This window comes from Morchella sextelata (genome assembly GCF_020137385.1).
Source record: "Morchella sextelata strain SCLS chromosome Unknown scls_22, whole genome shotgun sequence".
NCBI classification, from domain to species: domain Eukaryota; kingdom Fungi; phylum Ascomycota; class Pezizomycetes; order Pezizales; family Morchellaceae; genus Morchella; species Morchella sextelata.
The window spans coordinates 1,147,414-1,267,500 of record NW_025408637.1 but is presented as its reverse complement, the minus strand read 5'-3'; the positions used below and the strand labels follow the sequence as shown (position 1 = coordinate 1,267,500).

Below are 120,087 nucleotides of genomic sequence, written 5' to 3'. Positions count from 1 at the left end.
GCTCCTATGAGTCTTAACCTGAACTTTTCCTTTCAAAGGTACAGGTTTGTCAGGGTAGCATACATGGAATATATCAATAGCGGCGGTATTGTCATAATATGCGGCGGGTTCCCAGGTGCAGTCGGTATAGCCTGTCCATTTAACAAAATATTGCAGGACATTCTTTTTTGTATTCCGTGAATCCAGGATTTCTTCGACCGAGTACTCCTCTTCCTGTTAAACGGTGATAGGCGGTGGTGGTGGTTGGATTTGCCCAAGGACAGGATCATTTTCAGCGGGGTCTAGCAACGATACATGGAAGATGGGGTGGATATTGATGCTCCTAGGCAGGTCGATTCGGTACGTGTATGGCGATATGATCTCTTTGAGGGGGAACAGTCCCAGCTTCTTCCAGTCTAACCTTCGAGAGTTACGGGTGGTTCGAATGTTTTTTGCTGAAACAAACACTACATTGCCGACATCTTAGCGCATGGCCGGCGTTCATTTGGCATTAACGACCTGTTATTATTGGCCTTGCACCTTGCGGATATTGGAACGTAGGTGTTTGTGGTTCTCTTTCATCTTCGAAGCGAAGTCCTTAGCATTGAGCGTCGGTGGGGTCCTGTCAAGGGATTTAATCGTCACTATAAACTAGAGGTGGAAACCATAGTTCTCGAAGAATGGTTTGGCTTTGGTGAATGTGGAGACCTGATTGTTGGTGGAGAATTCTGCTATAGGGAGCCATTTTACCCAATCGTCCTGTTGATAAGAGACGTATCCAAGTAGATATTGTTCCATTACGGTGTTCAGTCTTTCAGTTTGGCCATAGGTCTCCGGGTGGAAGGCGGTATATATTCTTGCTTCGATACCGAGGTGTTTACAGAGTGCCCTCCAGAATTTGGCTGTAAATTGCGTGCCGCGGTCGGAGGTGATATGTGTGAGTAGCCCGTGTAGATTCCATATATCTCGCAGGAATAGTTGGGCGAGGTCTTCGGAGTTGATGGTGGTGTTACATGGTAGGAGATGTCGCATCTTTGTTAACTGATCAACAATTACCATGATTGCGTCGTACCCTTCGCTCTCCGGTATGCCAGTAAGAAGTCCATTGATACCTCTTGCCATGGTTGTTCGGGGATCAGTCAAGGTCAAAGTAAGCCGAGTTTTCTATAGGTGTTGGGTTTACTTCTTTGACAGATATGACAGTTCCGAGCACAGCTGGCAATATAACTCCTTATAAGGGGCCAGTAGTAGTCTCAACTGATGAGTTCAACTATTTTTTCACGTTCAGGGTGTCCAGTGGAGACAGCGTCTTGGTAAAGCTAGAGGATCAAGAGCTTAAGGGGAAGGTAGTCAGGAACATATATCCTGCCTCGGTAGAGCAACTGGCCTTCAACCTCAGTGCATTCGGCGACTGATATGTGCTTCGATTGTCGTTTACCTTTGTTTCGCATATCTAGTATCTTTTGTGGGAACAAGGCAGTGTTATATCCTTCATCAAATGGTATATTCAGTTAGCCGTTCTTTTCAGAGGGTTCATTTGACAAAGAACCCGCCAACAAACCTAGCTGTGCTTCAAGATTCCCCTTCTTCATACAACTTGACTCTGGTGTAATTGCCTTTCATCCTCTTTTCCAGGGAGATCTCCTGATCTACGTATCAATGCATCTGATTTTCCTCATTGTTACCCTGGTCGGTACTTGATGACAAAATTGAAACATGATAGGTATTCTGCCCAGTGTGGTTGTCTCCGGTTGATTTGTTTAGTACTCATAAAGTATTTGAGATTCTTATGATCGGATATGACGGTGATTGGGTGTGCAGCCCCTTCAAGTTCCGGTCGCCATTCCTCTAAGGATCGAATAATCGCCAGTAATTCTTTGTCATAAATCTCATAGTTGCATTCGGCGGGGGAGTGCTTCTTTGAGAAGTATGTGACGGGTCGAAGGGTACCATTATCATTGTATTGGGAGAGTACAGTGACAGAGACATAGTCAGATGCATCGGTTTCCACAGTAATTTCTTTTCTGGGTCGAAAGGGGTGAGGATGGGAGCGGCTGTGAAGGCTTTTTCTCAGGAGGTTGAAGACCATTTGGGCTTTGTGTGTCCATTCGAATGATATATCCTTGCGTGTTAGTCTTGTAAGAGGAGAAGCCAGTTCCGAGAATCCACGCATGAATCGGCGGTAAAAGTTGACGAAACCCAGAAATGCTTACACATGCTTACCTGTTTTGGGGACGGTCCAATTCTTCACTGGCTCTACTTTCTTCGAATCCATTTTAATACCATTTGGTTCCATAATGAAGCCGAGGTAGATGATGCTTTGTGTATGAAATTCGAATTTCTCTGGTTTCAGCAGTACTCCATTTCTTGGTAGGGCTTCCAGGACCTTTTTGACATGTAGTTGATGTTCTTCGAAGATGTAATTGTAGATGAGAATATTGTCAAGGTAGGCTGGACAGAACATATCAAGGTAGTCACGGACGCAATCGTTAATAAAGTGTTGGAAGGTGGCTGGCGCATTGGTAAGGCCGAAAGGCATCACTCTATATCCGAAATCCCTGTCACGTGTACAAAAGGATGTTTTCCATTTTTCACTCCAGCCATTCGGATCTGGTTATACTGTTAGCGAAGGTCAAGTTTGATTTACCACTTGGCTTTGGGGAGGCAGTCGAGAGTCTCCCGGATGAGCGGCAGCGTTTAGTAGTTTTTTACGGTAAGTTCATTGAGGCCATGATAATCGACGAATAGACGGAGTGTTCCAGCAGCCTTTTTAACAAATACGATGGGGGCACCGGCGGGGGAAGAGATGGCCTGGATAAACCCCTTTTCAAGGTTATCCTGTATGTATTGCTTGAGCACGATGAGTTCCTTGTAGGATATACCATAGAGTGGCCCAAACGGGGGTTCTTTTCCTTCCTTAAGCGGTATCTGTTGGTCATAGGGGTGGTGTGGCGGCATTTCGTTCGCGAACTTCTCATCCATCATCTTATGGAACCTCATGCACGGGTTGGAACTCAGTTTCTCCAGTTTTCCTTGGGGGCCTTGCCTATAGCTTGGTCGATTTCCTCTATAGTTGTACTGGACAATTGGAGTTTGTTCCTTTGAGTAAAGTGGCAGAGGGCAGCTGAACTGACGAGGTGGAAGCAGAGTGGTGATGAAGTTCCTTTAATGGGAATGGGTTTTGCGCAGCGTCGCACTTGCACTTTTAGTATTCGGAGTTGAACAGTATGCTATTCTCTTTAAACCTTCGTGGGGCATCGTGTAGTTGCAGACGAGGGATCTCGAGTACCAGCGGGTAGGAACCAAGTTTGATGATGAAGAAGGAGATCGTTGCATAATGGGAGTCGATTGACAGTGGTGCGCAGTACATGTGGGTGATCTGTCCGGAGGATATGGGCCATCCGTCGATGACTTCAAGAGTGCGGGGTAATTTGAGGTAGAGAAATGGAAGGTTGTGATGGCACGCAAATGTTTCATCAATTAATTCGAACTCAGAGCAACCGGTATCAATCAATGCATTAGTTTGAATCTATATTTTATTGTTTACAATTTTACAAGAAGCAACAAAATAATCCCCATACAATTTATCCTCCACATATGACATCGAGAAGCCAGAGATAGAGAACACAGACAAAGGAGAAACATTAGGAGGTTCCGGACAGGGGCTATTGATCAAGTCCGGAACTACTGAAAACCCTATTCAGAGGAGGCAGAACTAGCGATCAGCGAGACAGCAAGGTAGGGGGCATAATGAGCGTGTGCGAGGAGAGCACCCCGTATGACCGTTCGGTTGCCATGTGAGCGAGTGGCAGAGGGGCAGTTGGTGAAAGAATAGCCAGGGTTGGCGCAGTACATGCAGAAGTTGTTGTCCCTTCGCCATTGTTTTTCAGTGGCGGAGGTGTTGCGTTGTCCATTGATGAATATCTATCGTTGTACGGTGCTAGGGCATTGAGTGGGGCTGGTTTGGAGGGCGGAGAGGTCCATTGGGGCGAGACCTCCAGCAGTGTGGGATGTGGGTCCGGCAGCAGCGGGGGCAGTGAATTGTCCTATCGTGTTACAGATGGCCAGTTTTTCGGCCTTAGCGCTCCGAATCTGGTTGTGAATTGTTATTAAGATATTCGCGTATGCCTCTATGGTGTTAGGCCTGTCTGTCCAGTATGTCATGGCATCCTTCAGGTCTTCTGATAGTCCTTCGGCTAGGGCGTCGATGTTGACCCCTTCTTAGTAGTCTTGGTAGGCCATGATACGAAGGAATTGTGAGTATGTTACAGGAAACACGAACAATGCTCCTAAGTCAAGGAACAAGGATAATACGAGTGATGGGTTGTGATGCGAGTACGGTCGGGTAATGAAGGAACAAGCATAGAAAGGTACCGAGGGGTGTGGGGGCACCGGGTGCAACCACACTAGTATTAGGCTATGGTGAGGGCACGCTTACTATTGGGCGTCTCGCCCGGAATGGAATAGAAGCGGGGCTTACGGCTGCAGGCCGTTCTACTTAGGGAAGTAGCTCTGGGACAATAGTACGATACAGCTCGGTTACTGGCAATTGCAGGGTTCATGGTTACGTGTCGGAATTAGAATGGAGGAACGGAACTATGCGGGGGCGCTTTTCTATTGGGGTTATCTTCGGGTTGATTACTTTATTCTATTATCGTTATCTCTTTAGTATTAGAAAGCGGGCCTTGGCATAGGTTCCAATATGTATAAATAGGGAGGGTTCTGCCTCGTCTTAGTGGCATCATCAGTCACTCAGCGAGCGGAATCCGGTTTACAATATTACAAGTTTAAAAGCTACAGAACTATCGCTTAGCATTGGCATTTCCCCAAACACTATATTGTACCTTATCCACTACGCTATTATTTTATCGATCGCATATTATCAACGTCCCGATAAGACAACTACTTGCTTAGACCAATACTTGAGAGTATTTTGTTTGTGGCGGATAGTCACCGTGCGCTCAAGTAAAAGAATAAGAAAGTAGTCTATTAGGAGGACTCTTTGATACCGTATGCATCCCCGAGTAGCAACAGCAGCTATCAACAACTTTACTTGCACCACCTCTTTTGTCGTTCGCAGAGGCAGTGCCGAACACCTCTATTGCGGATACCTTGAGTACGCCGGGTTTTTTGCCGAAGCAGGTACTACTTGCACGTTCGAAGAACACGACCCGGAGATCCTCAACTATCCCGAACTGTTCCCCATTAAAGTCACCCTCAGTCAGCAATCCCACGGATTAGCTCACTCCGTCCCTTGGTTCGTCGTTCAACCCTGGTGCAGAAGACAGCCACAACTCAGAATCGAGCAACTTAGCGATGTCAAGGGGTCATCAGCAACAAATGGAGGAAGACTACAACATGGAGAGCTCGATCACCGTGAGAGATCGAGGTATAGTCGAGACCCAGGTGAGACAGCGCCACAGGAGGGATCTGGACATGCCGATCAGCGACCTCTTCAGATCGACTCAGCCGGCCGCATCCTATGGCCAACCCCGCTCCCGCAGGCAAGGGGACTATCGAGACTATTCCCCGTACAAAACGCCAATCAGAGAGAGGTCTTCTATTCCGAGACCCTCGGTCCCTAGGGTAACGGACGAAGACGAGGATACGGATATGGACGTAGAGGAACGCCGTATCGAGCACCCCTTTGGAGAAATCATCGGGCAGGAAATCGAACGGAGAGGAGCCCCAGTGGTTCAGCAGCTGAGCCGCGGACTTGGAGACCTCACTGTGAGCGTCCAAGACCTGCCCGCAATCAGGGAAATTACTCGGCAGCACGCGGCGCAGCTTACCCAGCAGCACGAAGAGCAGACCAAACTCATCCGCGAATTGCAGATGAAGTTCAACCAGGACCAAGAAGAACGGGAACGCCGAGATGGGTACATCCTCGCGCAAGTGCGGGCAGAGACAGCCGCAACCACTACGAACCTCGGCCAAGTCTTGGAACAGATCGCCAATACCACTAAGGCCCACCAACAGCGGCAGGAAGAGCAGGCCCAGCACATAACTATGCTGGCTGACTGGATTCAAAGGCTGCCGAAGGAAGGCCCAGCCCAAGTCCCAGACGGCGTAGCAGCTACACTGGTACAATTGGAGAGGACCATGCAGCAGCAGGTCTCCTTGGTAGATGGGTTCTCTGGAACAAGGACGGCTCTAGAAGAAATGATAGAGCAGATGAAGGAGACAGCCCGTAAAACGGCTGCGGAACAACCACTGGCCCCAAAGACAGGTGGCGGCGGATCAGGCCCACCTCCCCAACCACCCCCGAAAAACCCACCAGTCGCCCCTCCAGCTGGTTCCGAATCCAGTGAAGAACACGAAGACCAAAGCCTAGCACCAAGAAGCAACCCTAAGCATAGCAGCCAACAAGGGAAGCAAGGAGGTCAAGGAGCACAAGGCGGGGGTAACGGGAATGGCAATAAGGGAGGTAACGACCCGGGAGCACCAGGATCATCCCCATCGGATTCCTCAGATTCAGAAGGCGAACGCCGCAAGCGGCTGGAACGTAAGAAACGAGGATACGAAAGGAGGCGCCAACGAGAGCAAGAACTCTCGCACCCCCCTCGCGCCACCGTAGGTGATGCACCCAAAAAGGCCAACATTCCCTTCTCCGGAAAAGCCGATTAGGACGTAAGACTCTGGATCGATTAGATGGAAATTCTAATCAGTCTCTAGAAGAAGGTCCAATGGGATAACGGCACTAAGATTATGTGGGCATCCCTCGAGTTTACCGGTAGTGCGGCGAACTTTTGGCGGAATTTTACGGAGAGGTTAGCTGTGGATAGCAGCATCGGAACCTGGGAACGGTTCAAGCAAGAACTCCGCACCCAATACGGCAACCGCACGAGTCAGGAACAGGCCAAGCAAAAAATGGATAGACTCCGGCAAACTGGCCCAATCGACGACTACATTAATGAAATGCAGAACTTAGAATGGGACGCACGAGTTGGACCAGTTGTCATGAGATCCATGATCCTAACAGGAATAAACTCCTTGCTGGAACAACGGCTCTCCAATGCGATTGAGGAACCTACTGATTTCGTGGACTGGTTAGCCTGGGTACGAAAAGTTGGACGCAAGGACCACGAGGTGAAGGCTCGGAAAGAAATCCTGCGAGGTAAAGACACTGTGAAACCTCGCGAGGAAAAAACGGAACGGCGGAAATCGCGCAACAATGCAAATCCTCGGAAAACTTTCCCCGCATCAGCCAACAACTCCAAGACCTCGGATGACTTAGGTGTTACCAAGGAAGAGAAGGAGAAATGGCAGAAGGAAGGAAAGTGTTTCCGTTGTAGTAGAGATAACCACTTCGTAAAGGATTGCGTGGCGACGAGTAAGGTCAGGTTAACGAACCTGAAGAGAAGAGAGCATCCTTCCGGGAGAAAGGACCACGGAAGGGAGGGTGATAAGAAACGAAAATTGGGGCCACAAAATGAGGCATTTGGGGCAAGGATTACGAATTTGGAGGACTAAATTGATTGGGTATTTCTATTTTGCGGTGTTTCATTCTATGTTGTGTTACAGCTTTTCTATTCTGTTTTGAAAAGAAGACTTTTCTAAGGGATCGGGTTGTGTTATGTTCTATCGGTTGTTATTTTGCGCAATTTAAATTCTCTTTACACACACTCGAGAAGCGGGGTCACATTCCGAAACGCCTGGTGCGTAAGTGTTGTACTATGATCTTTATCAATGCTCGAATTTTCTATATAAAACTCCCTCGCCCCGCGCTCAGAACAAGAACTATCAACATCAACCCACTCATACCCAAGAACAATCTATCTTACCTTACACCTTTTAAAAACATACGAACATGTCTTTACATCACCAATAAACCCGCCTTGAGATTGAGATCTCTTGGAACCACCCCGCAACTAGTACCCAACATGCAGAAATAGTCAACGCACTCCTAGACAGCGGAACAGAGGACTGGGTTATGTCCTGGAACTGTGTCCATCGTCTAAAAATCCCAACTCAACCTCGACCCAAGCCCCTCATCATCAGACAGGCTGACGGCACCCCGATGCCTAACTCCGGCACTCACATCACCAAATCTCTTACCCTCCGCGTCGACAACCATCTAGACAGAGACATCGTCTGTGAGGTTGGCTCATTCGCAGGAGAAGACCTCGTCATACCACATCGATGGCTCAAGGAGCATCAACCTACCATACATTGGGGCCAGAACAAGGTCACCTTCGACAACATCAATTGTCAAGTGAAGGGATGCTTCAGGACCATGTATGATATATACGAAGAAGACCCAGAAGAGCTGGTCATCAGGCTGTTGAGGACGTCACCCGAGACACAGATGATGATCGAGCAACACCCCTTCTGGGCAAGGGCATTGGTAGGCGAGGCTCTCGCTAGTGCTATACCGATGGAGTACCAGGACTTCGTCGACGTCTTCTCTAAGGAGGGAGCCGATCGACTACCTGATCACTCTGAATGGGACCATACCATTCCCCTTATGGAAGGAAAGCAGCCTCCACGGGGACCGATATAAGCGCTCTCCCCAGTGGAACAAAAGGCACTCCAGGAGTACTTGGACGAAATGCTAGCCTCTGGCAAAATAGTCCCCTCCACCAGCCCGGCAGCAGCACCGATCCTGTTCGTGAAGAAAGCCAATGGAAAACTGAGGTTATGCGTAGACTTTCGTGGCTTAAATGCTATCACGGTCAAGAATCGCTACCCCCTTCCCCTCATGACAGAGTTGGCCGATTCGATGAAAGGAGCAGAGTTCTTCACCAAGATAGACCTGAAAAATGGCTATAACTTGATTAGGATTGCTGCTGGCGAGGAATGGAAAACAGCTTTCAGAACGAAGTACGGCCACTTCGAATATAGGGTCATGCCTTTTGGCTTAACCAATGCACCGGCGTCGTTCCAGGTCATGGTCAATACCATATTCAAGGATCTTCTAGATCAAGGCGTAGTAGTCTACTTGGATGATATTCTAATATATTCAAAGACTAAGGAAGAGCACACGACTCTGGTGAGGAAGATATTGGAGCGACTGCAACAAAACCATCTATACGGGAACCTCGAGAAAACGGAATGGTACAAACAGGAAAAGGGAACCAGGTCTCGCCTAAAAAGGTGAAGGCAATCACGGAATGGTTACCACCCACCAAGGTCAAGGAACTTCAATGTTTCCTCGGATTTGCCAACTTCCTACGACGGTTCATCCACAGGTACTCCGAAGTTTGCCGACCAATGACCGATCTCTTGAAGAAAGGTTCCGTATGGCGATAGAGCAGTGAACAACAAAGCGCTTTCGACGAACTCAAGGAGAGGTTTACGTCTGCTCCAATACTAGGACACTACGACGAACACCGTGAAGCGATCATAGAAACTGACGCGAGTGACTGGGCTGAGGCCGCAGTACTCTCTCAGGTGTTCGAGGACGGTATTCTACACCCGGTAGCTTACCACTCTCGCAAGTTTAACGAGGCAGAGGTAAACTACGAGATCTATGACAAGGAGATGCTCGCTATAGTTTCTGCTCTCCTGACTTGGAGACATTGGCTGGAAGGAACGGATATTCCTATCCAGATACATTCGGATCACCAGAACCTACAGTACTTCACAACGACCAAGAAGTTGTCGAGAAGACAAGCCAGATGGGCTGAAAAGATAGCACCTTTTCGCTTCAGGATTCATTACCGACCAGGCGAAAAGAATGGCAAGCCAGATGCACTTACAAGGCGCCCAGAGTTCGCTATGGAAGGGGGAGTAATGCGTGAACAACCCGTAAAACAGTTGCTCAGCGCAGAACAATTTGTCAGAAAATCACGGACCAGCGTAGAAACTGGCCTTGAAATCATTGGCAACCCCGAAGAAGAATGGACTCCGTTGGATCAGTGGTACGACATACCAGGTACTGAGCTGCCTCAGCCACTACAAGACTGGTATGAACAGGACAGACAATGGGTTCGGAGAGTGTTCCGGGATGAACCTCTCCCTGATGCAAACCTTGAAGTCTTCGGGACAGAGGAAGCTGATGCCGTAATAACGGAGCTTGCCACTGAATGGACCCCGGGATCGAATGAGGCCACCCACGATGGTCGTTGGGTAGTGCCAGGATACGCGGTCAGACAAGTCATTGAAGATCATCATGACAGACCCGTAGCGGGGCATCTAGGAAGGGATAAAACCCTCGAGTTGATCGATAGGAACTACTGGTGGCCAGGAATGTCCACAGATGTAGCCAATTTCGTCAAGACTTGCGATGTGTGTCAGAGAGCCAAGCAACGTCGGAGACACTTGTCACTCCCTCAACCCCTAGAGTTAGCCACCACACCTTGGACTGATATCTCAATGGATTTCGTAGTAGAAATGCCAAAGGAGAAATCAGGATTCCGTAACGTATTGGTAGTCGTGGACCGTTTTACGAAAATGGCTCACTTCATTCCAATGACGGGAATCAACGCGGAACAGACCGCTAACGCCTTTGTCAAGGACATTTGGCGCTTTCACGGACTTCCTAGGAGCATTGTCTCTGACAGAGGAACACAGTTCGTATCGGCATTTTGGGCTGCGGTCACAGAACGACTAGGGATTCGTAGAAGACTCTCGACCTCGTTCCACCGACAGACGGATGGACAAACAGAAAAGACCAACCAGCACCTCGAATCCTACATCCGGGCCTACACCGCCGGAACAGGAAAGAAATGGAAGGACCTACTACCGATTTGCGAGTATGCATATAATAATGCGAAACACTCGTCGACAGGACAATCGCCGTTCTACTGTAACTATGGGTTCCACCCACGAACAGATTGGCCAACGGATGCGAAAATCGGACAGCTGGATGCTAAGGGAAGCACCTACCTGGAAGACCTTCTCCTAGCCCATGAATCAGCGAGAGACACGCTGCAGAAGACCTTTGACAGGATGGCGTCAAGGCCAGGGCCAGCCGTTCAGCGGTTCACAATCGGTCAAAAGGTCTTGCTGGATACTCGGAACCTCGGCGGTTACAATAAATGGTCGGACAAGTTTACAGGCCCCTTCGAGGTCGCTGCGGCTGTAGGAAATAGGGCTTATAGATTGAATCTTCCGGCAGAATGGAAGGTTCATGACGTATTCCACGAGATGTTGCTGAGACCTTATCGAGAGGATCCCAACACGGGCAGGCAACAGAACACACGAAAACGACTCGCAACACCCGACCCTCAAGAGGCACTCTTAGATGAGAACTTCAAACCAACCATGAATACTCGGCCCCATACACGGAGTCAAGGGCCAGTCATCGACTCGAGTCGGCCTCCGAAACGACAACGGACTAGGGAAGACTAGCTCGATACCTTTCCTACTCTATGACTTTTCCCACAGGGTTTTTATCATAGAGAGGTTTTAACGGTCGAGGGCGACGTCTAGGAAGGGGGAGTAGTGTTACAGGAAACACGAACAATGCTCCTAAGTCAAGGAACAAGGATAATACGAGTGATGGGTTGTGATGCGAGTACGGTCGGGTAACGAAGGAACAAGCATAGAAAGGTACCGAGGGGTGTGGGGGCACCGGGTGCAACCACACTAGTATTAGGCTATGGTGAGGGCACGCTTACTATTGGGCGTCTCGCCCGGAATGGAATAGAAGCGGGGCTTACGGCTGCAGGCCGTTCTACTTAGGGAAGTAGCTCTGGGACAATAGTACGATACAGCTCGGTTACTGGCAATTGCAGGGTTCATGGTTACGTGTCGGAATTAGAATGGAGGAACGGAACTATGCGGGGGCGCTTTTCTATTGGGGTTATCTTCGGGTTGATTACTTTATTCTATTATCGTTATCTCTTTAGTATTAGAAAGCGGGCCTTGGCATAGGTTCCAATATGTATAAATAGGGAGGGTTCTGCCTCGTCTTAGTGGCATCATCAGTCACTCAGCGAGCGGAGTCCGGTTTACAATATTACAAGTTTAAAAGCTACAGAACTATCGCTTAGCATTGGCATTTCCCCAAACAGAGTAATATGTGGCGAAGTCTCCTTTGCCTTCCTTCAGGGCGACGAGTTGGTGACGGGTGGTACTCCGGAGATCTGGGTCTCCAAACGAGGCTTCCAGGTGGGCAACGAAGGCAGTGATAGAGGAGAAGGGGACAGCAGGATCAGTGTTAATGAGTGGAACGCCTTGATCAAGGTCCCTTCCTTCCAAGCGGCTAACGGCATAGATAACATTTGCTGCCTCGTTGCTGAATCGATCGTCGTTGACCTCAAGTTTCATTCAGAGTTAGATGATAAAGCCAGAGAGCTTGGTATGGGTGCCATCGAATTTTTCATGTTCTGGGAACTTTTTGGACCTGAAGGTGGAGACGGTACTAGGTGGGGGAGCAGCGACAATGGGGACAGAGACGGTGAAGGTGGAGGCGGCGCGAGCGATATTGAGGTCGAGGTTGAGCTGGATTAGCTGCTCTTCAAGGTTGTCGATGGTTTCATGGGTGGCGGCGAGCTGAGTATGAGTGGTATCCCTCTCGTGGCTGATACGTTGGGTGAGGATGGCGTTGTGGTTAAATAAGACAGTAGCCTCGACCTTATACTTCTGCTTGAATTCCTCTATATTGTTGGCTAGGACCCATGTAGGTGGATTGAGGGTGGATATGTCGTACGGTGCGGATGAGGATACAACGTAATCTCAAGGGAGCCAGTAGCCAGTATTTCGCAGGGTACGAAGGAGGTAGTAGAGGTCGGTGGGGAAGCCTGCGATAGGGATCCTGAGGAACTGTAGCATTGGTAAGGGCCAACGGGACAAAAGAAGCAGCAGCATGGTGGGTTTATTGAGTAAAGAGGAGAAAATGTTATTATATAACTATAGACAGCGTAGGTATGGAAGATTTTGCGTATTATGAAAAAAGAAGAGAAAGAAAACAGAAACGAGGATGGAACCGCCTAATATACCCAAAGAAATCCCAGCGATGATAAATTCAGAGTGACTCATACCCTTCCGAACAATAGAACACGATTAAATGCAATAGAACCTTTCTAATCAATACAACTCCTCGTAACCCAGTGTGTTAACTAATCAATACAAGAAACCGAATCGTCACTAACATCATTAGAGGGAAAAAGCAATGTCCTGGAATTCAATGGAAGGAAAAAGTAAGATCCCTGAATCTTCACTAACATCATGAATAGATGGGAAAAATAAGATTTCCGAATCGCCACTAACATCAATAGAGGGAAAAAGCAATGTCTCCGAATTCAATATAGGGAAAAAACAATGTTCCCGGAATCAATAGAAAGAAAAAGCAAGGTCCCCGAATCGCCAATTACATCAATACAGAAAGAAAAATCTGGTCCCCGATTTGCTTCTTATATCAACAAAAAATAATATTATCAAAATATTACTAATCAAACTACCAAGCAAAAGCAATCTGGTACCTGGCCAATCAAAACCTTTAAATAACACATTGCATATCGGTATATCTATATACTTATAAGATAATATAAAATTAAGTCTTATCATATATCATCACCCTTCGTTTTATTAAGGCCTTAAAATGATAGAGTTGGAGGGAACTTAAATCGCAATAAGGTTTTAATCCCATATAAGCCCAATATCAGGTCCCGGTGGTAAAGTAGCTTCAAGTTGAACTCTCATTCCCTTACAGATTTCTCTAATCTTCAGCCATCTGGGAGCCTTAGTGCCAGAAAAGGTCTTAAAAAAGCCAGATGTATGCAAAAGCCTGAGCAACGGTCATGATTATGCCCAGAAAAGGGTAAATTTTGCCTCATTTGATACATAAGGCTTAAACAAGGCGTTTCGTCTAGTTATCAGACTTATAGAAATACTCGTTCCGATCCCAAAGTACTGTATATACTATTAAGCAATTTTTATCCTCTAAATCCTATAAGTTATCTTTCTAATTGTTGTACCGCAGGGAGAAGAGCCCTCTAAAAGGCTTTTTACCACATAATTTCTATTGATATACGATTTCGATTTAAATCGATTTCTTGCGACTAATAATCCAAATGAACTCATGATTACGATTTGAGGTCAGAGTTGAATGATTTGATTCAATTTAGGGCTCAAAATCGAATCAAGTCAAATCGTGGCACAGGCTAGACTAGACCATCGTCTTGCGACTTTCAAAACTTGGTTTAACTATTGAAGACGAGACGAGCATTGAAACGTCTCGTGTCACCTCCTCTCGCACCTACCATATTCCAGAATTTGGCTTAGAAGCTGGATCTCACGAGCTTTGTTGGCTTAACGCTGGGTTCAGACATTTCAATGAGTGGCATCCAACCCGGGAATGACCCGGGTAGTACCCGGCGGGTATAGGTTGGGTACGGCCTCTTTTTCAGCAGGCCGGGCTGGGTATGACTTATATTTTGACCTGGGTATACCCAGCTATTTGATGGGTGAGAAACAGGCACTTCATCACTGAAAAAAAATAATATATTTCAAATCCCCACCAAGGTAATTCTCAAATATCTCCGAAATTACATGGAAGGAATAGGAAACCTCCAGATTTATACCCATAGAAGAGGTGGGCTTACCCGGGTAAAAGATCCTTGGGTCGGGCCGGGTTGGGCCGGATTGGGTACAACTATTCTGAGGGTGGGTCAGGTGGGTACAGACTCTTTTGATACCCGGGTGTACCCATCGAGATGTCTTGTCTGGGTTAGTTGCAGGCGTAGCTTCTTCATAGTTTACAGACCGTCACGGCTTCACTCTTTACAGGCGCTTTCTTCCACGTTTCATGGGAGCATACAAATCACGATTAGTCTATTACAACATGTTGGGTATTTCACCCCCAAAGTGCGAACCACTCACACCTTGTAGGATGGCTGTATATGGAGTTGGTGCGTAATCAGATCACATTTTGAAACCAAACAGGCATGTCTAACCAATTAACTTAACGAGCACATAACCAATTATAATGGGCTATATCCAGTTTAACTTCAAGAACACACGTTTTTATCAATACATATATTGATTACGTTGACTATCAATGATTATCTCTTGTATCAATCCTCTCTCACTCAGACAATACCTCTTCCGTTGCAATCAGGTCACAATATTTCGTCTTTCAACGAACCGCAGCTACACGCAGAACAAGATAGCATGAGCGGTCAATAGTTATCGGAATGCGCCAATTCCGCATCCAGCCACCAAGCTGCATGATGGTACGAGTACAAATGCGGAATAACAAGTCATACATACCAAAGACCAGATATTTTCCTGAAGGAAGCGAGGTTAAGGGCATCCATAAGCGTGAAACAACATTCTAATACCATCCTTATGTCACCCTCTCCACGAGCTCCCGAAATACCCTTCGAAGTTCCGCCCACTGCAAGAACCTGATTAAGTGAGTTACCTGTTCAAGACCTTCCACAGGCGAGGTAATCATTAGTCTCATGTGTTCTCAAGAGTTGATGGGGGCGACCTACACTACTGACTTGAGGTTGAATCATGGCGGTGCACTCGGAATATGTTGCTTTGTTGTCGGGGGTTTGATTGTGATCGTAGTTGTGGGTGGGTGCTGTGGGCTGCCTGTTGAGGTCACGGGGACAGTGGATGGAGCTTATTGCAAGTAGTAGCGAACAAAATGATACCGTAACGTTCCTCCGAAGACGTCCGTGCTGTATAACTAGTACCAGCTAGCATGAGAGATCCTGTCCTAGAGATCTCAGAACAATCCGAATATCGATTGATTGATTGGTGAATAGGTCATTCACTATATAGCCTGGAGGCAACAATCATTATATTAGAAAGAGAGGTAAAATAGAGTGAAGAGAGCAAAGAAGAACCGACCATGATATATTAATACATGTCAAAGGAGCTCAAGAAACATCAATCGAAGACAGGCTTTTTAATGGGCTTGACCGGTCCATATTTGACCTTGGCCCGGCCCGGCCCAACGCACCAAAGTGTGGGTCCGGACTGACTGGCCTATATAGCATGAGTACCGGCCATAGAAACATAAATATATGGGCCCCCCAGAGGTAAATATTGAGGTCGAAAGAGGTAAAAGGGCATTATAAAACTGTTGTGTCAAGGGTTTACCTTTTTTCTTCTCACATTGGGTGGAGAAATCTAGTCATAAACTGGCCCATATATTATTCTCCTTGACCGGTCCAAAAAGCCCTCTGGACCGGCCCGGCTCAGCAGAGAAAACTCCAAGCCCATCCCACCGCCCGTATACTTGGACCGGTCCGGCCCGTATGTGGCCGCCCGTTAAAAAGCCTGATCGGGGAGACCGGTGGTAGCTAACGGTACAGAACCTACATTAAATTCAGCACAGGCAGGATATCAACGATGGGAAGAAAATTAGAGCCAAGAGAATACATATAACAGGGTATGATACCGGTAGAAGGGGCTCACCAAACCGTCTTTGAAGAGAACATCCTCTTCAACGCAATACCACAAGCCATTTGGGCTGTGACTCCCTGTGCTCCGGGATATAGATATTATTACTCCCGGTGTTCTCTCCACCCACACACCCCCCCCCCAAACCCAAAAAAAAAAAAAAAAAAAAACTCCAACTCCCTCTCCAATTTTCCGATGATATCTGCCCCACGACCTCCAACCCCACAGCCTTTCGCCGAGCGCCTGTCTCGGACGAAAAGAAATCCACCAAAAGGCTCAGACCACATACAGCCTACATCAAACTCCTGCCCGCGCAGCTCCTCCGGATACCGCTCAATCCAATATCCCCCATACAAACCTCAGCAGGCTCTAGCGCGGCGGTGGGATGAGCACACCTCCGTGAGCAAGACACCATGCGATGTCTTACTGACTGGGGGGCCTTTCAAGGGTCTCAGCGTAAAGCAAGTGACTAGGACCAGTTCATCTAGTACGCTTGATGCCGGCGGAGGCTTATCTCTCCCTCTGTTGCTGTACGTGCTGTTCTTGTTGTCAGTCTTCCTCTTGCAGGCGGTATTGCTATCCCTACTTGCGTGCTTTACATGCCTTGTCTCCCGCCTTCAGATTTAGCACGACAACGAACCTCCACCGCTAGGCATACGCGGCTCTTGCGATTGGCGGCAGCTCGTCGAGCGAGCGCCACTAGCGCTAGTAGAAGAGGTGTCCGAAGAGGACCTCAGTGTGCAGCGTGTACTCCACTTTACGGGCGCGATGAGGGTGCTCGAGACATTTCAATAGCTCTGAGCGGAGGAGAAGAGGTGCCGACGGGCGTGAGTTTTGGTGATAGCGGCGGTGATTGGTTTGAGAGAGGCCGGGCGGGGTTTGTTGACCGTGTGCACTGATGTCGTCATCGGATTTGAGCCGCATTGGTGCTGGGCTTGGCGATTGTGTGGCAGTGGCTAATAACTTCAATGACAATACAGGTCGTCCGAGAAAGGAATTCTGTAGGAATTGGCTTCTATGCGGGGGACAAGAGAAGTCTCGAGCTCGTTTATAAACAAGGGCTTGAAGCTACATAGCTAGCTAAGTAGGTCTTTTCACCGCTAAAAGTCTCAAAACGGGACCTTGCACTCAGCGTCACGATAATGTCACGAGGCCAGGTCCATCGCAACATTATCAAAAGAGAAAAAGACAGTCATTCGCCGCTATACCGCTATATCCAAAAATCCACAAGCCTCCTACAAGAAACTAGATTTGAGGATCCGAACCTAAACCGCACATGCACAGCCCTAGCCCTACCGCGCCTCTATGGAATGAGAGCTCTCGAAATATGAAGGTTGGTCGTAACGGAAAGGGATCTAAGGCAGCCAAGAGCTCACCAAACGTAGAATAAAGAATTTCGCACAAACTCTAGATGGCCCCTAGAGACCGGGGGAACTCCTCCGGACCGAGTGAGAATCCATGACCCACCACCTAGTTGACTGATTTTATTGATTGCATCATGAATTGTGGCCCACCGGCCACTGACCCTACACCACCAGAAGATATCAAGTAAGATAAAAGTCTAAGATGCCGCACCGCTGGTTCGTCCTGTTGCATAGAAACCTATATCTTAGAATGGCGCACATACTTCTAGCGGAAATGAGCATGTAAAATCAATTAGCAGAGGCCACCAAGCACATGTACCGGTTCCGCCATATCTAATTGCCCGCCGCCACTTCTTTTTCATCAACTCAACGCAAGAATATTTTGATAGCTATCCCCTCAACGGTCAGGCCCAATTAGTATCTGTCAAGTTAGCCTGAGAAGTCAGGGGTAATAGATATCTAGAAGATACTCCTAAAATCAGATATATGATCCCCTCACTAATACGCTATCAAAATCTTATCAGATGCGAATGAATGTACGGACTTATTGATTCCTACGTATACGGTTTTTAGTATCATGAATTCCATAGGTGATTAACCTGATAGATACTAATTTGGCCTGGCCGATGAAGGTACACTCACAACAGTCAACTTTTCGTGTTCCTTGGGAGTTAACGGAGGTTATGGGTCGTTGGTCAATGCTAAGGTCACTCCAAAAGTTCTGAAGCCTGATAAGTGAGACCCAATACTGACTGTATTCTTGCTGCTACATGTAGTTATTTATAGCCCTTCCGCATTACCGGCACTGCGGACAGGCTTGTCATAAAAGGAGAGTACAGGTAGACCTCCTCTTCTGCCTCTATCTATTCTTAAAAGCTTGTAATCATAACTGGTACTTAACAGAATACCCAACATCTTGGGTAGACGGGTTCATTCCGAGATATATGTTGCGTAGAACACAACGATCTTCCGGTATGGATTTTAGGCATTTGCCGAAAAGCTATGTAATCCCCATTCCTACTCCTTCCACATCTCAATGCTAACCCTCTGGCCCACCTCGCTCGTCAGTCTACCCCACCACCAGTTAAATACCAACATCATCGCCAACTCAACACCACCCACTACCACCACGACCACCTTGCCCGTCTCTACCGCCCGCCTAATCATCAATCACCAAGTATCGCTCGAACACACTCACGCCGGCGATGTTGATTTTTGACTTTCAAGCATGGGAGTTTAAGCTCCTGGTTGGTGTTTTGATTGGAGTTAGTATGCTGCATGGGGCTTTATTTCATGGATTACTGATGTTGTTCGTATTTGCCAAGGAAAACTTTCCGTGATTGATATTATGCGGCGGTCCGAGAAGACTAAATGTATGTTCTTTCCTCAACAGCCCATGGTAGTAAGAGGGCCGACTAGACAGTGCTAACATCCCTTCGTCTGAGTTCAAGACTTGCCACTTGTAGGAATTTGTGGCTCATCACACAAAATTCACAGACTGGCTGGAAGCGGCTGTCGGCGGTGCAAAACTATCTCCGCCCGTACGTAAAAATCCTCAGTCGAGGAGGGCTTTATACAATCGTCGTTAGATTCTTATTGACCTCGACGCTGTTTCCACACTAAGAGGCCGTGATTCGCGGGAATAGAGGAGGAGATGCAGCCTCAGTCTGATGATATTTCTTCCACCTAACTAACATTCCTATGAATAATTGATAATAGATGTGGATTCTTCGAGTAGTCACCACATACTCCCTTCTCCCCGATACCAGTCACCTCCTTCGATCCCTGTCCCTTCCTTTGACATTCCAGAGGTTGAAATGGAACTTACCAGTACGGAAAATGGCTTCAGACGGGACTAGATGATTGAAAAAAGCACGGACGGTACGGATTGTATTTGTGTAAGACTATTTCAACTTGTGATCTGACTCTCGTCATGGGATTACCTGTATTCCACGATCCTCTTTCAGGGTATGAGGACGGGCAACCGTTCCGGAAACACCACCCATCGATTCATAGGTTTTCACCAGTGAGAAATAGTGGTCGACGAGACGAATTAACTCGAGTCCTCGACTCGAGCCCAAAGCTCGAGCAGCAAAGAGTAGCCACCTTCACGAGTCGAGTTGAAAGCGCGAGCTTTGGGGGTGTTATTTGAATCGTACTAAAAACGCAGACAACACCCTTGGTAATTGATTTTATAAAATGTGGGAGTAGGAAACACTAATCCTAGGAACACATATTCTAATAATTACTAAGTATACAAAGAGATCAAATTGTATGTCCAATAAAGAGATCGATATATATCAAGAATCACTTGAAGAGCAAATATCTGGGCCACTGAAAAGCTCGAGCATTTGCAAGTCGGATTGAGACTAGCAGCTGTGATCTAGTCAACCTGAAGATTCGGCTTATCGGGGGAGATAAGGCAGTTGACCGGTCAAGTCAAGAATATTCTCCGATAAACTGGATTATCCCCAGATTGACTGTCTTCCTGGGCTGATGGTCAATTCAGGAATACCATAATATTGACTAGTATATACCCGACCAGATTGGGAGGTGTACCCGACAAATCTCAAATCGTATCTCAGAGACGGTATGTCAAGGGTTGAAAGGCAAGGTTGTTCGCCGCTCGTGTTCCAGTACCAAAAGGTTGAGAACAATGTTGGTTAGCTTAGGGATACGTTAGATATTTGGCGATCTTCCTGACTTGGCCGTCAATCCAGGGACACAGTCAATTCAGGGATAATCTAGTTTATCGGAGAATATTTTTGACTTGACTGGTCAATTGGCTTATCTCCCCCGATAGACTGTACAGAGGGTGGTAAAATTATTGCGAAAACAGGGGTTTAGCGAGTGCTGTGGGGCCGGAAGGTAGCGAGTGCTGTGATTGGCAGGTAGAGGACCTCAATGGTTCACAGAGTGAAAAAGATTTTTATCGTGTTATAGTATATCTTCTTGCCTGTATCGATTCCCTCAGCTGTTCGATATGGTGTCTATTCGTACAGAAGATGTCAGCTACAGAAAGAGATGTTATGTCCAAGCTCTTCGGCATGCAGGTTGGACATTTCAGCGGATTGCTAATGATCAAGGCCTAGCAGTCTCGACAGTGTATGGAATTTGCAACTCACCTGCTACGCCACAGAGAGAAGGAAGATGCGGCCGTGATGTAATAATTGATACACCTACCCGTCGTATGTTGGTTTTTGAAGCCATCTCTACTGCTGAATCTAGGAGGAAACCTTTGTCAGATATTGCCCAAGAGATTGGTATTCAGGTATCTGCCAAAACTCTCCGTGAAGCTTTTGCAAAAGAAGGCTATCATCAACGTGTGGCACGAAAGAAGCTCTTTCTCAACCAGACTCAAAGAAACGGACGTCCCAAATTTGCTCTGGAACATCGTAACTGGACTGCAGAAGATTGGAAAAAGGTAGTATGGACGGATGAGTGCTATCTATGGCTGGGAAGTTCCCTTAGGAGGCTATATGTTACAAGAACAGGAGAGGAGGAGTGGATCGATGATTGCATTTCACCTAAATTTGCAAAGCAAGATTCAATTATGATATGGGGGACTATTCTAGGAGAGGGTGGTAAGAAGATTATTGTTATATGGGAGAGAGATGACTGGGGATCTATCACCGCCAACACCTACTGCAATCATATTTTAATCCCTCAGCTGCAACTCTTTTGACTCGAGGAGAGTCAAAGAAATGGACGGACTCTCTGGTTGATGGAGGACGGTGCACCAGCCCACAGAGCAAGATCAATTCAAGTAAGTAATTTTTTTTCTCCTGTTATTCATTTACTAATTATCCACAGAATATCAGAAATCAATTTGGAATGCCGTTTCTTAATTGGCCTGCCTCATCTCCTGATCTCAATCCAATTCAGAATATCTGGAGTATTTTCAAAATGCGTCTGCATGATAGAAGACCGAGACCTAGAGGAAGAGCAGAGATTAGAGAGGCAATACTTGAGGAATGGGATCTTATTACTGAGGAGGACATCATCAGGTGTATCAACAATATGCCAGAGCGGATAGAGGCAGTTCTTGCTGCCAATGGGGGTCATACCAGGTGGTAACTTGAAGGTAGATGTTCGTCGTCGGGAACAGGTGTTCGTCGCTGGAACGGGTGTTTGTCGCTGGAACGGGTGTTCGTCGCTGGAACAGGGCCGAGGGATCGTTGGTGCAGGCGTTCGTTGGAGGAACTGGGTGTTCGTTGCTAGAACTCTTGTTAGATACTGTCGAAAATTCACACTCGCCACTCAAAATTTGATACTCGCTAGGCTTTTTTTAGCGCACTCACTTACCCCTGTTTTCGCAATAATTTTACCACTCTCTGTATCCACGGCTTGACTACTGGATTGTAGGGCCTTGCAGTCTGATTGGTCGAGAAAGACAGGGGCAGTTTAGTAAGCACGACACATCAAAATACGATTGAACGGGGCCGGACGCCCCATTGAAGGCCTTTCACAATTATTGAACACTTGAAATTGATACCCATAATCCAAAATACAACTCGCGGTCGCGAGGTGGCCTACTACTAGTTACCCGGCATAGTATATCTATATATGTGCCAAGAACACCTATCTCCGTAGTGTTCCAGACACCTATCACATAATACTTTATGGACAGCGATCAATCCTAACCTTACTCAAACACTCTTGCTCTAGATCTGTAAATACTAGTGTACGTCGATGACTTCTCATTTGAATGGTGTAGTATGAATATGGATCGAGTCGAACGATCCGTAAATCTTCAGCATCCTTACTCGGTAATTACATAAACCACCAGATATCACTATATGTTTACAGAAGGTGCGCATAAAGCCACATAAAGCCGCTAGTGAAACAATGAAATACAGTCGGAATGAAGCAATTGAGTAACCGAAAAAGATAGTTCGATCTTTCAATTGGTTCGCTTAAATACTACAAACCAAGAAAATCTAATATGTACTTGGTGTGCACTTTAAATACCGAGACGCCTTGAAGAATTGGTTGATTTTATACTTTATGGAAACCGCCTATGGCAACCAGAATCAACTTGGTTGCTTACGTTGTATTGGGGAAAAAAGAACGAAGACACTTGATATATCTTCACCCAAAAAATCCAAATTCTTACCTAAAAATGCAGAAAATAACCAAATGATAGCCCTTCCTCTCCCCATCACCTTAATAGCAACCCTAAACGGTGACGGTCCAGAGGTTTCAAAAGTCCGCGGTGTTAAACAGTCGGACTGGTTCATAAATAGTCGGTCCAGTCCAATCCATAATTTGAATCAAACTGGTCCGACTACCTATTTTGATATTCCTTATTTTGGCGTTTTATGGCTTTACTCCTCATTAACTCGTAATCAATTTACCCAACACCACCCCTCACATCCCTCACAGGCTCCAAAATATCCCAATCTCTACTATCAAACTAATATGACAATATTATAGTACAGGATTTCCATACCAAAGAACTGGTTTTTAGTGAATGATGCGATAGTTGACAGAAATATAATGGACTGTATAACTTGGTGGTCGGACCGGTCCGAAGCTTAAATACTCTAATTAGTCTAGTCCGAGCGTGATGATAGTTGGTCTAGTCTAGTCCGAGGCAAAATTTGGACCAGTCCCGATTACTGAGACCTCTGCCTAAACCTTCAAACATGCTTTTCGTGGAGTTCGTAAAGAGCATCAGCGGAAAAGCGGGAGTGGAGCTTGCGTTGCAAAAGCTGCAACACAGAGAATTCAAATACCCCCTTGGCCGCCAAATGTCATTTTTATTTGACTTGACCAATAGCAGACCCCCGCTGGCCCTCACAGCCCAAAGGGGGGTTCTCAGTACTTACCCTTAACCCCCGGTACTGTCTTTCACTTTTCTAAGATTGTTGAATTCGAACACTGATTAGCTGAGAGCAACAGGGGTGGTTTAGTAAGCACAAACTGCATAGCAACCGGCTCACCCCAGCAAAAATGACACTGGCACTGGCGTGCCGAACTCAGTACAGTATTCGAAATTGGAAAGAGCCGGAAATAATATTAACATTAACAGGATTATGTTGGAGTTGGCATTGGTTAGAGGTGGCGTTGGAGGTGGCGTGGGTAGAGGTGGCCAGCTACTCTGGGTGAGCATCTCCTCGCATTGGAGATGGGAAGTACTACATGTAGGTGGGAGCAAAAGCAAGACCTAGCGGTCGCGAGGTGGTCCTGCTAGTAGCTAGTACAGATGATATGTAGTAGAAAAGAAAAGAAGAAAATGAGTGACAGAAAGAAAAACTAGTAAAAAAAAAACCCGGTACACCACAGTGCTGTATGGTAGGGGTTAGGGTGCGAACTGCTAATAAGGGTTCGGCTTCAGGAAGTGCTAGCGGGTGCGGTCACAAACCGTAACCCGCACGCACTCACAGTACCTCCCTATTTTCCTACACATGCCGCCTATATCAATTTCTATTTTCGTATTTAGATTAAAACAAGTAAGTTTGTTGACAAACACCACTGTTGTTTGATGATCACGTAATTTCCAGGGTCAGGGTTAGAGTGCAGGATGCGTCGCAAAACTGTCCTGTGCAACGACTCTTCTACTCTTGTATTCAAGCCTGTACACAAAGTCCACAGAACACTTTACCCAAAAGCATGTGCCCACGTGTTCACCGAAGCAATACCTACTTACTTTTTTCAAACCTATTGTTGTCCCGCCAACTTCACCTCAACAAGAGAGCTATCCAATTGATTATGTTTTAGAACATTTGTCTCGTTTGGGGATATGCGCTCCAATTTTTCTGCATGTGGAAAAAAATACCTGGACACAAAAGAGGATTTGGCAGGTACAATGTTTCCTTGCGAAGCGAGCAAACAGGCTACCGAGCAGAGAGGACATCCACCACAGAAACAACACATAAAATTTGGGGCCAAAACTGCAGACAAGAAAAATCTGTGTATGAATGCTCATTTAATTGTGTGCTTGCTTCACGGGAAAACCCTGTATACATCTCCCTGAGTTGCAAAAAAAAGCATATCGAAAGCTAATTAAGGTGACGAGATTACATTATCCCAGGGTCCCTTAAAGTGATTCAACGTTTGACCCAATAACGCCAAAAGGCACCCTCTTCGCATCTTGTTTTCTTGTTGAAAAATATGGATTATATGAGCTTTGTATCACTTATAGGGACCCACGGGTACCTAGCTCCCGGGATAGGAGCAGATATATCCGGCGGATAGGAACCAAATCGAGGTTCCATGCACGCAGATCTTTCAAAGCATCGTCCAGCATGTAAGGAGTAGTCGAACCGCATAGTAGGTAGCGCACGGTAAACTGCTACAGCTCAAAGACTCAAACCAACAAACACAACCACCGGAACACCAGCGGAAAGACTGTTCCATCAGTTCAGTGCATCTATGGCATACTTCATAAGATACAGATATACAGAGTTGCACTCGGGAGTGCACAAATTAAAATCGAACAAACCCAGGAGGGGCGGTGCGTCGCGAATTGAGAGATATTGACGATCATGTAATCAATGAATATGATAGCATGAATTCATGTGTTCAACCCCAAATCATGATATCATGAGCTGAATATCTTAGCTTCGCTTCTCCATGAAATCATCAAACTACTCATGTGTTTTTTTCTTGTTCTTTTGGAGGTCGTAGTCTCGTGCTCATCACCCCCGAGCACGGCAAGGCTTGGTACAGATGTCGGAGTCGGGAACGCGCCCTCCAGGGTATCTTCCGTACACTTACTTGGCGGATTTTAAAGAGTAGGACGGAAGTACAAGGAAGGGTGAGTCGCAACCGTACGTGCTCGCACCTGATATAACACCTCAACACCGAGCAAGTATCATAACCATACGTTTTTCTGGAGGAAAATATTAGTATATTGGTAAGAATAATTATCAGGCGTAACAAATGAGATTCATTGCATTGGGCTTCGTCAAGTTGGGCTTCGTTGTGTTGCGTTGCGCCGTTGCGGCGCTGAGGTCGTTAAAATCCGGCAAGTAGAGTACCTTGCTTCCCGCCTTGGCAAAGCTTATCTCAACCACCTTTGTCCGATCCTCATCCCCCGCCCCACCGACGACTGTAGAGTTGTATAGTCAAAAACACGGAGTACATGTATTTACATAAAAGTCAAATGACTAGAGTGTGGGTAGATGTGCGGCTGTAAAAAAGAAAACTACATGTACTTAGTAAGAAATAGTAACCCTAACCCAGCCGCACCTCTCTCCTTCCAGTGACTCTGATAGAACCAAAGATTTCTGGCAAGAACAAAAAAGATCAGCGCAAAAATAATCAACCCTCGTAGCTCACTTCCAAACTGGTAGTCTTGAAGCTCTTACTAGTGCTCGATACAGCGGTATCAACAGCAGAAATTACCAGCCCTGGGTTAGTTCCTTTCTCCTTTGACCCTGGACCGCTGATCTTTTTTGTCCGACGAGCTTTGCTGTTGCCAAAAACTCGGATGGCTTAAACTCTCTATTATCAGTGCGGGGTTAAGAGGAGGGAGTACAGTCGCACCTCGCTGTACTGAACGTGCAAAATTGGGCGCGACTCGTTCCTTATACCCAGCAAAAGATTCCTTAGAGAAATTTTACAAAAAAAAAGGGTTAGGGTTTCTTCATGCGGTTCCTCCCTATTTTTGGTGATGCTCACCAGTAGTTACAAGTGGACTCTCGAACAGTAAAGATACATACATTGTAGTTAATTGTGGAACTCCTCCGATCACTGAAAAAAAAAGCTCCAAGGTGGAGAAAAACATAAAAAGCAATATGGACAGATTAAGCAAACAGTTCGTTAATCACCAGTAGTGTGGTCGACGAGCCGGCTCGAGACGAGCAAGAGGAAAAGCTCGAATCGGCTCGTGATAACAGCTGCTCGACTCGATTCGACTTGTAAATACTCAAGTACAGCTCGAGCCACTCGAGGTTTTCAGTGGTCTCAGATATTAATCCTTAAAGTCATTCTAGATCTCATTATTGGAACATATGTTCCTAGGGTTAGGGTTTACTACTACAACATTGTATAAAATAAATTACCAAAGATATTGTCAGCATCTTTACTATGATTAAAATAGCACCCAAAAAGCTCGAGCTTCCCAAGCCGAGCAGCGGAAAAGCCCGAGCCAACCCGACTCGTGAGGGTGGCTGCTCGTGGCTGCTCGAGCTTTGGGCTCGAGTCGAGGACTCGAGCTAGCTCGTCTCGTCGACCACACTAATCACCAGCGATCGTAAAATAATTGAGGAACTTCAGTGATAATTCCTTACAGCAGATTCAGTTTGTATGGGAACAGGGGTGTGACAGGGGTATTTGATTTGTAGATTTCACCCACTACACTAAACGCGGTTTTTTCCTTATACAGAGGTTTTTTTGGTGAGGCGAAAAACAATCCTCAAATTCATTACATTATAGCAAATATTCCTTAACCCGGGGTTCCGTACCTCGAGGTGCGACTGTATGTAGCTCCCTCTCTAGGACTATCACCAGCAATAGAAGTAGAAGTAATCAGAACGATACTGCATACCATACTACACTGCAGCGTGGGAATGGCCCGCTTCCCGACCTTTGGGGACGAAACCTTCTTGTCCGACAGGGTTCAAAATAACAGTGCAAGAGAGTCCAACACCCTGACCAGAACCTATCTAACTTCGTCTCCTGCTCTTGTCCGTTTGGGGAATTCCATATCCCACAGGTATGCACTACAATCCTGTTACATCGACTCCTCACCCAGCGGGCCCTCGGTAATGGGCCGCAAGTACAGCAAGCCGCCACAATACCGGGCTTATCCCTTAAGCTGTTACTTAAATGCTGCCAACATGGCACATGGTAACACCAGGCGAGCTTCGCACGCAAGCCACAGAATTGAGACATGATACTTGGAAACGTTGGCAGCTTTAACAGCGTAAGGCATAGCGCCAGCCCCTTCGGAGAGGTCTGTGGTGATTTTCTCTGGAATCTCAACTCCGACACCCATGAGACTACAACAGGAACACCCCCGGGACTCAGCAGCGACGGGTTGACATCGACCCCGAAGATGATGCTGACCCTTTGGTTCCCCCGATCTCCAGGATTCGCCTATCTTCCTTCTCCATCCTTCCCGCCACCCGCCCCACTCTCACCGGAATCTTTCCAAAACAGCTTCCAGCATCCGGATTGAAGTGATACGCCTTCCGCCGGAAAGCGTCTTCCCTGTAGTTGACCCCGGGGTTTTTCATTACGTATTAGTGGTCACGTGTGATCGGGTTTGTACCTCTAGTCAGCAGTGCCATATGTGGTATTGCGGCCCTTTCACATATTTGCGCGCGCTCGGGGGGCGTTTGTACCCAGGTGCGGTCACTACGTACACTGTCTCGGGGGTTTACTCGTGAACTCGGGTGTTTGGCTTATATCTTTCCTTTGTTTTTTACATCCCAGCATGATATTAGAGCGATTTGGCCGCGGCGGGTTAAGTACATGCAATAATAGCCGGGCATCTTGTAGGAAGAAATACCAACAAAATCCCAATATCGATAAGGCCCAAGTATCCAACTTTCTCCCAAAGCCGCCCGTTTGTCCCCTCTACCGTCTGATACCCCTCTCTCAACACTCCCCACACTGGCCCTCCTGCGCCACAATCGCGCCGCATACACACACACGCACCCTGTGACAGTCCATGTTCTCCCAGCCCCATAGCTCCTCCACACTATAGAACTCATACCCGCCGTTGCGGCGCACATGTACATACCACTCGCCAAAGCCGCACGTGGCCTGGTACCAGCCGCGGAGGAGCCGGCTACATCTGAGAAGCTCGTACTCGACGATGGTGCGGTCAGAGGGAGGGGCAGTTGGGGCTGGGCGACTGGGGGTTAGTAGTAGACTAAGACTAAGACTACTAGCAGTAGTCCAGGGTGGGGGGCGGGGGGCGGGGGGAGAGAACAAACCTGCAGCCATCTGCATTTTCTCGGAGTATATGGAAATTGGAGGTTTTGAGGCAGCAAATATCCGAAGATGGATTGATAGGAGCTGGGCACCGGTGGTGGGGGCGGGGCTCTTTATCCCCGGCTTATAGACTCTAATTTCCGAAATTCGCCGCAATGGTAGGTATGTGCAAACTTGCCCAGGATACCCGGAGGTAGTAAGTTGTAACAGGTGTAAGAGCACATGGCTGACTGATCACAGTCGTGGTGTCTGCAGCAGGAAAACGCACAGGTACATACACACGTGCAGACGTGCAGACGTGCAGATACAAACGAGCATTTATTTTCCCCTGCAGGATGGTGGTGCGTTGATGGAAGGTGCGATCTGCGACTCATTAGATATCACTCACCCGCAGAATCTGGACCCACCATCATTAGTCGCCACAGGGCCCCTGCGCCAACCCACATATCTCGCATCCACACGGGTACGTGCAGCTACAAACAAGCTTTTTTCCTCGGTAGTGTTGGTGATGCCTTTCATGGAAGGTGCGATTTGCGACTCATCAAATATCACTCACCCGCGGAATCCGGACCCACCATCATTAGTCGCGACAGGACCCCTGCGCAACCCACATATCAAGCATCCACATGGGTACGTGCAGATACAAACAAGCTTTTTCTGGAGGAAAATATTAGTATATTGGTAAGAATAATTATCAGGCGTAACAAATGAGATTCATTGCATTGGGCTTCGTCAAGTTGGGCTTCGTTGTGTTGCGTTGCGCCGTTGCGGCGCTGAGGTCGTTAAAATCCGGCAAGTAGAGTACCTTGCTTCCCGCCTTGGCAAAGCTTATCTCAACCACCTTTGTCCGATCCTCATCCCCCGCCCCACCGACGACTGTAGAGTTGTATAGTCAAAAACACGGAGTACATGTATTTACATAAAAGTCAAATGACTAGAGTGTGGGTAGATGTGCGGCTGTAAAAAAGAAAACTACATGTACTTAGTAAGAAATAGTAACCCTAACCCAGCCGCACCTCTCTCCTTCCAGTGACTCTGATAGAACCAAAGATTTCTGGCAAGAACAAAAAAGATCAGCGCAAAAATAATCAACCCTCGTAGCTCACTTCCAAACTGGTAGTCTTGAAGCTCTTACTAGTGCTCGATACAGCGGTATCAACAGCAGAAATTACCAGCCCTGGGTTAGTTCCTTTCTCCTTTGACCCTGGACGCTGTTGTCCGACGAGCTTTGCTGTTGCCAAAAACTCGGATGGCTTAAACTCTCTATTATCAGTGCGGGGTTAAGAGGAGGGAGTACAGTCGCACCTCGCTGTACTGAACGTGCAAAATTGGGCGCGACTCGTTCCTTATACCCAGCAAAAGATTCCTTAGAGAAATTTTACAAAAAAAAGGGTTAGGGTTTCTTCATGCGGTTCCTCCCTATTTTTGGTGATGCTCACCAGTAGTTACAAGTGGACTCTCGAACAGTAAAGATACATACATTGTAGTTAATTGTGGAACTCCTCCGATCACTGAAAAAAAAAGCTCCAAGGTGGAGAAAAACATAAAAAGCAATATGGACAGATTAAGCAAACAGTTCGTTAATCACCAGTAGTGTGGTCGACGAGCCGGCTCGAGACGAGCAAGAGGAAAAGCTCGAATCGGCTCGTGATAACAGCTGCTCGACTCGATTCGACTTGTAAATACTCAAGTACAGCTCGAGCCACTCGAGGTTTTCAGTGGTCTCAGATATTAATCCTTAAAGTCATTCTAGATCTCATTATTGGAACATATGTTCCTAGGGTTAGGGTTTACTACTACAACATTGTATAAAATAAATTACCAAAGATATTGTCAGCATCTTTACTATGATTAAAATAGCACCCAAAAAGCTCGAGCTTCCCAAGCCGAGCAGCGGAAAAGCCCGAGCCAACCCGACTCGTGAGGGTGGCTGCTCGTGGCTGCTCGAGCTTTGGGCTCGAGTCGAGGACTCGAGCTAGCTCGTCTCGTCGACCACACTAATCACCAGCGATCGTAAAATAATTGAGGAACTTCAGTGATAATTCCTTACAGCAGATTCAGTTTGTATGGGAACAGGGGTGTGACAGGGGTATTTGATTTGTAGATTTCACCCACTACACTAAACGCGGTTTTTTCCTTATACAGAGGTTTTTTTGGTGAGGCGAAAAACAATCCTCAAATTCATTACATTATAGCAAATATTCCTTAACCCGGGGTTCCGTACCTCGAGGTGCGACTGTATGTAGCTCCCTCTCTAGGACTATCACCAGCAATAGAAGTAGAAGTAATCAGAACGATACTGCATACCATACTACACTGCAGCGTGGGAATGGCCCGCTTCCCGACCTTTGGGGACGAAACCTTCTTGTCCGACAGGGTTCAAAATAACAGTGCAAGAGAGTCCAACACCCTGACCAGAACCTATCTAACTTCGTCTCCTGCTCTTGTCCGTTTGGGGAATTCCATATCCCACAGGTATGCACTACAATCCTGTTACATCGACTCCTCACCCAGCGGGCCCTCGGTAATGGGCCGCAAGTACAGCAAGCCGCCACAATACCGGGCTTATCCCTTAAGCTGTTACTTAAATGCTGCCAACATGGCACATGGTAACACCAGGCGAGCTTCGCACGCAAGCCACAGAATTGAGACATGATACTTGGAAACGTTGGCAGCTTTAACAGCGTAAGGCATAGCGCCAGCCCCTTCGGAGAGGTCTGTGGTGATTTTCTCTGGAATCTCAACTCCGACACCCATGAGACTACAACAGGAACACCCCCGGGACTCAGCAGCGACGGGTTGACATCGACCCCGAAGATGATGCTGACCCTTTGGTTCCCCCGATCTCCAGGATTCGCCTATCTTCCTTCTCCATCCTTCCCGCCACCCGCCCCACTCTCACCGGAATCTTTCCAAAACAGCTTCCAGCATCCGGATTGAAGTGATACGCCTTCCGCCGGAAAGCGTCTTCCCTGTAGTTGACCCCGGGGTTTTTCATTACGTATTAGTGGTCACGTGTGATCGGGTTTGTACCTCTAGTCAGCAGTGCCATATGTGGTATTGCGGCCCTTTCACATATTTGCGCGCGCTCGGGGGGCGTTTGTACCCAGGTGCGGTCACTACGTACACTGTCTCGGGGGTTTACTCGTGAACTCGGGTGTTTGGCTTATATCTTTCCTTTGTTTTTTACATCCCAGCATGATATTAGAGCGATTTGGCCGCGGCGGGTTAAGTACATGCAATAATAGCCGGGCATCTTGTAGGAAGAAATACCAACAAAATCCCAATATCGATAAGGCCCAAGTATCCAACTTTCTCCCAAAGCCGCCCGTTTGTCCCCTCTACCGTCTGATACCCCTCTCTCAACACTCCCCACACTGGCCCTCCTGCGCCACAATCGCGCCGCATACACACACACGCACCCTGTGACAGTCCATGTTCTCCCAGCCCCATAGCTCCTCCACACTATAGAACTCATACCCGCCGTTGCGGCGCACATGTACATACCACTCGCCAAAGCCGCACGTGGCCTGGTACCAGCCGCGGAGGAGCCGGCTACATCTGAGAAGCTCGTACTCGACGATGGTGCGGTCAGAGGGAGGGGCAGTTGGGGCTGGGCGACTGGGGGTTAGTAGTAGACTAAGACTAAGACTACTAGCAGTAGTCCAGGGTGGGGGGCGGGGGGCGGGGGGAGAGAACAAACCTGCAGCCATCTGCATTTTCTCGGAGTATATGGAAATTGGAGGTTTTGAGGCAGCAAATATCCGAAGATGGATTGATAGGAGCTGGGCACCGGTGGTGGGGGCGGGGCTCTTTATCCCCGGCTTATAGACTCTAATTTCCGAAATTCGCCGCAATGGTAGGTATGTGCAAACTTGCCCAGGATACCCGGAGGTAGTAAGTTGTAACAGGTGTAAGAGCACATGGCTGACTGATCACAGTCGTGGTGTCTGCAGCAGGAAAACGCACAGGTACATACACACGTGCAGACGTGCAGACGTGCAGATACAAACGAGCATTTATTTTCCCCTGCAGGATGGTGGTGCGTTTGATGGAAGGTGCGATCTGCGACTCATTAGATATCACTCACCCGCAGAATCTGGACCCACCATCATTAGTCGCCACAGGGCCCCTGCGCCAACCCACATATCTCGCATCCACACGGGTACGTGCAGCTACAAACAAGCTTTTTTCCTCGGTAGTGTTGGTGATGCCTTTCATGGAAGGTGCGATTTGCGACTCATCAAATATCACTCACCCGCGGAATCCGGACCCACCATCATTAGTCGCGACAGGACCCCTGCGCCAACCCACATATCAAGCATCCACATGGGTACGTGCAGATACAAACAAGCTTTTTTCTCGGTGGTGTTGGTGATGCCTTTCGTGCAATTTGTAACTCATCAAATATCACTCACCTGCAGAATCCGGACCCACCATCATTGGGCGCCACAAGGCAGACCCCTGCGCCAACCCACATATCTCGAATCCGCACAGTAGAGACTTTAAGCCACCTAAGATTCCTAGCAACAGCAAAAAAGATCAGCGCAAAAAAGCTCGACCCTCGTCGCTCACTTCCAAACTAGTAGTTTTAAGGCTCTTACTACTGCTTAATATAGCAATACAAACAGCAAAAAGCTACCAGTCTTGTGTTAGTTTCTCCTTTAACCCTAGATCGCTGATCTTTTTTGTCCGACCACCTTTTTTGTTGTTGCCAAAAACTCGAATGGCTTAAACTCTCCAGTGTGAGGACCCGCATTGATGATCCTTGCTGGTTTGGATTCCTCAAATACCGACTATATACTCCCTATGAGTCCGACTTTCAACCTCATCCTCTTCAACCTCGTCTCTCCTCAACCACTCCTCCTCAACCTCAGCCTCGTCGCCGCTAAACCTCCTTCCTCAACAGATATGCCTAGAACGGTTTCCCCTAGACTGTTCTATCGTTCTAAAAACGGAGACGTTGAGAGGTGGGTTAAACATCAACTAGTTGTTGCTATTATGCTAATATTTAACAGGCGTATCGTGACCGAGAACGCCGAAAACGCCGAAAACGCCGGAAATGTTGAGACTCGGAGGTGGGTTAAACAGCAACTAGTTGTTGCTATTATGCTAATATTTTGATAGGCGTCTCGTGACCGAGAGCGCCGAGAATGCCGAGAACGCCGAGAACGATGAGGACGCCGAGAACGATGAGAACGCCGCCGAGCGCGCCGGCAGAGACGGCAACCCGCATGCTACAGTCAACAGTGCTCAACGGAAAAGGCAACGGACCGAAAAACGTCAAGTCATTTCAGTTGACAGCGATGCTGATCCCATTGATTCACGATTAAGACAACACTATTTCAGACATGCTACAGCGGTAGAAAAAGAATCAAGACGGGTTCATAGGCGTGTAGATGATTTTGATAAAAGATTAAATTCTTTGGAAAGAAGGTTTCGGGAGTCAATGGAGAGTCCGAGGGAGGGAAAGGAAGTAAGGTCTGCAACTACCATTAACAGAAAATGTAAATATTACCGGTTAGCTATTGAGAGAGCAAAGGGGAAACACCTCAAGTAACGGCTATAGCTATATGTAGTCAGAATAACCACAATTAACTCTTCGGGAATGATAATCTCAATACTCGTGACTCCGCGTGCGCGATTGTATATATTTGCTACCCCGCTACCAAACTCTGCGCCTACCTGCCTGCCTACCTCTGCGCCTGTCTGCCTACCTGCCTCCCTCCGTGCCTGACTGCCTCCCTGCCTACCTCCGCGCCTGACTGCCTACCCGCCTACCTACCTGCCCCTCCGCGCCTGACTGCCTACCTCCATACCTCCGCGCCTAACTGCCTGTCTGCCTACCTCCGTAAATTTTGTGAAGGACCAGGCGTAGATTTGTTGCAATTATGTGACGATTTGGTGTTGATTCGGGCATCGATTCGGGCATCGATTGCTGCCGAAGTCTGTAGCGGTGTCAGCATAGGCGTCAAAATACGGAGGCAGGCGGATACAGAGGTGGGATCGGGAGGGTATCAAATCCGACGTCATCTGCTGGCTCGATTAGTACTAGCGCCAGGAGTTCATGACAACATTTTGGAGGTGATCTGGCGGATCGTGGAGTTGGGTTATGCGGTTATGGGATTGAGAATCTGAGACCTGGGGATCTTAAGGGTGGGGATCCCAATTATTGCTATTATCCGACTTGGGAGTCCTAAATCTAGCATCTTGTGCGTTGCTTGATCAGGATTCAGGATGTAATCAGGCTCCGAGCAACACAAAAGCGCCTGATAACCGAATTTCCACCTTTGATTGATATCACGCAGAACATCACAACTACGCACCATACAAGAATCGGTACCAAGGTGTTGCAAAGAACGCATTTTTTGTCCGGGACTGTGGTCAAGGTACCGGAGGTCGTGGCAGCGGATAACGAGGAATCAGTACTCGCCGGCAGTGATAAACATCTGATTTTGTGCCAGGAATGCTTTCAGGTCTTCGCGTAATAAGTTCTGGAGTAAATTCTCGCGATCTCGGGCAGACTTTTGGGCAGTCATGCAAGGGAGTTAGATTGTCCTAGAAGGAAGATCGTGATCAGTCAAGAGCATTATCAGGATTCAGGATCGGACAGACAAGGCGTACCTAAATAGCAGTGGATAGTTGTCTTTTATCTCTATCAATTCAGTCATTCTTCATCTCTATTGTTTTGCGGGAGGTTCGGCCGAAGCGATCAACGTGAGCAAGTTCTATTAACGCCCGCGTGGATGCAGATTGTAAGCTTGTATTAGGAGGCTCTTATCCCACGCTAGACCCGATGAAGCGTGGCGCGTCGCGCTGGATAAGCCACATAATGTCAGATCCCGTTATCTCATTTATCAAATAATAGATCTCTCATACAAATCTACATGTAGTTCTTCTGTTATAGGGGAGTCAGCATCGACAGCTCAAGGGATGAATAAGCGAGGTCGGAATAGGGTAGAGAAGGGAAACGGGCACTTAGATTTATTTCTCTCTTAAACCTGTTTTAATATATCTATCTATCGTTACGTTCGCATAAGACTCAGATACCCAAAATTCGGTTCGAGAGAAGACAGGCTCTATTAACCACTTTTCTGGTTGTATGTCATATAAGTATGTAAGGCTTTTGACGAGGGAAGTTGCATACAAGTAGGGAAAGTCGTCAGCTCTAGGGCGGGTTGGGAGTAAAAAATAATGTTTCTCGGTTAGGGACTTGGCAAATATCAAATATCAAGCACCGCCCTTCCCTCTACCATCCCCGTTTCTTCTCACGCCCCATCTCCCAATCATCGAAATTATAGATTAATAAGCAAAACGAAGGAACGAAAGCCCGCAATTGAGCAGCGAAACCAGCGAAACCAGCGAAACCACTGCAGTGAAACCATCACGTTTCCAACAATATGGACCGCCATGGGAGAGTTTCATTTTGCCAGCACTTAGTCTTAGAATGTCTCACTCCACAATTCAAGCGTAGATACTTTTGTGAAATTCAAAATCTGACTATGGTGCGCACACTCTTAAAGGTGACACGGCGGCGTATGGATGTGGCTGCACCACGGACCCACGAGCCAACCAGAGGGCTCATTTCTAGTCATTTTTCTGCATCACTGCCACAACTCGATCGGGTTTGCTTTTCAAGGGGTATAAATGGGTATAATACGGTTCCAGTCTTGGCGCCTTTTACATACAAAAACAGCCTAGGTATTTCAATCTCTTATAACTTCATGACCATGATAGATATCGAAAATCTGTACGATAAAACTCAAGTTCATCACTATTACTATATTTTGATCTTACCGATTTTTTCTATTTTTTTTGGTGGTGAAGTTATAAGCGATTGAACTTCGTTACCTTGAAGAGTGGGCACACCATACTTGCACGCGGGGTGTGCGCACAACTCTGCCAATTCCGAACCACCCACCCTTCTCACGTATGTATGATCGGCAGACATCTCAATGGGTGGCACCCAACCCGGGCTTGACCCACCTTTCTTCCCTCTATTAGAGAGTTTGCGCTGCAGACCCAGGTGCGTGCCAAGTGCCGAATTGATCGAGGTCGACCCAGTTGCTGTGGAGAGTTTGCGGTCCATTTTGTGGGCCCTTGAACAAAATGGGAGTCTCGGCGTCTCGGCATGGTGGGGATATAAGAGGTTCTGTTGATCCGCTGGAATTGAAGACCACGAGCGAGCCTAATAGACGATGTTAGCTGCCCAATTCATCATAATAAGACGGAAGCAAAGGCGGGAAAAGCTACAGAGGTTGCGGTTGGCAGCTTATACGATCAATAGACACTTTGCGTTGAGAGGTCCGGAGTCTTTTTTAGTGCCGTTGTGGCTGTATAGCCAAGCCTTCTTTGGTCCAGGGCGAGATTTGACTCCAGTGCGGGGGTCAATCGACATGATTAGATCCTCAACCCTCGAATGCCCACAAAACCATCATCTTTAGTCCGATTGACACGATTTTTGATCCGTTGAGAAGCAGTATGGATCCCGAACACATCTATACCGATTTCTTGATCCAAATTGCGGAGCTTGAGGTGTTAGGGAGGGCTTTAGTAGAGGACAATTGACGGTGGAGAGGGCAACAGCGCGATGGTGGGCCAATCGACCTCAACACTCTAGAAGGAGAGGCGTGGAAAACCTATTTCAAGTTTTCAGAGGATGAAATATATCGCCTAGCCAACTGTTTGCATATTCCTGACAAGGTACAAAGCAGTGATTTGATTTCAGAGGAAAGAATCACAGCGTTATGCATGCTTCTAGCATGACTCGCATGGCCAAATCGATTGGCAGACCTGTACCTAAAATTCGGATGGAAGCCCGAAAGGCTTTCCCAAACCGTCAATACCCTATTACAATTAATTCACGATAAATGGAACCATCTAATCATATTTGATGCGGCTCGTCTGACACCTCAAAGATTGCATTACTTTACTTTGGCAATACAGAGCCGCGGGGCACCATTGAGTACTTGTTTTGGTTTTGTTGACGGAACTATTCGAAAAATAGCAAGACCAAAATACGGACAAGAGTCTGTATATAATGGTTGGAAACGATGTCATTGCTTGAAATATCAAGCAATTGTCACACCAGATGGTATTATTATTCATCTCTACGGTCCTGTAGAGGGTACAAAACATGACGCTGCTATCTGGCAAGAGAGTGGAATGGCCGACATTCTAGAGAGACATGCACATGCACCTGATGGAACTGGCCTGCAAATCTATGGTGATCCAGCATATGGCCTCAGCGAGCACTTGATTTCACCATTTCAAGGGGCTGCAATTACGAGAAATGAACAGCTTTGAAATAAATCAATGTCTAAAGTTGGGATCATTGTCGAATGGTGTTTCAAAGAAGTGCTGCAACTATTTACAGCTCTTGACTTTCCTCGTACACAAAAGGTACTCTTGTCCCCTATCGGCCGCCAATATCCCGTAGCAGTTTTGCTCCATAATGCACATGTCTGCCTCCATCGACCTCAGATACCACAGTTTTTCTCCAACCTTCAAGAAGACATAAACCTACTCGAGCCTCCAACATTGGAGGAAGACTTTCACTGACCTCTCGACCCACCCATACCTTGAATGAGTACATTCATAAGCTTCTCCATACTCTCATTCGTTGAGCGTGTGCTCTCAATCAGAACATCCAACTTCTCACTCAAGCACCGGTCCCTATCAGCCTTCTCACGTTCTCTTGCTGTAGTTTCTTCAGCTGCAATCTGTTCTCTTTGTGTTTTCTCCTGTATCGCAATCCTAAACTCCTCTGCCTTCTCACAAAGACCACCTATAACCCCTTCTACCTCCTTCGCAAACTGATTTTTTGAAGACCGCATTACTTTTTGAGCGGGCTCTGAGCTGCTTTCCTTGTCGCTATTGGTCTCCATCAAGTCTCTTTTCCTCACCAAACCTGTCTGAGAAGACTGGCGTACCTGTGCACCTTTTGCTTTTCTTTCCGCAATTTTTCCCTTCGCATCCTGTCTTATTAGATTATTATTGGAAACAGAATCATACAAGAGAACAATGTCAATCATATTCCGAAGGTGCTCGTTGACTTCCTCAACCTCTCCTGCTTTTTGGCGAGAGCGAATCTCTTCACTCCTGTGCCATTTGACTAACCGTTCCATACGGTCCTTACAGGAAATCCAAGAGCGAGTAATTCCCATTTGCATCAGATTATCCGCAACCCGCTGCCACCTATCCTCCCTTTTTCCAACATTGTTGAGAATAGGGTCATCGGCCAGAACCTGTTTGGCCAAAGCCATATCCTCCCATGCCTCCCAAACGGCACCCCTCTTTTTACTAGGAGTAGAAGAAGCAATCTCTGGATCCCTGCTCGCATCAGGGGCCGAAGGGCCTGACAAAATTTCAAACAAATCCATCTGCTATCTCGGTATTTTGGTATTTCTTCAAAGTGTTTCGACGTTTTGTTCCGCTGTTTCGTTCCTTCGTTTCGTTTGGAAGACACAACTATTCAATAGTCAGAGATTGTAGTTTCTATAAGGTAGATTTATATACCAATCTAGAAACAGTTGTCTGTCTCGATGTTTCGTTTCGGTGTTTCGTTTCGTTTCGTTCCAGTGTTCCAGTTTGCTGCTGTTTCGCTGTTTCGCTGTTTCGTTTGGGTAGTAGAGCTCTATTAAGCAGTTAGCTATGTAGCCTAGAAAGTGAACAGCATACATATCTGGTTGATGGTTGTGGGTGATATTTGATGCTTGAACTGAGTGCTGGTTGATGGTGAACAGGTTGAGCTCGCCACCCATGACATCACCCAATTTAGAGGTACCAAACACAAAGTGAAAAGCACTTCCGGACCTCGCACCCTGTTTCTTGGCATTTGGGGGGCCAGACCTCGCGAACCTAAAGTGTCTAATGAGAGGAAATAAGGTTTGAGCCGACCAGAGGGGCGTATAGAGTTGAATACGATTTCAGAGGAGGGCTGGAGATCACAGTTCAGGTATGACCAACAAACATGTATGCTAGATAGAGTCGGAATTAACTTTTTTTGATCAGATTTGCACAATCCGAGGTGGAACAGCTTGTAGTAGTTTTACAGCTGCCGGACAAAATCAAGGCAGATAATGGAATCGTTGAAGATAGAGTAGTGGCGATGTGTATGCTTTTGGCCCACCTGGCTTACCCAAACCGATTGACTGACCTTTGGTTCAAATATGGTTGGAGTCCCGAGAGAGTTTCACGGATATCCTCAACTGTTCAACTCATGATACATCATCATAGCCACAATCTACTATAGTTTGATAGTGCCTGCCTTACTCCAGAGAAGCTGGAGTAGTACGCAAGGGCTGTGCATGCCAAATGAGCCCCTTTGGATTCGGTTTGGGGATTTATTGATGGTACTGTATGTGCAATTGCACGTCCAGTAAGACGTCAACGTGCTGTTTATAATGGCTGGAAAAGGAAACACTGTCTCAAATATCATGTCATCGTTACCCCAGATAGAATAATTAGCCATTTATTTGGCCCGATAGCTGGTCAGCGGAACGATAATTATCTTCTGAATGAGTCCGGATTACTCAAATACCTCGAGCGGCATGCACCCAATACCAACAGCATCCCTCTACAACTATCTGGTGATCCAACGTACAGTATGAACAGACACCTACTCTCAACTTCACAAGGAACACGGATAACTAGAGATCAAAGAACATGGAATAAAGCCATATCCAAAGTGAGAATAGTCATTGAATGGGCGTTCAAGGAGGTGATCTGGTTTTTTGGATTCCTGGATTTCCCGAAAAACCAAAAGCACTTGCTACAGCCTGTGGGTTACAGTTTCGAGTTGCAGTTCTTTTACACAACATACATGTTATTCTCCATCGGCCCCAAATTGCATAGTGTTTTGATATAGATAGAGATGGAGGACTAGAGGATTATATAGAACAGCAACTCATTGAACCGTCCTCGTTAGATGGTTATTTTCATAATTAATTTCTAACATTATCATTTCTATCAAATCCACGGGCAAATAACCTCATCATGTCTGTCCACTCCTGCTTCCGCAATTCCCTCTCTCTATCTGCTTCTTTTTTTCTTGCCAAACGGTCCTCTTTCAATTCCTCTGCCAATGTTTTCAAACCAGAAACCAACTCAGAATGATACTTGGCGTCTACATCTCGCAATTCCATCAGAACAGCATTATCAGCATCCTCCTCCCTACTAAAGTCATTAAGCACCTTATCAATTCTTCTTGCTGTATCAATTTTTCTTTTTTTAGTAGAATGTGATTGTTCATTTTCTTCCCCACTCTCCTCCATATCACTTTGAGCTCTGATGTCATCTCTTTTACGAACCAAACCACAAAGTGAAGCATCTCGTACAACCTGTCCTTCTTCCTCTAGCCTTCTTGCTCACTCTACCACTACCTGCCATACTGATGGATCAATGCTACCTTGGTCCCACCTAATTACCAATTCATCCATATCTTGAATGAATTGGTTCACCTCCTCGTTGCCTCCTGTCTTTTGTAGTGATCGTGACTGATCACTTTTGTGAAGCAGTACAAAGTTCTTCATCCATGCCTGACAGGAGTCTGTACTTCTTCTAATTGCTTTAGGATGCATTTCAGATAGGTGAACCGATACCTCTAACTACTTTTCTGGAGTTCCCCCTCTGATGCAATTGATCGGGTCATCAGGAAAAACCTGCCTAGTCAAAGCCCTATCCTCCCATATCTTCCAGTTCACTGCCTTTCCTACAGGCCTTCCGATATCAATATCTGGTTGTGAAAATTGAGGAGATATAGGTTGTGGAGTTTGGTTGCACACCCGCATCTCGGCGTTGGTCACTGCATCGCGATATGGACTTCTGGAGGGACCCGCTGTAAGGCCTGGAGAAAATGCTTCTCCTGTGCTATATGAGTATCGGGGCACCTCAAGTTGAAATTGTAACAGGCCTGACATTTGTTCAGAGGGTTGGCTCTAGTTGTTCATTGGGTGGGACATAATAGTTCGCACTATTCTCAGTCTTCGCAGTCTTGAAGTCTTCGCAGTCTCGGCACTCTTTGCTACTATTCAGATCTCGGTACGGGTTCAAAAAAATCTGTTCGTGATGGTTTTATGCCTACTTCATGTTCTCCGCATATAGGCCCCTGCACTTTGGCGCCCAATCACTCTCACTATTGGCTGGCACCTCTAGTTCTGAAAATCCAGCTTTTAGAACTACAGCAGGTCGCATGAAGATCCAGGTCGACCAAATTCGGACTGGGGCGCCTTTCGCTGTAGCTGTGAAGCGATCTGGGTCTGCATTGCAAACTCTCTATTGTAACCAGATTTTGAAATTCACCAAGTTTTGCATTGCAACCATATTACACAGGCAGAAAAGTCTCTAGCAATTTGGCTTCAAAACCCAAAATACCCCTATCCCCCTACAACTACCCATCTACCCTGAACCATAAGTGGAAATGATAACCCCCTCCTCTTATTCTCCCCTTTTCCTCCTACACTGATGCAGGCTTGGCCTTTGCAATCCCCCAGCTCCTCAAAATGAATAAATGCCAAATCCTAAAAAATTCAGCCTTGAAGAAGCATTTCCACCTGCTGAAGACCTCCTCCAACACATCACCTGCACCTTCACCTACCAGGAAACAGCCAGCAACCCGGCCAAAGCCATCATCGGCCTCCTCTTGGGCCTCATAATCTAAATCGACAAATTCACCTCAGAGGTCAGTTCCTTGTCAGCAAGACACTACGCAGACATAAACCATCTCAACAACCAAATCGACATGGCAACCCCCCAGCAATGAACCACCAAACCTGCCCAGCACCCATTCATCAAGCGAGCTCTCACATCTGACACTCACCAGGGAGACCCACCCCCCCAATCATATATAAGGACGTCGACCTCAACGCCCCGATAGAGACTATCGATGCCGACGGAAACAGACGCGTCCTCTCTTACGCAGAGAAATTCAGCAGGTGACTTGTCAGCGTCTCTGAGCCTCTACCGCCCGTCCCCCCTTCAACAAGGAAAAGGCCAACACAAAAGTCACCTCCCTTCCTCCCCTTCTGGCAACCTCCCTACCGTCCAACGCCGCTTCTTTACCACCAGATCGAACTGCGCACCATTCACCAACCACCTTCACCTCGAAGCCAAACTCCCCCCCGAACTTGAAAGAGTCCTAGTCCACGTGGGCCTCACCCACCCTTACACTTTCCTCCAAGCCCAAATCAACCGTAACGGTACTGTTACTTGCATAGTCTCACCCTCCACCCCTGCCAAAGACATCGCCATATACTTCTCAGGCTTCCTCACTGTTCCAACTTCGCCTGTCATGCGGCTGAGAACCCCTTCAACGAATTCCAGCTGGCCCCCATCAACACTGACTACGCTGTCCACAATGTCCTCCTCTCCACCCTCTCAGAGTACCTAGACCTCTTTGTGTCAGAAATTGCCGAAGCTGTAGCTCTCGCCACAGGCGCCTCCATATCCCATGCCCTTTTCCTCTCCAAACCCAAAAACAGACAAGGAAAGAACACCAACTCCATCGTCATCTCTGTCTCCGCTGACGACACTGACAAGATTGGAGGGACAATCTGCCTTTTTGGCCGACCCCGCTGTTGCAACAAGCTCTGGCCCATCTCCCCCAACACATTATACCGCAAATGCGCTCGCCTAGGATACACCACCGAAGAGTGCCAGGCATCCTTTCCGACATGCTCTATCTGCTCCGGGAATCACCTACACAAAGATCATACATGCCTAAACCCTTCCTGCCCCAAGGAAGGTCACCTCAAGCCGGTCACCGACTGCAACCCATACCCCTTCTACAACTTTAAATGCGTTAACTGCAGTGGCCCCCATCCTACATCCTCCAGAGTGTGCCAATCCAGGCGATCCTACCTCAACTCCACCACCGCTGCCGAATCCCCCACCAACCAAAACTTCCCTACTTCCGAACCCTCCACCAACTAAAACTCTCATTCCCCACTCTAATCAGAATCGGTCACCACAGGCTCACAACAAAGCCCTGTAGATGCGGATATCAGAATGGATAATTAAATGCCAGCAAGGTCCTCATCTCTCCACTCCTCACCCCCCCTCTCAGAAACACAAAAATCAGACATATCAACCAGAGATCCTTCCGGTAATTCCCTTACCATAATGCAAGTAAACTATGTAAGAAGCAATTCAGTCTCCCTCTCTCTTGTCTCGTCTATCTCAAAACGTCGGCCCCTGCACAGAGTCGCAGTACAAGAACCCTTCACCATCCTTAACTACCCTCTCAATGTACCCTGATACGAATGCATCTACCCCCCTGTCCTTACTGATGAGGCCACCTCTGTGACCTTCTACATACACTCAGATTTCCTCCAAAACATCTCCTACTTCCCCATAAACTTCGACATTGGCGACATCTTCGGAATCGCAATATATTGGAAGAATCAAGACTTCCCATGCTCACCCGCTCAAATAGAGTTCATCAATGCCTACAATGGCTACCTGACCCTGGCTAAAAGATCCATCCCACTAGATCTCCTTTTCCGCAACACCCTAAACACGAACATCATATGCGGAGACTTCAACATCCACAACATATGTACCAAACCAATCCGCAACACAAACAGAAGGGAAGAAAATATATCCTCCCCCTATTTCACCGCCGCAGTCGCTCACTCCTACTCTTTACTCAATGTACGAGGAAGATTCACCCGAATCTCACCCAGTTCCCTTCAGAGAATTGAGTGATAGACTTACCCTTCACCAACCCTCCATACCTCAACCTTTTCTACTCCTGGTCCAACCGGTTACTGAACGCAGGGTGAGACCACACCCTCATCAAACTACAATTCACACTCTCACCTACCATAATGAGCCCCCCCTCCTACACTCCATACTGGAAGAAAGCCCCATGGCCTGAAATCCAAGCTACACTCCGCTCAGTCATCCCCCCCTCCCCCCGTCACCTACCCGATCGACCACTGGTTCGGAACTGCACTCGCAGCCATAACCGAACCTGTCATAGCAGCCACCCCCAGCAAGAGACCCTCCTAATGGTCGAAATCCTGGTGGTCACCACACCTATCAGATCTCAGACGAATCTTCAACTACATTGCATGTGCGTACAAAAAGGGAATGTCTCACCCATTCGAGTAGAAGGCAGCCTGCAACGTATACATCTCAGCCATCCAGCATGCCAAAGAAACACACTGAAACAAGTTCATCGCGCAAACTAACTCCCAACAAATATGGGCTCTTAGGAAAAACTCGACCAAAAGCAAGAACATCAAACTCGCCCACTTCCTCAATACCGCCACCCCCAACAACATCAACTAAGGCCTCATATTCCACTTTTCCCCCGCCCCAACATAATCCCACCCCTGCCTTACAATCAGGCTTCTTTCCTGATACCCCCAAAGTAACGGAAGAAGAAGTCTTTAAAGCTTTAGCCGCCTCCTCCAACAACTTTGTACTTGGCCCAGACACTTTCCTCCCCATTGCCTGGAAGGAATACACAGAGAAAACCCCTTCCTCATCCCCCAACTACTCACTCCCCTCCTTCGCAGTGGTTACCAACCCGTAGGACTGAAAAGTGCATTCGGGTAGTCCTATCAAAACCCAAAAAACCTGACAACAACTCCCCCACCCCATATCGCATCATAGTTCTTCTTGAAATAGTTCCAAAGATTCTCGAACGAATAATGGCCTACCGATTGCATATCTTCACCTCAACCTGATGCCTCATACACCCCTGTCAATGTGGATCTATCAAAGGCCTCTCAACCGCAGATGCTGCTACCACCCTTATTTACGAAACCAAACTCTTCCAAAGAGCAGGACTGAAAGTCTCCTCCCTCTTCCTGTACGTCAAAGGTGACTTCGACTAGCTCGTCCCATCCATCCTAGCGGACACCCTCCGCAACAAAATACCCCCCTATATATGGTCCAAAGGGTCCTCTCCTTCCTCTTTGACTGCAAATGAACCTCCCTCTTCCCAGGATCCCCTAAGGCGTTCTTACCGGTTGAAGTAGGCGTCCCTCAGGGCTCCCCTATCTCCCCATTCCTTTTCTGCATCTATGTTGCCCCTCTCCAAATCGGCCCATGCCTAGGCATAATGCTCTCCTACGTAGACGATTTTACCTTCACAGTGGCATCCCCATCCTACATGCAAAACATCACCCCACTCGAAGATGCCTACCTACAAGTAACAACTACAGGCTTTTCTCGAAACATCAACTTCTTACTCCCCAAAACAGACCTCATCCACTGGCATACCACCACAGATAGAGACACCCTCTCACACCTCCCTATCACCATCAATCAGATGGCTGGGACTCCAGCTTTCCGACAACCTCAACAGCTTCAACCAATTCTCCAAGAGATGCTCCTCTGCCCGAGCCTCCTTCGCAATTATACGAGGGTTCACCTGAGCAGACAAGGGCCTCACACCACTCAACTGCCGAAGACTAGCAGTCACCGCCATACTCCCATTGCTCACCTACGGTGCATCAGTCCTCATACCTACGTCACGAACCCTTAAACGCATCGAAACCACCTGGCACACCGTACTCAGATCAGTGATGAACTACTTCAGATCCACACCACTCACAGTACTACAGGCTGAGGTATCCTTTCCACCTCTCGACCTATACATTCATCCCTCCACTTACGATTTGCCACCTGTATTCAAGTTACATCACCAGCCTACAATCCTATCACTACATGCAGTCCGGAAACCTTCTACACCTTTTCCAGCTACAGGAAACCCTCCCACCAACACATCCTGCACAGAAAACCCAACTCACCCATCAATTGGAACTCCAACAAAACAGGAGTAGGCCCCCTCCCCATCGATGACCTCTGCAACTCCCTCCTCACCAACTCCCTTACATCCAGCGAGGATACCAACACCATCCACCCAGGCTTATGGCTCTCTATTAAGAAAGATACCCTCCAGTTCTGGTGAAACAGCCCCCTCCCAGACTACTATATCTTCGAGATCAATACTCGACCCCACCTCCACCTCTCCTTAGATCGCTTCACCGCTGGCCGCATATGCCAGATGCGCGCTCACAAAAGCTACCTCGCCGCTCACGCCTCATGAATGTATCCAGATCTCCCCCCCACCTTCTCCAGGTGCCTCCTCAAAGATGAAGAGCTTGAGCACGGCATACTCCGCTGCCCTGAAGGTGCCCCCTATAGAGCTACCCATATACCGTTCGCTATATCAATAGATGACCTCTGGTCAACTGCCATCTCTCTAGCAGCCCTCTCCTCATACATCAGAGCCACCAGGACATGGTTCCCCCCCCCAGATGGTCTCCCCAAATCTCTACCATACGATCTCTCATCCGACTCTGCCCTCACCTCGATCTCATCAAGCTCCGATCCTTCTATAACATAAACAGCCGCACACTGGAAAGGCCCGCAAAAACACCACAACCACTAGAACCAAATTGATTCTCCTCTCTTTTCTTATATCCTGAGATAAATATTGCTTAGCTGGTATGAAAATATATAACCCAAAGAACGGGACGACCGAATTTCTAAGTTTGATTTTCTTCGGAGGGAATGTCAGGGTTTCTTTTCAGTTATTGCTTCGTGTTTATATCTTTCCTTTGTTCACTTTCTTTCAGTGGTTAGGTAGGGGAAGGGTGTTGTTCAAGCCGTAGCGTAGGCTCCATGCCATATTCTTGTACCCATAAATAAATGAAACACTAATATAAAAAAAAAAAACCCGAGCTTGACCCGGGTAGCACCCCGCGGGTATGGGTTGAGTATGGACTCTTTTTCAACGGGTCGGGCCAGGTATGACTTATATTCTGACCCGAGTATACCCAGCTATTTCATTGGTGAGAAAAAGGGACTTTATCAGTAAAAAAAGATAATATATTTCAAATACCCACTATGGTAATTATCAAATATCTCCGAAATTACAGGAAAGGAATAGTATACCTCCGGATTTATACCTATATAGGAGGCAGATTTACCCGAGTAAAACACCCATAGGCTGGGCCGGGTCAGGTACAAATATTCTGAGGTCGGGTCGGGTTGATTACAGATTCTTTTGATACCCGGGTGTACCCATTGAGATGTCTGATGATCGGCAGGACAAATCGCGACTGAGGGACCAAATGGAGGTCAGAGCGGAAAATACCCTTTTTTATTCAGAATACCATCGTGACGGTCCACTCTGCTCCACGCCGGCGAGAGTATTGGCAAAATATCGTCTTGGTTGCGGTAATTCGAGGACTAATGGCTGATAGCTCAAAGACAGGTCACAGCAAGTATATATCTCCTTGACCTTGCTGCCTTCAAATCTTTCTTTTGTGGCTTACTTTGCATTCCTCTTCAGCTTTTCTTTCGTGATTTACATAGGGGACGCTATGAACCGGAGTGATTTCGGGGGTTAAGTTTAACCGCTAATGACGTTCCCTAACCACACTCTAATTAATTTTTCTCTATTTTGTTCGATAGGTCTACTTCTTCTCTACAACATGACAGTGCTGGATTAATTGTATCTTTTGTTGTTGTGGAGCTATTAATTTTCTAAAAGTTGGCTTTTTGGTGGGAGACCCAACCAATGCCGCGCTCATAATTGCCTATTTTGGAAAGTCATTGTCCGGGTTTAGCGGAAGGTTCTCGTTAGAGAGCGCCAAGAGGTTAACCTTTGCAAATTACTAGCGGTAAAATGATTAAATAATTACCCAATTGGGAAATTGATCATCAGGAATAGATCAATCAGTTACAGACATAACCAGGATTAGGTAGTAGACGAATCAACCTTGGTGCCACCGCCTGCGCACGTACTCTCGGCTGACCGGCACCTTCCTTGAAAGGTGAGTTTTGTGTATTCCGCTGTGAGATGTTTTAGCCGAATTTGGAATGTGACTGCATAGGATGACAAGGGGACAGTGGCGAGGAGTCCAACCATGCAGATTAGCGCCCAGTAATGGATCACCGATCAGTATCTTCAATTGGACCATTATTAGAATCTCGAACTTAGGCGAAAAACGCGGAGTGCAACTGAGTGCTATATGATTAACAGCATACCACCACAATCTTACAATTTATCTCGATACTGTGATTTTGGCATTTTGTCTGCATTCTTAACATCAACACTTGCTTGGTTGTCCTCATTATCACCAATCCTACCACCATGGGCTCTGCTCTATCAAAGTTGCGCCGCACTTCAAAGAAAGGCTTGAGAAAGAAAAAGGGTTCTCCACCCCCACAAGATGTGGTGCCGCAGGCAGATCAGATACCGGTGGCCTCGCGGGAGCCGGACATACCGCCCGATGAACGCAGCACCCTACGGTTCGTTCAGTCTGGCGATGCTACCAGGTAAGTTCTGAAGATGATAAGCCTCAAGCGAAAGTTTTCTAACTTCTATTGAAAAGTCCTCAAACGATCGATCCCCCCGAGTTTCCATCTCCCCCGGCCTTACCTACATTCTCATATCCTATAACGGACCCAGTAAGCGGCTATGGCAACAACACTTTTATCCAGATGCACCTAATGCCACCAACAATAACCTTTACAGAACCACAATTTGAGCCACCGCCTAGACCTTTAGCAGCACCGATTTTAATCACATCAGCAGAGAGCGAAGCCCCACACCGACACGCAGGACTCTCTCCAGCAACACGTAACCACGCATCTAAAAATACGACAACGTCAGACGATGTAATCGCTGATAACATCAAGCGGTAATGGCTCATCGGATCTACTAAAGTGTGAGGTTGGGCGATACTGATATCTCTTATGTGGCGTAGATCTTGGTTATGGGGCGAAGCTATAGCGATCTTGAAAAAAAATCCCGATGTGGAGTTAGACGATGACGGAGACAATACAGAGGCACCAGTTAGGAATTTAATCGACAAAGTGGAGGATTTGCGGAAAGCCGTTGATGAGAAAAGATTTAGTTTTAAAAATGCAAAGGGCGATGATGTGTTCATTGCCGACAAGATTTTTGGTCAGCTCAAGAAGTATGCACCAATAGGCGACATCGCTTTGCAGCATAATCCAGATGTGGTAGCATTAGTTTGGGCTGGGTTTAGGTTTCTCTTGGATGTTAGTATTTATTGAGATTGTAGTAAACTCCGCTGATAATCGACAGGAAGGAGTTGCGTATACCGAGGATCTTGCAAGGATCTTGAGTAGTCTGGGCTATCTTTCGTGGGTCATATGCTGTGGGGCAATTTATGAGCAGTTATACATAGATCTTGAACAAGGATCAATAACCGACATCCAGGACTGCTTGATCAAGCAATACGTTTCGATTTTGGAGTATCTTTTGTGCGCAAAGAAGCATCTAGAAAAGAACACGGGTGGTAAGAATTCTCTGATACAAGTGGAAAACAAATTTCCGGTACTAATGCGAAACTAATGAAATGATTTCAACCTCTGCTGAATAGTGCAAATCATGCAAAGTCTCTCTTCAACACTTGCGGACTTATTGCAAAAAATACGTGATTCGGAGGAAGAAACCAGAAAGCGGGCGGAAATAATTGAAAAAGAAGGTTTGAACTCTCTGGTACACCTGGGAGTCCGTAGTGTCATATACTAATACCCTGCTCAAGCCGCCACTATGGAGCGATTAAGTATACTGCCCATGCTTCCTTACGTTCGCGTCTTCTAGGCCCTAACACCAGATGGGATTGTTAGAACAGAATAAATCACGCGTAGAGCTTGAGCGGCAGCTAAAGGATGTCAGGGGACAATTGAGGATGGTGGAGACGACCTTAAATTCTTGCCATGAAAGCATTAAGCGGCTTCGCCAATTTGTTGACAGTACGTCTGTACGCAATTCTACCTTACTATTTAACAATCTAACCTAAGAAGAGCAAATCATAACTACCACTTTAGACTGGGTGTCTACAACCCAGTTTGGGAAGATTCACTCGGAGCATTGTCACCGACGGGCGGCTGACACATGTCAATGGCTGACGGAAAACCCTAAGTTTGGTGACTGGATTTCTTCCAAGTCTTCATCCTCTGTCCTATGGCTTAGAGGCGGTGGTAAGAGAGTCTTTCAGGTGCTGTACGTAGTGGTTTTGCTGATAAGCTGATTTTCTTCAAGCTGGTACTGGAAAAACAATCCTTGCGTGAGCAATGAATGTCTCCCGATTTATTTCATCTTTCATACTAAGACAATCGATAGATCCTTTGCAATTGAGTTGCTGAAGAAGAATACGCTCTCCACTGATGCATGCGTGGCATACTTCTACTGTAGTATACATGATGAGGAAAGATCTAGCCCTAGTTCCATCCTCCGAGCTCTTTTGAGACAGGTTTGTCTTGCATACTCGCTTGATGGACTACCACGCGCGCTGGTGGAACTAAAGGAGCAAAAGGAACGGGAGTCTACTGATATATTAACTGTCAAGGAGAGTACGGATCTTATCATTGAGCTCTCTCGACAGCTCAGTGGCGTGTGGGTGGTAATCGATGCCCTGGACGAATGTCACCAAAGCACCCGGAAGGATCTTTTTTATGCCCTAGAAGCGATTGAAAAGGGGGGGAGAGGAATTCGAATATTTGTCACGGGCCGTAACGAAGGAGACATCATTGCTTACATGAACGATTATGAGGACTATCTCATCGAGCCCCAAGATAACCTCAAAGACATTCAACGCTATATCAAAAGTGAACTTGATGCGCTATACAAGGATCCTGCCAAGAAAAGCATGGTGGACGAAATGAAGAGCCGCGAAGGGGAGATCCTGAAAGCGCTGCAGGAAAATGTTGATGGAATGTATGTATGCCCCAATTATAGTTATAGCCTCCGGGCTGCATACAACCGAATTATCAATCAGTCACCAATTAGAGTTTCACGTTTCCTGTTCTAACGGATACAGGTTCCTTTCGATTCATCTTAGGATGCAGGCATTAGCCCGCGAGACAACAATAGAGGGTGTAACGAATACTCTGGCAGTGTTTCCGCAAGGCCTGAGTACTATGTATGACGAAATATTCAGGAGGATCGGACAGCAAAGCACTACAGACCAAGTGTCTGCTCTAAAAGTGATCAAATGGCTATACTACGCGATAGATGACTTTTCCCCAAAAACGATTGTTCAAGCAAAAGACAATCTTTCGTTAGCTGCAGACCCATCTGAGGAAATCATGAAACGAAAGATTGACAATGTCCTCCACGTGTGTTGTGGACTCATAGTATACGATCCCGAGACGGGCATTCTACGCTTTTCTCATGCCACCGTTAGACAGTATCTGGACGAAGGGCCCAAGGACTATGTTAAAGGAGGCCAAGAGTGGATCCTCGATCGTTGCTTCTCAATTCTTACGTGCCCGTCATCCGAGCGTCCAGACCCCAGCTCTTTAACTTCCTTCCGTCAAGATTTGTTCACTTACTCAATGCGGAATTGGGGCACACACCTTCGTGGCACCAACCGGGTACCTTCCTGGTCCAGTTTTCTCAACCCCTTATCTCCCCATTACGAGTTCTGGGCACACAACATAGGGATGCTTATTCCTACTCTCAAGGCTCCTACAGGGGAAGCTATTACTCTGGTCTGGGCAGCTTGTTATTACAGACTATTCGATGTCGTTGAGAGAAACCTGCATACCTTTACACCTACCTCTACAAACTCTGCCGGACGCACACCGTTACATTATCTCGCTGAAAAAGGCGACCTCGACCTCCTTATGAAATTGGTTGACCAAACAAATGTTGATTTAAACGTCAGGGATGAAGTGGGCCTTACGCCACTCATACTGGCAGTTAAATACAATAGGGCGGAAACTGTTAGCTTTCTACTGCGTATAAAGAGACAGTCCGTTGTTCCCCAGATGGGCGGTGGTGACGCCGGTACTACCCTCACGCAGATGTCAACTTACTGTGATATCAACCTAGCAGACAAGAATGGCCTTACCGCGATTCACCATGCTACAGCGGAGGGGCATAATACAGTTTTAGAGTACATCCTCCGTGACCCACTACTGAATATCAACCACAAGTCTAAGGCGGGGGACACGGCACTATCTCTAGCTGTTGGTGAGGGAAATGAACTAGCCGTACAGGCCCTTTTGCAGCATAAGGACATCGACCCGAACTGCACAAATTCGCGGAGCGAAACACCTCTTATCACTGCTGCTCGGCTTGAACATCGAAACATACTAGAGCTTCTCATTGAACATGAAAGGATTGATGCAAATTGCGGCATGGGATTAGATAACCTATTCATAAAAGCAGCGGAGGGCAATAAAGCATGGCTAGTCGAGTTGTTGTTGAAAGGCAAAAATATAGATATTGAGCGTCGAGGAGTGAGCGAGTGGACTGCCCTATATAATGCTGTGGAGTCTGGTTCATTGGAAGCGCTGAAGCTGCTCCTGTCTCATGGGGCAGATGTCAATGCATTAACTAAAGACTCATGGGCTCCCCTCCACGCCGCCGCGTGGAAGGGTAGGACGGAGATGGTCAAGTCTTTACTGTCTCATGGGGCAGATGTTAATTCCGCGATAGCAGACGGTTGCACTGCTCTGTATCTGGCCGCTGAATTTAACCATGTAGATTCAGTAAGAGAACTCCTATCGCATGGAGCAGACATCGATCACGCAAGCGATACAGGTTTCACTCCTCTACATATCGCGATTCAAAAAAACAGCATGGAGTCAGCACGGGAACTCATAGCTCATGGGGCAGACGTCAAGGCGACAACTAAAGATTTAAGGACTCCCCTCCATAAAGCGGCGTGGAGTGGTAAGACAGAGATAATCAAGTCTTTACTGTCTCATGGGGCAGATGTCAATTCCGCGATAAACAACGGTTCCACTGCTCTGTATCTGGCCGCTGAATTTAACCATGTAGATTCAGTAAGAGAACTCCTATCGCATGGAGCAGACATCGATCGCGCAAGCGATACAGGTCACACCCCTCTACATATCGCGATTTCAGAAAACAGCATGGAGTCAGCACGGGAACTCATAGCTCATGGGGCAGATGTCAATGCATTAACTAAAGACTCATGGGCTCCCCTCCACGCCGCCGCGTGGAAGGGTAGGACGGAGATGGTCAAGTCTTTACTGTCTCATGGGGCAGATGTTAATTCCGCGATAGCAGACGGTTGCACTGCTCTGTATCTGGCCGCTGAATTTAACCATGTAGATTCAGTAAGAGAACTCCTATCGCATGGAGCAGACATCGATCGCGCAAGCGATACAGGTTTCACTCCTCTACATATCGCGATTCAAAAAAACAGCATGGAGTCAGCACGGGAACTCATAGCTCATGGGGCAGACGTCAAGGCAGTAACCAAAGACTCATGGACTCCCCTCCACATCGCCGCGTGGAAGGGTAGGACGGAGATAATGAAATCTTTACTGTCTCATGGGGCAAATATTGATTCCGCGGTAGAAGACGGTCGCACAGCTCTCCATATCGCCGCTCAATTTATGCAGACAGAGTCCTTACGAGAGCTCCTTTTAGCTAGTGCAGATGTCAATATGGTGGCCCATGATCCGAGGAAGGATACAAATCATGCAAATGACAGCGACCGTACTGCCCTTCATTATGCCTGTGAGTCCGGTTCTATCGATGCAGTCAAGGTTCTACTAGAGGACGCGAGGATAGACGTTAAGCCTCGCAACAATCACGGTACAACACCACTGTTGAGTGCTAGTGAAAAAGGCTATACCGAGATTTTCAAGCTGCTTCTGGAGCGCTACGACAAAACCGATAGACTGCAGGAAATGGACGGCGACGATGACACCCATCTCCTACTCGCTGCGTCATCGGGCAAACTGCGAATCGTCGAACTTGTCTTGGAGAGGAGGGGACACGATATTAATCACCAAAACAAGCTCGGTCAGACAGCGTTGATACGGGCTGTGATTAACGGGCACACTGAGGTTGTGAAACGATTGCTGAGAGAGGACGGTATCGACGCAAATATCGGAATAAAGGATATATGCCTTAGAGCTCTACATATCGCCGCTGTAAAGAATCATGTAGAGTGCATACGAGCGCTCCTCTCACATGGGATAGATGTCAATATCGTGACCCAAGAGCCTACGAAGATTAATCCAGATGACGGAGATCACAGCGGCCGTACTGCCCTTCATTATGCCTGTCTGCACGGTTCTATCGATGCAGTCAAGGTTCTACTAGAGGACGCGAGGATAGACGTTAAATGTACCAACAATCACGGTTCAACACCGCTGTTGTATGCTAGTCAATATGGCCATATCGAAATTGTTAAGCTACTTCTAGAGCGCTACGAGAAAACCGATAAATTGCAAGAAATGGATGCTGACGGCGATGGAATTCTCATGTGTGCTGCCTACGGTGGACATACCAGTATGATTGAGTTTCTATTAGAAAGAGGCGGGCATGATATCAACTTCCCAAATAAACTTGGGAACACGGTCCTAATACGCGCGGCTACGGAAGGGCATACAGCGGCCGTTGAGCTGTTGTTGAAACAGGAGGGAATTGACGTTACACTATCGAACAAGGAAGGGAAAACCGCGTCTGACGTTGCGAAAGAAGGAGGATACGAGGAGATTATGGCTCTGTTGAGGCCACATATGGTTGTGGAGGAGGCATGAACTGGTCAGGCGGCGATATGTTTTCGGTTCAGGCTTTCTTGTTAGTATGCTTTCTTGTGAGTATGCTTTTATGTGGGAAAAATCGTTTTGTTGTGGCTTTGGGACAGACAATTTCTTATCTATTTTGTTGTTTTTCACATAATGCCTCGAGATTATCTATTTCCACTATATCTGTTTTTGAATATGCTAGGTTTTTCTGTTTTTCTTACGAATTTGAACTTTGTGCGGTGTGTATGCAATGAAATGTCTTTTATCTTGAAGTTCCCCAAAGCACGTGCACCCTCGTCCTCCGAAAAGTATAAATCTGTGTTCCCGGGCACCCCCGATCATCCGAAAATATAGAATTGCGAGCGATGTCTTCCCCATCCATGAGTTCTCACTAGTAAGATCCCCACTCTGAAGCCAAGCGTTCAACGTACTTCTGCGGGCGGTGGCCCAAAGGTACTGCTCCTACACATCCACCTGCCGGAGGAGCGCACACCCCCGGCAACCCAACTACCCTTTCGCTGAAGCCTGGAGGTTTGAACTACGCGACCGCCGCCCCCGACTCCTTTTCAGAGTATGGTTGCAGTGGATTTCACTGTGTGCAATCAGGTGCCGCTATTTATCCTGTCCACCTGTTCTCAAACTATACTTACACCGTGAAGCAGTATCTATGCCACTAAACACAGCACGTTCAACAATAAAATGCAGCCACCTCGCAGCTAGTTCTGTTACGGCTCATCCACGAAGCCAGTTTATCCACGAAGTTTGGTGAGTGAACTAGTTGATCCAGGAAGAGAGATATATATCGGAATGTTTCAGCTCAGTCAGGAAAATTTCGGTCAACTCACGAAATCAGCGGTAAACTGATAAGGAAGAAGGTTCGACCGTGATTGCCTACGCGGCAAAAGGAAACACCCAGGCACCGGAGGAGTACGCTGTAACTGATCCCACATAGAATTACATCACGGTCTTTAGGGGGTGGGGATATATTCGATTTTAAAATCAGCTCACGAGGATACAAATATTTTCTCCGTAATAACCAATACTTCCTGACTGAACTGGTTCACCCACAAAACTTCGCGAGTGAACTGTCTTCGTGAATGAGCCGTAACACTTCCATGCACCCCTCCCCCCGCAGCGGTAAAATCCGCGCCAAATCAATGCGGGGCCAAACCTCACCCCCGGTTCCATTTCCGCGCTACTCATACCGCGTCTCCTTTGCACCTCCGTAAGTGAAGCTGACACCCAAGCCGACGCCTAGAATTATCGCCACTCAAGGAATTCCCCTAACCTTGCCATTCATCTCCCTCTCAGCTTTATGGTCATCCTCGGACCCCGGTACCAGCTACTCAGCCGCTCTCCTCATCTCGGATTCGTAGTGGAATTACTAGCAGAGATATCGACGCGCTCAGCATTTTCCACCTGTTAGATCTCCAGGCTCTATAATATGCACTGGTTTGCCTTCCATGGGAGGTTAGACTTTGAATTGCGTTGGGTAGCTATGGGTGGCGCTGAAGCTTGTCATGTGGGTGTAGATGTACGCCGGTGGGAGGTCCGAAGCGCGAGCTAGGGAAGATCGAGGATGTAGGGAGATCAAAGTCCCAACTTCAGATCGCTGGATAAACCTCGAGCATTCGCAGGTTCAGAAACGCTGATCATGAAGGTGCTTTTATCGCATCCCCGCCCAAGCAGCCTGATAACCGGTGTGGACTTGAGAGGGCGGCGGAGATGCTCGACCGCGGCCGCTCCCCCGCATCCGCTGCGGGCATGCATGGGAGTGGCGGTGGAGATGAATCTAGAGCACAGGTCTGGTTGCTCTTTGTGGCTCTGGATTGTGTATTAGGTCTGATGAGAAAGAAGGAAAGGAACTTCACCTTGTTCACCTTGGTGGTAAGTATGCTGCCAATATCGATGATAACTATTGGAGGGTGGGAAATGACTTCGTTAATGCAAAAGTGAGCTATTAGCCATACTCGTACCGATTAAGAGCCACACATCACGCTGATTGAATATCGTCCACCTCATACTCACGAGCCCCTGACACCCAAACGTGGATCCCATCACCCCCCACAATGATAGTGGTAAATGTATCGAGTGATAGATTATGATGCATGGCGTGACCTCGGAACCGAGTGATATTCTATGACACGGGTCTTTCCGAACGCCGTGCTCTCTCGCGGAGAGATTCGCAGAACGGGAAGAGAAGAAAGGCGGTTGGATTGTTCCCTGTGTATTAACAGCATGCCTGTGGAAGGGCAATGAGCGTGGATCTTGATAGGATAAGGCGCGCGGGGGTGGGTTTTGGTTTCGTCGAGCCTCAAAAGGGAGGGAGCAAGAGAGAGAGGTACATGAACAAAAACCCAAGGTCGTGTATTCCACAGAGAGCTTAAGAAGGTCATAGCCTAATCTTTTGCGCCTGCCCTTTTTGACCGCGCAGGAGAGAGGCCAGTCAGTCCGTATTTGCGATGCGCCGAGGGGTAGGTTACGATCGAGACCTGTCAGTCTGCTTCTGCAATATGGCGAGGGGTTAATACACATAGCTAGCAATCGAGAGGTAAACTTCTTACTTCTAGCAATAGAAAAATACATGCTCTCGAGGTATTCACCCGGAAAATGTGCGGGGTGGGATCCGGAGGTGCCAAGAGAGATTTTACGGCGGAGGATAAGCTGGTAGGTGCACGATAGAGCACTGCATTGGCAGCTGTGATCGATTGATTGCGTAAGAGGGATTGCACTCGCTCTTCCGGTGGCATTGGAGCGGTGTTTTGACTGACTCGCTGGGAATGGAGATATCTACAGCTAGCTTAGGTCAGCAGCGCCTGGTATATGCATAATATGTAGGTTTTGGGGACTACACAGACCGGTGGAGTCTGCGCGACAATATGTACCTTGATAGTTTCTGGCTAAAGCCTCGTGACGGGGTTAGCGCAATTAGCGAAGGTACTGTGTATATGTACCTATTACCATATCTTCCGACTCGACTCAATTTAGAATATTGATATCCTTGTAAGGAGAAATTTCCTCTTTTTGTATCAGTAGATGGCAACGTCCCCAATCGTCTTCTAGCTCTCCAGCGTCATCTAGCACCAATGGCAATTGTTTACCTTTCCGAGATCGGGAGTACAGGTCCGATGGACCGCATTTTAAACACCCTGTCTGTGCGTAGGAGTATATCCCAACCCTCCTATAGCCTTAAGTGCAGCAGCACCTAGCACAATCCATCCTCATCCATATTTAATATTCTTCGCCTCCCACTCTGACATAAACATCAACGCCGCTCACCCCCGGTGGATCAAGACGGCTACTAGCTGTCCATTTTCAAATCTTCCGGAGGTTTGTGTCACCTCTATCATATCCTGCTTTCGGCGGGGAGTAATACAGCACTTTAAAGTCTGACCTACCACCTGTATCCCCTCGCCAGCATCCGCACACCCGGGGTGATCGAAAATCCCAGTTGCGTGCATCCTACCCTGCTCTCCCCCAGGAGCCTATACTAGAGACTCTCTCAGTATACCCACAATCACCAAAAAAGAGTTATCCGGCGCTTCCCACCGCCCCTCCTCGTAAATACGAAAAACCGTATGCGGGACATCCACATGTTTCGAGTGATATTCGGGCTCCGCAGTCGAGTGAGAATGTGTGACCATGTAACCACCGGGATCTTCGAGAATGCGGTGGATTCGTTTGCGCGTGGAGTCGGTATTTAGATGTGTTATTTGTGAGGTGAGAAAAAGAGAAAGGTTGCGAGGTGGGGTAGGTCGGATGCATCACAGGCCATCACTCGCGCCTTGGCGGGGTGTAGTTGTTGGAATTGTGTTCCGAGCCCAGGAGCAAAGTCTTAATACTCATATGAGTATTAGTATATATGTCAATATGAAGTCATATATGGACTGTTCTAGGCACAATATTGTTGTATAAATATAGTCTTGAAATGCCCCCTGAATTATAGTTAGGCAAGTCAATTAAGAAAGTCACAGTCTTCCGCATTTATTATTATTTATTATTCTTCACTACTATTTATTTTCAACAGGTTATGAGCGCGGATAGCTCTGACTTTCTACTTACCTCATTCTTTATTTCTCCTCGCTACGACAGCTTACATTACGTCACTACAACGGTACCTGTCAACGCAGACTAACGTTGAAGATGACCACGAGTTCCCTCCTCAACCAGCCAGAAGGCTCCATATTTAGGAGTATATATGGAAGCACTCCTAAATTGACCACTACAAACTATCATGAATGGTGTGCAGCCATAAAGCTGATGTTACAAGCAGAGGATGCTTTGAATATAACCTTGGGAAGTGAAGAATTACCTTGTGCTGGACGCGCCGCGGCGATGTCGGATTATCGAAAACGGTCTGGCATTGCTGCTGCTATGCTAAGTAGCTCTTGCACAAATGGAGTTAAGCACTATATCAGCCAAATGACGAACCCAATGGAGATATGGTTGGAACCGTTGACAGAGACGAATAGTGCCAACACAGGTATCGGACATGTCACACTGAAGAGACAATTCAATACTCTCAAACCAGAAAACAATGACATTCATACCTCCTACATCTCCAAGCTACTGAGCCTCTGTAAACAGCTGTTGAACACCGAACGGCCCATTACCGATGACGATCTTATCGATAAAATTCTCAGCACTTTACCTCCACACTATGATAGTGTTGTGGATCTCATTACACACAAGACACAAGGTGTAGAACTTACAATTGACTATGTTCTTGATACACTAAAGAATTGGTCAGTTGGTTATACCAACCGCTTATCTCAAGTGGGAGCTACATCAAACTCCAGCAGTATAATGACAATGATGAACGCACTTGTCGCCGACGGTAACAGTAAACCCAACTTCAAGAAACAAAACCATCATCACCATCAACGAGGACGCGGCGGTCATCGACGATTCAACAATGGAAACAGATCTCAAACCTGCACAATAAAATGCTACTATTGTACAGAGAGAGGCCATGGGATCTCAATCTGTTCCTTCAGAAAAAGAGCATTGATCCATAGGAAAGAGCGCAAAAAAGCCAAGAAAAACACATTCAATCAACTGAACAACGAAGACGATACAGAATACCAACATAACGATGGCCAAGCATCAATTCCAACAGTTGTACAAGCATTAATGGCAACTATAAACAACATATCTACATACAAAACCTCTGACTGGATTCTGGACTCTGGTGCAACTCATCATTTTGCCAAATATACAAAATGCTTCATTCCTGGTATGCTCCATGGGTTGAGCAAGCACTTTGATGTTGGGCTTGGTTATGGATCCAAAATACCTGCCATTGGTGCAGGCGAGATAATTCTTAAGCTTCCTGCAATACATATTACAGTTGAAGCTCTACTGGTACCACAAATAAGTAATTCACTCCTGTCAGTCGACAAGCTTTCTGAAACCCACAACAATACCTTTCAGAATGGCATCTGTACGATAATGTCACTGTCATCGCCCGACAACTACCATATGTGCAATCAAGTTAATGGAGTCTACAAACTCAGTCAGTCAAGCCAAATTATTCAAAGACCTCACAACGCAATGGTTGCTACAGCTGTCAATACCATCAGCAAACCTGCAGCCTTCACCAGATGCCCGGGGCACTTAGGGCGCTCAGGGCACTTAGGACGCTCAGGGCACTTAGGGTGCTCAGGGCACTTAGGGCGCTCAGGGCACTCTGTAGGTAAACCACCTCTCCGGAGATACGGCAAGCACTCCTGGCGAGTTCTGATGTACGGTTGTCCACCCCAGTACATACTAGTCCGCCCAACGCGCCCCGACACCAAATCCTAGCACTCGCTGCAACCCGGACGTCAGTCCAGTCGCCAGAGAATGCCAGTTGCTCGTTGCTATATCCTGACTGCTCCTGGAGCACTCCCGACTGCTCCAGCAGGCCCTGGGGATAGAGTGATTGCCCTGACCCCTGCTGACATAGCCGGATAAGGTGCTTTGAAACCTGGCTCACGTCCGAAGTATCGATTCCTATATGTCGGCGCCCCATTCTCTCCAGGCATATATCTCTCCACCATACCGGCCTCTGGTATTCACAATTCCCCCATGAGATTACCAAAACATCACTCGCACGATGAGTTCTACTGCCTCCAGAACACTCGCGACTGCACTTTTAGAATTGGTGTATTCAACACCGTGATCCTCCGCCTAATACTAAAACAACATGCTATTTAACACCCTACCTAACCCTAATACAATATACGGAAAAGAACAAATCCCCCACTATCTTCCTTAGCACTCGCGATTGTTCTACAAATCCTGCTCCCCCCCCCTTTCATAATACCCCGCTACAGGTAATTCCGGCTCCTCTTCCTCCTCCCTCTCCTCTTCGGTGTCAATGCCGCGAATTTGGGCTTCAATGACTTCATCCTAGGTGCTGTTGGAACCAACCCGACCTGCTGGAGCACTCGTGGGTGTTCTCTGAGCATCTCGGAATGCGGCAAGATCTGCAGCCAGCGCTTCATCGTCCTCGCTAAAACCCTCCTCCGGTATCACCTCAATAGTTACCCCCTTTTTATCTCGTATCTATTAGGGTTAGCATTTAGAATACCACTCGCATTACCGGCATCTGGAAGTATCATACCTTTTCTCGAAGGTTATCTTTGATTACCTCCAAGGTGGCCTCCTGGTTCTGTTTACTTCTCCCCTTCCAAGTGTTGCTCATCCTGTTGAACATTTCTACTCGAGTTTGGATGTCAGCTCAGCAATCCCGTATAGCCCTAGGAGCATCCGCCATTGCTCCCAAGGCACTCGCCATATCAATGAAGGCATGGGGCCATACTTACTCACAACACTCTCATTCTGCGACTGAAAATTATCAGGCTTCAAGTAACTCCCTGTTGACCACGCCCGAACGCCGTGCCAGATTGCCGTCGATAGCAGGCAAATAAGGGTAGGGGTTATCCGCTCTAGAAATTCGGGATCCCTAACCCCTCGCATTCTTACCCCATCGAAGTATTTAAAATACAATATATCGATAATTTCCGGAACCAGGAAATGCAGTCGGTAGGTCTAGAATCTGTCAACGGCTATCTCGAGTGCTCTCTGGGCATCCGTCATACCTCGTAATGTTCTTGGGGGCTCAAGAAACGATCATTCTTCAAAAGGTATTCGACTTGAGCCGCCCTTGCCTCAGGCCCCACAAGATTTCCAAGCCCGTATATCGTAGAGTCCGCCAGGCGCCCTTTCACCTCGTGCATCAAGTGGGAACGGACACAGGAGTGCAGACTTCTGACCTGTAACGGGGGTCTCTTCTAAGAGAAATAGAATAGGATAGAATAGAGACGGCCATGCAAGATAGACAATCAGGTTGCAGGTTATTCAAAGATACTATCGCTAGAACTCAATAATCTTCAAGGGCTCTGCTACCGATAAGAACTTGACTTTTCTTTCTGATGAAGACTCGAGAGAACGGGACTGAAGGGCGAGAATGAGCCTGAGTACTTATACTCCGAAGGCCTCTATTCTCTGCTCCTAACCCCTTACTAAGTTCCCGTGAAGCCTTTCCTCGGACCGGAAACAATACCACCGCTACCCCGCTTTCCTCTAAGCGTCAGCAGGTGTTTCCGATACCCAAGGCAACCACCCTTAGTCAAAGCCTTTGTAACACCTGCAGCCTTGGTTGCCACACAACCGGGGCCTGCATGAATGAGCTGCCGCTCAGGCGTAAGCTTAATCATTGCTGTAGAGCTTTCGCTTATTGTAGACTTCCCGGGCATAGTCCCTGCCACTATTGGCGGTCCTGCAATGCTCAGAGGATACAGAGGATCACCGGGCAATCAGAGCTTCACTCTGGCCGGCCTTCTAGTCACTGGCAAGGCATAGACTCGTCAGTCATTGCTCCCATGAATAGATCCCCTTTTTAGTGCCCAGAATGTAGTTACTCTAACAGCTGGTAGCTAACCACACTGCCGGTACTTGCATATCACTGTGCAACTGGCTTCTAACAATAACTCTCAGCATGTAACCGGGCCCTGTGTGTACTCATACATCAGACAGTTGAAATGGCTCCGTTACATGACCTATCGTTCTCAATTATGCTTCCAGAGCACTCGTAATCCCTTTGGGGGCACTCTTAATCCCTTTGGGGGCACTCACCTGTTTGATAACTGTTATGGGCATGCCAAGCATTTACGAGAGTGAGAGAAAGGATAGTAGATAACCCCAATACCCTCTAATACTAATAGGAACACCACTATCAACTCTGGTTCGTACCCACGAGGTGCGGTACGCTCAATATGCTACCAAACGTGGAGTTGCGGTTTTCCTAGTTAAAAAACATATTTTGGACCCCAATAATAACCCCCGGAGCATCAAACCGCCGGAATGGACTGCTTTAGGACCGGTGGATATATGAGGGACAGTTGGGTGCAATCGGATATGAAGATCGGATTACTCGGAGCGGATCGGCGCAAGCTATCAGCCGACCGAGTACCTGTTGGCGGTACCTGTAGGCATGAGAAGACTCTGCTATATGGGAAAGTGATACGGGAAGAGTCTTGAGTAGGTAGTCTTGCCGCCCAGTACCTACGAGTAGCCGACACTGACATTTACCCACCAGATGACTCGATGTTGGGGAAACATCGATGGGAAACGTGCATGAGAATGGGTGAATAGGTTGAGGGGTTTTTAGCGGACTTAGGAGTTTGGGTTACGGACTTAGGACTTAAATGTTCTTGGTTGTTTTTCAGGGTCTCGGGTAGGCCCCGAGTGTATTCTGTATTATTAGTAGACTGGGTCCTCGAGACATAAGCGAGGGATATAAATACTGTGTCATTCACTGACTAGCCAAACCATCATCGGCGAAATCAGAGTCTTAACAATATAAATCGTTGATACGCGAGTTACAACTTTATTTGACTATACTTTTGGAAATACTTTACTCTATCGTGACTTCGCACTCTACCTGAACTATTACGTCGAAGACGGTCGATTACCAACCGCTAACTCTAGTGAATCTTTGTTGATAATGTAGCTCGCGGGGCCCGTATCGGACCAAGGAGAATTCTACTCGACGTTGACTGAAGAGACCTTGGAGACTTCTACCTTTGTCGCTGCTAGCCGAACTCTGAGCTCTGCGTAGTGTACTCTTCTGGTCTGGTACGCACCCCTCACAGTATATTGTTACTCACAAGTTCACTTGGAGTAACGAAGTCACCTTAAAATGAGAAACTATCATCACATATCCCCCATTATGATAGCTACCCCAGGAGGATATTTTCTAGAAACCGTGGCTGAAACCTCCGAGGCCACGGACGAACGTATGATAACGTCAGACGGTGAAAGGGCAGGAAGCCGAAACCCCCTACTCCAGGGAGGACCCTCTACACAAACTAGGCGAACGAGTAAACGCCCTACTCAAGGCCAGTTTACGAGGCAACTACAGGGGTTTTTGGATCTCCATGCTGCACAGATGAGGTATCTTAATTCTGGAGGACAAGTAATGTGGCAAGGGCTATAACAACTCCAGGAACAAGTACGGGAAAGTGAGCAGGCCCTAGACAGTAAGGCACGAAAGGAAGCCATTGCAGCGAGACAACACCTCGAAATGCTCTTTGAGCTTATCGCCAGTGTCCGACAAGAACAAGAAGTTACGCGAGCTGCGGACCATCAGGTTCTGGAACGCAGCCATCAGGGTACCCAGAACCAGCTGAAGGAGGCGGAACGACAGCTAAAGAAAATAAGGGAGGAACGCGAGCAAGAGACAAGGGAGCAACGAGAGCTGTTTGAACAGCTCAAGCAGTCGGAAGAAATAAGGAACCGACAGATGACCCAGATGGAGGAGCAGGAAGCAACCAGAAGGAGCTGTCCCAGTGGGAGGGAATGGCGGAAAGCAACCTCCCCGGAATCCATCAAAGGGAAACCTTGGAGGAGACCCAGAACCTTCCGACGACGATGACGATGACAATAGTGAATGGTCGCACGGCAGGAAGAACAGGAGAGTGAATAAGGGCGGTGTCCGGAATCTGGCGCCACCTGGGGATGAAGATATGGTAGATTCGCTTGCTAAAATTCCCTTTGAGTTTCACAATACCCGGAAACACAACCTGCGGCATTGGCTCATGGAGTGCGAAATCTATTTCGAACAGAAGCCGAAAAAGTTCCGTACGGATAGGAACAAAGTACTGTTCGCAGGAACGTATACGAGTGGGTTGGCAAAGGAATGGTTCATGGAATACATCGAAACCAAAATGTTGGGCCCGGTAGCGGCAGACTACGCCACTTGGGCTCGGTTCCGTCAGGAGGTCATGAAACGCTTCCTAAGCACTCAGGAAGCCATGGAGAACGCAGTGAAGATGCAGCAGTTTAAGTACTCTGCCAACATCGTGACTACCTAACGAGGATGGAGATAATGAACCAGCATACTCAGATGAAAGGGGCATCCTACCGCGCCCTTTGCTCCAAGTGCTACCGAACGAAATCCAGGAGCGCCACTTACGGTTCGATTCAACCGATGACGATTCCGAGTATATATCCAGCAACTGAAACGATCTGGCAAGGCTCACGAGTCTTACCAGGAGCAAATGAATATGTTGGCGAAGGCGGAGTCGAAAGGAAAAGAGTCGAATAATGATGGGAGCTCGCGGCAGAAGGATAAGGGGTTTAAGATCAAAGGGAGGGCTCAAAGTGAGGAGAAAGAAAAAGGACGAGCAAAGAAGAACACCAGCACGGACAAGTTGGGGAATAAGCCAGTATTCCACGAATATGACGAAGCCACCAAAGGAGTCCCAAAACCGGTCTAGGACCAGCGAAGGACTGATGGCGTCTGCGTGCGATGTGGCCGGAAGGGTCATCTCTGGAAATGGTGTCGCTCGGATGCTAACAGTAGTGTATCCATCTCCTCCTTCTCCCGAAAGCGTACCCGCGATGACGACGGTGACGACGATATGGAGCCAGCGGAACCCCAACCTCAGAGAAAGCGAATGCGGCACCGTGCAAGGAAGCCGGCTGCTGCGGAGTACACCAGTGGACAAGCGTTTGTGCGAGAACACAGGTCGGAATCTGAAATGGATTTCGATATGGGTTTTCAGAAGGGGACTAGTATAACGGAGCCATTTCAACTGTCTGGTGTATGAGTACACACAGGGCCCGGTTACATGCTGAGAGTTATTGTTAGAAGCCAGTTGTACAGTGATATGCAAGTACCGGCAGTGTGGTTAGCTACCAGCTGTTAGATTAACTACATTCCGGGGGCTAGGAAGAGGCTCTATTCATGGGAGCAATGACCGACGAGTCTATGCGTCGCCAGTAACTAGAAGACTGGCCAGAGTGAAGCTCTGATTGCCCGGTGATCCTCTGTATCCTCTGAGCATTGTATGTCCGCCGAAGGGGCAGGGATTATGCTAGGGAAGTCTACAATAAGCGAAAGCTCTACAGCAATGATTAAGCTTACATCTGAGCGGCAGCTCATTCATGCAGGCCCCGGTTGTGTGGCAACCAAGGCTGCAGGTGTTACAAAGGCTTTGACTAAGGGTGGTTGCCTTGGGTATCGGAAACACCTGCTGACGCTTAGAGGAAAGCGGGGTAGCGGTGGTATTGTTTCCGGACTGAGGAAAGGCATCACCGGAACTTAGTAAGGAGTTAGGAGCAGAGAATAGAAGCCTTCGGAGTATAAGTACTCAGGTTCATTCTCGCCCTTCAGTTCTTTCTCTCCAGTCTTCATCAGAAAGAAAACCCAAGTTCTTATCGGTAGCAGAGCACTTAAAGATTATTGAGTTCTAGCGATAGTATCTTTGAATAATCTGCAACCTGATTGTCTATCTTGCACGGCCGTCTCTATTCTATCCTATTCTATTTCTCTTAGAAAGACTCCCGTTATAGATAATCTTTAAGGCTCAAATCACCTTCAGATTATTCTTCCTCTATACAAAATGTCCGCCCTCCCGGCTCCGGATGTGCCCCTTCAGATTGAATGGCAGCCGGTGCCCCTCCAGCTTGATGCCACCGGGCAGACACAGCTTGTCAAGAAGCTCAGGACCGCTCTACAGACCTACATTCCCGATTGTGAGCCTGCCTGGCAAGATACCGACGAGGTCTCCCTTCAACAGTTCTTTACAGAGCTCCAGACCTACCTCCAGCACAGCCTGGAGAATCAGTTGACCCGGGGCAGTCAGGCCCTCCTCCTTGTACAAGAGCATCAGGCAGCACAGCATGCTCTTATGGCAGAAGCTCTCGAGTACATGAAGATGGAGGTCAACTCTGTTCAGGAAGAACTCCGGAGGTATGCAGAAAGGGATGAACTGAATGCTGATGCCATGGAGATTGAGTGGACAAACCCGGCCACTCCACCGGACTTTGTTGCCGAAATACAGCGAGCCTGTGAGGGATGCGTACCAGACCACAAGAGTACACTACGCAGAGCTCAGAGTTCGGCTAACAGCTACAAAGGTAGAAGTCTCCAAGGTCTCTTCAGTCAACGTCGAGTATGATCCTCCCTGATCCGATACGGGCCCCGCGAGCTACGTTATCAACAAAGATTCACTAGAGTTAGCGTATAGAATTCGACCGTCTTCGACGTAATAGTTCAGGTAGAGTTCGAAGTCACGATAGAGTAAAGTAATTCCAAAAGTATAGTCAAATAAAGTTGTAACTCGCGTATCAACGATTTATATTGTTAAGACTCTGATTTCGCCGATGATAGTTTGGCTAGTCAGTGAATGACACAGTATTTATATCCCTCGCTTATGTCTCGAGGACCTAGCCTACTAATAATACAGAATACACTCGGGGCCTACCCGAGACCCTGAAAAACAACCAAGAACATTTAACTCCTAAGTCCATAACCCAAACTCCTAAAGCCGCTGAAACCCCTCAACCTATTTATCCACTCTAATGCACGTTTCCCTGTCGATGTTTCTTCTCCATCGGCCGTCTGGTGGATAATCTTCAGCATCGGCTATTCGGAGGTCTCGGATGGCAAGGCTACCTACTCAGGCCTCTTCCCACATCGCTTTCCCACATAGCAGAGTCCTCTCATGTCCACAGGTACCGCCGATAGGTACTCGGTCGGCTGGCAGCTTGCGCCGATTCGCTCCGAGCGGTCCGATCTTCGATCCGATTGATTCCAGCTGTCCCTCATATATCCACCGGTACCAAAACACTCCCCTCCGGCGGTTTGACGCTCCGGGGGTTATTATTGGGGTCGAAAACGTGTTTTTTAACTAGGAAAACCGCAACTCCGCATTTGGTCGTATATCGATCGCACCGCACCTCGTGGGTGCGAACCGGAGTTGATAGTAGTATTGCCATTAGTATCAGAGGGTATTAGGGTATCTACTAGCCTTGATTCTTACTCCCGTAAATGCTTGGCATGCCCGTAACAGAGCCCTTGATGAAGGAAGGCTGGTGGTTGGTAGACCAAGAACTCCGGCACCAAATCCACATTCTATGTCCTCTTCCAGGGCAGCGACCAGAACAATGCAGCAAAAGACCAGTCCCTTCGCAGCATTTCCGGTCAGATCCACTAGGAGAGTTATCCCTATTATTCAGCCAGCAGTGGGGGCATCTCCCTTACCTCCCAGCCGCTTCAGTGAAGTACACCCACTCCTTGGAGGAAGTGATCGATCCTTTGACTATGAAGGAGAGCTCTTCTCAGGTGCAGGCCGAGGACCTCCTAGTCCGCTAGCCAGGAATCCGGGAAGGTTTACTATATCTGTGGCCGCTCAAGCAGGAGCAACCTCACTATTAGCCAGCAACCCGCCACCAGTAGCACCTGTGGCCCCTCCTGCTGTGGCCGCCGCTCCCCCTCCAGCTAATGCACAGGGTGGTAGCGGTGGAAACCAGAACCCTCCACCTCCCGTGGCTCGAGCTACCGCACCAGGGGATTCAGACAGTTCTGACAGCTCAGACTCGGAACCAGAAGGTGGTGACAGAAGAGGCTGGCGGAGATACCTTAAGAAGAAATTGGAGAAGCAGCAGAAGAAGCTGTTGGCAATGATTTCCCAGCAGTACCGACCTCCGGCCGCCTCTCCCCCTTCTGGACCTAGCAGGGCCCGAGAACCAAAAGCACCACCTCCCTCCAAGTTCCAAGGCAAAGCGGAGCAAGTGGAGACCTTCATCCGGCAATGTGAGAATGTGTTCTCCATTGAGAGCCTCTCATTCACCTCTGAGGAGGTTAAGATCCGATATGCAGGCAACTTGATGGAAGGAGAAGCAGCGATCCGATGGTATGAGGCATACCACAACTCAATTGATCAAACCTCCACCAACCGTCTTGCTGGAATGCCGGTGAAGCTAGATGAGAGATGGAAGCACTGGGATTCCTTTGTGGATGCTTTTAGAGCAGCCTTCGGTGAAGCCATCTCTAGAGATGATGCTGTAGCCCAATGGAATGCCCTTACCCACACTGCTCGAGGAGGAATAGACCTCTTCCTGAATACTATCATTCAGCTGATGTGGAAGACTGGCTATGAGGGTCAGTTGGTGGATGATAAGATCCACAATTCCCTCCTTGCGGACCTAGGCATGAGTTGGGCTCTCTTTACCCCCAAGCCAAAGTCTTTGATGGAACGGATAGCTGCTCTAAGAGAGTTAGGGCATACACATGAGAGGTATCAAGGGATGGCAGCTGAGAAAGCGCCCCCTCGGACCAAAAAGGATCCGCCAGCTGAGAAGGACCGGCAGCCCAAGAGGAAGAGAGAAGCTGCAAGCTCCTCCGCACCTCAGAAGGCCTCCGGACCCAAAGACAAAGCGGTGGAACTGAAGGGTATCCCGAGGGATATTCTAGAAGAAAGAACGAAAGCAGAAGTATGCTTGAAGGTATGACCTTTCGGTACTCTCTATTGGTAGAGTGCATAGACTGACTTGTGCAATAGTGCGGCAAGTCCAGACACAAATGGACCGATTGTTGGTCCAAGGAACCTACTGTTGTCAGAGTAGCAGCAGTGAGAGTACAAAAGCGGAAAAGAGGGAATGGCAAGTCCAACTCTCAGAAGAAAGCTAAAGTGGCTGCTGTTGTAGCAGAGGATCCACTTGTTGTACTCCCGGAGGTTACAGAAGATTTTGTCTTTCAGCCTGAGCAAGACTCGGACAATGAAATCCTCTGGTGAAAAAAGTGTCTGTTTGGGTCTATGTTTACTAGTTTTCTTTATATGGTTTTGGCTTCTATGTTTCTCTTGAATAAATTATGATTGTGTTTCCGCCTATTTGACTGCTGCAAGCACTCTGAGGATGGGTTTAAGACCCGAAACAGCTGGTCTGTCAGTGCTCTACCAAAGCTATATTTGCTACAAAGACACTTCCAACCCGCTGCTAAAACTATCACATATTATATTTGCTATATCATCGCTTGGGAATAGAACCAAAGGATCTTTGATCTTAGTAGTGCCCGAAGCTATTAGCTATGTTGAGAAGACAAAGAGAAACAAGTTCAGAACCCGCTATTAAGCGCAGAAGGTTGGAACAGAGGCTTCCCTCCTCACCAGTACATGGAAAAAGACCTATACTGAAGGCAGGACTGTCATGGACGGTCAAAGGAAAGGAAGAAGGCGCCCAAGGGTCTTTCCTGTTTGACACCGGTTGTAGAGGAGCTATCCTCAACCAGAGTTTTGTCAGAAAACATGGAATTCCCTTAGTGCGGCGGGATCAACCTCTGACAATGTTTGATGCTCAAGGAGATATCATGATGGGAGGAGGAGAGTATTACACTCACCCGGTCTGCATGACTATGGGAGATCATAAGGAGACACTCCGATGGGAAGTGGCTACTTTGGAAGAAGGAATGACCGGTTACCTGCCAATTAGTTGGGCTAGGAAGCATAACCCGGACATCAATTGGGAACTCAACACCATGAGCTGGAGGAGTGACTACTGCAAGCAGAATTATCTCCCAGCGGCGACCAAGATTGAACTCATCTCTCCATACCAGATGATGGAAGAAGAAGATACAGTCTATCAATTGGTTGCTTCAGTATGGCATGATGAGGACGGTGGAGATATTGCTGAGAAAATATACCACCTGTACCGGGAATGGGCCGATGTGTTCAGTCAAGAGAAGATTGGAGAAATGCCACCGCATTCCCATAATGATTTGAAGATCAAACTCTTGCCTGGCACCGCTCCCCCATTTGGCCCGCTATACCCACGTTCTGCTCCAGAGTTGAAGGCCCTCCGAGAGTACCTGGACAAAGAATTGGCTTCAGGAAAGATCTCTAGATCTAACAGCCCCGCTGCGGCCCCCATACTGTTCATTCCTAAGAAGGATGGGACATTGCGGATTTGTGTGGATTATAGAGGATTGAACAAGGTCACTGTCAAGGACAAGTACCCGCTGCCTATCATGAGTGAGCTCAGAGACAGGTTGTTCAAGGCCAAGATCTTCACAAAGATAGACTTGAAGAACGGCTTCAATTTGATCAGGATAGCAGAAGGTGATGAGTGGAAGACCGCTTTCAGAACCCGCTATGGACTGTACCAGTATAATGTGATGCCGTTTGGTCTATGCAATGCCCCCTCCGCCTTCCAGGCAATGATCAATGATGTGTTAAAGGAACTACTGGATGAAGGAGTGGTTGTCTACATTGATGACATCCTCATCTACTCGACAACTGAGGAAGAGCATGAACTACTGGTCAAGAAGGTCCTACAGAAGCTTAGGGAAGCTAAACTCTGTGCCTCGATCAGTAAGACATCCTTCCATGTCCGAGAGGTAGAATACCTAGGCTATCATATCTCAGAGAAGGAGGTATCTATGTCAGAAGACAAAGTGGAGGCAGTTAAGGAATGGCCGGTCCCTGAAAATATCAAGGCAGTACAGGCATTCCTCGGATTTGCAAACTTCTATCGCCGCTTCATTGAAGGCTTTAGCAAGGTTTTCCAAACCATTAACTGACCTCTTGCAAAAAGACAAGAAATGGTATTGGACGGCTGCACATGAGCAGGCCTTTGAAGAACTCAAGAGGCTGTTCACAAGCGCTCCAATCCTTCTCCATTTTGACCCTAGTAGGAGAACTGTGGTCGAAACAGATGCCAATGATTTCGCCAAGGGAGCAGTGCTCTCTCAGTATCGGGACGATGGAAAGCTACACCCGGTGGCTTTCTATTCCAAGAAGTTCTCCCCTGCTGAGATCAACTATGACATTCATGATAAGGAAATGGGAGCCATTGTTGCCTCTTTCCGGGAATGGGAACACATGCTCAAATCTTGCGAGCAGGAGATCACGGTTTTTACAGACCACAAGAACTTGGAGTACTTTAATTCTACCAAGATTCTCACTAGGCGGCAAGCTAGATGGTCTGAAGACCTCGCAGGCTACAATTTTAGAGTTGTCTACAGACCGGGAGAAAAGAATGGCGAGACTGATGTGCTATCTAGGCGCTGGGATCACCGCCTTGGAGAGGGAGGTGAAACTCTGCAGCTGGAGCCACAGATCTTTTTTAGGCCAGGTCAATTGGTTTTGGATCCTGTAAAGCTAGCGGCTGTCAGGGTGAATCAATTGCAGAATACATTCTTGGAGCGCCTATATGCGGCAGCTAAAGAGGATACATTCTGGCAGGATCTGCACCGCTCCCTGGTTGAAAGGAAACCAAATTTGGACCAGAACGTGTCGGTCAAGGACGGTCTCATCTTCTACAAGAATAGATGGTATATACCCAAAGACAAGAAGCTTCAGATGGAAATACTGTCCGATACCCATGACTCTAAAGTGGCTGGTCATTTCGGCCAATTTAAGACACTGGAGCGGGTGAAAAACAACTTCTTTTGGCCCAACATGGATAAGGATGTTGAGGAATATGTCCGGAGCTGTGACAGCTGCCAGAGGAATAAGACCTCAAGACACAAGAAGTTTGGTATGCTCCAACCGTTGGAGATACCCTATCGGCCATGGACTTCCATCTCTATGGACTTCATTGTGGGATTACCGGAATCTAGTGGGTTTACAAAGATTTGGGTAATAGTGGACCGCTTTTCGAAGATGGCACATTACATCCCTCTTCCTACACTCAATAAAACGGAAGATTTGTCTAAGTTGTTCTTGAAGGAAGTCTGGAGACTCCATGATTTACCTGATGACATAGTCTCGGACAGAGATAGCAGGTTCATCTCTTACTTTCAGCAATCTCTCATGAGCCTCCTCAATGTGAAGCTGAAGATGTCCACATCTTTCCACTGTAACGGCAGCCATGTATTTCGGCTAGGTAATAGATTGGTACGAGATGAGAAGGTATTGTGTAGTGGGATTAGGATTTGTAATGAGGATTTCTGTTATGTTCTTTTTGTTTCTGTTACGCAGAGGTATTAGTCATCATTGGACTATGGTTGGATATATAAGGGGGCGTTGCTTTGTGCTTTTACTTGTTTTCTCTTCTTCCTTCTTTCTTTACGCAACCTCTGCATTCTACTTGCTCGCTAAGGCTCGGAAAGAACTCCCTGATAACAAACCTCGCTTCAAAAACATCTTATTTTATTCCTCTCGGTTTACCCTGGTATATCATACCAGGTTGGACCACTTTGTCCCCGATCGTACGGTCGCGTTTTGTTGTTCCAAGCGAAAGAAACCTACGAAAACTGGCTTCTAGCGAAGAATTCTCCAGCCTTGACCTCCCGAAAGGAAGGAAAAGAAACCTATCCGAAACTTCACTCTACGCCGCCAGAAGAACTGGACACTCAATTATGTCGCAGCAAGCTTCACTTCAGTCCTTTTTTACTCAGTCTTCCCAGCAAGGGACAGCCCCCTCGCAGATCAGGAACACTCAGGTTCCCGACCCAACCCCACCCGGAGCTCAGGAACAGGAATTTTCCTCGACCTTTGCAACAGAATCCGACTACAATGACCCCTATCAACCAAGAGTTGATTACCTCTACCCGAGCATTGTTCCCCAGGACACTCACACCCAGACGGACCTGAACTATATTACCTGGGCCATCAGACATGCCACCAGCCGGATCTGCCCACCCTCCGACAGGATTGAGATCCTCGAAGAGCAAACGACTACACTCCGGAGAACAGTGGACACACTGAAACATCAAATCGAGGCGCAGACAAACATGATCACCAACATGCACTCGGCGATCCACGCGCTCCTCAATAAACAACCACAACCGCAGCAACCGCAGCAACCGCAACAACAGCAACAACAGCAACAACAGCGAAAACCACAGCAACCGCAAGGACAGAGAATGCCCCCTCCAGCGGTCCCACAAACAGCTCCCCAAGCAGCGCCACAGGCAGCTCCTCAGGCCCCCCCACCCGCACCCCCCCAACAAGCCCCACCTCGTGGATGGAAGGCAGGCACCTGGGCCGCCGTGGCCTCGGCACCCGGTCCTGCCCAGGGAAACTTTCAGGTCGTCGAGAGGAAAAAGAAGTCCGCAAAGCCAAAAGCGGACCCCCTCTTTAAACCAGAGTACACCAAAATCAACAGGGAAATCATTGTTGAAACTACTGCCCCATCCGACGTTAACCCTTCCGAGATCAGGACCCTCGTCAATGCAAGAATCCAAGACGAGTCCTGCCATTTTATCTCAGCAAGAAGAACACCCAAGGACAACTTTATCCTGGAAACAAAATTCGTTACCCCTGCAACAAAGGCAATGGAATGTGCCAAAGAAATTGAGGAGGCCCTCCTCACCCTACAGGTACCAGTCACTGTCATCCGCGCAAACTCTAAATGGTCAAAGTTTCTCCTCCATGGAATCCCCACAACGGTCGGGGAGGGCATTGAGGCGGGAAAATTGGTAGCATCCGAAATCAGAAGCAACTATGGAGAGAACTTCCAACTTGCCCAGGTTCCCCGCTGGATCTCCAGAGCAGAGACTCGAATGGAGAAAACCCACTCATCAATGGTCATCGCGCTCCCAGGACAAATCACAACGGAAACACTAGGAGTTAAATTCCTATCTCTTTTTAACCGAAACTGCTATATCGAGGCCTTCCTCCCAACCTTCCCAGACACCCAGTGTGCGAAGTGCCTCGAATACGGCCACCGCCAGGAGAAATGTAAGAACAATGGGAAATGCGGCCACTGCGCCGGAGATCACCTCACCAGTTTCCACCCATGCAATGAATGCCAGGGAGGATACAAATGCACCCACACCCCAATCAGATGTCTGAACTGCAAAGGAATCCATAAGGCCTCCGACCCAGCATGCCCCGAAAGAGTCAAACGCCGATTCCTTAACAAAGGAAAAGAAAACGCCCCACCCGCTCAAGACCCACCGGCCGCACCCGTCCAAGAGCCGATAGTTCAAGTACCAGCCACCGCCCCAGTCGGAGCCACACCCGTTCCCGAAGATGACCAACCCATGACAAATAATGCTTAGGCCTCGAACCACCGCGCTCGCACACCAACTCAATTGTGCACGGAGCGAACTCATTACCAAGGCGGCGGTAGAAGAAGCGGAAACGGACTCTAGTATTTATTTCCTACTATTACAAGAACCATGGACCTCAGCAGAGGGATACCCACCAGAATCAAACCTTTTTTATATTTTTACAGCCAGCAACACCAACACGAAATGTGCAACATACGTTCGCAAACACGCCAACCTCAAACCAAAACACCATTATACATACGATAATTTTATAGTATCGATCACGGTGGAAATCCAGAACAAGAAAACTCAAATCCTAACCATATACTCCCCAGGCCGGAGTGGCCCCTTCGCCCAAGTCGCAAGTACTATCCAAACCCTTGACAATTGCCTAGTTATGGGAGACTTCAACTGCCACCATCAGATGTGGTACGGAGTAAATTCACATGAGTACAGAAACAACATCCGAGCAGACCGCGTCAATGGTGCACGACTAAAACGATGGATAACCCGACAAAAACTGACCCTCCTGAACGAACCAGGCGTCTTTACGCATTTCCCCAGAGACAGAGGGAAAAGGCCCACAATCATCGACCTTACATTTGTAAAAGGCCCAACACTTGACCACAATCTACGATGGAGCACTGAACCCTACGGAGCGGGCTCATACCACGGGAGAACATCTGTCCATCTACATTTGGAAAAACCACCTTTTGTACCAAGACGAATGTGGCGACAAACAGACTGGAAGCTATTGGAGAACCACATGTCAAACATTTCCATCCCTGTAGAAGCTTGGGAAACCAAGGAACTTACGGAACAAACTGTCGACCTTTTCCTAGAACTGGTCAGGTCAACAGTCAGCATAGTAACACCACGTTCGAAGGAGGGGGTAAGAGCCAACTCCTGGTGGTCAGATGAGATGAAACAGATGAAGGCAAGGGTAAACGCAGCAGAAAGGAAGGCGAGAAACACAAAGAAACCCAATCACGTGGAGGAATACAGGAGGGCTTGCAGAGAATGGACAGTCATGATCCGGAAAGCAAAGGCGGACCAGCGGGAAAAAACGATGAATGAGGCGAAAGGTAGTGAAGTCTGGAGAATCCTAAACGCGGGAAGGAGAAGAGACACAATCATACCAACAATACAAGGTGAAGAAATGTTCACGGGGAAGTGCCAAGCTCTAAGAGCCCAACTCTTCCCCTCGAAACAGACGTCCCCCGACCATCCCCCTCTAAACATTAGACCCCCTTCTTTTGACCTTAGCAACACCTTCGACATAGTCACCCCCGAAGAACTTAATAAAGCAATCGACTCCTGTCCAGCGCACTCGGCGACCGGTCCGGATGGCATTCCCTACACCTTTATTAAAGCAATAGTTAAAGCAAATACAGCTCTAATCCAAGATATGTTCTCCGCCATGCTCCGACACGGTGTACATCCAGCGGAATGGAAAGTAGCTAAGTGTATCCCGATCCCGAAACCCGGTAAAGCAAACTATCATGAAGCAAAAGCCTACCGGCCCATTTCCCTTCTGCAATGTTTCAGCAAAATCCTGGAAAAGATAGTGGCCCAAAGACTCTGCACCGCTGGAGAAATCCTAGGCACACTTTCAGCGAATCAATTTGGAGGAAGACCAACCATTTCGGCAATCGACGCCCTCCTGAAAACCTTAACACCAATACAACAAAACCTACTACTGAAAAACAGTACCGGAATCGCCCGGCGAGACAGACCAGCGATCCTGACAAACGACATCCAAGGAGCGTTTAATTGTGTCGACCATCTACTCCTCGCGGAAATCATGCACCAACAAAAATTCCCCACCTATCTGACAGAATGGTGCAAGGAATTCAACACCGGCAGAAAACTACAGTTCCAATTTAACCATGAGCTAGAGGAACCACAGCCCTATAATTCTGGAGTGCCGCAAGGTAGCCCCATGTCCCCGGTACTATTCATGATCTATGCCGGAGTAATCCTGGACCCAACTAGCAACCCAAAAGAGATGGATACAACTTATATCGATGACGATGCGCTGGTGCAGATATCCAAAACACCAGGCTTCACAATCAGGAGAATGGAGGAACGAATGAGAGAAAGACTAATTAAAGCTGAACCACTTCAAATTAAATACGACCCGGACAAATCCGATCTGATCTTCTTCCGGCCCACCACATCATCCACACAACAACCACGACTTCCAGTCAGAGTTAACAACATCGATATATACCCCAAGGAGAGGCTGAAATACGTAGGAGTCTGGATAGATCCGACCCTCTCCTTCCGGCCCCACATCGAAGCAGCGATCGCAAAAGGCCTAAAAGCCCTCCACCAAATCCGAAACACTGCCCGCCTGCCAGGTATAACAGTCAAGACAGTTCATCACCTAGTAACACAAGGCTTCCTTCCAAGCCTGCTCTACGGATCCGAGGCTTGGTGGACTGGCGCAGACCACATTATTAGATCCCTCGAATCACTATACAATGAAGCTGCCCGGGTCATTACAGGCCTACCTCGATGGACCAAGAGAGCTAAACTCCTCCGAGAAGCAGGACTACCCCCCCTAGAACACCTCCTAACATATCGCTCAAGAAAGTACGGAACCAGAATACTCTGCACCGAGGCAACCCACCCCAACAATGAATCCCTGATCGAGCTCCTCCCATACAGAGAAGCAAACATCAAAGGGACAGGCCTACACCGAATCGCCTCCCTCCTACTTCCATATCAAACCCCCGGAAATGCGAGAGACAAGTGGAATCAAAACAAACTACTACGCGACCACCTGTTGGAAGAATGGAATACACAACCAATATCGGACTACCATCACCGGGGGGAATTCCGCCCCCCTGCCAAAATTGCGAAACTCACCCTAACGGAAGCGAAAAAAGTTTTTCGAATCCGGTGCCAAACTACCCGACTCGATAAACACGCGGTATATACAGACCCCGAACCATGCCAGTGTGGTATGGAAAACTCAGCGAAACACACACTTATGGAATGCCCAGCGTGGGCTCGAATCCGCGCTCCCCTGATAGAAAAGATCCCCGGAGCGATGACCTGGGAAAACTGGATGTTTACAAACTTGAAAACGGACCTCATCTTACAATTTGCGAAAAATTCTCAACTCTCGAAGTGGTATGAGTCGGCGGAAGCGGAGGAGGACCTAGAAGAGGGGATGGAAGAAAATAATTAGGGTCGGGATTAGGAAGGGTGGTTTCCTTTTACCTGTTTAACTTCGGCTTTATTTTGTTCTGATGGATCCAGCGCCCGAGTTCGCTGAGATATGTTATTTCTCCTTGTCGTGGGGTTGTTCCTGGTTGAGTGTCGTTCTGGAATTTCCTTATTTTTATTTGTGTTCGCTTGTGCTTGCTTTTGTTTTTGTTTGCTTGTTTGTTTTGCGTTTGTCGTTTTCTTTCCTTCCTTTCGTTTTTGTTTGTGTTTAGGCGGTTGGGTCGGCGTGCGATAAGTCTTGTACTTCAAAGCAATATAAGTTTCTTCTTCTTCTTCTGTATTCATTTTGCTCGCTAAGGCTCGCAAGAACTCCCTGACATTAAACCTCGCTTCAAAAACATTCTATTTTATTCCTCTCGGTTTACCCTGGTATACCATACCAGGCTGAGCCACTTCGTCCCCGATCGTACGGTCGCGTTTTGTTATTCCAAGCGAAAGAAACCTACAAAACTGGCTTCTAGCGAAGAATTCTCCAGCCTTGACCTCCCAAAGGGAAGGAAAAGAAACCTATCCGAAATATCACTCTACGCCGCCAGAAGAACTGGACACTCAGTCATGTCGCAGCAAGCTTCGCTCCAGTCCTTTTTCACCCAGTCTTCCCAACAAGGGACAGCCCCCTCGCAGAACAGGAACAGCCAGGTTCCCGACCCAACCCCATCCGGTGCTCAGGAACAGGAATTTTCCTCGACCTTTGCAACAGGATCCGACTACAACGACCCCTACCAACCAAGAGTTGATTACCTCTACCCGAGCATTGTCCCCCAGGACACTCACACCCAGACGGACCTGAACTATATTACCTGGGCCATCAGACATGCCACCAGCCGGATCTGCCCACCCTCCGACAGGATTGAGATCCTCGAAGAGCAAACGACTACACTCCGGAGAACAGTGGACACACTGAAACATCAAATCGAGGCGCAGACAAACATGATCACCAACATGCACTCGGCGATCCACGCGCTCCTCAATAAACAACCACAACCGCAGCAACCGCAGCAACCGCAACAACAGCAACAACAGCAACAACAGCGAAAACCACAGCAACCGCAAGGACAGAGAATGCCCCCTCCAGCGGTCCCACAAACAGCTCCCCAAGCAGCGCCACAGGCAGCTCCTCAGGCCCCCCCACCCGCACCCCCCCAACAAGCCCCACCTCGTGGATGGAAGGCAGGCACCTGGGCCGCCGTGGCCTCGGCACCCGGTCCTGCCCAGGGAAACTTTCAGGTCGTCGAGAGGAAAAAGAAGTCCGCAAAGCCAAAAGCGGACCCCCTCTTTAAACCAGAGTACACCAAAATCAACAGGGAAATCATTGTTGAAACTACTGCCCCATCCGACGTTAACCCTTCCGAGATCAGGACCCTCGTCAATGCAAGAATCCAAGACGAGTCCTGCCATTTTATCTCAGCAAGAAGAACACCCAAGGACAACTTTATCCTGGAAACAAAATTCGTTACCCCTGCAACAAAGGCAATGGAATGTGCCAAAGAAATTGAGGAGGCCCTCCTCACCCTACAGGTACCAGTCACTGTCATCCGCGCAAACTCTAAATGGTCAAAGTTTCTCCTCCATGGAATCCCCACAACGGTCGGGGAGGGCATTGAGGCGGGAAAATTGGTAGCATCCGAAATCAGAAGCAACTATGGAGAGAACTTCCAACTTGCCCAGGTTCCCCGCTGGATCTCCAGAGCAGAGACTCGAATGGAGAAAACCCACTCATCAATGGTCATCGCGCTCCCAGGACAAATCACAACGGAAACACTAGGAGTTAAATTCCTATCTCTTTTTAACCGAAACTGCTATATCGAGGCCTTCCTCCCAACCTTCCCAGACACCCAGTGTGCGAAGTGCCTCGAATACGGCCACCGCCAGGAGAAATGTAAGAACAATGGGAAATGCGGCCACTGCGCCGGAGATCACCTCACCAGTTTCCACCCATGCAATCAATGCCAGGGAGGATATAGATGCACCCACACCCCAATCAGATGCCTGAACTGTAAAGGAATCCATAAGGCCTCCGACCCAGCATGCCCTGAAAGAGTCAAACGCCGATTCCTCAACAAAGGAAAGGAAAACGCCCCACCCGTCCAAGACCCGCCTGCCGCACCCGCCCAAGAGCTACTTCCAATAATTCAAGTACCAGCCACCGCCCCGGTTGGAGCCACACCCGTTCCCGAAGACGACCAACACATGACGAATAATGCTTATGCCTCGAACAACCGCGCTCGCACACCAACTTAACTGTGCACGGAGCGAATTAATCACCAAGGCGGCGGTGGAAGAAGCAGAAACAGACTCGAGTATTTATTTCCTACTATTACAAGAACCATGGACCTCAACAGAGGGATATCCACCAGAATCAAATGTCTTTTACCTTTTTACAGCCAGCAATATCAATACGAAATGCGCAACATACGTCCGCAAACATGTCAACCTCAAACCAAAACACCACTATACATATGATAACTTCATAGTATCGATTACGGTAGAAATCCAGACCAAGAAAACCCAAATCTTAAACATATACTCCCCAGGCCGAAGTGGCCCATTCGCTCAAATAGCAAGTACAATCCAAACCCTTGATAATTGCCTAGTAATGGGAGACTTCAACTGCCACCATCAAATGTGGTACGGAGTAAATTCACATGAATACAGAAACAACATTCGAGCAGACCGCGTCAACGGCGCACGGTTAAAACGATGGATAACCCGACAGAAACTGACCCTCCTGAACGAACCAGGCGTCTTTACGCATTTCCCCAGAGACAGAGGGAAAAGGCCCACAACCATCGACCTTGCATTTGTAAAAGGCCCAACACTTGACCACAACCTACGATGGAGCACTGAACCCTACGGAGCGGGCTCAGACCACGGGAGAACCTCCGTTCACTTACACTTGGAAAAACCACCTTTTGTACCAAGACGAATGTGGCGACAAACAGACTGGAAGCTATTGGAGAACCACATGTCAAACATTTCCATCCCTGTAGAAGCTTGGGAAACCAAGGAACTTACGGAACAAACTGTCGACCTTTTCCTAGAACTGGTCAGGTCAACAGTCAACATAGTAACACCACTCTCGAAGGAGGGGGTAAGAGCCAACTCCTGGTGGTCAGATGAAATGAAACAAATGAAGGCAAGGGTAAACGCAGCAGAAAGGAGGGCAAGAAATACAAGTAAACCCAATCACGTGGAGGAACACCGGAAGGCCTGCAGAGAATGGACAGTCATGATCCGGAAAGCAAAAGCGGACCAGCGGGAAAAGACGATGAACGAAGCGAAAGGTAGTGAAGTCAGGAGAGTCCTAAACGTAGGAAGGAGAAGAGACACAATCATACCAACCATACAAGGTGAAGAAACGTTCACGGGGAAGTGCCAAGCTCTAAGAGCCCAACTTTTCCCCTCGAAACGGACGTCTCCCGACCAACCCCCCCCAAACATTAGACCCCCTTCCTTTGACCTTAGCAACACCTTCGACATAGTCACCCCCAAAGAACTGAACAAAGCAATCGACTCCTGTCCAGCGCACTCAGCGACCGGCCCGGATGGCATCCCCTATACCTTTATTAAAGCAATAGTTAGAGCAAACACAACTCTAATTCAAGACATGTTCTCCGCTCTGCTCCGGCACGGTGTACACCCAGCGGAATGGAAAATAGCTAAGTGTATCCCGATCCCGAAACCCGGTAAAGCAAACTATCATGAAGCAAAAGCCTACCGGCCCATTTCCCTTCTACAATGTTTCAGTAAAATCCTGGAGAAGATAGTGGCCCAAAGACTCTGCACCGCTGGAGAAATTCTAGGCACACTCTCAGCGAATCAATTTGGAGGAAGACCAACGATCTCGGCAATTGACGCCCTCCTGAAAACCTTAACACCAATACAACAAAACCTACTACTGAAAAACAGTACTGGAATCGCCCGGCGAGACAGACCAGCGATCCTAACCAACGACATCCAAGGAGCATTTAATTGTGTCGACCACCTACTCCTCGCGGAAATCATGCACCAACAAAAATTCCCTATCTATCTGACAGAATGGTGCAAGGAATTCAACACCGGCAGAAAACTACAGTTCCAATTTAACCATGAGCTAGAGGAACCACAGCCCTTTGACTCTGGAGTGCCGCAAGGTAGCCCCATGTCCCCGGTACTATTCATGATCTATGCCGGAGTAATCCTGGACCCAACTAGCAGCCCAAAAGAGATGGACACAACTTACATCGATGACGATGCGCTGGTGCAGATATCCAAAACACCAGGCTTCACAATCAAGAGAATGGAGGAACGAATGAGAGAAAGACTGATCAAAGCTGAGCCACTCCAAATCAAATACGACCCGGATAAATCCGATCTGATCTTCTTCCGGCCCACCACATCATCCACACAACAACCACGACTTCCAGTCAAAGTTAACAACATCCATATATACCCCAAGGAGAGGCTGAAATACGTAGGAGTCTGGATAGATCCGACCCTCTCCTTCCGGCCCCATATCGAAGCAGCGATTGCAAAAGGCCAGAAAGCCCTCCACCAAATCCGAAACACTGCCCGCCTGCCAGGTATAACAGTCAAGACAGTTCATCACCTAATAACGCAAGGCTTCCTTCCAAGCCTGCTCTACGGATCCGAGGCTTGGTGGACTGGTGCAGACCACATTATTAGATCCCTCGAACCACTATACAATGAAGCTGCCCGGGTCATCACAGGCCTACCTCGATGGACCAAGAGAGCTAAACTCCTCCGAGAAGCAGGACTACCCCCCCTTGAACACCTCCTGACTTACCGCTCAACAAAGTACGGAACTAGAATACTCTGCACCGATGCAACCCACCCCAACAATGAATCCCTGATCGAGCTCCTCCCATACAGAGAAGCAAATATCAAAGGGACAGGCCTACACCGAATTGCCTCTCTCCTACTTCCATATCAAACCCCCGGAAATGCGAGAGACAAGTGGAATCAAAATAAACTACTACGCGATCACCTGTTGGAAGAATGGAATACACAACCAATACCGAATTACCATCACCGGGGGGAATTCCGCCCTCCTGCTAAGATTGCGAAACTCACCCTTACGGAAGCAAAAAAACTTTTTCGAATCCGGTGCCAAACCACCCGAATCGACAAACACGCAGTGTATACAGACCCCGAACCATGCCAGTGTGGTATGGAAAACTCAGCGAAACATATACTTATGGAATGCCCAGCGTGGGCTCGAACCCGCGCCCTTTTGATAGAGAAGATCCCCGGAGCGATGACCTGGGAAAACTGGATGTTTACAAACTTGAGAACGGATCTCATCCTACAATTTGCAAAAGATTCTCAACTCTCGAAATGGTACGAGTCGGCGGAGGTGGAGGCGGACCTGGAAGAGGGGATGGAAGAAAATGATCAGTGACGGGATTAGGAAGGGCAGTTTTCTCTTACCTTTTAAATGCGGGTTTATTTCTGTTTTGATGGATCCAGCGCCCGAGTTCGCTGAGATATGTTATTTTTCTTTGCCGTTGGGTTTTCTGGTTGAGTGTCGTTTCGGGATTTCCTTGTTATTGTTTGTGTTCGTTCGTGTTCGCTTTTGTTCTTGTTTGTTTGTGTTTGTGTTTGTTTGTTTTTCTTTTCTTCTTCTGTTCGGTTTGTGTTTTAGGCGGTCGGTTCGGCGTGCGATAAGTCTTGTACTTCAAAGCAATATAAGTTTCTTCTTCTTCTTCTTCTGCATTCATTCGCTCGCCTCTGGCTCGCGATGGATTTCTTCCCCCCCGAGATGGAGTTATACTGATTCTCGAATTGCTTCGGTCCCTGAACTTCCCTCGCTCGACACCCCCCATTCTTTGTTCGTTCGGTGCCCTCACGGGACGCGTCCACCGTTCACCCCTCGCCAAACCAGCGGCTACTCTCGAAAGCCGCCTTCGCCCCTCCTTACTTTCACTCATCGCACGAGTGATCCCACACCTCGGGTACGCACACTGTCAGTAATCTCTAGTCAGCGAGAACCTACTGCCAAAGCGCTCGACAGCCCGCGAAGTTAGCGACCTTCGGTCGCGAAACTATCGTCAAATTTTTTACCCGAGGTCCCGTGACCTTACCCCTCTTTATCGGCCTTAACCAGGCCACCCACTTTTACCCGAGGCGGCCCGCTCCCCTCACCCCAACCCAACCGGTCTCCGAGACCACCCTCAACACAACACGGTCGGCACTTTCGATTGCGACCCCCATACATACTGAGCCTTCGGCTCAACCCTTTTTTGCATGTCCCCTCCAGAGGACACCACTTCAAATACGACTCGGGCACAGTCTTTAGCCGTTGCTCCAGGGACCGACGACCCCACCCACTCCTTACTTGACCTACCGGTCACTACTCCTTAACTCCTCGCTGCCTGACAACCAGACGCCCGAGGACCCACTCTTATACCACCCCCCTCGCTTCCACCCTGACGCTGCGGCGGTTGGCCTCTCCTGCCTTCGTGCGCGTGGTTTCCCAGTCCTGTTAAGGTTTGTCCACAGATATGACACCGGGAACGTTGGTAATGATATCGTTTCGATTGAACACTACGTTTAGGATTGTGCTCGCTTATGTAGTTGACGGAGAAGTTTGGGGTTCATTCTTACTACGGGGAGGTTTCTTTGTTGTCGCTTAGATTCTGCTTACCTGTACCACTTGTTATTTGCGCCCTTTTCGTGCGTCGTTTATTTTTATTTATGTACGTAGTTCTTGTAGCTGCGATAGTTAGTTTTTGTACTTTGTTTTGCTTTCGGGTTAGTCGGTGGAGGTTGTAGTCGGGTAGTTAGATGTGCGATAAGCTTCGGCTTCTAAGCAATATAAATTTCATCTTCTTCTTCTTCTTCTGTATTTATTCTACGAATATTACTTTTGTTCTACGCTACGTCATAGGGTTATCTTGGATCTTTGATCAAGATTGAACAACCCCATAGTCTATAGTCCCGCATCCCTTGATACTAAATCCTCGCCTCGGTTGTATTCCTTGGCACTATAGTCCTTCGTCCATAGACCCACATTATACGTAGGTTGCGTCCTCTATCGTCAACCAAGACAACACCATAGTTTACAATGTCGGAACATGCATCTATTGATTATCAACAACTCAGCGATAGTCTCCAAGCCCTTTTTCGAGCGCATCCACAGGTCGATGATACTGTTGGAACTGAAGCCTATGCGCTTCTCCAACAGTACCAACATGGTCTTGCTCAATATGCAACGGATTTACAGGAGGTAGAAGCGGAGGCCGAGAGGGCGAGGAGAAGGTTTGAGCAAGACCTTGTTGCTGCCCGAGCTCAACAGGCTCCTGTTGAGGCTGTCGCCCCAGTGCAAGCACCCATCGAAGACAATGTTCCACCTGCACCCCCAGTACCACCCGCTACAGATACTACCTATCGGTCGGAGAAGCTCCCAGACCCTGAGGTATTTAAGGGGGATCGTGATCGAGAAAGGGTACACCTGTTTAAGCAACAAATGAAGATTAAGTTATTGGGAAATGCCGATTGCTATCCCACACTACAGTCTAAACTATCCTATGCATTCAGCAGATTGGAAGGCGTTGCCGCCAATCAGTTTTTACAATATGTCGGTGAAGAAGGCATTGCTTTGCCCTCTATGCTACGATTTTATTAGGTTTTGGATACTGCTTTTGGGGACCCCGATCGGATGCGTACGGCTAGGAGGAATCTTAGGACCATCCGTCAACGAAATCGAACGTTCGCCGATTATTTTGCTGAGTTTCAACGGTATGCTGCTGAGTCAGGTATGGATGAAGTCTCTCGGATTGAGGCTTTGATGGAAGGTATTAATGCGGAACTCGATGAATCAATGATACACCATGAAACTCCCGCAACAGTAAATGCCTGTGCGACACTTCTGCAATGGTTGGATAATCGTCGCCGAGCTGCAGAAGCTAAGCGAGGAAGTAAAAAACCTTGGAATGCTACTACTATTCCGGCCCCTCGTCCTCCACCAGCAAATCCTGTTTCTGCTCCCCGTGCTGCCGCCCCAGTCGCCAATGCACCTGTTACTGAAAGTCATCCCTCATCCCGCCCGGGAGGTGATGTACCAGTGGATCTATCTGGAGGACGTCGTCGCCCCTCCCCTACCGAAAGAAATGCCCGCTTAGTTGAGGGCCGATGTTTCTATTGCGGAGGTGTTGGACATATGGTTAGGGATTGTCCCCAAGCGAGGGCAACTGGAAATCAGTCTAGGAGACCTGTGATGAGAGGAGCAGCATTGACGGTGGAGGAAAACGATGGAAGCGATAATGAGTCGGCAAAAGATTTGTCCCTGCACTAAGTGGCTTAGCTCAGAGACCATTTAAGGATTTTTCTAGGATGTGTATTTCTGGTTTTTCGGTATCAGAGGAGGAAATGGATGGAAACCAACTTGTAGCAACTTGTTCGATTTCACAGAATAAAAATTCTTTCATCCCCATCTACGCTCTTATTGATACCGGAGCATCAGGATACGCTTTTATTGACGAATCTTTTGCACGCCACAATAATCTTACAATGACCCCCCTTAAAATACCTCGCCGCGTAGACGTTATAGACGGAAGACCTATCAAATCAGGAAAAATCACCCATATTGTCGATGTCTCGCTAGACATTCATGGCCATCAGGAAACGGCGCCATGTTTTGTGACGAAGTTAGGACACTATCCAATCGTGATGGGAATACCTTGGATGCGACGTCATGATGTTACAATTCAACCAAAGGAAAATCTACTTGTTTTTGACTCTCAAAGCTGTTGTCAACACTGTTCGCTTAGTGGAACTGCAGTTATTGTTCATGGTATCTCAATTCCTTTACCGGAACACCATACAGTTATCGTTTCAGCAATTGAAAAATCTACCATCAATATTAAAGAACTAGTACCGAAGGAATTTCACCATCATCTCCATATGTTCCAGGAATATGACGCTTCAATCCTTCCACCTCATCGACCATCCCATGATATCGAAATAGTGTTAGAAGAAGGCAAACGACCACCATATGGACCCATTTATGGATTGTCTCAAATCGAGTTGAAAGCACTACGAGAATATCTTGATGAAAATTTACCTAAAGGATTCATTCGGGCTAGTGAATCACCAGCAGGAGCACCTATACTGTTTGTGAAGAAAAACGATGGAACCCTTCGACTCTGTTTTGATTATCGAGGTCTAAATGCAATTACAATTAAAAATCGATATCCGTTACCATTGTTAAAGGAAACCCTAGCCAAGTTGTCAAGAGCACAATACTATACCAAGTTGGATTTACGTTGGGGATATAATCAGATCAGAATAGCGGAGGGGGATGAATGGAAGACGGCATTCCGGACTCGATATGTACATTTCGAATATGCAGTAATGCCGTTTGGATTCATCAGCAAACCCGCAACCTCCGCCAGACGCTCTGGACGCTCGAGGCGCCCAGGGCGCTCGGTAGACAAACTGCCTCTCCAGAGAAGCAGCAGAGCGTTCCTGGCGCTCCCTGGCGCTTAGCATTCCGCCCTGGCGCGCACTAGGCTACTCGCGCGCCCTGGCGCGCACTAGCCCTCCCAACGCGCCCCGACAGTGATACGCTTACCCCGACGCAATGCTCTCTCGCCTGACGCTCTCTCGACGGAATGTTCTCTCGCCTGAGACTACTACCTATCTCCTGGACGCTCCTGGAGCTCTCGCGACGCCTCAGGAAGCGTTTTGTCCGCTCCTGAACCTCTCTGACGACTCCTGGGTATATCACTAATGCTTCTGGAGCACTCCCGACTGCTCCAGCGGCGCCCGACGCACCGCATTTTACCTTTCAGCGCCATGTTTTTACCAGGCATACTACTCTTTGCTTTAGTAGGCACTGCTTTGCAGAGCATCCAAAACCGTGATTCTATTACTAAATACTAACACTACAAGCGTCTTGAAATCGCCAATCGAATATAATACAGGTATATAGGTATCTCTCCAAAGCACTCGCCGCTGCTCTCCAAAGCACTCGCCATTGCGCTCCAAAGCACTCGCCGGTGCCCTACATATCCTTTTCCTCCTCCCCTCCCTCGCGATCCTCATCTTCATCCTCCTCGCCTTCCTCTTCCGCTTCAATGCCCCGAAGTTGAGCCTGAACCACCTCTTCCTGGCCGCCACCGTTGTCGGAGATATCCCCTGGAGCACTCGGAGGTGCTCTCCGAGCATTCCGGAATGCCGCAAGATCCGCCGCTAACGCTTCGTCGTCCTCGCTAAATCCATCTTCCGGTATCACCTCAATAGTGATACCCTTCTTCTCTCGTATCTATCAAGGTTAGCCTCCGTATGCAGAAGAGCGCTCCGCCATTGTAGCACCCATCTATAGCATACCTTCTCCCGGAGGTTATCCTTGATCACCTCCAACGTTGCCTCCTGATTCTGCCTACTCCTCCCCTTCCATGTGTTGCTCATCCTGTTGAACGTTTCTACTCGTGTGCAATGTCAGCGCGCGAATCCACTATAGCTCTGGGAGCATCTGTTACTGCTCTCAAAGCACTCGCTATAGCTGTAAGGGGATCAGGGATGCTTACTGACAACACTCTCATTCTGTGACTGGAAATGGTCAGGCTTCACGTATGTTCCCGTTGACCATGCCCGAATGCCATGCCAAATTGCAGTGGATATCAGGCAAATAAATGTAGGGGTAATCCGCTCTAGGAACTCGGGGTCTTTTACCCCTCGCATCCTGACCCCATCAAAGTATTTATAGTACAATATGTCGATAATCTCTGGCGCAAGAAACCGTAGACGGTAGGTCTAGTATCTGTTAGCAGCGTTCGCGAGTGCTCTCCAAGCATTCCGGGTGTCCGGGTGCTCTCCGAGCATTGACACCCGAGTGCTCTCTGGTCATTGACACCCGAGTGCTCTCTTAGCACCCCCGGGTGCTCTCTAGGGATTGATCATACCTCGTAATGCTGCGCAGGGCTCAAGAAGCGATCATTCTTTAAAAGATACTCTACTTAAGCAGCCCTCGCCTCAGGACTCGAGAGCTTTCCAAGCCCATAGATGGTCGAATCCGCCAGGGGCCCTTTAACCTCGTGCATCAAGTGCGAACGGACTCGGGAGTGTAGACTTCTGACCTATCGTTGTCAATTACGCTTCCAGAGCACTCGTCAACGTTTCAAGGGCATTCACCTGTTTGATAACGACCTCGTCCAGATCTGGCGCACATCCCACCCTGCGACTGGCAGCTGCCCACATGTTCACTACCAGTACCGAAAGCCTCGCTGCAGGTGGAAAAGGCTCATGTAGAAGAGTGTGGTCCCCGATTAGCGTGCTGCACTCCTTCTCAATCCTCTGAGCCTGCATTGAGAGAACGTTTGCACTCCTCGAGCTAGGTAACAAGGATCTCTGAGATAGGTTGCTCGCATGAATGTTAACAGTGCTCTCAAAGCGGTCGTCAGTGCTATCGGGAATACTACCAACCTCGCTTTCTGCTATAGGAGCATTTCCTTCCCTAATAGACGACGAAAGCTGTGCAATATCGTAGACTCTTGGTTGCGCTTCTGGTAAATATACCTGAGGGCTTGAGGGAATCCGGGGACTGCTCATAGAGCTCTCGCCAACGCCCTCAAAAGGCGGGGAGGAACGATAGGGGCGGTAAGTAGGTGAGGACTCCCCGTATCGAGAGCGCAATGAGGAAAGATCGATATGGCGCGTCGAAGAGCTGTAATCATGATAATAAACAGGTTCAGAAGGCCTAGACTGTGTGGGTATTGGCGGTGCTCTCTGGGATGCATTCTGGCTGGGTGCCGAAGTGGGAGCTGCTCTCCGTACTACCTTTGCACCCGGACGTGCTCCCCTCTAAATCGTTAGCGTTTTGTCCTTAACATTAATGGGTGGGATGGAGTCGAACCTGTACCACATCCACCGACACGTCGGAGGAAGCAATAACCTCCACTACGGCTCCGGTTGGTCTCCTCCGAGCATTGCCCAGTGCTCTGGCAGTAGTCGGCTGCACTGTACGAGGCCTCTTCCCCGTACTCTGGGATCTCTGCTGAGTGGAGGCTTGAGGTTCTTCCGACTCCTCCGGGTCGTCCAGGTTCTCCTCAGAGCTCTCCTGGGCGTTCTCTGGGGAGTCATCATACTCCGAGTGGCTGGTATCGGCGGTTTCCTCCACCTCTGGCACATCCTCCTGATGCTCCTGCACTTCAACGCTATCAGTATTGCCATCGGGGAGATGGAATTCTACCCTTCTAGGGCTGCTTCTTCCAGTGGATGTGTCGGTAGAACACAGAAGCCCTTTACGCGCTATTGGGGCGGTTGTCGACTGACTACTCCGAGTGCGGGCTGGCAGTGGAGTCAATGGTCGGCAAGGTATCTCAGACTCGTCAGTCAGTAAATCTTCATGTTCTTCAGGTCGTCTTGGGAGTCGTGGGCGCTTTGGGGCAAGAGGTGCTGAACCGGAGGAGCGCTTGGTGGGAGCCATTCTTATGGCTAGCAGGAATATCCTCAGTGCTCTAGGAGCACTCGCGGTATCTTTGATTAGAAATCAATTCTTGGCGAGAAAATTTGCGCCGCTAATCAAGAAGAATTTGCACGGCTAATCCTCCTACGGCAGGGATCCGCTCAACCGCATCATTTGTAATCACTCGTTTTACTGCACTTTGCACTTTCTGAAGCAATACCGAGTGCTCTGAGAGCAATCTAGGAGTTTGACTCGACTCTGAAATAAAAGCAATGCAATTACGACACGGAATAATCTAATCTAATCTAATCTCATCTAATCTCATCTAATCTCATCTAATACGACAAAACACATCCATTGATATATGCTCACAAGACAAAGGAAATCCAAAACATCAAATCGTACAGCACCTCCATCTCAGTAGCACTCGCGAGTGCTCAGAGAGCAATCTGTACAGCTTTTCAAAGGTTAGTAGTGAGAAATCCGCAGGAAGAGTGGTGAGAGACTATACCAAAGGAGACTAATGATGCCCACCACCATCACCACCACCACCGCCTCCACCGCCTCCAGCTGGCCCACCACCTCCACCACCACCACCACCACCGCCTCCACCACCGCCTCCAGAAGGTCCACCACCACCACCACCACCACCACCGCCCGGAGGTCCGCCCGGAGGAGGAGGAGGAGGAGGAGGAGGAGGAGGAGGAGGAGGAGGAGGAGGAGGAGGAGGTCCGCCCGGAGGAGGATTACCACCACCACCACCACCACCACCGCCGCCCGGAGGAGGATTACCACCACCACCACCACCACCACCACCACCGCCCGGAGGAGGATTGCCACCACCACCACCACCACCACCACCGCCTCCAGCAGCAGCCGCGAGTGCGTCAGCAGCTCTCTTGGCTGCTAGCCCGGCAGGCGTCCAGATTACTCCCTGTGCAAAGTTTGCGTCAGCAACCCCTACACCCAGAGGATACTTCCTCAGGTATTTGGGGTCTAAGTCGTCGATAGCATCCTGCTGTCTATCGCGACGTCTAACAAGAGTCTGGATTAGCCTTTGATTACTGGCATCAGTTCTGGGCAAATATACCCTCAGTCCTTTAGCATTTATGCGGTGATTTCCCTCCTCGTAATCAGAGTTCTCTGCTGGAATAACGATCGTGGTGTAATCGTCTTCCTCGATATGAGGGAATGCTCGTGTCAGCGGCGGTGTTTCAGCACCACCCAAATTAGCACCCGCGCCCGCTCTGTGGAGTACCGCCAGTATCCTCCGAGGCCTGCCAACGCTATTCTTCAACCAACCCTCGACCTCTTCCGAATCAGTGATCTGCACCTCCATCGGCCGAACAGGAGGATTGGATGCCGGTGGAACGTTATCGAGTGCTCCCCAGATACTCCTGATTGCTCTGCCGGGTGGGGTGTGCTTCAGGATCAAATTGCAGAGCCCTGGAAACGTTATCTTGGTCAGAACTCCAATGAACGAATTCTGATTTCGTCGATGGTTCCAGTCATAGATAGGGGGCGGGGCAACCCTGGAGAATGCTCCTAGAGCATCCGGGTCTACCACCGTAACCATTATGGAAGCTCTATCGAGATCTGCGGACACTGGGTCCCGTTTACGCTTCTTAGAGCGTTGGGCGGGCAGACCACCGTCCTCATCATCATCGCTATCGTCAGCAACTTCTTTATACTCGCGATTTCCCTGCCCCCTCGATAGCTTTTCCTTCTGCCCAACATCACCGATGAGCCACTTCAAAGCGTCCGCGAGTGCTCTGCGGGTTGCGGAATCGCCTCCGTTCCACATAGGCAGGAAACCACGGAGAGGACGTATGTTCAACACATGGAGGCATAGAGCATCGAACGCTGCTGCTCCGGAAACGGTTTTGTTGACCCAACCGGTGTTCTGCATCTCCGCTTTGAGGCTGTTGCGGATGTTAGTGTACAATTTAGGGAGGTTGATCAAACCTAAAGCCATCTTTGCTTTGTTTGCCTCAGTCATTCTGCCGGGGTATCGGGCTTGAGAGATTGGGGATGATGCTTCTGGAGCACTGGCGTATGTTGCTGTTACGGGCATGCCAAGTATTTACGGGAGTAAGAGAAAAGGCTAATTAGATACCCCAATACCCTCTGTATGCTAATGTCAACTCCGGTTCGCACCCACGAGGTGCGGTGCGATCGATATGCGACCAAATGCGGAGTTGCGGTTTTCCTAGTTAAAAAACACGTTTTCGACCCCAATAATAACCCCCGGAGCGTCAAACCGCCGGAGGGGAGTGTTTTGGTACCGGTGGATATATGAGGGACAGCTGGAATCAATCGGATGGAAGTTCGGACCGCTCGGAGCGAATCGGCGCAAGCTGCCAGCCGACCGAGTACCTATCGGCGGTACCTGTGGGCATGAGAGGACTCTGCTATGTGGGAAAGCGATGTGGGAAGAGGCCTGAGTAGGTAGCCTTGCCGTCCGAGACCTCCGAATAGCCGACGCTGATGATTACCCACCAGACGGCCGATGGAGAAAAGACATCGACAGGGAAACGTGGATTAGAGTGGATAAATAGGTTGAGGGGTTGTAGCGGATTTAGGAGTTCGGGTTACGGACTTAGGAGTTAAAAGTTCTTGGTTGTTTTTCAGGGTCTCGGGCATGCCCCGAGTGTATTCTGTATTATTAGTAGACTGGGTCCTCGAGACATAAGCGAGGGATATAAATACTGTGTCATTCACTGACTAGCCAAACCATCATCGGCGAAATCAGAGTCTTAACAATATAAATCGTTGATACTCGAGTTACAACTTTATTTGACTATACTTTTTGAATTACTTTACTCTATCGTGACTTCGAACTCTACCTGAACTACTACGTCAAAGACGGTCGAATTCTATACGCTAACTCTAGTGAATCTTTGTTGATAACGTAGCTCGCGGGGCCCGTATCGGATCAAGGAGAATTATACTCGACGTTGACTGAAGAGACCTTGGAGACTTCTATCTTTGTAGCTGTTAGCCGAACTCTGAGCTCTGCGTAGTGTACTCTTGTGGTCTGGTACGCATCCCTCACAGTTACCTGAGCACGCGAGGGAGTTTCTGGGGCACGATCTCTGCGGCTTTGCCTCTGCTCTGCCGGTGGAGGGGAACTAGGTATTGGTAGCCGACGGCGACGTCGGGATTGAGAGCTCTGTGAAGCACTGGCGACTGCTTCTGGAGCAGGGGCACCAACTGGGAGTACGGTTCTACGGACAGGGGCCGACGGTTGTGGCGGCGAGCTGCCCAATTCTGGGGAAGTGCTGGAGACTCGTTGAAGTGCTCTGTTACGGGCATGCCAAGCATTTATGGGAGTAAGAGAAAAAGCCAGTAGATACCCCAATACCCTCTGTACGCTAATGACAACTCTGGACCGCACCCGCGGGGTGTGGTGCGATCAATATACGACCAAAACACGGAGTCATAAAAAACACGTTTTCGACCCCAATAATAACCCCCAGAGCGTCAAACCGCCGGAGGGGTGTTCTTTGGTACCGGTGGATATATGAGGGACAGCTGGAAGCAATCGGATCGAAGATCGGATCACTCGGAGCGAATCGGCGCAAGCTACCAGCCGACCGAGTACCTGTCGGCGGTACCTGTGGGCATGAGAAGACTCTGCTATGTGGGAAAGCGATGTGGGAAGAGGCCTGAGTAGGTAGCCTTGTCGTCCGAGACCTACGAGTAGCCGACGCTGACGATTATCCACCAGACGGCCGATGGAGAGGAAACATCGACAGGGAAACGTGCATTAGAATGGGTAAATAGGTTGAGGGGTTTCAGCGGGCTTAGGAGTTTGGGCTACGGACTTAGGAGTTAAATGTTCTTGGTTGTTTCTCAGGGTCTCGGGCAGGCCCCGAGTGTATTCTGTATTATTAGTAGACTGGGTCCTCGAGACATAAGCGAGGGATATAAATACGGTGTCATTCACTGACTAGCCAAACCATCATCGGCGAAATCAGAGTCTTAACAATATAAATCGTTGATACGCGAATTACAACTTTATTTGACAATACTTTTGAAATACTTTACTCTATCGTGACTTCGAACTCTACCTGAACTACTACGTCAAAGACGGTCGAATTCTATACGCTAACTCTAGTGAATCTTTGTTGATGACGTAGCTCGCGGAGCCCGTATCGGATCAAGGAGATTCATACTCGACGTTGACTAAAGAGACCTTGGAGACTTCTACCTTTGTAGCTGTTAGCCGAACTCTGAGCTCTGCGTAGTGTACTCTTGTGGTCTGGTACGCATCCCTCACATGCTCGTCCTCCTTGGGGTTTTGGGCCTGCTGCTGGGCCTGCTGCTGTCCCTGCTGCTGGTCGCTTTGCGGAGTGTGTTGCTGGGCCTGCTGGGCCTGCTGCTGTGCCTGCTGCGGAACGTTCGCTGTCGGACTCGGCTTCAGATTGCACTGATTCCCACTCTTTTGGGAAGAGTCTCGAGTGCCGAGTGGGCGGTGACGAGTGCTGAGGGGGCGGTGACGAGTGCTGTCGGGAGCTTGAAACCACTCGGGGATGCTTCCGGGAAGACGACGACTGCGGCGGGGGTGTCTCTTCTATCTCTTCTGGGACAGGCTGGAGGCTTTTCTGCTCTTTGCGAGACGAGGAAGGGGAGGACTTCTCGTTCTTCTTCTGCTCCTTCTTCTTCTCCTTCTTCTCCCTCTTCTTCTCCTTCTTCTTCTCCTTCCTTTCCTTCCTTCGGCGTTTTTTGCTACCTGATTCGTCGGTGTCTGGATCGCGATCTCGCTTCTTCTGTGAGCGCTCTGGAGTGCCCTGAGGGGAGGATGAAGGCTATAGTGAATATGTGATGAGTATGGTTCTGAAAGCAATAGGATTAAGGAGGATATACCATCTTATATATGATCGCTAGGTGTGCAGCTTGAAAGCTTGAACTTGAAACGAAACTTGAAACTTCAAGTTGAAGCCCAAACTTGAAACGTGAGCTGAATGCGCTTTCAAGAGGTATCTTGAAAGCTTAGATAGCAGGGAGGGGCTTGAAGTGATAGGTAGCGCTGGAAGATGGTTAGGAAGCTCTCACGATCTGGAAGGAGGAGAAGGGTGCTCTTATACCGAATACAATCAGCTATTCCAGGGCTCATCATGCTTCCGAGAGCACCCCCGTGTGCTATACGAGCATCCTCGGGTGCTGTACGAGCATCCTCGGGTGCTCTACGAGCACCCCCGGGCGCTCCCACTAGTGCTGCATATGGTGCTCCAAGCCGTGCTGAATGTTTGCTCCAATACATGACGTAGATCAATGCTCTAGGCGCACTCGAAGATTCTACTCTGGAGGTTTGATTCAATTGAATGACGTAGATGAATGCTCTAGGCGTACTCGGGAATGCTCTGACGGTAGTACCAACAGTGGTGTCGATTGGATTCCTATGTTGGGTTGGTGTTTGTGTTCTTGTTGGTGTCGGGGCTCTGTGCGCTATGAAGCTGAGTCGGAGAGTGTGTATCCTCTGAGCGTATATCCGATATTAGTATCGAATTTGGCGGTGAGAATGGTCTCTCCATGATCTGAATAGCATCCGCGAGTGCTCAGAGAGAGAGAGCGAATGCTGAGAGGGTAGAACGGAGCATCGTTGGCGGCATGATTGTGGTGATTGTTGTTTCTTCTCGTTGTATGCTTGTGTTTGTGTTTGCATTATTCCGTTGGAGATGTATGACGTCAAAATCAGCCTCGCTATGGTGGAGGTGCGAGCGCAAGGCTCACAATCACTTGGCGAGCGCTCTGCAGCGAGCACTCTGTAGAGCACTCTGCACAACCGCTTGGCGGCGAGAGCCTCATTGGATGCCAAATCGTTCGTAGAACACTCTGCACCGCCTGCAGGAAAGAGCCTCCGCCTTGGCAGACTGCAAATTCTCGAGTCCAATGAAATCGTCTTGCCCTTTTTGCAGCAAGAGGTACAGCTCCTCCGCGAATTTTGACAGACATCTTCGAACGATCCATCCTTTGGAAGCAGATGAATGGCTGGGAAATCAATATTCACTGCTGGAGCACGATCAACCTGCAGAGACCCCCGACAACACTGACGAGAGCCCAGAGAGCATTCCCGATTACTATTCAGACACGCATTACGATTCAGAGCCGGACATTTTCGACCAAGATTCGGGTAACAATTCGGACCTCGAATCCGAATCATATTTCGTGATGGAAGAGGCAGAAGGCGATTCAAATGGGCATAGTAGGGCATCTACGACAGTTTACGAGGGTGCTGGGGAGCCACTTTACCGCTCGGAGGACTACGACGAGTGCTCACAGAGCCTTCTCCAATACCCATGGCACCCATTCCGGTCAGCATACGAGTTCAGAATAGCACGCTATTTCACACTGTCCAAAGCCTCACAGGGGAACATCGACAGCTTCTTTCTACACGCTCCGCCGAGTAGTGGCGAGTGCTCCTACAGCACTGGGCGGGGTTTTATCAAGAGGTTGGAGGAAATGAACGATATACTGGGAAAGGCGAGCTGGAATCATTCGGAGGTGGATATTGGGGGGGAGAAGATCTCTTACTACTACCGGGATCCAATGGTAGTCGTCCGATATCTTCTAGGGCAACGTGCCTTCCGGGAGTCATTGGTGTATTCGCCCGTGGTGGAGCATAATGAATTCGGCGAGCGAATGTACGGGGAAATGCATACAGGAGATTGGTGGTGGGAGATACAGGTCCGTAAACTTCACCCTGTCAACTTGAGGTGCTCTATGAGCAGTCGATGATGCTACAGGAGCAGTCGCTAATGTCTTCTCGACAGAATACGTTACCGGAGGGGTCCACTGTCGTACCAATTATCTGCGCGTCGGATGGCACACATCTGACAAATTTCAGCGGGGACAAGAAAGCCTGGCCAATCTATCTTACCATCGGGAACATCAAGTCGTCGGTGCGCAACAAGCCCACAGGGCATTCATTCATTCACTTAGGGCTGCTACCAGTGCCACCGAAGCTCGGAAAGAATACAACACTCGCTAATTCCGTTTTAAGACGTCAGAGTCAAATGGCACTGCATCGTGCCCTTGGAGAGATCTTTCAAACCATTCGCGAGTGCTCTCAGAAGGGCGAGCTAATCAAATGCGCCGACGGCTACGAACGACTATGCTTTCCGGTGCTCTCGGGCTGGATCGCCGATCAACCCGAGCATTCAAACTTGCAAAACATTAGCACTAGTGCTTGCCCGAGATGCGAGGTGGAGTTTCACAATCTTGGGAGCACTCGTCGAAGCTCTATGCGCAAACACGAGGACTACAGGGAGAGGGTACAGCTATTTGGCGAGAACCCGGGCAATCTAGAACCGGTAGAATACCTTGTTGCGAGATCCGTCAAAACACTCTTCAATGCTTTCTGGGGTATGCCGAGGGTTAATCCGTACGATCTCAATAAACCGGACATACTGCACAATATTTACCTGGGGATGTTGAAGCACATGATGGAGTGGATTCAGGGTTTCTTGAAGAAGCATCATCGATTGGAGGAATTCGACAAAGCTTGGGCTTCGATTGCGCCTTACTCTGGACTAGCAGTACCAAACAAGGCATATCGTTCTACCACCTAATGGCAAGGGAAAGAGATGCGGAATCTGGGGCGGGTCGTTCTAGGAACACTCGCGGCTGCTCTGAGAAACCCGGGAGTGGCTGTCAGGAGCGACTTCGCAAAAGCTTTGAAATGCGTTCGAAGCCTAATAGACTTCCACTTAATGGCGCAATATGGGAGTCATACAACGAGCACACTGGACTATATGGAGAGCTATCTCGAGGATTTCCATAAACACAAGGATATCTTTTTAGAATTCAGGGCGTACAAGAAGACGTTAAAGGATGCGAGAGATCGAACGAAAGCAATTAGTGGCTCCCAGAGCACCCAGCGAGGCTTGGAGGAGATCCGGGAGATTCGGGAAAGATCGCACTTCAACTTCATCAAATTGCACGTCTTAATGCACTACCGGGAGCACGTTGAGCGCTTTGGTAGCATTCCTCAATACTCCACGGACGTCAGCGAGCTTGCCCATGTACGGCAGGTAAAAGAAGCTTACAGAGCGTCCAACAAGGTTGATGCTGCGACGCAGATACTGGACTATGGAGGGAGGCGATTGGCGTTAGAGATTCGAATTCTGAATCTGAAAGACATCGTCGGAGGTTCTGAGAGCACTGACGACATCCTCTGGAGCCATCGGGATAACCTCAAGGAGTTGCTCGACATTTTCAAGATCGAGGACCGCAAGAAAACGACAAATGAACGCTCAATAGTAGAAAGCGGACTGCCCCTGAAGCGTCTTTGCAACCCCTCCGCGAAATCGGAAAGACTTTTCAACGTGGCAGACGGACTGCAAATGAGCCATCTCACGCTATATCGCCTGATAAAGGAGTATGCCGAGGATGCGGGATGCTCTCAGAGCTTTGCCGGAAGCTCTGAGAGCATGTTGGAGCGCCGGGTGGAGGTTTTCACATGCTTGCAGGTTCCGATACCAATCTTCCAAAGGCCTGACGTATACGAGGTTCACAACATCAGGTGTACGGGAACAGCATCTTTTAGGAAGGGGAAAATAAGAAAGGATTGGGCATGGGTATCGGTAGGTTCCTCAGAGCAGTGGGGAGTGTTTCGGGGACGCTTACCAGGACGTGTGGAGGCTCTGTTCAAGGTGCGGGATAGCACAGGGCGCGCACATAGACTATGTGTAGTTGAGCTGCTTGAGGCGAAGGATCGTGGTATCGCTGATAGCTCACATGGGCTGCTGAAGGTCTGTAGGAGGAGGAGGAAGAGGATGTGGGTCGTGAATATTCGGAGTATATTAGGAATGGCCCATTTGTTCGAGGTGGATGTTGGCAATTGGCTGGTAAATACTAGGATAGATTTGCGTACGTGGAATGAATTCAGTTGAATGCTGTAAAGCATTCCCGAGTGCTATGCAGTGATGTGAGAGGCTTACCGGGTGCTATCCAGTGAGAGCATTACCGAGTGCTATCCAGTGATGTGAGAGGATTACCGAGTGCTATCTAGTGATGTGAGAGGATTACCGAGTGCTATCCAGTGATATGAGAGGAATACCGAGTGCTATCCAGTGATATGAGAGGAATACCGGGTGCTATTCAGTGAATGCTTTGAGGGCAGTGGCGAGTGCTCTACGAGTGGAATGTTAGACCCAATAGGACCGTCTAATTCAAAATTCGTGTCATTCTGCTAGTACGCATGCGGATTGGAAGAGGGAGGTGAGTATCGGCCGCTCAGTATCTGAGTCTGACTATCCAGCAAGCCAGCTCCAGGAGGGCGCGGTAGGCAGGCATTGGTCTTCCGACCAGTAAAGTCATCCTGCACCTTTTTCCAGTCCATGTTTGCTGCTTATGCATGGACATTGAGCTTTTCAGACGAGCCGTACCATGGCCTCAACCTCAAGGCTTATGCCTTTCACGAATCGACAGATACATACACGTTCGTCAAAGGTTTGGTAGCCATCTCCAGTATACACGACAGTGCTCGTATCAGTATTCCGCGACTGACCGTTCAGCGGCGTGAAGAATACCCACGTGAGATATCGTTTGAGGGACCGGCGATGCCTACCTTGCCTTTGAAGAAAGCGTATCGATTCATATGGGTCTAAGTGGGGGGTGTCCCACCTTGAATAGTATTATTAAAGATGTTTCCGCAGCTCTACGAGCATTGGTCAGTGCTATGGAAGCATTCGTGGTGCTCTCCGGACGTGAGCAATATCTCTTGGCAGTGCCTGGAAAAACTCATTGACGAAGAGTGTCTTGGCATGGGCGATATGCTCTGGCGGTGCCTGGCGAGCAGCTCGTTGAGAATGCTCTCCTGGCGCAGATAGTACTGACGAGTGCTCTCTAGGCGTGAGCGATATGCTCTGGCGGTGCCTGGCGAGCAGCTCGTTGTGATTTGATCTCCTGGTGCAGATATTACTGACGAGTGCTGTCAGGGCGCTGACGCTGTCTCCTGGCGGGCCCCGACACGTCCGTGATTCGTTGCCAGTCCCTGGGCGGAAACTGATTAGTTGATCGTTCTTCAGACGCAGGAGGCATACCCAGGCGTGTCATGGCGGAGAGAGCATCGCCGGGTGCTCTCAGGACGAGCACCATATCGCCTGGAGGTGCATGACGCGTGAAAGTGCACGACGCGCCTAGAGAAGATTGCGGAGAGAGCATTGCTGGGTGCTCTATGGATGTAGGTGATATCGCTCAGAGTACTCTGTAGACAGTAGCATTAGCGAGTGCAAAGAAGCTCATTAGGGAGTGCGAATATGCTGCTCTGACAGCGGACTGCTTGGAGCGAGTGCTCTGCTTGGATCGAGTGCTCTGCTGGAGCGAGTGCTCGAGTTGCAGTCGTGAAAAGCTCTCTTCTCTGACGTGGTCAGATGATTGGCACTGCGCTCTGGCGGAGTGTATAGACGATTATGCGCCCTGGTGCTGCCAGACAGAGAACATACTGCTCTGGGGGCGTCGGGCGCGGATGCTAGGATCGCCTGGCGCGAGCACCCTGCTGTGGCGACGCCTGGCGCGAGCACCCTGCTGTGGCGACGCCTGGCGTGAGGACCCTGCCCTGGCGACGCCTGGCACGAGCACTCTGCCCTGGCGGCGCCTGGCGTGCCTGGCGCCCAGGGCGTAGGTGCTGCGCCCTGAGGAATAGCAGAGTTTGCTGATGTTAGCTAACGCCCCTGGTACATTTCAACATTGGATCAATGATATCTTACGTCCCTATCTCGACCAATTCATAACGGCATACTTAGACGATATCCTTATCTACTCCGAGACTCTATCAGAACATAAAGAACACATCCGAAAGGTTTTAAAGGTACTTGATGAGAATCATGTTCACCTTAAACCTGAAAAATGTGAATTTATGGTTCAAGAGACGAAATATCTTGGCTTAATCCTTACCCCGAATGGAAATAGAATGGACCCAAAGAAAGTTATCGATGTTTTGGAATGGTCTACACCGACGAGCCTTCATGATGTTCAAGTATTTCTAGGATTTGGAAATTTTTATCGACGATTCATTCTCGGATATTCGAAAATTGTTGCTCCACTTACAGCCTTGACAAAGAAAAATGTTAAATTCGAATGGACGTATGACAGGGAGGAAGCATTTCAAACTTTGAAAAAGATGTTTACAACGGCACCGACACTAGTTCATTTTGATCCGGATCGGAGGATTGTGATAGAAACCGATGCATCTGATTATGTTTCAGCAGGAATCCTATCTCAACGTGATGATGAAGGAATCCTACATCCAGTCGCTTTCTTCTCCAAAAAACATTCTCCTGCAGAATGCAACTACGAAATCTATGACAAAGAACTCTCAGCAATCATACGATGCTTTGAAGAATGGCGACATCACCTGGAGGGAGCCCAATTCCCAATTGAAGTTTTTAGCGACCATCGAAATCTGGAATATTTTATGACAACAAAGTTATTAAATCGTTGACAAGCCCGTTGGTCCGAATTTCTTTCACGCTTCGATTTCGTTATACAATTTCGGCCAGGAAAACAGGGAGCGAAACCAGATGCATTGACTAGAAGGTCAGGTGACCTACCTAAAGAGGGGGATGAACGGTTGACGCATCAGAGTCAAGTGATTTTGAAGCGAAAAAATTTGAGTACAAAGCTAAGTTTGTTCGCGGGTTCTTTGTCAAATGAATCCGCTGAAGGAGCGTCCACTGTAGAGGAGTTATTTTCAAAAGCTTACCAAGTTGATAGTTTTCCAAATAAGATCCTCACTATGCTTCGGAACGGCGTTCGCCACTCAAATAAAATTTCGCTTGCCGAATGCACGGAAGACAACAACGGTCGGCTACTTTATCGAGGCGCACTATATGTACCAGAGGACAATGATCTTCGGCTAAGGCTCCTAAATAAACACCATGACAAACTATCGGCAGGTCATCCAGGCAGAGCAAAGACCTTAGAACTCCTAAATCGAGAATATTATTGGCCACAAATGCGGAAATATGTCGACCAGTATGTTAGGAATTGCAATGTATGTGCCCGTAGCAAGGCACCTGTTACGGGCATGCCAAGCATTTACAGGAGTAAGAGAAAGGCTAGTAGATACCCCAATACCCTCTGATACTAATGGCAACACCACTATCAACTTCGGTTCTCACCCACGAGGCGGGGTGCGATCGATATGCGACCAAATGCGGAGTTGCGGTTTCCCTAGTTAAAAAACACGTTTTCGACCCCAATAATAACCCCCGGAGCGTCAAACCGCCGGAGGGGAGTGCTTTTGGACCGGTGGATATATGAGGGACAGCTGGAAGCAATCGGATCGAAGATCGGATCACTCGGAGCGAATCGGCGCAAGCTACCAGCCGACCGAGTACCTGTCGGCGGTACCTGTGGGCATGAGAGGACTCTGCTATGTGGGAAAGCGATGTGGGAAGAGGCCTGAGTAGGTAGCCTTGTCGTCCGAGACCTACGAGTAGCCGACGCTGACGATTATCCACCAGAAAGGCCGATGGAGAAGAAACATCGACAGGGAAACGTGCATTAGAATGGGTAAATAGGTTGAGGGGTTTCAGCTGACTTAGGAGTTTGGGGTACGGATTTAGGAGTTAAATGTTCTTGGTTGTTTTTCAGGGTCTTGGGTAGGCCCCGAGTGTATTCTGTATTATTAGTAGACTGGGTCCTTGAGACATAAGCGAGGGATATAAATACTGTGTCATTCACTGACTAGCCAAACCATCATCGGCGAAATCAGAGTCTTAACAATATAAATCGTTGATATGCGAGTTACAACTTTATTTTACTATACTTTTGAAATACTTTACTCTATCGTGACTTCGGACTCTACCTGAACTATTACGTCGAAGACGGTCGATTACCATCCGCTAACTCTAGTGAATCTTTGTTGATAACGTAGCTCGCGGGGCCCGTATCGGATCAAGGAGATTTATACCCGACGTTGACTGAAGAGACCTTGGAGACTTCTACCTTTGTAGCTGTTAGCCGAACTCTGAGCTCTGCGTAGTGTACTCTTGTGATCTGGTACGCATCCCTCACAGCACCACGCAATGCACCTTATGGAGTACTCCGCCCGATGCCAATACCTGATGGACCGTGGACGGATGTGTCAATGGATTTTGTTACCGATCTTCCTGAGAGTGAGGGATATGATGCAATCTTGGTCGTGGTTGATAGGTTAACTAAAATGCGACATTTGATACCAACAACCAAAGAAGTGGATTCAAGGGAAGTGGCGAGGCTATATATCGATAATGTTTGGAAGCTACATGGATTACCAGATACTATTGTATCTGATCGAGGAACACAGTTCGTTGCAGAATTCTGGAGGTCGTTTTGTAATCGTCTAGAAATATCACCAAAATTCTCTACCGCATTCCATCCCCAAACAGACGGACAAACGGAAAGGATTAATGCCGTGATGGAACAGTACCTCCGAAGCTATGTTTCCTACCAACAGGACGATTGGGCTCGAATGTTACCAATGGCTGAATTTGAGACAAATAATCATGCCTCTGAGACAACAAAGGTCTCCCCGTTTTATGCCAATTCGGGAAGAAATCCAAGAATGACCTTTGGTCTTTTAGAACATGGTAGGACTACTGTGGAAGATCAAGCTAATAGCATTGCATGGAAAATGAAAGAGATAGTGGGATTCCTAAAGGACGAGATGTTCCGAGCGCAAAGAATACAAGAAGAATCCGCCAATGCGAATCGAACTCCAGCCCCTCGCTACAATTTGGGAGATAAAGTTTTTCTATCGACACGCCATATTCTAACGAAGCGGCCTTCCAAGAAATTCGATTGGAAACGTATTGGACCCTATAGCATTAAACGGATCGTTCATCCCTATGCTTACGAATTGGAACTTCCCCGGTCGATGAAAATACATCCAGTATTTCATGTCTCATTATTGTCTCCTGAAGCAGGTAATCCTTTACCTGGACAACAACAGTCGCCACCACCTCCGGTTGAGATCGAAGGAGAAGAAGAATGGGAAGTCGAAGATATTTTGGATTCGAGGAAACGAAGAGGAAGGTTTGAGTACTTGGTACGATATAGAGGATATGATGAAGCCTCCTGGCAACCACTATCGGACCTTGAGCATTCACCTGATATCGTCAAACGATTCCATGAGCATTATCCAGGGAAGCCTAAGCCTACCAGGAGGTAGGCCTTAGAGGGAGGCATGGTCTGTAACGGCAGCCATGTATTTCGGCTAGGTAATAGATTGGTACGAGATGGGAAAGTATTGTGTAGTGGGATTAGGATTTGTAATGAGGATTTCTGTTATGTTCTTTTTGTTTCTGTTACGCAGAGGTATTAGTCATCATTGGACTATGGTTGGATATATAAGGGGGCGTTGCTTTGTGCTTTTACTTGTTTTCTCTTCTTCCTTCTTTCTTTACGCAACCTCTGCATTCATTCGGTCGCCTCTGGCTCGCGATGGATTTCTTTCCCCCCGAGATGGAGTTATACTGATTCTCGAATTGCTTCGGTCCCTGAACTTCCCTCGCTCGACACCCCCCATTCTTTGCTCGTTCGGTGCCCTCACGGGACGCGTCCACCGTTCACCCCTCGCCAAAACAGGGGCTACTCTCGAAAGCTGCCTTCGCCCCTCCTTATTTTCACTCATCGCACGAGTGATCCCACACGTCGGGTACGCACACTGTCAGTAATCTCCAGTCAGCGAGAACCTACTGCCAAAGCGCTCGACAGCCCGCGAAGTTAGCGACCTCTCGGTCGCGAAACTATCGTCAAATTTTTACCCGAGGTCCCGTGACCTTACCCCTCTTTATCGGCCTTAACCAGGCCACCCACTTTTACCCGAGGCGGCCCGCTCCCCTCACCCCAACCCAACCGGTCTCCGAGACCACCCTCAACACAACACGGTCGGCACTTTCGATTGCGACCCCCATACATACTGAGCCTTCGGCTCAACCCTTTTTGCATGTCCCCTCCAGAGGACACCACTTCAAACACGACTCGGGCACAGTCTTTAGCCGTTGCTCCAGGGACCGACGACCCCACCCACTCCTTACTTGACCTACCGGTCACCACTCCTCAATTCCTCGCTGCCTGACAACCAGAAGCCCGAGGACCCACATTCGATCCACCCCCCCTCGCTTTCACACCTGACGCTGTTGCAGTTGGCCTCTCCTGCCTTCGTGCGCGTGGTTTCCCAGTCCTGTTAAGGTTCGTCCACAGATATGACACCGGGAACGTTGGTAATGATATCATTTCGATTGAACACTACGTTTAGGATTGTGCTCGCTAATGCAGTTGACGGAGAAGTTTGGGGTTCATTCTTACTACGGGGAGGTTTCTTTGTTGTCGCTTAGATTCTGCTTACCTGTACCACTTGTTATTTGCGCCCTCTTTGTGAGGGATGCGTACCAGACCACAAGAGTACACTACGCAGAGCTCAGAGTTCGGCTAACAGCTACAAAGGTAGAAGTCTCCAAGGTCTCTTCAGTCCACGTCGGGTATAAATCTCCTTGATCCGATACGGGCCCCGCGAGCTACGTTATCAACAAAGATTCACTAGAGTTAGCGTATATAGAATTCGACCGTCTTCGACGTAATAGTTCAGGTAGAGTTCGAAGTCACGATAGAGTAAGGTAATTCCAAAAGTATAGTCAAATAAAGTTGTAACTCGCGTATCAACGATTTATATTGTTAAGACTCTGATTTCGCCGATGATGGTTTTGGCTAGTCAGTGAATGACACCGTATTTATATCCCTCGCTTATGTCTCAAGGACCCAGTCTACTAATAATACAGAATACACTCGGGGCATGCCCGAGACCCTGAAAAACAACCAAGAACATTTAACTCCTAAGTCCATAACCCAAACTCCTAAACCCGCTGAAACCCCTCAACCTATTTATCCACTCTAATGCACGTTTCCCTGTCGATGTTTCTTCTCCATCGGCCGTCTGGTGGATAATCGTCAGCGTCGGCTATTCGGAGGTCTCGGACGGCAAGGCTACCTACTCAGGCCTCTTCCCACATCGCTTTCCCACATAGCAGAGTCCTCTCATGCCCACAGGTACCGCCGATAGGTACTCGGTCGGCTGGCAGCTTGCGCCGATTCACTCCGAGCGGTCCGATCTTCGATCCGATTGATTCCAGCTGTCCCTCATATATCCACCGGTACCAAAACACTCCCCTCCGGTGGTTTGACGCTCCGGGGGTTATTATTGGGGTCGAAAACGTGTTTTTTAACTAGGAAAACCGTAACTCCGTATTTGGTCGCATATCGATCGCACCGCACCTCGTGGGTGCGAACCGGAGTTGACATTAGCGTACAGATGGTATTGGGGTATCTACTAGCCTTTCTCTCACTTCCGTAAATGCTTGGCATGCCCGTAACACTCTTCGTGCGCTGTTTTTCTCATCATGTACGTAGTTCTCGTAGCTGCGGTAGTTAGTTTTTGTACTTTGTTTTTTTGTTTTCGGGTTAGTCGGTGGAGGTTGTAGTCGGGTAGTTAGGTGTGCGATAAGCTTCGGCTTCTAAGCAATATAAATTTCTTCTTCTTCTTCTTCTGTATTTATTCGGCTCACTAAGGCTCGCAAAACTTCCTGATAACAAATCTCGCTTCGAAGAACATTTTATTATCGTATACTTTACTTGCTCTACCTTTTACTTCTCATCACTTTGGTTTACCCTGGTATACCATACCAGGCTGAGCCTCCTCGTCCCTGACCGTACGGTCGCGTTTGTTGTTCTAAGCGAAAGAAACCCTACGAAAACTGGCTTCTAGCGAAGAATTCTCCAGTCTTGACCTCCCGAAAGGAAGGAAAAGAAACTTATCCGAAACATCAATCTACGCCGCCAGAAGAACCGGACATTCAGTCATGTCGCAGCAAGCTTCACTTCAGTCCTTTTTCACCCAATCTTCCCCACAAGGGACAGCCCCCTCACAGAACAGGAACACTCAGGATCCCGACCCAACCCCATCCGGAACACAGGAACAGGAATTTTCCTCGACCTTCGCAACAGAATCTGACTACAACGACCCTTACCAACCGAGAATCGACTATCTCTATCCGAGCACTGTCCCCCATACTACTCACACCCAGACAGACCTAAACTACATCACCTGGGCCATTAGACATGCAACCAGCCGGATCTGCCCGCCCTCCGACAGGATTGAAATCCTCGAGGAGCAATCGATTACACTCCGGAGAACAGTGGAAACACTGAAACACCAAATCAAGGCACAAACAATGATGATTACCAACATGCATTCAGCGATCCATTCTCTCCTCAACAAACCCCAACCGCAGCAACAACAGCAACAGCAACAACCACAACAACCGCAACAGAGACAAAGAACGGCCCCTCCAGCGGTCCCCCAAACAGTCCCCCAAGCAGCGCCACAGGCAGCTCCTCAGGCCCCCCCACCCGCACCTCCCCAACAAGCCCCACCCCGTGGATGGAAAGCAGGCACCTGGGCCGCCGTGGCCTCGGCAGCCGTTCCTGCTCAGAAATTCCAGGTGGTCGAAAGAAAGAAGCCTGCAAAGCCAAAAGCGGATCCCATCTTCAAACCAGAGTACACCAAAATCAACAGAGAAATCATTGTTGAAACCACTGCCCCATCCGATGTCAACCCCTCCGAGATCAGGACCCTGGTGAACGCAAGAATCCAGGACGAATCCTGCCACTTCATCTCAGCAAGGAGAACAGCCAAGGACAACTTCATCCTAGAAACAAAATTCATTACTCCCGCAACGAAGGCAATGGAATATGCCAAAGAAATTGAGGAGGCCCTCCTCACCCTACAAGTACCGGTCGCCAACATCCGTGCAAACTCCAAATGGTCAAAGTTCCTTCTCCACGGAATCCCCACAATGGTCGGGGAGGGCATCGAGGCAGGACAATTGGTAGCATCCGAAATCAGAAGCAACTATGGAGAGAACTTCCAACTTGCCCAGGTTCCCCGCTGGATCTCCAGAGCAGAGACTCGAATGGAGAAAACCCACTCATCAATGGTCATCGCGCTCCCAGGACAAGTTACAATGGAATCACTAGGAGTTAAGTTCCTATCCCTCTTTAACCGAAGCTGCCACATCGAGGCCTTCCTCCCAACCTTCCCAGACACCCAATGCGCGAAGTGCCTCGAATATGGCCACCGCCAGGAGAAATGCAAAAACAACGGGAGATGCGGTCACTGTGCCGGAGACCATCTCACCAGCTTCCACCCATGCAAACAATGCCAGGGAGGATATAGATGCACCCACACCCCAATCAGATGTCTGAACTGCAAAGGAATCCATAAGGCCTCCGACCCAGCATGCCCCGAAAGAGTCAAACGCCGATTCCTTAACAAAGGAAAAGAAAACGCCCCACCCGTTCAAGACCCACCGGCCGCACCCGGCCAAGAGTCGATAGTTCAAGTACCAGCCACCGCCCCAGTCGGAGCCACACCCGTTCCCGAAGATGACCAACCCATGACAAATAATGCTTAGGCCTCGAACCACCGCGCTCGCACACCAACTCAATTGTGCACGGAGCGAACTCATTACCAAGGCGGCGGTAGAAGAAGCGGAAACAGACTCTAGCATTTATTTCCTATTATTACAAGAACCATGGACCTCAGCAGAGGGATACCCACCAGAATCGAATCTCTTTTATATTTTTACAGCCAGCAATACCAATACAAAATGCGCAACATACGTCCGCAAACATGCCAACCTCAAACCAAAACACCACTACACATACGATAATTTCATAGTATCGATTACGGTAGAAATCCAGAACAAAAAAACCCAAATCCTAAACATATACTCCCCAGGCCGAAGTGGCCTCTTCGCTCAGATAGCAAGTACAATCCAAACCCTTGATAACTGTCTAATAATGGGAGACTTCAACTGCCACCATCAAATGTGGTACGGAGTAAATTCACATGAATACAGGAACAATATTCGAGCAGACCGCGTCAACGGTGCACGGCTAAAACAGTGGATAACCCGACAGAAACTGACCCTCCTGAATGAGCCAGGAGTCTATACGCACTTCCCTAGAGACAGAGGGAAAAGGCCCACAATCATCGACCTCGCATTTGTAAAAGGCCCAACACTTGACCACAACCTACGATGGAGCACTGAACCGTACGGAGCGGGCTCAGACCACGGGAGAACCTCTGTCCATCTACACCTGGAAAAACCACCCTTTGTACCAAGACGAATGTGGCGACAAACAGACTGGAAGCGATTGGACAACTACATGTCAAATCTTTCCCTCCCCGCAGAGGCATGGGAAACCAAGGAACGTACGGAACAAACGGTCGAATTCTTCCTAGAACTGGTCAAGTCAACAATCAACATAGTAACACCACTCTCGAAGGAGGGCGTAAGGGCCAATTCCTGGTGGACAGACGAAATGAAACAGATGAAGGCAAAGGTAAACTCGGCAGAAAGGAAGGCGAGAAATACAAAGAAACCCAACCATGTGGAGGAGCACCGGAAGGCATGCAGAGAATGGACAGTCGTGATCCGGAAAGCAAAAGCGGACCAGCGGGAAAAGACGATGAACGAAGCGAAAGGTAGTGAGGTCTGGAGAATCCTAAATGCAGGAAGGAGAAGAGACACAATCATACCAACCTGTTACGGTCATGCCACGCATTTATGGGAGTAAGAGAAAAGGCCAGTAGATACCCCAATACCCTCTGTACGCTAATGATAACTCTGGACCGCACCCGCGGGGTGTGGTGCGACCAATATACGACCAAAACACAGAGTCATAAAAAACACGTTTTCGACCCCAATAATAACCCCCGGAGCGTCAAACCGCCGGAGGGGTGTGCTTTGGTACCGGTGGATATATGAGGGACAGCTGGAAGCAATCGGATCGAAGATCGGATCACTCGGAGTGGATCAGCGCAAGCTACCAGCCGACCGAGTACCTATCGGCGGTACCTGTGGGCATGAGAGGACTCTGCTATGTGGGAAACTGATGTGGGAAGAGGCTTGAGTAGGTAGTCTTGTCGTCCGAGACCTACGAATAGCCGACGCTGACGATTATCCACCAGACAGCCGATGGAGAGGAAACCTCGACAGGGAAACGTGCATTAGAATGGGTAAATAGGTTGAGGGGTTTCAGCGGGCTTAGGAGTTTGGGTTACGGACTTAGGAGTTAAATGTTTTTGGTTGTTTTTCAGGGTCTCGGGCAGGCCCCGAGTGTATACTGTATTATTAGTAGACTGGGTCTTCGAGACATAAGCGAGGGATATAAATACTGTGTCATTCACTGACTAGCCAAATCATCATCGGCGAAATCAGAGTCTTAACAATATAAATCGTTGATACGCGAGTTACAACTTTATTTTGATTATACTTTTGAAATACTTTACTCTATCGCGACTTCGTACTCTACCTGAACTATTACGTCGAAGACGGTCGAATACCATCCGCTAACTCTAGTGAATCTTTGTTGATAACGTAGCTCGCGGGGCCCGTATCGGATCAAGGAGATTCATACTCGACGTTGACTGAAGAGACCTTAGAGACTTCTACCTTTGTAGCTGTTAGCCGAACTCTGAGCTCTGCGTAGTGTACTCTTGTGGTCTGGTACGCATCCCTCACACAACCATACAAGGTGAAGAAACGTTTGCAGGGAAGTGTCAAGCTCTAAGAGTCCAACTCTTCCCCTCAAAACGGACGTCCCCCGACCATCCCCCCCTAAACATTAGACCCCCCTCTTTTGACCTTAGCAACACCTTCGATACAGTCACCCCCGAAGAACTCAAGAAAGCAATCGACTCCTGTCCAGCGCACTCGGCGACCGGCCCGGATGGCATCCCTTACACCTTCATCAAAGCAATGGTTAAAACGAACACAACTCTAATCCAAGACATGTTCTCCGCCATGCTTCGCCACGGAGTACATCCAGCGGAATGGAAAATAGCAAAATGCATCCCGATCCCGAAACCCGGCAAGGCAAACTATTACGAAGCAAAAGCCTATCGGCCCATCTCCCTTCTACAATGCTTCAGCAAAATCGTGGAAGAAATAGTGGCTCAAAGACTCTGCACCGCTGGAGAAATCCTAGGCACACTTTCAGCGAATCAATTTGGAGGAAGACCAACCATCTCAGCAGTCGACGCCCTCTTAAGAACCCTAACACCAGTACAACAAAACCTACTACTGAAGAACAGTACCGGAGTCGCCCGGCGGGACAGACCAGCGATCCTAACCAACGATATCCAAGGAGCATTTAACTGTGTAGACCACCTACTCCTCGCAGAAATCATGCACCAGCAAAAATTCCCCACCTACCTAACAGAATGGTGCAAGGAATTCAACACCGGCAGAAAACTACAGTTCCAATTTAACCATGAACTAGAGGATCCACAGCCCTATGAATCCGGAGTCCCGCAAGGTAGCCCCATGTCCCCGGTACTATTTATGATCTATGCCGGAGTAATCCTGGACCCAACAAGCAGCCCGAAAGAGATGGACACTACATACATCGACGATGATGCGCTGGTGGAAATATCCAAAACACCAGGCTTCATAATCAAAAGAATGGAGGAACGAATGAAAGAAAGACTAATAAAAGCCGAGCCACTCCAAATTAAATACGACCCGGACAAATCTGACCTGATCTTCTTCCGCCCCACCACATCATCTATACAACAACCACGACTTCCAGTCAAAATCAACAACACCGCTATATACCCCAAGGAGAGGCTGAAATATGTAGGAGTTTGGATAGAGCCGACCCTCTCCTTCCGGCCTCATATCGAAGCAGCGATCGCAAAAGGCCTGAAAGCCCTCCACCAAATCCGAAACACTGCCCGCCTGCCAGGCATAACAGTGAAGACAATCCACCACCTAATAACACAAGGCTTCCTTCCAAGTCTGCTCTACGGATCCGAGGCTTGGTGGACTGGCGCAGACCACATTATAAGATCCCTCGAACCACTATACTGTTACGGGCATGCCAAGCATTTACGGGAGTGAGAGAAAGGCTAGTAGACACCCCAATACCCTCTGTACGCTAATATCAACTCTTGACCACACTCGCGGAGTGTGGTGCGACCAAATTACGACCAAAAAACCCAGAGTCATAAAAAACACGTTTTCGACCCCAATAATAACCCCCGGAGCGTCAAACCGCCGGAGGGGAGTGTTTTGGTACCGGTGGATATATGAGGGACAGCTGGAATCAATCGGATCGAAGATCGGACCACTCGGAGCGAATCGGCGCAAGCTGCCAGCCGACCGAGTACCTATCGGCGGTACCTGTGGGCATGAGAGGACTCTGCTATATGGGAAAGCGATGTGGGAAGAGGCCTGAGTAGGTAGCCTTGCCGTCCGAGACCTCCGAATAGCCGACGCTGATGATTATCCACCAGACGGCCGATGGAGAAGAAACATCGACAGGGAAACGTGCATTAGAGTGGATAAATAGGTTGAGGGGTTTTAGCGGGTTTAGGAGTTTAGGGTACGGATTTAGGAGTTAAATGTTCTTGGTTGTTTTTCAGGGTCTCGGGCATGCCCCTAGTGTATTCTGTATTATTAGACTGGGTCCTCGAGACATAAGCGAGGGATATAAATACTGTGTCATTCACTGACTAGCCAAACCATCATCGGCGAAATCAGAGTCTTAACAATATAAATCGTTGATACGCGAGTTACAACTTTATTTGACTATACTTTCTGAAATACTTTACTCTATCGTGACTTCGAACTCTACCTGAACTATTACGTCGAAGACGGTCGAACATCACACGCTAACTCTAGTGAATCTTTGTTGATAACGTAGCTCGCGGGGCCCGTATCGGATCAAGGAGAATCATACTCGACGTTGACTGAAGAGACCTTGGAGACTTCTACCTTTGTAGCTGTTAGCCGAACTCTGAGCTCTGCGTAGTGTACTCTTGTGGTCTGGTACGCATCCCTCACAGTATATTGTTACTCGCAAGTTCACTTGGAGTAACGAAGTCACCTCAAAAGAAGAACTATCATCATTATCCCCTATCACAATGACTACCCGAAGGGATAATTATTTCATAGACACCTCGGCCGTAACTGAGGAGGCCGGAGGAGAAGATTCTATGGTAATATCAAGGGCTGCTAGCCCCGACCCCCTACTCACGGGAGGACCCTCTACACAAACTAGGTCAACGAGTAAACGCTCTGCTCAAGCCCAGTTCGTGAGGAATATGCAGGAGTTTTTGGATACCCATGAGGCACAAATGAGGTATCTTGGTGCAGCTGGACAGGCCGTTTGGCAGCAGCTACAAAACCTCCAGGAACAAGTCCAAGGGAGTGGGCAAATCCTGGACAAAAAGGTACGGCAAGAAGCCATTGCCCAAAAACAACATCTGGAATCGCTCTTTGAACTCGTCTCCAGTGTCCAACAAGTACACGAAGCTGCCCGAGCCGCCGACCACAAGGTTCTGGAGCAAAGTCATCTACAAACCCAGAACCAGTTACAGGAGGCGGAGCGACAGCTGAGGATGGTGAGAGAAGAGCGGGAGCAGGAAAAAGGGGAGCAACGAGCTTGGTTTGCGGAATTCAAGCGGTCCGATGCGGAAAGAAACCAACGGATAGCCGAGATGGAGGAACTACTGCGACAACATCTGTCAGTAGCACCTTCTGTGGCAAGTGCTCCTTTAGACCCTAATGCGCCCCGAACGGTTCCTGTTGGCAATGGCAAGAAACCCGAAAATACTGGCCCAGTAGGAGGAAACGCTGGTCCAGTAGGAGGAAATGGGGGCAGGCGGCCGGAGGATGCCGGCCCAGTACAGGGCAATAATGGCAGAGGACCGGTGGGAGCTGCTCCAGTTGGTGGGAATGGTGGCAATCAACCTCCACAAAACCCACCAAGAGGAAACGTTGGGGGAGACCCAGAACCTTCCGACGATGATGACGACGATAATAGTGAATGGTCGCACGGTCGGAAGAATTGGAGAAGGAACCGAGGCGGGAACCGGAATACCGCGCCGCCTGAAGACGACGATATGGTAGATTCGCTCGCCAAAATACCTTTTGAGTTCGATAATGCCAGAAAGCATAACCTGCGGCATTGGCTCATGGAGTGCGAGATCTACTTTGAGCAGAAGCCCAAGAAGTTCCGAACGGACAGGAACAAAGTACTGTTCGCTGGAACGTATACGTGTGGGTTAGCAAAGGAATGGTTCATGGAGTACATCGAGACCAAGATGCTAGGTCCAGCAGCCGCAGACTACGCCACCTGGACTCGATTCCGTCAGGAGATCAGAAAACGTTTCCTAAGCACTCAGGAAGCTATGGAAAATGCGATGAAGATGCAGCAGTTCAAGTACTCTGCTAACATCGGGGACTACCTGACGAGGATGGAGATTATGAACCAGCATGCCCAGATGAAAGGGGCATCCTACCGCGCCGCCTTGCTCCAAGGACTACCAAATGAAATCCGGGAGCGCCACTCCCGCTTCGACCCAACTGATGACGACTCCGAGTACATCCAACAGTTGGAACGAGCCGGCAAGGCTCACGAGGCTTATCAGGAGCAGATGAAGATGTTGGGGAAAGTAGAGTCGAAAGGAAGGGAATCGAATAATGGTGGGAACTCGCGGCAGAAGGAGAAGGGGTTTAAGATCAAGGGGAGGGCTCAGACCGAGGAGAAGGAAAAAGGACAAGATAAGAAGAGTACCAGCAAGAACAAGTCGGGGAATAAGCCAATATACCACGACTACGACGAAGCCACCAAAGGAGTTCCACAGCCGGTCCGAGAACAGCGAAAGACCGATGGAGCCTGTGTGCGATGTGGCCGAAAGGGTCATCTTTGGAAATGGTGTCGTTCAGATGCTAACAGCAGTGCATCTATCTCCTCTTTCTCCCGAAAGCGTACCCGCGATGACGATGGCGACCACGATATGGAACCACCGGAACCCCAACCTCAGAGAAAGCGAATGAGGCACCGTGCTAAGAAGCCGGCTGCGACGGCTGCTGCGGAGTACACCAGTGGGCAAGCGTTTGTGCGAGAACGCGGATCGGAATCTGAGATGGATTTCGACGAGGATTTTTAAAAGGGGACTCTGATGAGTCAGGTCAGGAGTATCCCCAGATTGCTATGTTATCACTGACGGAAAACAACAAAAAAAATATGAAAAGAAAAAGGCAGGAAGGGAGAGCGTCCCAACCGGAGAAAAAACAGAAAATTTTGGAGGAACCTATTCATGGTCCTCGACCTATCGTTAATCAGTTCCTTTGTTTTGCGGAAAAATGTTTACCTTGTAAGGTGTTGTTGGATACTGGTGCAACTGGTCCTGTTTTGTCTGCTGTTTTTGTTGATAGTTTTGAGGTCCCGAAGGTGAAACGAGACGTCCCGGCCCGAGTATTTGGATTTACGGGAGAAGTTATGAAGGGCACGGGACACGCCTTTACACAACCATTAATTATAATGTCAAGGGGGCATCAAACGCAACTATCATTCGAGATCGCCCCGCTCCCACCTGGCATCGACGCGATACTACCGAACTGGTGGTTGAAAGAACACAAGCCGGTTATAGGGGCAAATGGGGAAGTTTCCTACGATGGTGAGAACTGCAAGAGTCGTTGCTTCACTGACAAGGAACCTCAAATAGAAATGGACGAGGGGGTACTGGACGATCCGGAGGCCCAATTCATCGGTAGCATCTGTCTCTTGGAAGATGAATCGGTTAACCTCCGTGAAACTCTTCCCTCTTGGCTCCATGGGTTCCTTAAAGTCTTCCTACCATCGGAAGCCGACAAACTACCACCGCATCGATCTTACGACCATGCGATAGATCTCGAACCAGGGAAGCAGCCACCATGGGGACCCGTTTACTCCCTATCCGAAGTCGAACTGAAGGTGCTTCGGGAGTACCTGGACAAAATGTTGCGATTGGGAAAGATTAGGCCGAGCAAATCCCCTGCAGGAGCCCCAATCCTATTTGTGAAGAAGAAGGACGGTAGTCTGCGACTTTGCGTTGACTACCGTGGACTTAACCGAGTATCCATTAAGAACAGGTATCCGTTACCACTTATGGACGAACTACGAGATCGAGTGGCAGGCGCGGTTATCTTCTCGAAGATTGACCTGAAGGAAGGTTACAACCTTATCAGGATCAAAGATGGCGACGAGTGGAAGACAGCATTCCGTACGCGGTACGGGCATTTTGAGTACCTCGTTATGCCTTTTGGGCTGGCAAATGCGCCGGCGACCTTCCAGAACATGATGAATGATGCGCTGAGGGAATTCTTGGATCAAGGTGTAGTAGTATACCTTGATGATATCCTAATATATAGCAAGTCTCGAGAGGAGCACAGGGAGTTGGTCGGCAAAGTCCTTAGTAGGCTACAAGAATACAATCTGGTCGCCAACCCGAAGAAATCGTTCTTCGAGCTCACTGAAATCGAGTTCCTCGGATACATCCTTGCCCCAGCAGGCGTCACCATGGCACTGGATAAGGTTATGTCTGTTACGAATTGGCAAGCCCCGCGTAGCGTTAAGGAAGTACAGATCTTCATGGGCTTTGCCAACTTCTACAGAAGGTTTATCCACAATTTCTCCGGGGTCTGTAAACCCATTACCGATTGTCTCAGGGGTGATGCTAAGAACTTTGTCTGGTCTATGACGGCCCAAGCAGCCTTCGAAAAACTCAAAACCCTGTTTACGTCTGCACCGATCTTGGTACATTTCTCTCCAGATCGCCAGACTATCGTGGAAACGGACGCAAGTGATTTTGCTATCGCCGCAATTCTATCCCAGGTTATTGACGGAAAGACTCACCCTGTTGCCTTTTATTCTCGAAAGCTTAACCCAGCGGAACTCAACTACGACGTGTGGGATAAGGAGATGCTAGGAATTGTGTCGGCCTTTAAGCAATGGCGTCACTACCTCGAAGGACCTAGCCGAACGGTTCTCGTTTATACGGATCATAAGAACTTGGAATATTTCTCAACAACCAAGGTTCTTAACCGACGACAGGCAAGGTGGGCTGAGTCTTTGGCGGAATTTGACTTTAAGATTATTTACCGCCCGGGAACCAAAAATGGGAAGGCAGATGCACTATCGCGACGGCCGGAGTACCGTCCTGAAGGGGGAGGCACGCTTGGGAAACAGCCGATAGACAGGTTCTTTAAGCCCGGACAGTTGGCGGAGGAAGAGTTTGTGGTATCAGCGGTGTCGCTTGCCTCCAAGGGGGTGATTGACTGGTCGAAGAATTTTCTGGATCATGTCAGGCAGGCGGCATCGGGAGACCCGACATGGGTAGGAATGAAAGAGAGAGTTGAGCAAGGGGAGAAGCTGGGGGAATTGAAGGATATTGCCGAAAAAGACGGGCTACTCTTCTATAAGAACCGACTCTATATTCCGGCAGACGACCGCATCAAGATCCGAATTGCACAGTCAGAACACGATTCGAAGGTGGCAGGACACTTTGGACAAGACAAAACTTTGGAACTCATCACACGTAACTTCTATTGGCCAAAAATGAACGAGTGGATTGATGATTACGTTCGGTCATGTGACGAGTGCCAGCGCAACAAACCCAGCCGCCATAAGAAGTACGGTGCGCTTCTACCATTGTCCACACCACATTCCGTCTGGCAATCGATATCAATGGACTTCGTCGTGCAATTACCGGAATCGAAGGGATACAACCAAATTTGGGTAGTAGTCGATAGGTTCTCGAAGATGTCGCACTTCATTCCCCTAGTAGCAGAAACGACCGCGCAGGATTTAGCGAAGATATTCCTCGGTCAAATCTGGCGACTCCATGGGCTGCCTCTTGATATAGTTTCCGACAGGGACGCCAAGTTTACTTCAAGCTTTTGGGCATCCCTTATGGAATTATTGGACGTGAGGATAAGAATGAGTACGGCTTTCCACCCTCAGACCGATGGGCAAACAGAGCGAGTCAACCAAACCCTCGAGCATTACTTACGAGCGTTCTGCAACTACGAGCAAGATGATTGGGCAGAGCTACTCCCGTTGGCGGAGTATGCTTACAACAACTCGGTTACCACCGCCACGGGTCAATCTCCGTTTTATACCAATTACGGTTATAACCCAAGAACCAACTGGCCGACAGAAGCCGAAGTGGTCAACCCAACTAGTGATCTGTACGCTCATTTCATCCGAGGGGTTCATGATTCTGCTCTCGCTCGCTTAACAGACACCAGGGAAAAGATGGGGAAATACTATGATCGAAAAAGGGACGAACCGCCTAACTTCAAGGTGGGAGACATGGTTATGCTCAATGCGACCAATATCAAGACACGTCGCTCCACCAAGAAACTCGATCACAAGAAACTCGGCCCGTTCAAAATCATCCGACTAGCCGGGAAACGAGCCTGCGAACTGGAACTGCCGCCACAAGTCAAAATCCATAATGTGTTCCATATTGAACTCTTGGAACGGTATCGACAGAGCAGTATCCCAGGCCGAGAACAACGTCCCCCAACTCCCGAAGAGGTCGATAAGGAAGGAGAGGTGTTGTACGAAGTGGAAAGTATCGTGGGCAGCCGGAAAAGCAGAAGAGGATTAGTGGAATACCTGGTGAAATGGCGGGGCTATTCGATGAGTGACTGTACGTATCAAGTCATGGACGCTATGGATGAGGAAGTACTTGACCTTGTCCGCGACTTCCATCGAAGGAACCCCAAGGCCGTGAAGGACCAACGCCTGAGACTATAGAGGTACCCTACGGGGCTAAGTCCTTCCCCTCCACAGACACCGCGGGTGATATGTGGAGCAGGTTTACTGGAACCATAGTCTGTCAGAAGATGTCCCGAGACGTGACACCCTGGAAGGGGGGTAAGCTGTTACGGGCATGCCAAGCATTTACGGGAGTGAGAGAAAGGCTAGTAGACACCCCAATACCCTCTGTACGCTAATATCAACTCTTGACCACACTCGCGGAGTGTGGTGCGACCAAATTACGACCAAAAAACCCAGAGTCATAAAAAACACGTTTTCGACCCCAATAATAACCCCCGGAGCGTCAAACCGCCGGAGGGGAGTGTTTTGGTACCGGTGGATATATGAGGGACAGCTGGAATCAATCGGATCGAAGATCGGACCACTCGGAGCGAATCGGCGCAAGCTGCCAGCCGACCGAGTACCTATCGGCGGTACCTGTGGGCATGAGAGGACTCTGCTATATG

At 48.5% G+C, this 120,087-nt stretch overlaps 22 protein-coding genes across 22 annotated transcripts; 12 read left to right on the top strand and 10 right to left on the bottom strand.

The window, feature by feature from the left end:
- Positions 1 to 630: 630 nt before the first annotated feature.
- On the bottom strand, positions 631 to 1,101 carry H6S33_007221 (uncharacterized protein; the record flags this gene model as incomplete). Its single annotated transcript, XM_044838579.1, has 1 exon — positions 631 to 1,101. One exon carries the CDS (start codon positions 1,099 to 1,101, stop codon positions 631 to 633), a length of 471 nt encoding a protein of 156 aa, XP_044689385.1.
- A 559-nt stretch (positions 1,102 to 1,660) lies between these two features.
- On the bottom strand, positions 1,661 to 2,964 carry H6S33_007220 (uncharacterized protein; the record flags this gene model as incomplete). The annotated part of the gene is made up of 3 exons (XM_044838578.1): positions 1,661 to 2,073; positions 2,203 to 2,589; positions 2,730 to 2,964. 3 exons carry the CDS (start codon positions 2,962 to 2,964, stop codon positions 1,661 to 1,663), a joined length of 1,035 nt encoding a protein of 344 aa, XP_044689384.1.
- A 5,035-nt stretch (positions 2,965 to 7,999) lies between these two features.
- H6S33_007219 (uncharacterized protein) lies at positions 8,000 to 8,482 on the top strand (the record flags this gene model as incomplete). The annotated part of the gene is made up of 1 exon (XM_044838577.1): positions 8,000 to 8,482. One exon carries the CDS (start codon positions 8,000 to 8,002, stop codon positions 8,480 to 8,482), a length of 483 nt encoding a protein of 160 aa, XP_044689383.1.
- A 48-nt stretch (positions 8,483 to 8,530) lies between these two features.
- H6S33_007218 (uncharacterized protein) lies at positions 8,531 to 11,274 on the top strand (the record flags this gene model as incomplete). The annotated part of the gene is made up of 3 exons (XM_044838575.1): positions 8,531 to 8,971; positions 9,061 to 9,180; positions 9,232 to 11,274. 3 exons carry the CDS (start codon positions 8,531 to 8,533, stop codon positions 11,272 to 11,274), a joined length of 2,604 nt encoding a protein of 867 aa, XP_044689382.1.
- A 633-nt stretch (positions 11,275 to 11,907) lies between these two features.
- Positions 11,908 to 12,735, bottom strand: H6S33_007217 (uncharacterized protein; the record flags this gene model as incomplete). Its single annotated transcript, XM_044838574.1, has 3 exons — positions 11,908 to 12,163; positions 12,263 to 12,536; positions 12,639 to 12,735. 3 exons carry the CDS (start codon positions 12,733 to 12,735, stop codon positions 11,908 to 11,910), a joined length of 627 nt encoding a protein of 208 aa, XP_044689381.1.
- A 4,254-nt stretch (positions 12,736 to 16,989) lies between these two features.
- On the bottom strand, positions 16,990 to 17,208 carry H6S33_007216 (uncharacterized protein; the record flags this gene model as incomplete). The annotated part of the gene is made up of 1 exon (XM_044838573.1): positions 16,990 to 17,208. One exon carries the CDS (start codon positions 17,206 to 17,208, stop codon positions 16,990 to 16,992), a length of 219 nt encoding a protein of 72 aa, XP_044689380.1.
- Positions 17,209 to 20,631: 3,423 nt separating this feature from the next.
- Positions 20,632 to 21,725, top strand: H6S33_007215 (uncharacterized protein; the record flags this gene model as incomplete). The annotated part of the gene is made up of 3 exons (XM_044838572.1): positions 20,632 to 21,232; positions 21,319 to 21,418; positions 21,470 to 21,725. 3 exons carry the CDS (start codon positions 20,632 to 20,634, stop codon positions 21,723 to 21,725), a joined length of 957 nt encoding a protein of 318 aa, XP_044689379.1.
- Positions 21,726 to 33,347: 11,622 nt separating this feature from the next.
- H6S33_007214 (uncharacterized protein) lies at positions 33,348 to 34,098 on the top strand (the record flags this gene model as incomplete). The annotated part of the gene is made up of 3 exons (XM_044838571.1): positions 33,348 to 33,508; positions 33,557 to 33,616; positions 33,666 to 34,098. The coding sequence occupies 3 exons, from the start codon at positions 33,348 to 33,350 to the stop codon at positions 34,096 to 34,098; spliced, it is 654 nt and encodes a 217-aa protein (XP_044689378.1).
- A 3,994-nt stretch (positions 34,099 to 38,092) lies between these two features.
- H6S33_007213 (uncharacterized protein) lies at positions 38,093 to 38,920 on the bottom strand (the record flags this gene model as incomplete). Its single annotated transcript, XM_044838570.1, has 1 exon — positions 38,093 to 38,920. One exon carries the CDS (start codon positions 38,918 to 38,920, stop codon positions 38,093 to 38,095), a length of 828 nt encoding a protein of 275 aa, XP_044689377.1.
- Positions 38,921 to 48,654: 9,734 nt separating this feature from the next.
- On the top strand, positions 48,655 to 55,064 carry H6S33_007212 (uncharacterized protein; the record flags this gene model as incomplete). The annotated part of the gene is made up of 11 exons (XM_044838569.1): positions 48,655 to 48,839; positions 48,896 to 49,204; positions 49,271 to 49,568; positions 49,615 to 49,828; positions 49,913 to 50,017; positions 50,078 to 50,098; positions 50,163 to 50,288; positions 50,340 to 50,516; positions 50,578 to 50,602; positions 50,659 to 51,252; positions 51,356 to 55,064. The coding sequence occupies 11 exons, from the start codon at positions 48,655 to 48,657 to the stop codon at positions 55,062 to 55,064; spliced, it is 5,763 nt and encodes a 1,920-aa protein (XP_044689376.1).
- Positions 55,065 to 56,642: 1,578 nt separating this feature from the next.
- On the bottom strand, positions 56,643 to 58,191 carry H6S33_007211 (uncharacterized protein; the record flags this gene model as incomplete). Its single annotated transcript, XM_044838568.1, has 8 exons — positions 56,643 to 56,876; positions 56,933 to 56,967; positions 57,029 to 57,294; positions 57,545 to 57,558; positions 57,617 to 57,848; positions 57,938 to 57,952; positions 58,007 to 58,072; positions 58,154 to 58,191. 8 exons carry the CDS (start codon positions 58,189 to 58,191, stop codon positions 56,643 to 56,645), a joined length of 900 nt encoding a protein of 299 aa, XP_044689375.1.
- A 1,004-nt stretch (positions 58,192 to 59,195) lies between these two features.
- On the top strand, positions 59,196 to 59,997 carry H6S33_007210 (uncharacterized protein; the record flags this gene model as incomplete). Its single annotated transcript, XM_044838567.1, has 2 exons — positions 59,196 to 59,805; positions 59,897 to 59,997. The coding sequence occupies 2 exons, from the start codon at positions 59,196 to 59,198 to the stop codon at positions 59,995 to 59,997; spliced, it is 711 nt and encodes a 236-aa protein (XP_044689374.1).
- Positions 59,998 to 61,445: 1,448 nt separating this feature from the next.
- On the bottom strand, positions 61,446 to 62,275 carry H6S33_007209 (uncharacterized protein; the record flags this gene model as incomplete). Its single annotated transcript, XM_044838566.1, has 4 exons — positions 61,446 to 61,601; positions 61,660 to 61,754; positions 61,862 to 62,087; positions 62,138 to 62,275. 4 exons carry the CDS (start codon positions 62,273 to 62,275, stop codon positions 61,446 to 61,448), a joined length of 615 nt encoding a protein of 204 aa, XP_044689373.1.
- A 1,994-nt stretch (positions 62,276 to 64,269) lies between these two features.
- Positions 64,270 to 66,151, top strand: H6S33_007208 (uncharacterized protein; the record flags this gene model as incomplete). The annotated part of the gene is made up of 6 exons (XM_044838564.1): positions 64,270 to 64,515; positions 64,546 to 64,799; positions 64,852 to 65,401; positions 65,453 to 65,515; positions 65,576 to 65,800; positions 65,864 to 66,151. The coding sequence occupies 6 exons, from the start codon at positions 64,270 to 64,272 to the stop codon at positions 66,149 to 66,151; spliced, it is 1,626 nt and encodes a 541-aa protein (XP_044689372.1).
- A 20,780-nt stretch (positions 66,152 to 86,931) lies between these two features.
- On the top strand, positions 86,932 to 88,050 carry H6S33_007207 (uncharacterized protein; the record flags this gene model as incomplete). The annotated part of the gene is made up of 1 exon (XM_044838563.1): positions 86,932 to 88,050. One exon carries the CDS (start codon positions 86,932 to 86,934, stop codon positions 88,048 to 88,050), a length of 1,119 nt encoding a protein of 372 aa, XP_044689371.1.
- A 517-nt stretch (positions 88,051 to 88,567) lies between these two features.
- H6S33_007206 (uncharacterized protein) lies at positions 88,568 to 90,991 on the bottom strand (the record flags this gene model as incomplete). The annotated part of the gene is made up of 5 exons (XM_044838562.1): positions 88,568 to 88,828; positions 88,894 to 88,988; positions 89,094 to 89,319; positions 89,698 to 90,366; positions 90,419 to 90,991. 5 exons carry the CDS (start codon positions 90,989 to 90,991, stop codon positions 88,568 to 88,570), a joined length of 1,824 nt encoding a protein of 607 aa, XP_044689370.1.
- A 499-nt stretch (positions 90,992 to 91,490) lies between these two features.
- Positions 91,491 to 93,044, bottom strand: H6S33_007205 (uncharacterized protein; the record flags this gene model as incomplete). Its single annotated transcript, XM_044838561.1, has 1 exon — positions 91,491 to 93,044. The coding sequence occupies one exon, from the start codon at positions 93,042 to 93,044 to the stop codon at positions 91,491 to 91,493; it is 1,554 nt and encodes a 517-aa protein (XP_044689369.1).
- Positions 93,045 to 93,905: 861 nt separating this feature from the next.
- On the bottom strand, positions 93,906 to 95,526 carry H6S33_007204 (uncharacterized protein; the record flags this gene model as incomplete). The annotated part of the gene is made up of 2 exons (XM_044838560.1): positions 93,906 to 94,272; positions 95,149 to 95,526. Coding segments are annotated over 2 exons (745 nt in total), but the record flags the coding sequence as incomplete, so codon positions are not given.
- A 1,339-nt stretch (positions 95,527 to 96,865) lies between these two features.
- H6S33_007203 (uncharacterized protein) lies at positions 96,866 to 99,867 on the top strand (the record flags this gene model as incomplete). Its single annotated transcript, XM_044838559.1, has 3 exons — positions 96,866 to 97,660; positions 97,747 to 98,530; positions 98,588 to 99,867. The coding sequence occupies 3 exons, from the start codon at positions 96,866 to 96,868 to the stop codon at positions 99,865 to 99,867; spliced, it is 2,859 nt and encodes a 952-aa protein (XP_044689367.1).
- A 1,766-nt stretch (positions 99,868 to 101,633) lies between these two features.
- On the top strand, positions 101,634 to 105,131 carry H6S33_007202 (uncharacterized protein; the record flags this gene model as incomplete). The annotated part of the gene is made up of 3 exons (XM_044838558.1): positions 101,634 to 102,414; positions 102,478 to 102,971; positions 103,965 to 105,131. The coding sequence occupies 3 exons, from the start codon at positions 101,634 to 101,636 to the stop codon at positions 105,129 to 105,131; spliced, it is 2,442 nt and encodes an 813-aa protein (XP_044689366.1).
- An 8,820-nt stretch (positions 105,132 to 113,951) lies between these two features.
- Positions 113,952 to 115,982, top strand: H6S33_007201 (uncharacterized protein; the record flags this gene model as incomplete). Its single annotated transcript, XM_044838557.1, has 1 exon — positions 113,952 to 115,982. One exon carries the CDS (start codon positions 113,952 to 113,954, stop codon positions 115,980 to 115,982), a length of 2,031 nt encoding a protein of 676 aa, XP_044689365.1.
- A 77-nt stretch (positions 115,983 to 116,059) lies between these two features.
- Positions 116,060 to 119,617, top strand: H6S33_007200 (uncharacterized protein; the record flags this gene model as incomplete). Its single annotated transcript, XM_044838556.1, has 1 exon — positions 116,060 to 119,617. The coding sequence occupies one exon, from the start codon at positions 116,060 to 116,062 to the stop codon at positions 119,615 to 119,617; it is 3,558 nt and encodes a 1,185-aa protein (XP_044689364.1).
- Positions 119,618 to 120,087: the final 470 nt, after the last annotated feature.